Source organism: Podarcis filfolensis, assembly GCF_964270895.1.
Source record: "Podarcis filfolensis genome assembly, chromosome: 14".
NCBI lineage: Eukaryota > Metazoa > Chordata > Lepidosauria > Squamata > Lacertidae > Podarcis > Podarcis filfolensis.
In genome coordinates, this window is record NC_139616.1 from 17,158,838 (window position 1) to 17,288,691 (window position 129,854).

General features: G+C 44.5%; 1 protein-coding gene and 1 long non-coding RNA gene across 4 annotated transcripts; one reads left to right on the forward strand and one right to left on the reverse strand.

Annotated features, from left to right (window-relative positions):
- Positions 1–3,366: 3,366 nt before the first annotated feature.
- LOC310749783 lies at positions 3,367–85,854 on the reverse strand. Its single transcript, XR_014541779.1, has 3 exons — positions 85,682–85,854; positions 48,512–48,775; positions 3,367–3,806 (listed from the first exon to the last, which is right to left on the reverse strand). It is a non-coding gene; the product is annotated as an uncharacterized lncRNA (long non-coding RNA).
- LOC310749341 (mitochondrial import inner membrane translocase subunit Tim9-like) lies at positions 27,940–28,553 on the forward strand (the record flags this gene model as incomplete). 3 transcript variants are annotated; one of them, XM_083585995.1, is made up of 2 exons in its annotated part: positions 27,940–28,159; positions 28,491–28,553. In XM_083585995.1, exons 1-2 carry the CDS (start codon positions 28,022–28,024, stop codon positions 28,551–28,553), a joined length of 201 nt encoding a protein of 66 aa, XP_083442121.1. In that variant the 5' UTR covers positions 27,940–28,021. The 3 variants fall into 3 exon arrangements, with proteins under 3 accessions (XP_083442121.1, XP_083442122.1, XP_083442123.1); XM_083585996.1 differs by having other exon boundaries at positions 28,506–28,553; XM_083585997.1 differs by having other exon boundaries at positions 27,940–28,156; positions 28,506–28,553.
- Positions 85,855–129,854: the final 44,000 nt, after the last annotated feature.

A 129,854-nucleotide genomic window follows, 5' to 3' on the forward strand; every position in this document is an offset into this window, starting at 1 on the left:
CCAAGTTGATGGGCATTACCATTAAAATGGTGTGTGTTCACCATGTCATGTGATTGATTATGTGGGTGATGTGGGATGTGAAACACAAGAACAGTCGAGTACAACATTCCTAGAGTGAACATGTTTACACATGGAGAGGGATGTTTGTCCAGCCAGGAGGTAAACTTCCTGTTTCCTTCTGGGCTGGGACAGACTTCCTCTGCATGTGACTAGAGGTGGGTGTGGCCTCAACTGTGCAGGTAATGACAAAAGCCCAGGGCAGGGCAGCCATGTCTCTCTCTTTCATCACATACATTGAAGAAGCAACATCTACTGAGTGAAAGATGCTCTCTTGGCTTCCAGCCAAGAGAGGACAAAGGGACTGTCTTCTTATAAGATAGATTCCAAGTGTATGTTACTTCATTAAGCTAAGTCTGCCTTCTGGGATCTGATTGTGAGCAGAATGTGAGTAAACTCTTTTTATACTTTTGTAAAAGACTGTGTCGTCTCTTCTATTTTATGAGGGAATAAGGGAAAATTACCAGAATAGGTATTATAGAGGCTTTAGCGAGCCTGAGCCTGCTGCCGTTGCAAACTTAAAATAAAGGGGAATGTATTACTCTGCTGAAATTGGGGAACTTGTTAACACAAGTTGGATAAGGATATAATCAGACAATATATCCTCTCCTGCATCCCTGAACATTCCCACAGGTGGGAATATCGCCCCCTCCCAATCTTTTGTTTAAGCTGGCACCCCTGCAAAGCTGTGAGGATGTGTGAGGAAAAATCTCCTGTGCATTTATCTTTCTTCATACTTTGCCTTTTGGTGCTATATAGAATGACACAACTGCTGTCATGCAGACCCCTAGGCAGAGTCAGGGCTGGACAGAGAGGGACACAGTCTGCAGTAAGCCAGGATCCAGGAACCAGAACCCATAGGAAAAGCCAGTAGGCAGGACTAAAGAGGAACTTGAAGCCAAAATCAATCAATCAATCAATCAATCAATCAATCAGTCAGTCAGGAGGCTGAACTGCAAAGCAAGCCAGAAGTCAGGACCAAAGGACAACCAAGGAAACAGGAACAAGTCAGAGCTCAGGAAGATCAAGCAGGGCTCAACTGCAACAGGAAGCCCTCTTATACTCCTTCCTGTGCAGGATGATTTGATGGACTGTCTACCTTGGTGGGTGAAAAGGTGCTTCACCAAGAAGCTGCCACCTGCAGTTCACTGGGTCGCCACATGGGGCAGCACAGGTCCCAACAGCTCCAAATGCATAGCCATTGAAACTTGCATAAGCTTCACTGGTCATTCATCAGCCCTGATGCGGTTTGATCGGCACTTTCTGTTTCCAATGAAGCATGGCCATTCAGATAGTTCCCATGCCAGGCAAATAAGACTTGCCCCGTAGAGAAATGGGGCGGGGATGGGCAGAGTGTCCCTTCTTTGTCTCATGGTCCTGACTCCCAGATTATGTTTTTCAAATGGGATAGTGAAAGCAACAAAAGGAGGTCAGTGAACTCAGGGACCATATGCTGGAACAACAAACACACACTGAAATTTTGCAGTTCAAAATAACCGAATATGTGCATGCAATTGTGTAACAGAATTAATCCAAATATTATATACAAATTGCTGGTAATTCGGCCCAATAATGCATTTTTATTTTATTTCTTTTCCACTTTGGTCATCTTGGACATCATGATACAATTGGATGAAGAATAAACCATGTGCCGGTGAATACATCGCAACCTGAATCCAGTGGTGCTGTCAGGGCTTTAGTGCAGACTCCAGGGTCCCACACCATAGAATGAAAAGGAGGGCCACAGACACAGCAGAGCTGGTCTAACTGTGTTAAGAAGTACCGTATTTTTCGCCCTATAGGACGCACTTCCCCCCCAACAATGAAGGGGAAATGTGTGTGCATCTTATGGGGTGAATGCAGGCTTTCGCTGAAGCCTGGAGCACGAGAAGGGTCGGTGCGCACCGACCCCTCTCGCTCTCCACGCTTCAGGAAGCTATCCGCAAGCCTTGGGAGCCCGGTGTGACTTCCCGCTGGGCTCCCAAGGCTTGCGGACAGCAGCCTGCAGCCTAAAACCCGGGTAGCGCAGCGGAGCACGCCACGGGCTTTGGGCAGCTCTCCGCAAGCCTTGGGAGCCTGGCACGACTTCCTGCCAGGCTCCCAAGGCTTGCGGATAGCAGCCTGCTTCCTGAAGCCTGGGACGCACTGAGCAGCGCACCCCGGGCTTCGGGCAGATATCCACAAGCCTGTCTCCCGCCGGTCTCCCCAGGCTTGTGGATAGCAGCCTGTTCTGGGGGCTGGGGTTGGGGGAAGCTCAGGCTTCCCCTGCCCCAGCCCCGCGCCTGGAGGGGAAATAATTTTTTTTCCTTTATTCCCCCCCCAAAAAAAAAAACTAGGTGCGCCCAATGGGCCGGTGCGCCCTATAGGGTGAAAAATACGGTAAGTGCAGTAATGTGCATTGCCATCTAAACACCCACATAGAGACCCATAAGGCTGTTAAGTCCAGAATCTAAAATCCCATACAGTCGTAGCTTGGAAGTCGAATGGAATCCGTTCCAGAAATCCGTCCGACTTCCAAAACATTTGGAAACCAAAGCGCAGCTTCTGATCGGCTGCAGGAAGCTCCTGCAGCCAATCGGAAGCCCCGTCGGATGTCCGGGTTCCAAAAATAATTCGCAAACTGGAACACTTACTTCAGGGTTTGTGGCGTTCGGGAGCCAAAAACGTTCGAGAACTAAGCTGTTCAAAAACCAAGGTACGACTTGCATCACCATTCAAACAAGTTTTATTGCTGAGATAAATTGCTATGGCGATAAATAAATGGTTGTATAGGAATAAGACAATGAAACACGTAAACCATGCAGAAATAGTTTTAACAATTAATCTCTCTTCTCAGGGAACTCTGGGTATTGTAGCTCGGTGAGGAGCTACAGGTCTCCTAACAACTCTCAGCACCCTTAACAAACTACAATTCCCAGCATGCTTTGGGGAAAGCCATGAGTGCTAAAGTGGCTCATGGAAGCCAACTCCTAGGGGTTGAGGTCCCCCAATAATATATGTGAGGGGGCTGGGGGCCCCCAAAGTTGATGGGCATTGCCATTCAAATAATGTGTGTTCACCGCATCATGTGATTGATTATGCAGGGCATGGCATACCTGGACACCCACAATATTTTATTCAAGTTGGCACCCCTGAAGTGACTGCTTTAAATGTATAGCGCAGATGAGGCCTAAGTTCACTGAATTAGTTCAAAAATCTCTATATTACACCTGAAAGTAGTTACCATAATTGCTAGGTGAATGGAACACGAAATAAGTTTAATGAATTTTCTAGTTCATTTTCAAGCTCATGCATTTTTTTTTAAAAAAACCCCCTCTTTATCCTCTTTGAGCCTTTAAGCTGAAAGAACATAATGGTTGGGGGAAATAAATGATTTTAAAAAATCACATTCTGGTGTGTTTCTGCGTGTGTTTTGATGTTTTCTTTCTCTTCTTAAGTATATTCCATACTTCAGCACAGCTGCTTGAAGCATTCTGAATGGTGGGAGAGAAAAAATGCTGAGGATCACTTGGATGAACCTGAATTGAACAGCAAACTGAATATGAACCCAACAAGTCCATTTCGTAAAAGGATGAATGTGAAGAAGAAGCAATTCCTTTTGGACACGTTGAGCTTGAGCTAGAACTAGAACTTTCCAAGCTCCATCTGAAGACGCTTCCAACAGCATTCATTGCAGTTCCCCATCCCTACTTCTGCTAGAGGGGTGCAAGCAATGCTGCAATTTCTTGGGTCCAATGCTGCACATTTGCCTATAGAAATCAAAGAAGAAAAAGCACAGAATTACAGATCTTATTTCCATTTATTGATTTATTTATTTCAAACATGATTTCTAACTGAGCTGATGGACCACTTTATTTTATTTTTCATTGGTTGCATTTGTAATTACACCCTGCCTTTAAGGGCAAACCCTGGCAAGATTGTTCTCAAAAACCCCGATACAATATATTGAACACACAATATACATGAAACCAACCAATACAATATATTGAATACACGCTGAAATTGTAACCGGAGCAAATAGTGAAAATAACTAAAAAGCAGAAGCAGCCAAAATGTTACAGAAGCACAAAACCATGAAATTCAGTAGAAAGCCAAGCAGATTATGAAGGTTTTAAAACATCTGCTTCAAGGTCATATGAGCACAGATATGGATCTACCACTGGAAAAGTCCTTTCTCTGGACCCTTGCAGTCTGATGGGTCTTGACAGTAGACCAGGTTGTATTGCCTGGCAGGTTTATTTATGCAGAGGAGAAATTTGATTTAGTTCACATTTCCAAGGCAAACCTCCCCGTTTTGCATTTCCTGAAAAATGCAAGAACCGAAGTCATTTTTCAAAATTCACGCTTATCTGAATTTTGCAATGCAGAACAAGAGTATGCAAAATTGAACTGAAAATGGATGAAAATATAGAGTTATAATATGTTAAGATATTGAGTTAAGATAAACAAAAGAGGGTAAGGATTTGCTGATTTGATTATTTAAATGGGGATACAAAAAGGGGAGGTGTGAGGAGGCCAAGGAAATAAGATAATGAGTTAGGGTTACAAAAATGGATTTGTTTTTATTCTTCTTTTTCTTATTTTATGTATTTTTCTATGTTTCTTTTATTGTATTTCTTTCTTTTTATATGATCTTTTAAATTTATGTTTTTGTAAAACTCCAATAAATATCTTTTAAAAAAAATGAATTTTGCAATGCAGTACCTCAGCCAAATGATGTTTGCAAAAATGAACATATTAGTAAAAATAGCTTGAAAAAAAGAAATAAATTGGGGAAAACCACTTGCAAAATAGGTGTATTATTCAAAACTGCATACAAAAATGTGTTTATTAGGAGAAATTCACAGAAATGTGGCGAATTTAAGACCGGGGGGGGGGGGGGAGAGAATGAGAAATGGAGAGAAGCAAAATTGACAGGTCCATCCATCCCTAGGGTGTTTCACATAACTCAATTCCAAACCAATCAGGGCCTTAAAGGTTAACTCGAGCAAGCTGGCCCTATAAACAATTAGGCTACCAATGCAAATAGCACAGAACTGGTATTAGAAAATAGCTGCATTGTGACATTTCTCGGTTGTCTTTAATGGCAGCCCCATGTAGAGAACATTGCAGTAATGTAGTATGGATATAACCAGGGTAAGTATAACATGCAGTTCACACAGGCGGGGCTCATCGTGCTTGCTGACTGCAGCATCAAGCGATAATTTGCATGTGTGAATGAGATGTTGCAAGTCTCGCACGGCGCAGGTTAGAACTTTCATATCTCCTGGCGTTGCCTCAAATGCAATGGTTTGCCCGGGAATTGGTTTAAGCGTTCAACTGCAAGTCATCTAGCGAGCAGTAATAACATGTTAGGAATCAAGTGATGTATATGCATTGTGAGAGCCAGCCCTGGACTCTGGCCAGCCCTAGTGCTTAACAACTAAAAGAGAGAGAGAGAGAGGTGTGGAGGGCCTGCTTTTTGGATAATAAAAACCATTTGGCCATTTCCCCACAGTTTTAATAATTACCTTGATCTTAGGACAAATGAAGCCTTTCACCATGAAAATGTGCCTTTCTTATGCCAAGTGTCGGGGTGGGGAGTGAATAAAAGCATTCTACATATATCTTAGGTATATTTGTCTATTATTTCACAAAGTCAAGAGCTGAGACCTGGAAAGTCAGGTGGCCCCCAGAGGGTTGCTTAAAAAGGAATGTGGCCCTCAGCCTGGAAAGGGTTCTTCAGCCATGCCTTAGCATGTAGCTTCATCTCGCTATGTTTTTTTCAAATTTAAATACAGTCGTACCTTGGTTGACAAACGCCTTGCGAGTTGAATGTTTTGGCTCCCAAACGCCGCATACCCGGAAGTGAATATCCTGGTTTGCGTACGTTCTTTGGAACATGGACGTCCGATGCAGCTTCCGAGGCTTCCGATTGGCTGCAGGGGCTTCTTGCAGCCAATCAGAAGCCATGCTTTGATTTCTGAACGTTTTCGAAGTCGGACGGACTACGGGAACGGATTCTGCTTAACTTCTGAGGTACCACTGTACTAAGAACAGGGACTCCCAATTTTCATCAGGATTACCTTGTGTAGCATACATGAGGTTTAACCCTTTCCCTCCCCAGCTGCATTCCTTATGAAAATTACACCCCCATCTGCATGTGGATCCATAGGATTTCCTACCCCTTCATTGGACCAACAAGTTGCCTGGATTCACTGAGTGTCCCCCCAGGACAAAAGAAGGCACATATTTGCAGAAGATTTGCACGTGCTGATTTACATGTATAGATGCACAATAAATAACAACAATTTCTGTGATTTAAATAGAAATGCATTTTTAAATGCATTTTAACCAGTGCTTTTCTTTTTTTGGTTGGGGAAGGTGCTGGTACTTGAGTACCACTGAGTACCCCCAGAAAAAGTCCTGGTTTTAACAACATTTATACACCGCTTGCTTGTAAATACAACCTCTAAGCAGTTTGCAGAAAAACATAGCTAATTTAAATATTGTCAATAGAAAACAAAGCTAAAAGAAGGTATTTAAGAAAAAAAATCAAAATATAATTGATACCAACTGTTAGCTAGAAACGGATGAAAGCACAAGTCAGCTCTTACATGTTCGGGTACGGCTTGCCTAAACAGAAATGTTTTCAGAGGGAGCTTAAAAGGATACAGTGGTACCTCGGGTTAAGTACTTAATTCGTTCCAGAGGTCCGTTCTTAACCTGAAACTGTTCTTAACCTGAAGCACCACTTTAGCTAATGGGGCCTCCTGCTGTGGCTGCACCGCCGGAGCACGATTTCTGTTCTCATCCTGAAGCAAAGTTCTTAACCTGAAGCACTATTTCTGGGTTAGCGGAGTGAGTAACCTGAAGCGTATGTAACCTGAAGCGTCTGTAGCCTGAGGTACCACTGTATACGAGTTAAGAACTTAATTCATTCCAGAGATCTGTTCTTAACCTGAAGCACCACTTTAGCTAATGGGGCCTCCTGCTGCCGCCGTGCCGCCAGAGCACGATTTCTGTTCTCATCCTGAAGCAAAGTTCTTAACCCGAGGTACTATTTCTGGGTTAGCGGAGTCTGTAACCTAAAGCGTCTGTAACTTGAAGCATCTGTAACCCGAGGTACCACTGTACTATGAAGGGACCTGCCTGGTGTCAATAAGCAATGAGGTCATTATCATGGGGGGGGGGGGGAGAATGTAACTAGTGGTGCATTGTAGCTGATGCCCAGGCACTAACTGTTGATAAGCAATGAGTCTCCCTTTTGGGGGTTTTAATTTCATTTTTTAAAAAAACACTTTATGCTGGGCTTGGAATAGAGGACTGCTCCTCTGTAATATAGGTCACACGGCCAACCCTACTTAAAGCTCCTGATTCATTATCTCACCCCAACACCGCACCGCCCCCCTCTTGCCAAGAGACGACCTGGGACCCAAGACATTGAGAGTAGCAGCAGGGCATGCGCAACAGCCCAGAATGAAAAGGGGCCGTTGTCTGTGCCAACTAATTTATGCAACCAAGTGTAAAACATACAAGCAAATCCCTCAACACCCCTCAAGCCAAAATCTCTCTGCTCATCTGGTGATTAACCGCCAAGGAGCAGATGCACCCTGCGACACGATTGGCTGGCACAGGTTGGTTGTTTCAGGAAAGGCCCCTTCAGCTGTCTCCTTGGTTTAAGAGGGAACCTGCTTACATGAGTTTAAATATAAAGTCCACAAACAGCCTGGTTTAAAGGGAGCACCCTGATTTATTTATTTTTTGCATGGGCTGGTTTAATGGCTGACTTCTGAGGCCATGTGGCGGTAGAAACAATGCATATGGGAGACGAGGGAGCCAGGGGCTGGTTTTTTAATTAGATTTGCCATCATATTTTGCCTAAAGCAGAAAGGAAAGAAAGGCAATCATACGTTCCTCTTTGAGTGACTCTCTGAGGAACATCAAGGGAAGCAAAAGGGTTTTTCAGGAAGGCTGAGATCCAAAGAAAACACCAATAGGTGCATTGATACTTCTGGCATTGTCTTATCAACATGTACCGTCCTTTTGGGCTGATGGGGAAAAACCCCCTGCACATTATGGGTAAAGTTGGCGCCAGTGTGGTGCACTTCATCAAGTGGTGCACTTTGACTGGGAAGACCTGGGTTCGAATCCTTACTTAGCCACAGAATTGATTAGGGATGGCAGATAAATATGGTTCCATTTGCATTTTATTGATATTATTAATATCACTGCAAACTTTGCTGATTTGCTCTTCCCTAAACAATGCATGAAGCGAAACACAGTTATCCTTCAAAACTTGTGCTTCTCTGGATTTTACAATGTAGTTTGCCAGTCAGCCATGTGGACAGAGATGTGTATATTAGGGGGAAGTGTGCATTAAAAATGCATATTTTGGTGAAAATAACGTATGCGCTATGTTAGGGGGAAGTTGCTTGCAAAAGAATGTGCGAATCAGGCAAAATAGCATACAGGAAATTTAGGGCTTTAAAGGTCAACCCCAACATTTTGAATTATGCTTAGAAACATACTGGGAGCCAGTGTAGGTCTTGTAGCCAATGTAAGTCAATGTAAGACTGGTGTTATACAGTATGGTCCTGGCGGTCACTCCCAATCACCAGTCTGGTAGCCACATTCTGGATTAATTGTAGTTTCTGAGTCACCTTCAAAGGTAGCCCCACAAAAGAGCATTGCAGTAGTCCAAGCGGGAGATAACCAGAGAATATGATAGTGTATACATGGTCTCCAATGAATTTCACACAGAGAAACAGCCAAGCAAGGATGGGAGAAAAATTCCGTTCAGTTCACATTTAAAGGGGAACCTAACTAATTCACACTTCTTGAAATGGTATGTTTTGTTAAATAAATTATTTTATTAAATACATAAATAGGCAGACTGAACACCACCATCCTTCGAAATTTGCACTTCTCTGAATTTTGCAAGATAATGTGTACAAAAATGAATATACAATGGCAAAATGTGCATACATATACTGGTGAAAATAACACATAAATGTGTTATATCTGTGGAAATTGCTTTTCAAAAAGGTGTCTGGGGGCAAAATTGTGGGCAAGAATATTAGGAGAAATTTGCACTAAAATGCTGGTGAATTTTCATGAGGTTTTCTGTTGTTTTTTTAAAATGCAAACTGATGTGGAAATGCCAGGAACTGAACTTTAGACTGGAAAAATGAGAAACTGAGAGAAACCAAAATGAACAGACTCACTTATCCCTAGGAGGGAACGGCATTTGAACGAAGGGGGCTCAGGCATCGCATAGTATTTAGGTTTCTACAAGGCTCTTCAATGTGCACTGAGGAAAGCAGTGTGTGTGTGTGTGTGTGTGTGTGTGTGTGTGTGTGCTTTAAAATTGAATATTTCGCTTTGCTGGCCGGTTCTTTTGCTCCTCACAATATGGAATATGACAGGATATTTTTCAGTGCTATTTTTGTACGTTCTATCGCAGCCTATATTTAAAACAGCATTTAAATCTGCCAAATGGAGCAGTGTTTTAAAATGGTTGTCAGATCAGCTCTTTTTCCTCCCACGTACAGTATATTTCTGACATGGTTTGGAGGAGCAAAATGGAGGAGACTGGTAAAACGTCCACATTTATCCAGCTTGAGAAGGCAGCCAGGATATTTATGATGACATTAGGGAGGATGGGGGCAAGAATGGAATCAAGGGATCGCTTGTTTGCTGAGTCGCTTGTGCTGAGGTATCAGAGTCGGTTGCATGGCTCTTAGGTTTGCTTAAGAGAATCGAGGAGCCAAGCAGATTCTGGAGATTTTTAAGTGAGGAAATGAGCCCTTGGATAATTAGGGCCTTTTTCTTCTCCTCTCCCATCACTAGAGGATAAATGCCAGGCAATAATAACACATTCTTCCATCAAAGTTGGGTGGCCCTCACAATTTGCAGTTAATTATACCTCAGAAAGTGAGTGTATAAATGTGGCCTCATACAGTCAACAGCAGTTTGGACCTGAACCCTGACCCGTACATGAAAGGACCGGTCAGTATATCCTCTAAAACTGGACTGAGCTGCATTCAGACAATCGAGGCATTGCAAGAGTTCGAGGACAAATTCCAGCCAGGCATAAATACTTGGGGCGAGAAGCAGGGCTGAAGAGTGTGGCCTTAGTATGAACTGAGGACTCAGTTACACTAGTCAAAAAAACAGCGTGTTGAATGAAACACCAGATGATGCTGGAGAGTCAAAAATAATAATATTCTAATCGATTTTCCATAGCATTTTTTCCTTTTGTTATAACGATTTAATTTCTCATTTATTTATAGTGGCGTTTTTTCCTGTGTCTAGAACCACCCTGCGTGGCCTCTGGGGAGAATTCTGGGGGCCAGATAGAGAGGCTTCGAGGGCTGCATTTGACCCTGGGTTCCCAACCACTGACCTATCATTTCTCTATACCGTCCTTCAATTAAAAGTTCCAAGACAGTTTGGATCATGAATGACAATAAAAGCAACCAAAAGCAATGGCTGACAACAGGAACAGGCAGCGCTAGTGACAACCACAGCAGAAACTACTCATATATCAGAGCTTAAATATAGTCATTTCCTTCTTACCCATATTGTGCCAGTATGGTAGAGTGTCAGACTAGAACCTGGGAGACCAGGGTTCAAACCCCCGTTCGACCATGAAGCTCAGAGTGTGACCTTGGGACAATCACTGCCTCTCAGCCCCACCTACCTCACAGGGCTGTTGTGAGGATTAAAGAAGGCGGGAGGAAAAGAACCATGTGCCCCACCTTGAGCTCTTTCGAGAAAAAGGTGGGGTATACAGTAGTACGTCGGGTTACATACGCTTCAGGTTACATATGCTTCAGGTTACAGACTCCTCTAACCCAGAAATAGTACCTTGGGTTAAGAACTTTGCTTCAGGATGAGAAGAGAAATCGCATGGTGGCAGCGTGGCGGCAGCAGGAGGCCCCATTAGCTAAAGTGGTGCTTCAGGTTAAGAACAGTTTCAGGTTAAAAATGGACCTCCAGAAAGAATTAAGTACTTAACCCAAGGTACCACTGTAAATGTAACAACCACCGCCACCACCACAACAAAACAGAATATTACAATACCTTGGTTAAGCTAATTTTAATTGTACAGAGAGAAACTTGTCCGTGATTTGGTTTTTTTACTCAGACTGGACAAGTCTGTTCAATGTTTAATGCTACAACTAATACAGATACTTTACATTTTGATACAGCTCTTATTCAGGGATCAAAGCACTTTGCATTACCTCAGTAGCCCTACAATGAGTCTGAAAGGCAGAAGAATAGTTTGGGAGACCGTGGTTTGCCTATGAGCAGGGGCGGCGGATATAGGGGGCAGAAGGGACTTCAACCTCCTCAATCTTTTGAGACAGAAGGCTGAGTCGCCCCAATATTGAGGGAGCTGCCACCCCCCACTGCCCCTGGGTGAGCACTAGCACGCCAGGTGGGGGTGGGAGCAGAAGGCTTGGGGGAGATTTTTGCCCTCCACACCCCTCACTGCGATCGCCAAAGCAAAGGCCCACAGGATGGGGGCGGGAGACTTAGAGGGTATTTTCACCCTCTGTGTCCCTCTGCCACAATCACCAGAGCAGGTGCCCACACATCCCAGCAGGTGTGGTTCAACAGGGGCAGGGATTCATGTGTGTGATGTCATGCAAACACGACAGTCCCCCCCCCCCAAATGTTGGGCCCAACTTAGTGCACCTGCCTATGGCTGCCTTACAAGTCTATCTGAGGTGAGATTTGAACTTTTATTTATTTATTATTTATTTCATAAACTTCATATACCGCTTGAAGGTGTGTGTTTGGTTTTTTTCAAGATCTCAAAGAAGTTTACAGAAAAGATAGAACAAGAAAATCTAGGGGGGGGGCGGGGAATCACGGCCATACTTTCAAGGACCGTATTTTTCGCCCTATAGGATGCACCGTCCCATAAGGCGCACCTAGTTTTTTGGGGGGGAAATAAAGGGGAAAAATTATTTTTCCCCCCCAGGCGCGGGGCTGCGGCGGGGGAGGCCCGAGCTTCCCCCGACCCCAGCCCCCAAACAGGCAGCTCTCTGCAAGCCGTGGGAGCCCAGCGCTGGCTCCCGCTGCTTGCTGAGAGGTCCGCAAAGCCTGGGCGCACTGATCTCAGTGCGCGCAGGCTTCGGCGTGCAGGCAACTCTCCGCAAGCAGCAGGAGCGCTCCCGCGGCTTGCGGAGAGGTCCGTGAAGCCTGGGTGCGCTGATCTCAGCGCGCGCAGGCTTTGGCATGCAGGCAACTCTCCACAAGCAGCGGGAGCGCTCCTGCTGCTTGCGGAGAGGCCCGCGAAGCCTGGAGAGCGAGAGGGGTCGTTGTGCACCGACTCCTCTTGCTCTCCAGGCTTCAGCGAAAGCCTGCATTCGCCCCATAGGACGCACACACATTTCCCCTTCATTTTTGGAGGGGGAAAAGTGCGTCCTATAGGGCGAAAAATACGGTATACAAAATACTAAAACAGAGGAAAAGAGGGAGACCGGATCGTGTCAGAGGTATCTTTTATTGAAGAAGAGCAGGGTATTGTAATGCTGCCATCATCACAGAGGTGTCTGTGGAGGGGATATAGCGATTGAAAATACATTGTATTGTAACTTTTGAATAAATGTTTTTAGAATTCTTTTAAAAAGAAATACTGAAGCAATTAAAATCAGCTGAACTTTCTAAGCATCTTGTTGGGCTTTTACAGTGAAGGTGCTTGCTTGATTTCAGTCGGCAGGGAGTTTCAAAATGTAGGCACTGCTGCACTAAACAATTGAGCTCTTACAGATACAGAACAAGTATTATGTGGCACCTGAAGTAGGGCCAGTTCTACCAATCAAAGCCGTTGAGTGGGCACATGTGAGGTAACTTTGAACATGCTTCTTGAAAAGAGAATAAAAGGGGGGGTTGAGTCTGTGAAGAAAGGAAGTGAAAGGCAAAGTTAACTTTTGTTGTCCCGCCCACTTTGCTTCCTGCCCCCCCCCACTGCCAAAATTCCCTGGGAAAGAGGGCTTGACTGCTCAACCACTCTGGGAATGTGTAACTCTGGGAGTGGAACAGGGGTCTCCTAGCAACACTCAGCACCCTTAACAAACCACAATTCCCAGGATTCTTTGGGGGAAGTCATGACTGTTTAAAGTGCTGTCCTAGTGCCTTGAAGGTACACTATGAATGTGTCCTAGATGTTGGTTTCTGTTTCCCTCACTGAGCAGCTGCTGGTAGTCACAGGACTATGTTTTCATTCCACAGTCCAGATACTGTTGGATTCACACGGGAAAGGGAGACGGGATGTGTCGTTTACTGGTTTCCTGTTTCCTTTGTATTGTCGTTTCTTTGTTGGAGTTGCTCTCTGCTTCTCACAGAGACAAGATGTATATTTGTATGCTCTCAGCATAGCTTAGAAATAAAGCATAGCAATGTAGCCATACCTGCCTCATCCTTTTGTTGCGGACTCTGGGTTATACTCTGCTGGGCTCAAGCGAAGATGAGCCATATCAGCTCGAAGGACCGGAGCTGACTTTATCTAACACTAAGATGGTTGGTGCTCTGGTTGGTGCCCAGACAGGAGTTGTCCCAGGAACCAGATATATTCCACACAAGGTTTCCATGATGGAAGAAAGGTGCGCTATGAATGTACAGAAATAAAATAAAATAAAGGCGAGATGTTTTGCTACATTGATTTGGGAGAGAAATGGTATCCCAGGGTGGCACTGGAAGTGTTCTGAGCTGCAGAACAAAGCACCCTTTCTTGAGTTATTGGCACCCTTTCTTCAGGAGCCTGCGGTCACCCCCAAGGCATCCTGCCATATTGGAAGGACAGAGCGTCCCCTCTTTTTTGTGGTGACTGTTTGCCAAAACCCTGCGGAGGGAGAGTTGCCTGTCTTTTGCCTCACTGCTGACAAAAAAAAAAAGCTTGCAAAGAATAGCCGTCGTTATCATACAACCACCAACCATCAACCCCTCCCCCACCCCACCAAGCCCCACTGTGCTGAGGAAAAGAAGGATATAGACTGATTTCACGTGATTTGTTGTACTTTTATCCTTCTTTTCAGAGGAAGAAGAAGTGAGGCTTCCTAAGAGGCCCACTGAATCAAACTCCAAGAGAAACAATTAAAATGCAATAGAAGATCATGCTTTGTGTTGGAAGGGGATACTGGGTTCGCCGCCAAGTTCAGCTGCCTGTTTCTACTAGGAAGCAGAAGGAGATTGGACTCAGTGATGGCTAGCTGGGTGCAACAGGGGGCCTCTCAGCTGCAACATGATCCTCCAGCCATGATGAGGGAATATCTGGCTTTCCTAGTGGTACAGTAAGGGCATTTATAGTATGGACTTCATGGTCTTACATAGGGTTGCCATACGTCTGGAAGTTCCAGGACAAACCCAGGATCGAGGCATCACAAACACTGTCAAACAGCTCAACAACTTTGGCCCAAACAACTTTTGTCCAGATTTTCATGTTCTGAAATATGGGAACCCTATCTTACAGCACTCCTTCTCCTCTTCAGATGGTAATGTGCATATTCCCTCACTTATTTTAAAATGTGGTAAGCCAGGACTGTGGCACTTAAGGGGGCTTCTGGCACATTCTGGCAAAACATGTTCTGCTTCCAAGGCAAAGTTCACAAACCAAAACACCTACTTCCAGGTTTGCAGCATTCTTAATCTAAGTTGTTCATAAACTAAGCTGTTCTTAAACCAAGGTACCACTGTATTGGTAAAGTATACAAACAAACAAAACATAGGAACAAACATTGTACACTACCCAAAATGGGTTGGGTCAGGCCAGCAGCCCATCTAGTCCAGTATCCTGTACTCACAGTGGCCAACCAATAATTTGGAATTTTACCTCCTTTCATCCAAATGCTTCCTCCCGCACCTCTCAAAATGCACACTGATCATGCGCTATGCACATGTACATATTAAGTTTGTACTGTCGCTTACCTGCCGTGTTATTCTTTTAATATTATTGGTTCACATGCCACTATCCTAAGGGACATAAGCCACGCTGTTTCCATTTATTTAAGAAGCTTATACAAAGATTACCAGAATGTTGGCAATTTAGTGGCAGGAAAGCTCCCAGGTTGGCTATCTAGCCCATGAGCCAACCTCTCCACTCCTAGCCATGCACCCTCCTGCTTTTGGATAAATTGACCAAGGAGTCCTTTATCCCTCTGCCTTTTTTTGTGGAGGATTCTGGGAAGTGCATTCCTCCTAGGTCTACAGAGGTTCTAATTTCCTGCTCCTTTTCCCCAACACTCTGCCGATTTCATTCAGCCTCCTACCGTCTCCAGGGAAATGCCTGTCTGGTTTTGATATCTCTTCCCTGCCCTCGTTGGTAAACACAAGGTGAAGAAAGGATGTATTTAATTTTTAGCAATGTGCCCCTTGTGTCAATACCTCCCCCTCATGTTCTCTTAGGCAACCATACTATCTTCCTTGCTGATCTCCTGTTTCTTATTGTTCAAGAGGCAATTTTTCTTTCTTTCTTGTGCACCAGAATTTTTTGTGTGTGTCCTGAAAAATCTGCTGTTTTTCTTATTATGCTTATGACATATTAACTGTTTCTAGTACAGTGGTACCTCAGGTTACATACGCTTCAGGTTACATACGCTTCAGGTTACAGACTCCACTAACCCAGAAATATTACCTCAGGTTAAGTACTTTGCTTCAGGATGAGAACAGAAATCGTGCTCCGGCGGCACGACAGCAGCAGGAGGCCCCATTAGCTAAAGTGGTGCTTCAGGTTAAGAACAGTTTCAGGTTAAGTACGGACCTCCGGAACGAATTAGGTACTTAACCTGAGGTACCACTGTATTACTCTTATACCATACTAGCCTCTATTAGAAACCCCGGTCCATTCCTGTTTGGGTAAAGCATTATACACTGAGGTCACAACCATACCATACATTTAAAGCATATCCAACATACATGTAAAGCTTATGGTTTCCTGCTATAATTTTGCTGGCCAAAAATTGGAAAACACAAGAAGTACCAACAGTGGAGGAATGGCAGATGAAGATGATGGATTTTTCGGAGCTAGCTGACCTGACCGGAAGAGTCCGCGACCAGAAGGAAGAGGAGTATCAAGAGGAATGGAAGAAATGTAAAGATTATTTAGTTAAATATGTTAAAATAACTTAAATAGAATTACTTGAGAGCACCAAAATGGCCTAGGATTTAAATATGTGATGTTGTAGAATACCATGGATAAAAGTTAAAACGAAAAGAAAGAAAGATGTTAATTGGACTATGTAAATTTTATGAGAAATTAGTTTTGGAAAACTGCTACAATGATTTATATGGAAACTCAGCCAGGAGGATTCGAGGAAGTCACCTAACAATGTTAACAAAAGTGGAATTCTTACAGTTAAGATATATGTCTGTTTGTTTGCTTGTTTTTTTGATGTTTTCTTTTTATGGCTGTTGATGTTTGTTTTAAATTTGGAAAACCAATAAAAATTTTTTGAAAAAAAAGGAAAGCTTATGGTTTGCCCCAAAGAATCTCAGGAACTGTAGTTTGCCCCTCAAGAGCTGCAGTTCCCAGCACCCTTGACAAACTATACAGTTCCCAGGATTTAAATGTGTGCTCGGCACACATTTAAATGTATGTTCCCTGGGTGTTCCCTCCCTGAACAGGGCTCTCGCCTTTCCCTAAGTTTTGCATCAATTTCAGGTCTCTCATCCTGCACATTTCAAAATGCCAACACTCTGAAAATGAGGTACATGTGAGATACACTGGCAAAGCAGCTGCAATATTAAAGTCTTGATTTCTCTGTGAATCAAGCAAAAGACAGGCTGTGCAATGTAAGCGGAGGTGACCTGGAAGTCCTGAAACCTTCAGCATGATTTCAGACATACCAAAAGAAAAAGCACAAACTCTCATCTTAACTAACTACTGCTCTCAAAGAGCTATCCAAAGGAGGTGAGGAAGAACCCAAGGTGGTGAAACTGCCAAATCCAAAGCCCTGCTGGGCTGCTACTTCTTGTGGCTGGGTGGAAAGTGGCAGGTGGGAGGGGGGGGACTTTGTTTTTCCTTTATTTCCCCCTCCTCCAGCTTTTTAAAACAGAGCAGTGGTGGTTGGTGCCCACTGCAGTTATGTTGTCTGAAAGATTCACTTAGATTCATGGAAGCTGTTTGCAGATACTCAGGAACTCCTTGTTAGGATTCTTGCTCCGTGGTTGCAGTCATGGGACTGTTGTATATCACGTGACGGTGTATGTTTTCATTCCACAGTGTGGGAAGTGACAAAGACAGGGTGTTTTGGTGTTACTGTGTTACATGAAGTGGGACTATTGTCCTTTGTTCTTTTTCTCTGTGCTGTCTGATGAGAAAGAGGAAGGAGCTAAGTCAGAATGCTCCGAGTGTATTATATGTAAATAAAAGTAGATTAGCCAAAATGCTGTGCTACTGAGTTCTGTTACGCAAACTGCAAATACTCTGCAGGATCCCTATGTGTGCTGATGCCTCTTGGTGTCAGTCGCTGTGATGTTCGGGCTGGAGAAAGCTTTTGAAGCTCCTGAACGACCGACCAGGAGGGAGAGAACATGCCAGTCGGGCATGTGTCTCTGCCAGGGTCCTGCACATGAGTAGGACGATCCTAACACCCCTGCCTGGCCTGGATGCAAAAGGGGAGGTTGCAAAGACTTCATGCGAGGGCAGGGCAACTTGGGCCTCTAAATCTAGGGGGCCTCACCAGCCTGCCATCTCCCCAGTGCCACCGTCTCCCCTCTCCCAACATTGCAAACCCAATACTTCATGCGAGGGCAGGGCAACTCAGGCCCAACAACTATGAGACTCAGGGCTAGCCAGTGGGGCCCAACTTGAAGCAGTGAGGCCAAACTTGAGGGGTTTTTTTTTGTAGGGCCCCAGTTCACAGCCAAAGTCTGCAAAATCTTATAGATATAAATAAAATCCATCTAGAGTGCCCCGGTGCGGGGGGGGGCCTTAGGAGCGACCCACAGGGCCCAATTTGACCAAATTGCTTCAATTGCCTTAGGTCAGCCCTGATGAGACTGTGCAAGGGTTGGACTGACAGGCCCTGCACCTTCTAGGTCCCTGGTGTCACTATTCAGAGTACAGACTCAAGGACTTGGAAATAAGGGGGGGCACTTATTGGAAATCAGATTTGTCACCTCCCCCCCCCAAACCCTGGGACGATGAGCCCAGCCACCTTTTATTCACAGTCGCATAAGCACTACACTACAGCATGGCCATAAAGCTGTACGTTCAACCGCTGAAATACACACCCAATATGTAGCAATGGGGATTTATATTACTGCTTTATGAATGAACACTGTTTTTTATTGATGGACTCTGTATTTTTGGAATTACCTAAGAGCCACCAATAGGGAGCTCTAGAATCTGACAGCTAACCAATCGGGTACTACCAAACAGCGACCCCTATTGCTGAAAGCAGGTAACCAGCAGGAAACGTTTCAGCTCAGCCCCTGAACACCCCCTGTTGTGCAGATAATGGAGAAAGCTCACAAATTGTATCCCTTCTGACATCCTGGCCAACTCTATTATGCTGGTGTAAACCCTGGTGCACCAGGAGCCCAGAATAGTAGCAGATAAAATCCATTCATACATCAGCGACCGATAAGACTTGTTAACCAGTTCTTCCAAAGTCTTCCTAAATTATAAAGCTCCAAAATACAGGCCAAAAGAGAGCAGGTCTGGGAAGAGCGAGCCATACAATGGGCACCACCAGTTAAAAGGCCCTGCTCCGTGTAGCTCCTGCCCTGTTATTTGATAGGGTGCCCACTTGCCCTTCTTCTTGACATGGAGTCTCCAGGTCCAATATAAAGACCATAAGAAGGGAGAGCAGGGACCTTGAAGTTCCCAACAGTTGTTAATCAAGCAAGCAAGCAAGCAAGCACACAGCTCACCTTTGTCATAGTCAGGCCTGTGCCCAATCTTGTTTTTGTACAATCTTGTTTGTTCTCAGTAACCAAAATTATATTATCAACATAAACAAGCAGAAAAGTTGTTTTCCTTCATTTGCAAGGAATCATACAAAACATAGCGGCACTAATAAAGAAAAGCTCCAGGGTGGCAACAGAAAGCAAACTAAAAATGCTTTTTCAGTTCATCAGAACTATCCAGCAATATCAAGTTATAGGAAAACTGGTACTATTAACAGTAACCATTCTAGTTGGTTAATTGATTAGGCAACTTCCATACACATGACGTCTGATACTAATTTCCCCCTCAAAGAGTTAAATAATAACACATCAGAGGCAGCTGAAGTTGCAAATGGAAACAAAATATCTGTGAAAGGAAGAGGAGCAGGTTTGCTCAAGTGTGTTGCAGGTAGAAATACTGTTTGTAATGAAGTGAGAGCAGTAGTTGCTCGAATTAACAAATAAGAAAGTTTTGAGAATTTACATGCTAGATTAAAATTGATTCATTCATTGAGAAGGGGATTGTAAGAAAAACACTGGGACCTAATTTGAATAATAGAGTGCCTGGCATCTGGTGGGCAATCTCCTCCTTTATTTCCACACTGTGGCTGCAGACCAAATCACCTGTCAGGAGAGCTATGAGATTCAGGTGAGGGTCATATGCCTTGTCAATCCCAGCAGGTATATAACAGGAATACCTGCATATCAGAAACTTATATTGTGGACTCAGCTATATAGCTGCAAATATAATGTTTTAAGTGCGTTGTACAAATATGACACTAGATGGCGATGGTGAGCTAATGGCAAATTCAATATATATTTGTGAACGTTTTATTTAAAAAGCATTTTCGCAGTGTTTTTTTAAAATATATATTTAGATTCAGCCCGTGTCACCTCGCTCTTACCTTTTCTCCAAACTGAAAAGTATCAGAGGCTGCAACCTTTCCTCCCCTTGATCATTTTGGTCGGGAGGCGGAACTGTAGATTGTGAGTTTACAAGGTGTCAGGTTGACTCAAAGCCATGTTCATGCCATTTCCCAGCAAACTCTGAGCTAGCCGCATGGGGAACAACAATGGCTAATGATTAGAACAAAATGCAAGATTTTACATGTTTCAGAAAACGATTATAAAAACCATCAGGCCATTTTAGGAGATGATCCATGACCACGTTTCAAGAACCAGAGAGATTTGCAGTGGGGCTTGCAAAACTGTGAAACCGGCTCGGCACATTCATCTCTTTGAAGAATGTTTGAATTAAAATGTGTACTGTTTGAGAACCCTAGTGAACTTTGCTTGGTGTTGAAAAATGTTCCTGACTTGTAATAACTGAAGTTCACAGTCTGCTCATTTATGATGTTGTAATGAGCAATTTGTGAAGCTGTAATTCATACTTTATCATAATTCCTAATTTTGTATTTTTATTATGCCACTAATTACATGCGGTAACTAGTAGGATGGCTAAACCGGCAGTGACTTAGACAGTGCTGTAAATTATCAATGTTGCCCCTTCTTTCAGTTATCCCTGTCAAATCTGAGACTGTAAGTTACTTGAGGCAAGGACTCACTGTCTGTCTGTCTGTCTGTCTGTCTGTCTGTCTGTCTGTCTTTGTCTTTGTGTCTGTCTCTCCTTCTGCTGTAAAGTTCCACATGCATTGATGATATCGGGAAGAGCTGCAGTTCGGTAGAAGAGCATCTACTTTGCAGCCAAAAGGTCCCAGGTTCATTCCCAGGCATCACTAGGTAATACTGGGACTGAAGTCTTGGAGAGCCACTGTCAGCCAGTGTAGGCAATATTGAGCTAGATGATCCTCTTCTTCTGCGATCACTCGTAGCTGGGTAAGATTGTCTTCCATAAACACGGTTTTAACAGTGAGTCCATAAGTAGCTGTGGAGGCCAATTCTGGATCCATACGTCCTTTCACAGTGGGGACATAGGTTTCTGGGTGGGAGCTGATCACGGTGAGGATTTGTCAAATGTGCCTTCCTTTTAGCCCGCGGTTCTCAACCTGTGGATCCCCAGATGTTGTTGGACTACAACTCCCATCTGGGGACCCACAGGTTGAGAAAGGCTGCTCTTAGCACATTTCTCCCTTTTGTCTTTAGTTTGAGTGTCTTCAAAACCCATGACACCTTTGGTAAAGGTTGTTCTCCAGTTCGAGTGCTCGCAGGCCAGTGTTTCCCAATTGTCGGTGTTTATACTACATTTTTGTAGATTTGCCTTGAGTCTTTGAACCTCTTTTGTTGACCACCAGCATTACGCTTTCCATTTTTAAGTTCGGAATAGAGTAGATGGACCAGTGGTCTGATTCAGTATAAGACAGATTCCTATTTCCTTGTGTTTACAAACACCTAAGGTTGCACATCATCTCAGAGACAATCAAAGGGTAAAGAGATGTCACATCTACACCATACATTTAAAGCAACTACTACTTGCTTCAGACCATTTGGTGGAAAGTCAGGCTACCAAGTTAATAAACAAATCTTTACTCAGAAGTCAGCCTCACTGTGCTCAACCAGGCTTACTCCCATGTAAGCATGAATAGGATTGCAGCCTATTTTCAGAGAATGGACAGTGCAGAACGTGAACATAAGTCAGAAGAAGGGAAGATGTAGTTGGATGGTCCATGGTGAACAAATTATCCCAGATATCCCACTCTCGGATTGCTTCCAGATGACCTGGTTATTGAGCATTCATCCTGATTGGTTTGCACAAAGTTTGTGGGAAGGTTGGAAGATGCTGATGATTTATTGAGCATTAATACTGATTTGCTTCCGGGGAGGATACATGATGCATCAAGCAATTGTTATCCCACCCTTTCTTTCTTTCTTTCTTTCTTTCTTTTTTTAAGAAATATTTATTAAGATTTTACAAAGACAAATATACAAAAACACATAATAAAAAATAAAAAAATAAGTAAACATACAGAAAAAATAAGAAAAATTAAAAACAATTATTTTTCATAACTTAAAATTCATTTGCTTGTTTCTTTGACTTCCTCACACCTCCCCTTCTTGTATTCCCATTTAAATAATCAAATCAGCAAATCCTTGCCCTCTTTCATTTATCTTATCTCTATAACTTAACATTTTATAACTCAGTATTTTCATCCATTATCAATTCATTTTTGCATATTCTTATTAACTTTGTTGCTAATACCACTTATTTCCAATCCAACACCATTTTAGTTATTTTTTTTATCTATTTATACCCTTCTTCCATATTCTTAAAGCATTACAGCTGGAAACCACTTAATTTCTATCCAACATCAGTCTAAAATTCATTAATTTTACAATATTTCTGTAACAGATAGGTAGCCGTGTTGGTCTGCCATAGTCAAAACAAAAAAAAAAAAAAATTTTTTCCTTCCAGTAGCACCTTAAAGACCAACTAAGTTAGTTCTTGGTATGAGCTTTCGTGTGCATGCACACTTCTTCAGATATCTTAGTTGGTCTTTAAGGTGCTACTGGAAGGGGAAAAAATTTTTTGTTTTGTTTTGAATATTTCTGTAGATAGTCTTTAAATTTCTTCCAATCTTCTTCCACCGTCTCTTCTCCCTGGTCTCGGATTCTGCCAGTCATTTCTGCCAATCCCATATAGTCCATCACCTTCATCTGCCATTCTTCCAAAGTGGGTAAATCTTGTGTCTTCCAATACTTTGCAATAAGTATTCTTGCTGCTGTTGTAGCATACATAAAAAAAGTTCTGTCCTTCTTTGGCACCAATTGGCCGACAATGCCCAGAAGAAAGGCCTCTGGTTTCTTCAGGAAGGTATATTTAAACACCTTTTTCATTTCATTATAGATCATTTCCCAGAAAGCCTTAATCTTTGGGCACGTCCACCAAAGGTGAAAGAATGTACCTTCAGTTTCTTTACATTTCCAACATTTATTATCGGGCAAATGATAAATTTTTGCAAGCTTGACTGGTGTCATGTACCACCTGTACATCATTTTCATAATATTCTCTCTTAGTTATCCCACACTTTCTAGTGCAACTTCCCATCCCTTTCCTTATCACAAAAAGGCCTGATCTGGTGTTGTTGCTGTTGTTTTGGGGGAGTGTGTTTGTTGAGCAAGATTGCCAAGTTGACTTTAATTGTGCAACCTGAATTTGCCAATATGAGATTTAATCCCACTGGGAAATCGCAACCATCTAGAAGCTCCTTGATTCAATTTCCTTCTACCAAAAGACTGAGCAAGTCCTGGCTCTACCAAGGAAACATGGCACTCAGTTTTGTTGCTGCCTCTGCCTCTGTGAAAGGAACCCCAAGGGGCAAGGGAGAAATTCAACTCAGTTCTCATTTAAAAGCAAACTTACCAAATTCTCCCTTTCTGAAACAATGCACAAACTGAAACACAGCCATCCTTCGAATCTACACATTCCCCAGTTTTTCATTGTAGTTCTCCAGCTCATCAGTGTGTACAAAAATGCATATAGAAGGGTAATGTGTGTATATACATAAATATACATAAAAAACAACATACAAAAATCCATTGTGTTGGGGAAATTATAAATACTAGTCAAAACTTGCTTTGGAAAAATGTGTACATTAAAAGAAATTTAAACTCAAACCCTGAAGAATTTTCATAAGGAATTAAATAAACAAACAAAAATCACAAATTGCTGCAGAAATGTGGAGAATTGAATTTAAGATTGGGAAAATGGGAGAACCAGAAATCGATAGATCCAGACACCAATTTCCTACTAAGGAAGGCTTCCGTCATGGAGGTGGAGGGGGGAGGGCATGTGTCCCAAGAGAAATGAGCGTTCCAGAGTTTGGGAATATGGAACCCCTCTGTTTGTTGAGAGCGCTCCATACCATTCCTTTCATTCTTTCCCCATTCTGTGTTGAGGAGATTGTTCTGTTTATTTGTTTATCCGTTGCATTAAGGGAACGGCTCAGCAAAGGGACACAAGCTGTGCATATTATTATTTGAGTCTCCGGCTTGAAAAATCAGGCACATTAAAATTCCGAGGCGGCTCCCCACAAAGTCTCTGTGTTCTGTGAAAGATGGCTAGGAAACGAGGATGACTGGAGCTGTATGACAGGCCGGCAACACCGCCAGACAAAGAGCTCACTGTGTCAGCCAGCCTCCTTGTCCTCTGGTGAGGGGAAATCTTCAAAACCACCAACCACAACAATGCAGGCATATACTAGGGCGGTGTGTGTGTGTGTGTGTGTGTGTGTGTGTGTGTGTGTGTAGGCACACACACTGCCCTGTCACGGCATGAGAAAATGGGTTGCTAATACGGCATGGAATTGTGCATATCGAAGGGAGTCAACGCACACAAGCCAACGGCTGCCGTGATATGTGCCCTCCGTCACATCGCGGCTGAAGACAGGGACACTCTATGTGTCCCCGGTGGAACCCACTCCTATTCTCACACCAAAGGGTTGTTTCCTTCTCTCTGGGGTGCGCCCACCCTGTCTGAGATGCTGCAGAAGGCTCCTCTCTGCCTCCTCCATGAATACCTCTAACAACATTGACTTTCTGGATCAGCGATTAGAGAGGGGCGGGGTGGAAGGCAAGTGGCAAGGCTGGCATTTTGTGTTTAGCCAACCAAGGAGGAAAGAAAGGAAGGAATCAACAGCCACAACCCTCCATCTGGTCCACCTGATTATTTATGCAAATCAGTTTTATTCTCTGTCTCTCTCTCTCACACACACACACCTTTCCATTTACAAAATGCCCGAGGAAGCGTACAATATAATAAGGCACCCTTCAAATCACAAAGAATTGGGGGCTGGGGGATAACTATAATGAAAAATAAACAAGGAAAAACACCAGGTTCCACTCTGTGATCCTCAAAATGCCACGCCTTAGTACCCAGGCTCTGCCTACGGATGGGAGAAGGAATTCAGTTTGGTTCGCATGTTGATGCAAACCTTAAGAAGGTAAGACAAGCCCTGTTGGGTCAGGCCAAAGGCCCATCTAATCCAGTATCATGTTCTCACAGGGGCCAACCACAAACAGGACCCGACCACAAGAGCACTGTAACATCCTGCAACTCATATTCAGAAGCCTTGTTGCCTCCGAGCATTCACACGTCCCAAAACAATGCGGGAAATGAAATGCAGCTAGCCTTCAAAATTTGCACCTCTCTGAATTTTGCAATGAGATTCTTCAGCCGGAAAACACGTCCAACGTTTTCATATATTGGAGGGGAGAGAGTGAGCATAAAAATGCTTGTTAGTGGAAAATAACATATAAGCCTCCTCCTTTTTATCACTGCATTCTTTTAATGGGGTAGTTTTTACGGCGTATTTTAATGATTAATGCTTCTGTTTTAATGTTTTAATGAGATTGCTTTATAATGCATTGTAATGATGGATGTGTATGTTTTAAGGCTTGTGCGACTCGTTTTTAGAATTTTAAACACCCCCCCTTTTTTTTGCCAGAAAGCGGTATATAAATGAATAGATAAATAATTCAGCGACGCATTGGGCTAGGGGGGATTGCTTGTAACAATGTGTATGTTGAGAGGAACATGCGTTAAAATGCAAACTAGTGAACTGACCTGAAGACTCGCCAGCTACCCCACCACCTCACACCTCATGATCTGAGCTGCAAAAGACTTAGCATCCCTCCTAACCAGGCCTGACCTCCAGAGCTACGAGTACTGAAAAGCAAGGACAACTGCCGTTTGACCTGTGTTGATAACACTCCTATCACTATTAAGAGGCATTAATGTATAAACGCAGCAAATGCTCTTAAGCCAATGGAAGGACTATAGTTCAGTGGCAGATCACCAGCTTTGCATGCAGAAGGTTCTGGGTTCAAACCCTCGGCATCTCCAGGCAGGATAAAGAATGTCCCCTGCCTGGAAACCTGGAGATCCGCTGCCAGCCAGTGTAGAGTAGACAATACTGAGCTAGACAGACCAATGAATCTGGCTCCACATGAGGCAGCTTTCTAAGTTCCTAAAATAGATGTCCTTTCTTTGCAATTTAATATTTAACATATCGCGAAATAGGTCTGGAAACATCGCTGAAAATCTTTCCTTACCCCTGTTCTCTGAAATGATGCTGTGCTCACAAACACTCCTCACGAAACCTGGTGTCAGGAGCAAATTGGTTAAACATATGCCAGTCTCTGAAGACCATTTTTAAAAGTCTTTGTGGACCAAGCTGCACATTATATCTGGCACATGGTTTGCTACTGTGTATGTGTGTGTTTGCATGGGAGATAGGAGGGCAGGAGAGAGAGGTCTGGATTGAGACCCTAGAGTGAGGAGTGGGGGAGTGCAGTGCTCCACTGCAGACCAGGTCCATATTATTATTATTATTATTATTATTATTATTATTATTATTATTTTCCATGAGGGGTCTTGAAGCAATTTACAGTACAATAAAAGCATACATTGATAAAAAGAATTAAAACACTTGCTAAACACACGCACACATATTTATTGGCACTTACATAAAATCAATTCAAATCCAATACAAGGGACCAGTTGTAATGAAGATCTCCATTTAGAAAGCTTGTTGAAAGAGGAATGTATTTAGCAGGCACCGAAAAGATAATATACAGAAGGACTGAGCTCTCCATGCATGCACTGAGGGGAGGAACTGTCATGGTGTGTAGTGAACCCCCCACAGTGCAAAATGGGAGCGGCATTTTGCCAGGGTCAGGAATCAGAAAGTCGACCCTATTCTTGCTAAATAAGAATGTGAGGTGGATAAAGCTACCAACTTCTCCTACCCCCCCCCCCACCGCACCCCACAAATCTGCTTCTGTGTCTTTAACAGCAGTTTGATCTGCAAACACCAGCAGGTTATATAATGCTTCTCTCCATGTTGTAAAAATGTTTGCCGGCTAATTTCTATGGATCGAGGGGCTATTAAAAAGGGGAAAGAGCATTCCAAGACTTGTATCCCGGGTCAGTTGGCAACAACCGTAATGATGAATAACTAGAGTTTGTTTGTTTTTAAAGAGGAAGTGGAAGCTGTAGCGGTTTGGGAATTTAAAGAAAAGCAAGCAAACAAAGGATACGTTTTTAGCATGTTTCATTGAATAGATACCGTTATCATCATCATCAACAACAACAACAACAACAACAACAACAACAACAACAACAACAACAACATCTCCTTTTGGATTTGACTCTGTTATTCCTCTGCCCATCAGGAATAAAACACTGTTTTGAATGTATATGCATACTGTCCAGTCCAACCTTCCCCCAACCTGTTGCACTCCAGATGTTTGGGACTAAAACTCCCATCACGTCCAGTCAGCACAGCAACATCTGGAAGGCACCAAGGTGAGGAAAGATGGTGAAGTCTAAGAGCAAGCTGTACTGCGTTTCATAGGCCTCCATTTTCTTCCTTTTGAAAAACTGACCTCAGCAATCTACCGCTAGATGGCAGTGTGGCAAAGCACTCCCTTAAAAAATGAGAGAGAGAGAAATCTAGAGGTATACTTGCTTGGGCCTTTTTTGGAGAAGGATGGAGACTCAGACACCATTCCTATGCTACGGGTGGGACATTAAACATTTTAAAAAACTCCCTTATACGGGGCGGCCTTCAGATGTCTTCTAAAGGTTGTATAGTTACTTATCTCCTTGGCTCGGGGGTTGCATAACTCCATACCCTCCAACATTTCTCCAATGAAAATAGGGGAAAGCGGGACATTCCGGATTCAAATCAGAAACCGGGATGACTTCTGTAAATCCAGGACTGTCCCTGGAAAATAAGGACATTTGGAGGGTCTGCAGTTAGATGGCAGGAACAAATTCATGGAAGCAGTGGCGTAGCTAGGCGCTTGGGTGCCTGGTGCAGGTGCGTGTCCTGCAGCTGGGGGCGGGGCAATCCATGCCCATGGGGCCGGGGCGAACCTCTTCGATGCTTGGAGCTTCTCCACTGCCTCCCCCTCAGTTGTAGGGCGGCTGAGGGAGAGGCAGTAGGCAGACACAAGTCTCACGCTGCTGTTTCAGGCAGTGCAGAACCTGCAGGCGCCTAAGCCACCATGTCGCTCCTAAAAAGTTTTGTGAGGAGATGGAAGGTAAAGCTATCCTAGAGTCCGCCGGCGCTGATTCGTCTCCAGCATGAGGGTAATGTGGCAGTTATCTGAGCGCTAAAATATGGCTGGACAAATATCAGAATCTGATCAGATCAAGCAGTTCAAGGAATTTCTTGGGACGTATAACAAATGGACAGAAACCTGCTTCCTGGATTGTGTGAAAGATTTCACCAGCCGAGAAGTCAAGCCAGAAGAGATGGCTTGCTCAGAGCACTGCTTACAGAAGTATTTAAAAATGACCCAGAGGATATCTATGAGGTTTCAGGAGTACAGTGGTACCTCTGGTTGCGAACGGAATCTGTTCTGGAGGCCCGTTCACAACATGAAAAGAGCGCAACCCGCAGCGGCACGTCTGCGCACGCGTGGGTTGCAATTTGCTGCTTCTGCGCATGCGCATGACATCATTTTGCACATCTGCGCATGCACAAGTGGCGAAACCCAGAAGTAACCCTTTCCGGTACTTCCGGGTTGCCGTGGGACGTGACCTGAAAGAACGTAACATGAAGCAAACGTAACATGAGGTATGACTGTACCACATTCAGCAGAACGAAGCTCTGGCTGCCAAAGCAGAACTTCTTGGTAGGCCTCGCTAAAAGGCAGGGGCTGCCTTTGTGAAGACCAACATTGATTGCATTGCACACGGAGCTGCGCTGGTCCCCACCACTGCTGTGGCAACATCCACCAGCTCAGAACAGAAGAGCTCAGGAAACAACTGAACTGTGGAAACCACCAGGAGCTGCAGTTGGGGTTGGCAGTGGCTGCAGAGCTGATGGAGTCTGTTCCAAGATTGTCTTCTATTGTGCATTGAAATAATGTTGATACCACCTTTTTTCTGGAGGCTTACAGATTTGCTTCTGACCATCACTAGGTTAAAGATGGGGAGGGAACAACCACATTTTAGTTTTTGTTGTTTCTATACAATGACTTAATTTTTAATACACAAGCGTGCCGTCCAAAAAATTATATCCCAAAGTGTCTAAAGCAAGGGATTTTTTAATTAATCAAAGTAAAATAAATTGAAATTACTGTTTAAAAAAAGAAAGAAAGAAAATAAAAAATAAAAATAAAAATAAAAATAAAATAAAAATAAAAAGTTTGTGAGCCCATTTTTTTTAAAAAAACTTATTTTGTCACACACACACACACACACACTACACACAGTTGCTAGCCATGGTGGTTATGCTCCGTAAAGCATAGTGTTTCAGTAAATATACTGAGTGGTAGTTGACTAAATTTTACTCAGAGTGAACATGACTATGTTAGGTCTGTTAATGTCAATGGATCTGCTCAGAGTAAAACTTGGTTGAATATCACCCGTTATATTTTAAATATAAGGCTTCTTCATGTTTTTTGCATAATTGTCCACTGTGCTTCTAGGAAGGGGCAGAGCTCAATTGCATGCACAAGGTCGCAGGTTCAATCCCCAGCATGTCTAGGAAGGACTGGGATAAAACTCTGTGCCTGAAACCCTGGAAAGCCATTGCCAGTAGACAATACTTAGCTAGATGGACCAATAGCCTGATTCAGTATAAGACAGCTTCCTTTGTTCCTAATAAATTATTATTAATAATAGTAACAATAATAATGGTAAAAGGGTGGTTCTTTTCTGAATACCTACAGTCATACCACGGGTTACAGACGCTTCAGGTTGCGCGTTTTCGGGTTGCGCACTGCGCCGAACCCGGAAGTACCGGAACAGGTTTCTTCCGGGTTTCGGCACTCGCGCATGTGCAAACCACTAAATCACACTTTTCACATGTGCGGAAGCGCCAAATTGCAACCCACGCACGCACAGATGCGGCGCTGTGGTTTGCGAACGTGCCTCCCGCACGGATCATGTTTGCAACCCAAGCTTCCACTGTATTTGGAAGAGGAGGCAGAGAAATATAAGATTCTACTTAGTGCTTTTTTTCTTTAAAAAGGTTTAGGGGTACTCTCATTTTCCTACTCATATTGAGGCCAAACTTAGATTCACTAAATGTTTAGGGGTATGCATACACCTGCATACCCTCAAAAAAAAAAAAGGACTGGTTCTACCCAACTCAGAGCAGACGTATTGAAACAAATAGACCTAAGTGAGTCATGTCCATTAATTTGCATTGGTCTATTCTGAATATGACTAACATTAGAAACATCTCATAATCACCCAATCTATTTTTCTCTCACTGAAATGCCATTTCTTTTTATGTAAATGCCTGCCAAAGGAATTGGACCTTCCCCATGAGATTCTTTGGGATGGAACAAATAAGGAAATTGGGAGGCGGCTATTCTGAAAGTGCTCACCAAAAACAAACTATGTAGGATGAAGTTCGTGCTGAGGGGACAAATACTGCGCCATGGTAACCAACAGTCTACACCAGCAAAATGTGAAATCTGTGATCCATGTAGACTTTACGCCTCCTGTAGCTCTAAATGAGACCGAGCCACAAACCAAGAAGGTGACATTTTGAATATTGGCTCAGCTACGAATTCACTAGGAAACCTTGGACAAACCTCTTTCAGCCTCAGCTTCCCATCTGCAATATGGGAACAAAGCTGAGCAGCCTTGCAGGGCTGTTTTAAAGGTGCATGATAAGATTGTGCAAATGGAGCATGCTCTACTCTCCAAAGCCCATTATAAATACTAAGCAGTGTGATAAGCCATATTGGTATCATTTCTTTTCTTTGGTAGTTGATTCTGCTTTCCTTGAAGGGAAAAAAAACACCTCTTTTGCATGCATTTCTGCTAAATAGAGGGAAAGAATGAAGCCCCATTCACTCCAGAGAATCACCTGGCATTGTCCACATGCAAGTATATTTTCAAAGCATAAGGACTAGGAACCTGAAAGAATGGGTGGATGGACAGGCAAGCAGATAGATAACAGAGGCTAAGTTCCAAACCCAAATGCTGCATTCATTGCATTTGACTGTTCCCATGGCATCAATGGTGATTACTCGATTAGGGCAATTCTGGCACTGCCCCACTAATCTCAATTTGCCCTTAGCCTGCCCTCACCTGCCTGCCTTCTTACAACCAATCAGGGGATGGCTCTGCCTGTCATTGGCTCTGAATCCACCAACTGCTGGTCTCCCCACCTCCTGCCCTACCAGCCCCAATGGGCACCGGCTGCCACACAGGTGCACATGGGGCACAAACACAGCCCTGCCCCCACAATATTCCTCTTAAAACCTCATCCAGCCTTCCAGACCGTTGTCACTCCATAAAGGTAAAGGTAAAGGGACCCCTGACCATTAGGTCCAGTTGTGGCCGACTCTGGGGTTGCGGTGCTCATCTCGCTTTATTGGCCAAGGGAGCCGGCGTACAGCTTCCAGGTCATGTGGCCAACATGACTAAGCCACTTCTGGCGAACCAAAGCAGCGCACGGAAACGCCGTTTACCTTCCCGCCAGAGCGATACTTATTTATCTGCTTGCACTTTGACGTGCTTTCGAACTGCTTGGTTGGCAGGAGCAGGGACCGAGCAACGGAAGCTCACCTCGTCAGGGGGATTCGAACCGCTGACCTTCTGATCAGTAAGTCCTAGGCTCTGTGGTTTAGCACACAACAAATACCCCTTATGTCAATGCCCACCGCTTTAGAATGCCATGTGTACGGTATGAGGAATTTTAATCTGGTAGTCCTTGTAGAGACGAGACAAGTTCATTCACTGTTTCCTGACTAACAGATGCTGGCTGAGATGACACTGTATAATCAATGGTTACCTGGCCATTTATATGCTGTTTATTCTAATTATAGTTTCAGTTCCTGCTTTCACTTTCCCTACCCACCCCCACCCACCCCCGCCCCATTCCCCCTCTCCAAATCTATTTTTTGCAGCCTGTAAAAGTAAACACCACTTTCAGCCCAATGTAATTCTTCCACTCCTCTGACTGTGCATCACACAGTTAACGAGAGAGAGAGATTCCATCTGCGAGCTGTGCAATTGAGCAAAAAAATAAGAGTCTGATGGCTGGAGGATAGAAAGAGAGAGAGAGGAAATGCTAAGAGGAAGGGGAGCCATGGCAAAGGGTGGTAGCTCAGTGGTAGAGCTTCTGCTTTCCATGCAGAAGGTTCCTGGTTCAATCCCCATCACCTCCAGGTAGGGCTGGGAAGAACCCTTATCAGGAGAGATGCTGCTTACAGTCAGTGTGGGCAATACTGGACTAGATGGACCAATGGTCTGGTTCAGCATAAGACAGCTTCCTATGTCCCTGTGTTTGAAAATTATGGATGCTACTCAAGTTGAAATGGCATTACAGTGGACGCTCGGGTTGTGAACGTGATCCGTGCAGGAGGCACGTTCACAACCCGCAGCGCCATGTCTGTGCATGCGCGGGTCACGATTCAGTGCTTATGCACAAAGCACGATTTAGTGTTTCTGCGCATGTGCAAGTGCCGAAACCTGGAAATAACCCATTCCAGTACTTCTGGGTTCAGTGCAGTGCGCAATCCGAAATCGTGCAACCCGAAGCATCTGTAACCAGAGGTATGACTGTAGTAGATTTTCCAGGCAGGGCTGGCATCAGGGGTCAGCATTGGCAGGCAGCAGTCAGGATCTGCATTGCAGTAGGGGTCCTCTCATCATCCCCGCTCATCCTTCTCCTGGCTGTTACTACCTGTTCACCCGCCAACTCCAAGCATCATAAAAAGAACGTAGGAAGTGACCTTATATTGAGTCAGGCCATTGGTCTAGCTAGGTTAATACTGTCTACACTGATTGGCCAACTGTGTACTCCAATAATGGGTGGCCATTGACCATCACCAGTGAATGCTATAATATCCAAGTTTAGAACATCATTATGATGGTTTCTCTCTCTTTAGTTTGGATTATTCATTTGTTATCAATCCTGTGTGGGACTATCATTTTGCTTTTCTTTCTTATGTTTGAGAGTTGGTGGATTTATTTTATTTTTACAGAAGGTATATTTATTTATTTATTGCATGTGTATATTTTGACAATTATATGTGTATGTATGTGTGTGTGTTCCAAAAACTGAGGCTCCTGATTTGAACATGTTTAATGTGCTTTCTTTTATTCTTAAAGCATCTCACTGCTTCCAAACTTGCCATCCTGCAAACTCTGCTTTTCTGATTCTCCTCCCCCCCCCCAAATATGTATTTCTCTTTGTAAAGGGGATCTTTAGAAGAGTCAATCAAATTCCTGGGTGTTTTTTATTTAAAGCAAATTAGTTGTTTAAAAACAACCAAGCAAAACATTATCAATCAGCACATTAAAATATCCTAGCATCTTTTCAGGTTGTTTGGTTTACACCCCCTATCTCTAGCTCTTCCCCCTCCCTTTTCCATTTAATTTCAACGACAATGCTCCCACTTTGATTGACATTAAAATTATTTATTGTCACATTGTGGGTGTTCAGTACATTGTGTTTGCTTTGCAGCTGAGAAATGCTCTCTGTCTTTAGCAAGCTCCTTGTTTCCAAAGAACCAGTCTGGCCACCCTTTGCTCACTGGCAGAGTGTAAAAATAACATTATGCTTTCTACATGCAAAAATTACCTGAGATTAATGTTCAGTTTGGGCCATTGTTTACCAATTTTAAGGAAGCTGGTTTGTATTACAAGGCACGGAGGTATCATAAAGGCCAATTCATGGCATCTAGATAGGTTATGGTTGAACATGAAAGAAGAGATTATTTTTAAGCATCAAGGTTAGGGGAGAAATACAATTCTGTTTGCATTAAAAGGCAAATCTCCCTCATTCACACTTATTAAACCCATAAGCAAAAAAACGAGACGCAGCCATCCTTCCAAATTCACACTTCTCCAAATTTTGCAATGCCAAACAATGTGTACACAATGCATATACTGGGGTAAAAGTGTGCATGATAATCCATATATCAGTGAAACCAGCATATGAAAATGCATTATACTAGGAGAAATCTAAATATTAGGGGAAATACGCTTTGCAAAAATGTGTACATCAGGCAAAATGGCATACAAAAATGTGTATATTGTGAGAAATTTGTGCTATAATGCTAATGAATTCTCATGAGGACTCCTAAAAATTTTTTAAAAAGCAAGCTGATGGGAAAATGTGCAAAACTGAACTTAAGACTAGGAACACGAGAAACCGAGAGAGAAACCAAAACTGACAAATGCGCCCATCCTTACAAACACCTCTCTGATTCATCCACCTTTAGAAATCTCCACCTTTAATGCTCCGCTAATTGTTTCAACCCAGTCAGTGTAGACAACTGCTGAGTTAGATGGACCAATGGTCTGACTCGGTACAGGGCAACTCCATATGTTCCTATGGACATGGGTGGCGCTGTGGTCTAAACCACTGAGCCTCTTGGGCTTGCCGATCAGAAGGTCAGCGGTTTGAATCCCCACAACAGAGTGAGCTCCCCTTGCTCTGTCCCAGCTCCTGCCAACCTAGCAGTTCGAAAGCACACTAGTGCAAGTAGATAAATAGGTACCTCTATGGCAGGAAGGTAAACAGTGTTTCTGTGCACTCTGGCTTCTGTCATGGTGTCATGTTGCGCCAGAAGCATTGTAGTCCTCTGGCCACATGACCCAGGAAGCTGTCTGTGGACAAATGCCAGCTTCTTCAGCCTGAAGAGAGATGAGTGCCACAACCTCACAGTTGCCTTTGACTGGACTTACCGTCCAAGGATCCTTTACCTTTGTGTGTGTGTGTGTGTGTGTGTGTGTTCCTATGTATGGAAAGGCGTCCATTAAGTCCATTCCATTCAGAAAGTTGGATGGGACCTAAAGGGTTATCTAGATCAACCCCCTAGAATGCAGATATAGCTGACCACTCTATGCTACTTGGACTCCCTTCATGCCCTATGGCAGAGCTGTAGCTATAGGGGGATAGCCAGGTTTTTGCCTCCAGAGAGGAGCCAAACTAGACCTTTGACCCAGGTGAAATGAAGCCTAGTTTTGTCCCTGCCTATGCCTCCATGATTCTGTACTTAGCTGGCTTTCCTTCTAATCATCTAATCATTCTTTCAGTGTTTTCATAGCTGGATATTCTCTCTCTGCTTTTCCTGTCTGTTGAGTCTCTCAAGAATCTGTCCTTGGCCCTCCTCTTCTCTTCTCTTCTCTTCTCTTCTCTTCTCTTCTCTTCTCTTCTCTTCTCTTCTCTTCTCTTCTCTCTCTACCGAGTATCGCTGGGTGACATCGAATCCCATGGTTTTCAGTACCACCGGGACACAGATGATGCCCAGCTCTAGGCTTCTCCCCTTGAACTGCTCTTCTCGCTCCAATCTGGCCTCTCTAACCGCCTCCCTGGTTTTGTTGTTTGCTTGGATGCTTCATCATTGTCTCAAACTCAATAGCCCAATTCAGGCATTCGGATGCTCAGCAGAGTAATCATGCAAGGGAAAGGCATGAGGCTGAGCAGGCCAGGTCCACCCACCCCCATTGCCGTCATTCTCATCACCTTCCATGACTGGTTTAGCCATCAATCCTTTTTCACAGGGATCTCTGGGAATTGTAGTTCCTTGAGGGGTGGGAAATAGAGGCAGGGGTGATGCATCTCGTTTCATGGCCTGAGGTAAAACAGGAAGGTGCCACCACCATGGCCCTGCCACCACCACCCATTGCTTCCCTTACCAGGGTCACGGGGCATTGCCCGTGGGGGGAAACAGTGAGATCTGGCAAGCTCTCACAAGATCTCACCGGAGACTTCTGCTGCTGCTACTACTTCTCCACCAACCTAAATAGAGGTCTCCTAAGGGCTTTCTGGTGTCTTAACAAACTACAGCTACCAGAATCCTTGGAGTGAAGCTATGACTGTTTCTCCTGTTCTCATGGAGCCTCCCAACACACATTTTGGGACCCTGGAAAACTGGAAGTCTCCCTCCACTTCTTGGAGGGTGATGTGGTCAATAATGGGTAGTGGTAGAGATAGCATACTTGCCCCTGTGGTATGAGATTCCTCCATACCAGCATTGACCAACCAGCTGTCGTCCCCCCCCCCCCCGCCCCAGATTTTCAGGGCTGCAGTTCCCATCAACTCCAGCAAAGATGGCCACTGGATGGAGCTGAGGAGAGTTGTAACCCAAAACCTAGGGAAGGCCCCAGGTTGAGGAAGGCCACTCTTCACTGAGGTAGAACACCTGAAAAGGGCCACCAAGTTGATGGTTGAACTTCTCATCCTTCCTCAAAGCTTTCCTTTTCCCTTACACTTTCCTTATCCATTGGTGATGCTGTGCAATTTGTTTTCAGTATTTGAGATGGTCAAATTCAAATATTAATGAGTGGCTATGAAAATATGGATAGCGTTTGAAATTTGCACTAAATTTTGATTTTAAAAAATAAGAGTTCACTGTGCTAATTTATGTGCATATTTTACATTTAGCCCCCACCCCAATGTCTAATTTGCACATACAATTTTGAGTTCAAAACCGTTCTCTCCTCCCTACATTTGTTCTAGCTCATATTTTAATGATGCCTCTTGTTACTTCATTCTGGGCCTGCTTGATCCAATAGTCTTTAAATGCAAATTGAAAACACTTGCTCATTTAAATAAGCTTGATCTCCAGCCCTCTGATCAAAACTATCGTTGTAATGTTTCTAATGCTATTTGTTGTTTCCAGTGTGATTAGTGGCTGGGCTTGAGCGTTCTAAACCTAAACACCAGGAAGAAAGATACTTAGCAGAGAGACAACCTTCTCCCAGATGATTTCTTATGAATTGAGCATGGAAGGCACTGCCAAGACAACATCGCTGGAGTGCATACGGTTAGAGTCACCACTGATGTACATTTAATATGAGCTTGGATATATTCCCTTTGCAGAGCATGGGCAGCAATCCAGGGCATGGAAAGCTGGATGATGCTCAGCCCAGACCCTATTAAACAAACCAACAGCTCCACTAATCAGGATTGGTCTGATGCCATTCAAAACAGAATGAAAGCTGTTTCTCCAAGCAAGAACAGCATACTCCAGCAGGGAGTATCTCTCGCTCTCTTTCTTGTCTGATTTTTAATTTCTTTTCCCTGTTTCTGCTTGACAGTGTTCATCCTCCATAGTTAGGGTGCAGCATCTTGTGTGTTTCTGGACAGGGAGAAGTTTGGCAGGTGCAGCTTCTTCTAACAAGGGAGGCAGTGTGGTGTAGTGGTTAGAGTGTTGAACTAGGTTCCAGGAACACGGTTCTTCCCCCTCTTCATTTTATCCTCACAACAACCCTGGCAGGCAGTGACATAGCATGGGTTGCCAGTGCCCGGGGCCACGGGGGGGTAGGGAGGGAAACAGACAGAGTACGCATGCATATTCAACTGCCTAACGGTGTCCCACCCAGGAGATCGCAGCTGCAGAGATAAGAAAAGAAGAGTTGTTCCATTGTCCGGAGAGGTCACTTCCTGGTTAGAATGGAGAAGCCGTTTTCAACGGAGTCCAGAGACGGAAGCGAACAGCTGTATTGAGGCAGTACTGGGTTTTGAAATTTTGCACCCCTAACCATTTTGCTCCTGGGGCAACCGCCCCTGCTACACCACTGCTGCCAGGGAGGTTTGGCTAAGAGGCAGTGACTGGCGAAAGGTCAGCCAGTGAGCTTTGTGGCTGAGTGTGGGATTTGAACCCTAGCCTTTCCCAGATCCTACTCCAACACTCTAACCTAGGGATAGGCAATCTAAGGCCAGGGGGCCTGATGCAGCCCAATCGCCTTCTCAATCTGGCCCACGGATGGTCCGGGAATGAGCATATTTTTACATGAGTAGAATGTGTCCCTTTATTTAAAATGCATCTCTGGGTTATTTGTGGGGCATAGAAATTCGTTCATTTTCCCCCTCAAAATATAGTCCGGCCCACCACAAGGTCTGAGGGACGGTGGACCAGCCCATGGCTGAAAAAGGTTGCTGACCCCTGCTCTAACCACTACACCACACTGGTTCCCTTGTTAGGAGAAGCTGTGCTTGCCAAACCTCTCCCTGAAACAAAAGAGCTCCACCCCTTAATTGCCCAGACTTCTTTCCTGGCTAACCTAAACTGCAGCCGGCTGCCCATTCTATGCCTATACTGTATCTTTCTCAAGGATCCTGCGAAACTCCATAGAGACAGAAAGAGCAGAGCATTCTGTTTTGTTAACAATTTGCACAGCCTTTGAAGAAGGAAGGTGCTGTAGAAGTGCTAAATGCTACCATTTGTTATTTCGCAAATGCAGCTAGAAGGGGAGGCTATTTCTCTCTGCTTTTAAAGAAAAATGGGGGAGGGAGATATTTTTTAAATAACAAGCCTTACAGTTAAAATCCCTGCAAGAGAAAGTTGGAAGACTGGGAGGTATAAATTCCTTGGCTTATTTTGGGGGGTGGGGGCAGGGAGAGCTTCTTTTCTGAAAGGCAAATAAACACTGGATGGGCTGGTTCTTGCATCAGGAGAATAGCTGTGCTTCTAAAGGGCTGTATATGAGGAACGGCAGCGCTTTGAAATCGAAATAAATACATAAATAAATTAGGGAATTTGTACTGATTAAGGCACTTGTTTCCTTTGCTGCTTCTGCCTTCCCCTTTGGGTCCTGGCTCTCCGAGCCAATTGCATATTTTAAAAAGTTTTCTCTCCCCCCCCCCCCGATTTCTGAAAGGAACTCCAACCTCTAAACTAAAGTTGCTTTGTGGTTGCCTAATGAACTGCAAGGGCCAGGGCAGTTTACAGCTTCCTAATTGGTTTTAAATTGCACTCACCCCCCACCCCACCCCACCCCTCTCCATGTTCCCAGTTCATAACATCTTTATGGAGTGTCCACAATGAGCACAGCCCCTCCAAGGTCACCTCTCCTGAGGGTTACAAGGAGACCACATTGCGGCCGGTCAAGGGCTCCATTGTGGGATGAACAAACTGTCCGGCCCTTTATCCCTTGTTCTCAGCCCCTCCTTTCCCTGCCCACACGGTCAGCGCATGAAAGGGCTCCTGTCGCTTTGTGATGAGAGGGCAGGGGGGCGGCAGAATACATACCTTATTCTAGATAAGGCAGAGCCATTAAGCCTAGACTGCTCATTCTCATAAGCTTCACTTCTAGATCTTGCAGTTCTTATGCTTCATGGAGGAGAAGGCCCTCAATGGCTGGCCACAATAGCTGTGCTCTGCCTCCATGGTCAGAGGCAGCAATGCTTCTGAACACCAGTCGCTGGAAACCACAGGAGGGGAGAGCGCTCTTGTGTTCAGGTCCCACTTCCTGGTTTCCCACAGGCAACTGGCTGGCTGCTGTGGGGAAAGGATGCTGGACTAGGCAGGACATTAGCCTGGTCCAGCATAGAATCATAGAATGGGAGAGTTGGAACATATCCTGAGGATCATCTAGTCCAGGGGTCAGCAAACGTACCGCGCCTCAGGCCGGTGTCTCCAGCACCGATCGCGTGGCGGGCCGGAGGGCAGAGGAGCGCATGCCCATACGCCTGCGCACATGCTATCTCTGGCACACTTCTGGGTCGGAGGAGCACCGGAAATAGCTTGTGCACATGTGCACGGGCTTCCTCCAACCCAGGTGTGCACCGGAAATAACGCTTGTGCATGTGCAAATAATGCTTGTGCATGTGCACAAGCTATTACCGGTGCTCTTCCAACACGGAAGTGGGCAGCCGCGCAGCACCGGTAAGAGCGGGCGGTGGCAGCGGGCAGCAGGGTTGCCGCAGGCCGGATAAACAAGTCCCGCAGGCCTTAGTTTGGGGACCCCTGATCTAGTCCAACCCCCTGCAATAGTAGGAATATGCAGCTGCCCCATACAGGGATCAAACCTGCAACGCTGACGTTAGCAGCGCCATGCTCTAACCAGCTGAGCTATCCAGACTGACGGGCTCTTATGTTCTTTTTCTATAGATCAAAAACAAGGGGGGAAACACATGTTATATCAGATCTTACATCTGAACATTTTTATTTATTCTATTCTGGATAAAATATATTCAGAAATGCATACACTGAGGTAGAATGTGTTCATGATAAAATGTGTATTTTAATGCAACCTTTTCGTGCAGATTTTCTTCTTTTAAAAAATTGCAGATTAAGAACATAGGAAGAGCCCTGTTGGATCTTCAAGTCCCATCAAGTCCAGCATCCTCTTCTTTCAGTGGCCACCCAGATGCCTGTGGGAAACCCATGAGTGAAAGCATGGCGACACTGTCGCCACCATGGATATGTGCTCACTTGAGCTCTTTGGTTGCTACCTATGCTCTTACTCTCAAAGACTTGGCAAAAGAGCCTTCTGGAGGAAGCCAGGAAGGCTTGATAGTGGCGCTTGGACTCTGTTCACTGTAGGCTTTTGTAGAACAAAATTAGAATGCCTGGACTAGCGTTTGTCTCCTCTGAGTGCATGCAAAGAAACACTTCCTGGCACATTGCTATTACTGCCAACTCCCTCACACTGGTTGCCTCTGTAAACGGCTGAGCCTCATCAGAGGAAGGGATATTCCATCCATCAAGACGTCCTTTGCTGTCAGAGGAGGAATTACAGCCTGACAGAGCTGTTCTTTGAGAGACTTGAAGGAGAGAGGGGTGCAGGGTTGGCAGGAGAGAGAGAAAGGGAGGCAGCCTGGAGGCAGATCAAAGCTAGGATGCGCCTAAGGCAGCCTGTAATATGTGAGCTCCTATTAGCTTGCAGAGCATTTATCGCTCTACCGGGAATTTCATCTATCACAGCCCCAGCCAGCATGGCCAGTGGTCAGAGATGGTATCAGTGGTGCCAGAAAACCCTACTTTTGGCCAAGCCATGACTTTACCTACACCCCACATGATGTGGCTTGGCCAGTACAGCCAGGTATACCAACTGGGGAGGCCTGGTATCGGTGGTAGCTCACAGGCTGGATCTCTGGCTGCCTACCACCCTTCAGATTCCCTTTCATTCTTCTGAGAGCAGCAAGGCTGTCTTAGAGTGTGAGAAAGTTCCACATGTAATGAGAAAATATTGTTACATGCACCTCAGTCTCTGAGCGGTGAGAAACTCCAAAGGTTCCAATGCTTACCTAGGGTTCAGTCTCCTTGGAATGAAGATCTGTGGAGATGGTGGTGTTTTTAGGAGATACGGTTTTATTTACATGTACAGTGGTACCTTGGTCCTCAAACTTAATCTGTTCCGGAAGTCCGTTCCGAAACCAAAGCGTTCCAAAACCCAGGCACACTTTCCCATGGAAAGTAATGCAAGATGGATTAATCCGTTCCAGACTTTTAAAAACAACCCCTAAAACAGCAATTTAACATGATTTTTTACTATCTAACAAGACCATTGATCCATAAAATGAAAGCAATAAACAATGTACTGCAGTCACACTATCAATCAATCAATCAATCAATCAATAGCTGAACTGGGTTCCACACAGTCACAAAAATAAAACGAAAAGAGACACAAAAACAAAAATACAAAATAAATAGCAAAAACAGACAGACCTCAATGTAACACTCAAAACAGAAGTATGGCACTCAAATCTTCAGTGTAACACTCAAATCATCAGCGTAACACTCAAAACGGAGCACGTTCAGCTTCCTAAAAAAGTTTACAAACCAGAACACTTACTTCCGGTTTGCAGTGTTTGGGTTCCAAGTTGTTTGAGTACCGAGGTGTTTGAGAACCAAGGTACCACTGTATCTGCAACCTAGGCATAAAATGGAAGGTCTCAAAGCATTAACACTCCAACAATAGCTATTTTTAACTGTTTTTATTGATAACTTTAACGCTTCATTTTATATTTTTGTACCTTGTTTAGATGTTTTCTTATAATCAAGCAGTATGTAAATTTTGTTAACTAAAATTAACTATTTCAATCTCCCCTTTTTAACCCTGCTTCCGCTCTTAATATTCCTTTACCACAATGAAGTATTCTGGGATGATTAAGAAAGAGGGGAGAGAAAGAAAGAGGGGACGGTAAGGAAAATTATATTTTCTCCATGCACAAGAAACTTCCTTGATGCAAAAATAATATTTTTTTGTTAAAACTGTCCCTAATGAGGCATCCTTCCAATTGTTAATTGTTACCAAGGCAATGACCCCGAGCTAGCCATCTTTAATTAACTTTGAACACATCTCCCGAAATGAGTTTCTCTGGCAAATTGCTTGCCATACCTCTCAGGCACGAAGCAGTGTCTGCAAAGCCTACCCTCCCTAACATATTGTTGCGCACCAACCCAATCTCTAAGAAGTGAGATTGCGGGTGTTCCAGGCACTTACTCAGGGTTTGTGTTTTGGGAACGAGGCATGGCAGAGACTGTGGTGTCTTTATTATATATGGTTTATTTACACATATATACAACCTGGGACTACGATGGAGGGGTTCACAGCACCAACACCCACAAGAGGGTCTTGTTTTTCCCATAGCCTCAGCCTTGGATTCAAACTGAGATCGAATATCGTGCTCTTGACTCTCTCTCCAGCTTGCTGCCTTTCCTCTAGTCTAGTTCACATTGTTGGGATGAGGGTCAATCATTCCCAGAAAGAACATTCTGTGTATATTAAACTATGTGAAGTTTCCAGAAGCAGTGAGAAGCTGGTTTCTTTACGACACGTGCAAGGACACTCTGAAGAATGTTGCTACACATGCACAGTTTTTGGACTGAACAGAGAGAAATGTTTAGTCTGAACTCTACTATCATACTGTGAAGATGTGAGAGAGGGTCTGGCAGCTTTTAAGGCTGGGCCCAGATATCAACAACCTCAGATATGCAGATGACATAACCTTGATGGCAGAAAGTGAGGAAGAATTAAAGAACCTTTTAATGAGGGTGAGAGAGGAGAGCACAAAATATGGTCTGAAGTTCAACATCAAAAAAATGAAGATCATGGCCACTGGTCCCATCACCTCCTGGCAAATAGAAAGGGAAGAAATGAAGGCAGTGAGAGATTTTACTTTCTTGGGCTCCATGATCACTGCAGATGGTGACAGCAGCCACAAAATTAAAAGATGCCTGCTTCTTGGGAGAAAAGCAATGACAAACCTAGACAGCATCTTAAATAGCAGAGACATCACCTTGCCAACAAAGGTCCATATAGTAAAAGCTATGGTAAAAGCTATGAGCTGGACCATAAAGAAGGCTAATCGCCAAAGAATTAATGCTTTTGAATTATGGTGCTGGAGGAGACTCTTGAGAGTCCCATGGACTGCAAGAAGCTCAAACCTCTCCATTCTTAAGGAAATCAGCCCTGAGTGCTCACTGGAAGGACAGATCCTGAAGCTGAGGCTCCAATACTTTGGCAAACTCATGAGAAGAGAAGACTCCCTGGGAAAGACCCTGATGTTGGGAAAGATTGGGGGCACAAGGAGAAGGGGACGGCAGAGGACGAGATGGTTGGACAGTGTTCTCAAAGCTACGAACACGAGTTTGACCAAACTGTGGGAGGCAGTGGAAGACAGGAGTGCCTGGCATCCTCTGGTTCATGGGGTCACAAAGAGTTGGACACGACTAAACGACTAAACAACAACAACTATCAGAGCTGTCTGTACTTGAATGTTTCCTGTGATTTATTTCTACTCTCCACGCTTGACTTGGAACTCCTACATGCTTGAAGGCTGTGTGGTACTCTGCTACAAAGGGGCCTGGTAGTGTACTGGACCCAAGGATAGGAGTTTTCGTTCCCTAGAAAAACTTCAACAGGTTTCAGGGCTCTGAAAACCTCCAACTGGTTATGGATATACCCCAATACCCATCGCAGCCCCAAAACTCTACTTCAAACTCAAGTTTTGTCCTTCTAACTAACTCTGAGTTGAGGGAGGGGCCCCACCCATTTGTCATCTCACACAGAGTCCCTTTCCCTTTGTTCTCCTAATGGTCCATCACCCAAGCAATCACCTAATCAGGAAGCTAACCTGGCTTATATTTTAACACTTGCATGATCCAGGGGTTAGAAGGGTCCCAATTCCACCCCCCAATTCATAAGAATATATTTTTTTTCTGGATAGAGCTGGGGGAATAGATGTTGATCCTCCACTATTGCGTCCATCTCCACTCAGTTTTGGTGATCCTACACAACAAAGAACCTTTTTCAGCTTGAGGGCCACATTCCCATTTGGGCAACCTTCTGGGGGCCACGTGCCAATGGTGGGTAGGGCCAGAGCCAAAAGTGGTCAGAACTATGAATGTAAATCATACCTTTGTTCAATAGGCTAGTTTCTACACATAGCCGCACACCTGTCTCCGCTCTCCATCCAGACAGCCAATAGGCATTATCAAAGTTCAAAGACTGGCAAAAAACGCTCACGGAGGGTATGAAGTAGGACAGGCAAGGGGTGTGGCCTGGAAAGAGGGGGTGTGGCCTTGGGAGAATCCCAAGGGGCATATAGAGAGGCCTGGAGGGCACATTTGACCCCCGAGGCCTGAGGGGGGGGTCTCTCCTTCCACAGAAGAAGGAAGATATCAAGAACCAGGCATCTGTGAAGTGTGGTGTATATTGCAGTGATGCCTTACAAAAGTCAACATAGGCTATTCAGGCCATTTTCCCTTTGAGATGTAGAAGGATGAATGCTTGTGAGGACCTGAGGCAGCAATGGGGAATCTGTGGGCCTCCAGGTGTAGTTCAACTACCCTTCTCAGAATCCTTGGCCCCACTGGCTGCAGTTGATGGGGTCCAACAACATCTGAAGGGGCTCAGGCTTATCGTTCCTAGACTCAAACCCAGGTTCGAATTCACATTCAGTCCTGGTGCTCACCAGATGACATTTAACCAGACACTACAGGTGAGTCTAATTGATCCTACTGAGTTGTTGCGAAAATTGGGTGGGGATGAAGGACGAACTCAGCATGCTACACTGAGTTTCTGGAAGGATTAGTAGATAGATAATACCTATCATCATCAACAACATCAACAGCCCAGTGTATATTAATGGGAATATTAGTGGATCTATGTATAGTCATCATCAAAATATACAGAGGAGAATTTAGAGAAGCAAAGACACTGTTTTTCTTCTTTTTACTTCCAACACGTCAGCTCATGAAATTTGTGAAATCTGAAGTGCAATAAAGGACCTACATCTGCGCTTACTCTCCTCTCTTCATTCATAGAGAACACTCTTCAATACCACACACAGACACACTTTCATTCCTCCACAGTACTTATCCTCCATACTGGTACATCCTCTTTCCTTCCTGCCTTCACAAAAGCCTACAGTGAATTCAGTCCTCCTTCCCTTACAATGGATTGCAAATTCCTTAATAGGTGTTGGGCAGCATCCAAAATTCCCCCCTCTCTCCCCCCACCTCAGCCACTTTCTCTCTTTGTTTTTGCTGCTCACAGACCAAGACTGCAAATGCTCTGAATCTTTCTTTTCTCAGCTGCCCCCCCCTTCTTTTTTCTTTTTTTGCAAACGACAAGTTTAGCCACTGCTGAAGTAGGGTGCCGATGTTCATCTCAGATCTGTACAAAGGTCTGTAAAGAAGCATTTCAGAACCCTGGAAGAGGATAGCATCCCACCCTCCCTCTTATGTGAGGTGGGTGCAGAGCCCAGGAGATCCCGGAAAGCAGCCCCCACCATTTCCTCCCTAAGGGTGGAAGGAGACCAGTAGCACCTCTTAGTCCCTGCGAGGCCACTGTGGAGGCAGCATGGGGGACAAGGCTGTGGAGGAGGCAAAAGATCTGGCCTCCAGGGAGGGTCCTGCAGCAGCCACAGGCAATGCATTCCTTGGAGATCAGATCTGCTGCCCCTGTGGACCCTGACACCCAAGGCAGTTATGTCAGCTTGCCTCATGGGTGGGTGGGCCAGCCCTGAGTAGACCAGGCCTTTATTTTACATGAAACATCCAGTGTACTTCTCTACGTGAGAGAACCCAAACGCAGCCACAGCAACACCTTCTAAATAGTTGCTCCGGAATTATGCCAAATGTAGTGGTAGAATTCTAGACTGTACCATTCCAGGCATTTTAACTACTACAACAACAACCCTGCATTTCTTCAGCACTCCTTCACCTTTTAAAATGTGTGTGCGTGCACGCACGCACGCACGCACACACGCACGCACACTCACACACAATCCCAAGCATGCAAAAAAGAAAGCTGCTAGAAGATGGGAGAGAAAGAGTTAACTTCATCCTCTTTCTAACATGCTTGTTTGTAGGGAGTTTTATTTAATGAACCTTCAAAAGGCACACACATCCCAACTGGAGTCGCTGAAGTGGAACAGCCCAGACCTGGATTACTTTAGCCTGCTATTTTACTCTGAGTAGAGCTTTCTCAATGGAAAAGATCGACCAGCAGCTCATTTACATAAACCCACCATAAGAACAAGCAATGAGAAAGACATAGCGGGAAGTTAGCAAGGCTGGGGTAAGCAAAGGAGAAAAGAGTCTGCTTTCTGTCAAGCAATAGCTCCACGCACACATGCACATTCAAAGCACATTTCCTGCCTCAAAGAATTCTGGGCACTGTAGTTTGTTAAGGGCTGCTGGGAATTTTAACTCTGTGAGGGGTAAACTACAGTGCCCAGAATTCTTTGAGGGAAAGAATGTACCTCAAAAGTATGCAAATCCAGGTTCTCAGGCAAAGCCTAATACTGTATCTTTTCTTAGACCTCCTCCTTTTAACTGAACCAGTGTGGTTAGAGCGTCAGAATGGGATCTGGGAGTCCAGGGTTCAAATCCCCACTCAGCCATGAAGCTCATTAGGTGACCTTGGGCCAGTCACTGCCTCTCAGGTAGCCTACCTCACAGGGTTGTTTGGGGGATTAAATGGGGAGGGGTAGAGCCATGTACACCACCTTGACCTTCTTGGAGAAAAAGGTGGGAAATAAATGCCACTTATTTGCATCTGCTTTGTCTACAGAAGGTCACAGGTTTGTTCCTTGTCATCTTTAGGTAGGGCTCAGAGAGACCCTTCTTTGCCTGAAATCCCGGGGAGCTGCTGCTGCTGCCAGCCAGTGTGGGCATTACTGAGGTAGATGTGTCAATGGTCTGACATAAGACAAATCCCTGTGTTCCTCTGAGCAGGTTTCCCTCACGATCAAGACGCCTGCTGTTTGTGTCTTGCTTGCTCCAGCCCTCCCCATTCTGATCTCCTTAGAAAAAGACGTTTTTTTTCTTCCTTTCCAATTGCTTAGTTAGGGTGGTTGCCACGAACAACGCCTAGGATATTAAGGCATTGAATACAATAGGAAGTGAGTGGCCTTCCGACCGGGCGGTTATGACTGCAAGGGGTTCACTGGGGTTGCCCCAGTTTAAGTATAATGCATTCTCCTAGCCTAGAGAACTTTCTCCGGTTCCACCCGGAACGATTTTGCCCATTCCTGCCAAGAGACCATCGCTCTCTCCAAGTTAAGCAAAAATCTTCGCACTGGGTCCACTGATTGCCCGCCACCCCCACCAACAGAGCGCCTGAATCGCCTTTTACCCCCCACGAGGAGGGGGGGCACCCAAACATTTGTAGATTCACTGAAATGTGTGGATGGACCGCGCTGTCACTTTGCAGAGCCTATTCAGCTACTAAAGATTAAAAAAAACAACCTCCGGCTGATCCATAAAAATCGTGCAATTCTGCACGCAGGTTACGCTGCTTAAATCCCATTGACTTCAATAGAATCAAAGCAAGCCGTGTGTAGGATTGCCAGCCAAATCGCCACAAAGGTTTGCATGCGGTTTCCATTCCTCACCATTCCCTTTTCATCATTTTTTCCGCAACAGAAGTGAATTCAGTAAAATCCATCAGCTTCCAGCTCGAATGCAACACAGACACAAGAAATTATCTGCACAGATGCCATTCCAGCTCGTATTTTCCAGCTAAATTTAGGCTGCAGTCCGAACTCTGTTTACCTGGCAGTAAGATCAATGGAATTCAATAGCCCTTACTTCTGAGGAGGGTTGCGATGTTAATGTTTAAAGTGTCCTTTTAAGTCATTCTAGGGCTTGGTGGGCGTTTCCTGTTATTTCTGTTGCAATAAAGAAGCAGACTTCCTTATAGGTACTTCTTGTTGACAAGGGAATGTCACGACACTGACTAGCGTTTCAGTCTTTCCCAACTTTGCCTGGAAAAAAATTAGGATTGAATCTGGGACCGTCTACATGCAAAGCAGATATAATCACTGAGCTGTGGTTCTGTCCCAACTGATGGCGTCAGATTAAAAAATTATTCTGACCATTGGCTTTTAAGGATTCAGAATATTATTGCAGTGTGGCAGGTTTCTACTCCCAAAGTTGTTTAAATGTTCTAGATCAACCAATACTGGGAAAAGGGGATACTAAATAAAATAAAACCACAATAACACTTATCTTTAATTACTAGAATAGAACTGCAACTGCTTTAAAATATACAGTGTAGTAGTTACCAAGTATATAATGGGATACTTATAATATAATGGGATACTAATAATAGTTGTTTCCAGCTGTTTACTGCCTTTCAATCCTATCTACCACTGTCCCTAAGAACAGTGACCTGGGACCTCCACACAGTGGAGCTTACTTCCAAGTAAGCATGAATATGATTGAGCTGCAATTCCATGTGGATTAAACTGGATGAGAGCATCATTGAACTCTGTGGGATTTGTTTCCCAGTAAACTTGCATGGGATCCTGCTGGGCATTGCTTTCACTGACCCTCTCTCTTTTACCCATCCCACCTCCCCCCCCCCAAATATTCAGCAGGTTAGTTGTCCACAGTGCCATTAATTAAACTCTGTTCCCCAAATCAGAACAATATCTTTTTATTCTACCTTTGTAGTCGAAGGGAGGGCTCTGTCTTCCTAAACCTGGTCCTGGGCTATTTCGGCATTCAGCACCATCGGTTCTGGACAGCGACCTTTTCACCTTCAAAGGGAAACAAGCCAAGGTAGTTCCGTTGTCCTGTCGAATTGGTGGTAAAGGGAGCGGAGCGCATTTCTTCAAGCGCCATATGACGGATGGATAGGGGTGGACTATGTAAAGATTATATTTTGAAAACCAGGTGTGTCTGCTTAAAGATATGCAGAGAATAAAAACTTTTGGGGACAGAAAGGAAAATGTCAGTTTAAGCATATCTTAAGCCCTTTAAAAATGTCCAGTAATATCCACTACGGAATATATTTGGCATGTGCTTACTTTTCCTGGACCTGCCTACTCGGAAGTAAGCTGCAGTATATTACACGCTAACTTGTACAGTATATAAACAAGATTCACGTTTTCGCAAAAAAATCCAGACACATTTCCTTTTCATTTCTGATAGATTTATCTCTTTTTTAAAAAAAATAATAATTAAAAATCAGATCCACTTTCTTGACCCTACACTGCATTTTTTTAAAAAGAGAACTCTGTCAAAATTATTTACAGTTTGTACTAGTTTTTTAAGCTTCTGATTGAGTCATTCAACCGTTCTAAAGAGATCTTATTCTTTGTTTATTAATAAAAAAGACCATTATGTTCTTATTCATAAAAGTCGGTGTCTTTCATCCTTGTTAAATGAAGTATCTTTTCTTTCGCTATAGAAGATGTTCAGATTTTTCATAATGTGAATGCCGTGTTTATTTTTACTATGGAAATTCGTTTTGTTTCCGTACTTTTAGGGAAGCGAGAGTTATTCCTTTGCTGCTATGAGATTACATAGGATGGGGTGGGTGCGTAGCGGGAGGCGGCTGTCTCCACCGAGAAGCGATCTTTGTAAAATATCGAGGTAACCAAGGAAACATACTTTGCTTTTTTAAAAAGAGGCGATAGACTGAATAGTCCAGGATGTGAGTACAGAACCTGCCTTAGAACCAGATTGTTCTGGGAACATGGGCGCGGGGGATCTGTTTCTCTAATTTCTCAGTTCTCTGCTAACGAAAATTGCGACATTTCTGGTAACAATCGCAATATTAATTATACTATTTCTCCAGAATTCCGGAATGTATTGCTACATACAAATTTATATATGATATATTGGTAGATGTATGAATTGATTTATACACCGCTCAATCAACTACGTATAACTAGGCGGTATAACTGCGTAATAATCCACACCCTGACCTACATTTAGCGTGTGTAATTAATTGCAAGATCATCGGGGCATGTTACTCTATGAAAGCGCCATGTAAAATTGATTATGTAATTATAAATAATGCAGAAACGGAAGGAAAGGGGAATTTAGAAATAGGCGGATGAAATTCAATCAGTCTAAGTATTAGTGGGGGTTTTTGTTTTTTACTTTTAGCACATTCCAGTTTCTCGCGCGCGCCCTTGCCTGCCAGTTTTCTATATTAGAGCAGTGCAATCCTGAAGTAAGTCCCACTATGTTATGTTCAATGGGGCTTACTTCCAGGTAAATGGGCTACAGGGTACACTGGTAGACATGCATAGAATTGTGCTCTAAACTACATTACTGGAGGAGGACATTACTGGTTGGAATGTGATTTAGAATAAATTCCTTCATGGCTGTCCACCAATTAACGAATTTATACTTGATTAAGCACCTGCCTTTCCACCAGTTAATGACTGATTGAAGTGAAATGCATTTTTCATATAGCCAAATATTCAAATCTAGACAAAGTTTTGAGATACTGACCGAAGCATTGAAGAGACGTGGGTCCCCCCCCAGGAAATGCCATGTTTATATATTGGTGTCCCCTTCGCCCCAATTCTCTGCTGCAAGAGAGTAATATTTCAATAGAAGACATGCACGCTTCAGTATATCAGGACGTCGAACTTAAAAGTGATCCCTTCAATCTCAACCCCCTCTATGACAATTTGCCATCTCCAATTAAAATTGGACCCACATCATTAATCAACTAAAAAACTGAGTTGATTAATCTACCCATTAAACCTTCAAGCCCTACAGTTAAGTAATTGTCGAAGGGAAATAGCTCATCCGAAAATCCGCGCTCCTTCCTTCTCCTTTGCTAAACTAATAACGCTTCTGAACAGTTTCTGTGTTACTTTCCTCCAGTTGCAGGGAAGTAACTGTTTTCAAGTACTTAATAACAAACCGGATTAATGTCATCACCATTCAGCTTGTCACCTGGCATTCCTGCTGAATGGGGGTACCTTCTGTTTGTTTTTTGTTTTTTTGTTTTTTCTGGGAGATGGGAAACAGGGAAACCACCCAGGACAGAGGGGAACTTTCGGAGGCTGTATGAGCGTTTCGTCCAGGCTACCTCTGTTGAAATGACGCCCCTTTGAGACTTGTGTAAAATTCAGCTCTCCATGGAGGAAACACAAACCTCTGCACCCCTCTTGTTACTCAGTAATATAACTTTAGTGAAGAAGAAGAAGAAGAAGAAGAAGAAGAAGAAGAAGAAGAAGAAGAAGAAGAAGAAGAAGAAGAAGAAGACTTCTACCGGACTGCAAGTCAGTGGTGAGCACCACTTTTCCCTTCAGTGCAGGTCTCAAGACATTTCCGCACAAATCTACGTGTTGGCGCATAGACAGTTTTTGCACACGTATTCGCCATGCCACTGTATCTATTGGTGAGACAGGCATTCCCAATACACGTTTTGAGTAACTGATGTCGACCAGGACACCTCATTTTCCGAATACAACCACAGACCATGGGCGTAGCCATGGAGGGGGGGCAGGGACAGCTGCCCCCCAAAATCATTAAAAATCAACAAGAATCAATACAAATCCAAAAGCCTGCCCCCTAACAAAAATCCTGGCCACGCCCATGCCACAGACCATCAAAATCCATGGGTGGCATTCAATGCAACTGAGAGCAGACCCATTCAAGTTAACGGGCACTTATTCATTTCAATGGGTCTTCAGGTAATCTCATTCTTCTGGGAAGGTTCCATTGCCTTCAATAGTTGCTTTACCTTAGTCATGTAAATTTTTAGAAATGATTTCCTGACACTGTTTTAAAGTATGATTTGTGAACCCAAAGAGGAATAATATGCTCATATGATTGGAAGTAAGGATTTTTCAGGACATCCCAAAGGTTTCTATCCGGTGCGTGTCCTGCTCATAGTAGAACTATAGAAATTGAAGGATATAAGTTAGCCATGTCCATTAATTTCAATGGGTCTACTCCGAGTAGGACTAACGTTGGCTGCAACCAAAATATATAGAAATGTATAGGGCTGGTTATTTATAATTTGCAATGTAAGGTTTTGCTTCGAACATTGCTGATTATGTCTGAAGTGTAAACCTTTGGGTAGGAAGTATGTATATGCGTTTTTCTAATACATATAAAACCATGCTAAGTTTTTCACTGTGGGAGCGGAGACTTCTTGTGGGCGACAGATAATATTTGGCAAGCACAATAGCTCAGTGGTAGAGCATCTGCTTTGCATGCAAAAGATCCCGGGTTCAATCCCCGGTGTCTCCACGTAGGGCTGGGTTCCTGGTCTGAAACTTGGAGAGGCACTGCTAGCCAGTGTAAACAAATGTAAACAATAGTGAGTTCGGTGAACCGATGGACTCGATGGATTCAGTACAAGGCAGTTTCCTATGTAAGTTAAGCTCAACGCTACACTGCAGTACTCTGACCCTGCAGAAGGCACGCCCGTTTGTGATCAATCCATCAGGATTTATTAGCCAACTGACCATAATACACACCAAAAGGGCCTGTCAAAAAAGCACATATATACCATATAAAGGCAGCATTGGCATCAATCCTATCAAGATAAAGAGCAAGTAGCGATTCATCTGATCTACCAAGAGGAGCACTTAACTGAGGGAAAGAGCAGGCGTCCCTGCGTGCGCCCTTAAGAGATTCAGTTAAAATGCATTGTCCGACAGAGGAGCTTTACAGAAGTAAGAAGTATCTTAAAATCATAGAATTGTAGAGTTGGGAGAGATCACGAGGGTCATCTAGCCCAACCCCCTGCAATGCAGGAATCTTTTGGAGAGGGGAAGGGAGGGCCCTGTTTTTTGGGGGGAGGGGGATATGGTTCCTCGCATCGTACCAGATGACTGGAATCACCCAATGAAGTCGTTTCAAGTATAAAAGGCGAACACAAGGTAAGTTGCTTATGGAACTCCCTGCCACAGGATGTGATTATGACTATCAACGTATGTGGATTTTTTATTTTTTTTAAGGATTAGACAAATTGCTGAAGATAGGTCCAGACCTATAGGAATAGCAGATCCTGGGGAAAGACAAAAGCAGAATGTTGCTGCCTATAAACTTCCACATCCATCCTTCAGGCTTCTGGCGCAGCAAGGATGGCGGACTAAATGGCCATTTGTTCTATTCCAGTTAGGGCCATTTTTACGCATTGCATTTTACAATCATATCCGAAATGAATAATTAAATATACAGCATCCCATTTACCCCTCTTTAATTTATGCATGGGGTATTTTTATCATTATAAATATCTAAGCATGTGCAAATTTGCACATTGGTATTAATTTGCAAAATAGGCTTCAAAAATGCCGCATCACAAACATTGAGAAAACGGTGTGTTGGGTATGTTGCCTTTTCTATTGGTTTTGGTCACGAATGACCCGTCTACTTAAAAACGAACTTGTATATTCTCCTGGGTTTGCCAAGCGCTTGAACGCAAAGTGTTAGTTCACACGTGCGTGGACATCGATTGAGTTATATCCCCTTGACTGTGTACTAACACTGGGGGGGGGGAACACTGCGTTTGTTTTTGTTTTTTTAAATAATTTTTATTAACTGGCCAATCACATCAAATTAAATCACATCACATAAATTCCAAATTACAAAGCCAAATTTTTAAATTTTGTTGGGGGAACCCATACTTCAAGATCCAAAGGGGGATTCAGATCATCTTCTTATTACTGCGTTAATGTCCAAATCAGTCCCAATCAGTCCAAACAAAATTCATAATTCTATCCAGTCTTATCTTGGTGTTTCCACATCATATCTTGTTCATATAATTTCTATTTTTCCTTTACGATCTCTTCTGTTAGTCTCCTTAAGCTGATAAGCAAAATAATAATCCTGTGTGGATTTCCCGTTCCTCCACTAAGTCCAGATGGTTTCCATATATCTCCTTCGTAGATAGCATCGCTCTTTCCATCATAAATTTGGCATTTGTCGCTCTTAAGTCCCACCGAGAAGTTGATCCACGATATGTAAACAACTCTATTTCTCTCTTTCTCCTCCCAGACCCAAGAGCTCCAACAATGCCTCCCAAAATGGCGACGGCATTTTTAACTGCGTCATTCCAAAACTCTTAGCTTTCCAGCTTCATCTTGAAACATTGCTTTGGTTCGAAAGTTTATCTCCACACAGCCTTAAATCCACAGCTTAAGTCCTTAGTTTCTGACTCATTAGGGGAGGGGATTCTTGTTAAATCACATAAGAAAAAGGAAGGCAGTTTTTTTTTCCCCTCCCCCCTCAGTCATTTGTCATACCCTATCTTGACGTATCTTCTCATATTTTATTCTTGTCTTGTTATCAGAGATCTCTTCTGTCAGCAGTCTTTACTCCCCTTTTTCCTTGAAGCATGTGCAATTTATCTCGTCCAAATTGTTTCTTTTGAAGATGCTTGCAACTAGCGGCGCGAATCAGAGACGGCGTCCAGGAGTGCTGGAATCCCACAGGAGGGCTTTGTGCCTAGTGCCCCCACCCCCACAAATTCGGGGGTGGTATAGGGCACAGCAGGCAAGGGCCGTCCCCCCCACAATCCTGGGGGGGGTTAAGGAGGCTAATTACCCCCATCATAGCCTCCAAATTACCTCGTGTGGGTCGGAGAGATGTTATTGTCAGCCATCTTCCGATGCGCCACCTAGTGGCGGGGGGGGGGACACTGCGTTTGAGAGGAGGGATATGCAAGTTCGACCGCCTGTGTCCCATTCAGACGCACAGGTCCTTACAATCATACACGCACGTCTGTATCAAGTCTGGATTTGTGGTCCTATGCTTGCAAGCCGAGGTGCAATGGGACATGATCCATTCCGACCCCCGGAAATCCAATTGATTTTAATAGACACGTGCTTGATTACTTCCCACTCAGATCAATGGAACTGACCAGTGCGCAGCTTTAGGTAGTTCTCCTGCACTATACAAGGGCTCCCAGCGACCCACCCCATACACGCCCCTGCTTCTCACAACGGCGGGCTCTTTGCAAGAACATAACATAAATTGTAGTAATTTCAGATCCTCCGAGGATGATCGCTGGAATGCCTTTCCAGGAATAGCAAGCAGGGATAGCTAAGAGGCGCATGTACACTATGAATCCTGCCGTTAATTGACAAAACACGCACACTTTATGTTGTGTATTGGGCTCTCCTTGAATTAATAGCCTGGCCGATCCTTGGATCTCGCCAGACACGCGTCTCCCAGGGAGGAAGCCAATGTCAAAGAGCCTTTGTCCATTTCATTTCGTCCGTTTCACTCTGGAAATGTCATTTTCTTTTTGAAATCTCTCTGCAGAGCCCTCTGGGACTCTGCCACGGTGCTTGCAGGCAGACACAAGAAAGCTCGGGAACACACCTGACCAGGTGAGAGCCAGCCATGGGGTTTTCTCGGGCTAGGGGTCGAATTCACACCACATCGCAACAGACGGTCTGCCTTAAAGCAGGAAGGGAATCGCCTAAGTTGAAAAACAGCAAGAAAAGGCCCGCAGCTCTCGCTAAGGTTTCAAACGCTGCAGATTTGCTCTGGTAGGGTTTGGTGTCATTTTTGGTAGGTGCCACTGGAAATCTTTTTTGTGGCCTCGTTTCTGTGGTGGTGGCTACCACCAAGGAGCGAGGGAAGGAGACCGCAAGGCGGATGGAGAAGGGTCTCCTTTTAACATATAATCACACTCGTCTTTTTTCCTGAGCAGTTTCTAGCAAGCTTTGCCGATTCTTCCACCCTCTCCAACCGCTCTCGTCTCTCTGCTCCCCAGATATCCAAAGCTGGTTGTTTTGTTTAATTAAACTCAATGTCAGCTTTAATTTTCCGCCCGACTGGCTCGCTATGCCTTTATAGGAATTAACATTTTGTTTATATATGTCATTGCACTTTGTATAGACTGGCGCGTTTTTGCCGAGGGGAGAGGCGATTTCTTTACAGTAGATGGACCGCCCTGGAGGAAGCGAGGCCTAGCGCAACTTGCATACGGGAAGGGCGATTTCGAGGCTCTGGGGATTGCGGGGTGCGGGTGGTGCGTGAGAGTGGCCTCGATTGCGCCCCACTCCCGGCCGAAAAACCATTGTGGCCGGTGTAGACAAAGGCGAGGAGCGGGGAGAAGGCAGTCAAATATACCCATTGCCAATTGCGCACGAAGGATCTGCATTTTTCTGTGCTGTTTTAGTTAATCCGGAGCAGCTGCCACGCCTGTATTCCGTATTCAAAAAAATGCTAGCACTGGCCTGCAATCCAATGCAAGGCTTCCAAATAAGAAGGTATAGGGATTGGACTGCAAAACGCCCAGTTAAGCCCTTAATGCGAAGGATGCAACAATCCACTTACGTATTTATTTACAAATGAGACAAATTCACCACAAAGTAGCACGGCAGGTTACCACTACGTATTTAAAGCATGCAATATTTAAACAATTTAAAATGGACCACAGATCGTTTACTAAGCAACAGAGGTGGTTTCACAAAAACCACGCAAATTTTGGCCTGGGTGAAGAGGTCCATCTTGACCCCCATTCTACCACCAGTCTTGGGGTTTAGACTGTGGTCTCCTCCAGACTGGGTTTGTTCATTTGTTTGCAGAGGTATTTGGATACATGTCACTGAGCACATCCATGGGCTCCCTGGCCAATGGAAACAGTCAGGGCTGGATTTAGTTTTGATGAGACCCTAAGCTACTGAAGGTAATGCGGCCCTTTATATGTCCAGCTGTCCTTTGTCAACAACAAATTGTTGCTGTTTTTTGTGTTGAATAGGTCCTATATGCTATATGGTAATTTATGGACCTAATGGGTATCTAAAGCCATTTGCACATGTTGCCATGTAACCAGTCCATGCAGAGTGATATTTTAGGGAGCCGGCTAGCAGGCGGAACCCATTACTTACATCATAGGAGCCTACACAACACAAAACACTTTTGGTGTATGTAGGTTTTATTTTATTTGTTTTTTTATCTTATATTTTGGAAATGCACATCCAATTTTTTTTCCTTTAAATTTTTTTGGGGCCCCCAAGAGAGTGGGGCCCTAAGCTATAGCTTGTTTAGCTTATACATAAATCTGGCACTGGAAACAGTGGAGACCTGGATGACAGCAGAGCAAAAAACCTTGATGGTGGTGGAAGAGGAGGTGGAACAGAGGCAGTGCTCCTGTCATTATCCTGTCTGTTATGAGTAGAAGATCCCTCATTGCCACCATACCGAAGTCAGGTGCCACCTTTTAACTTGTCTGATGCATGGCAGTGCAAGATTTAGGGCAGTACAGGCAGTCCTCCCCCACAGGGTGCCAAGCCAAGGGGTACAAAACTGAGGAGATCCATCATTGAGAAGATCCATTTGGGGGCACCAAGTTTTGGTATTGTCATATTATGACAGATGAGCAAAGTCTGCCCTTGTGCATGGACTGCTAGAGAATCTTAAAGCACAGACTGAGAAGCAACCAGCAGAGGACATCTTCTTTAAACCTCTTTGCCACTTTGTCTGAAAATATAATGCACAACGCTTCATTGGAAAGATGCTTGCTAGCCAGACCGATGGTTTAGGAGACAGAGGTCCTTGTTGTTGTTGTTTCTTGCTTCCACTTGGAGGTGGAGAAGGGGCTTCCTGGAAGATCCTATCATATTATTATTATTATTATTATTATTATTATTATTATTATTATTATTTTATACCCCATCCATCTGGCTGGGTTTCCCCAGCCACTCTGGGTGGCTCCCAACAAAATATTAAAAACACGGTAAAACATCAAACATTAAAAACTTCCCTAAACAGGGCTGCCTTCAGATGTCTTCTAAAAGTCAGATAGTTGTTTATCTCCTTGACATCTGATGGGAGGGCGTTCCACAGGGTGGGTGCCACTGCCGAGAAGGCCCTCTGCCTGGTTAGAAGTGAAACCCACAAAAAACAATGAAAAACTTGTGTGGAGTAGATTTGTAATGATTCTTTTTGAGGAAAGGTGGCATACAAATAAAATGATGATGGTTATGATATTTTTGCTGCCATGAATTGGGTTTTTTTGAAGAGTGTTTCCGTAATTACGCCTTTAGGCACTTCCAGACTAGACAATTCTCCAATCCCAGTAAATCAGCCAATTATCCCAAAGCTATTTTTGCCACAAGTGCACATCTTGATTTCATTCTCCTGAAACCTCTAATCATCACTCCTTCTCCTTCCCCTTCATATTACTCTCCAGTTGTTCTTGTTCTTGTTACTGTTTGTTGTTTTGTAGTCTTTAGCCTTAAGTTTGCAATGGCCGGCTTTATAGTGGGGAAGACTACAACCATAACATGTAGTCCTATTCAGGTTTACTCATAAATAAGTTCTATCATGTTCAAAAGGAAAGAATGATTATCTCCCAGCCATAGGTCATCATTCAGTGTGCCACAACACCCATCAGTAAGTTCCTTTGGGTGTACCATAATGTCAGTGAGGATTGTTCTGAATAAAATGTAATTTGAAATCCATATTTCAAGTATACTATCAGTGCCTTCACCCCTGCTGATAATGCAGATTCACTGATGGATATAAGTATAGCTAAAATACTACACATTGGGTGCAATCCATCTCCCACTCTGTTAGTAAATAATAATAATAATAATAATAAATAAAATATTAAGTGCAATTCATCTTCCAATGAAGACAGTGGTTTGAGTCATGTTCATTTGATAATATGTCTAGAATGGTTCTGTTGTGTCTTGCATTTTTCTAAAGTCCGATGGGGCTGAGCTAACATGGTGGCTTCCCCTCTAAAAACTGCAGAAGACTTGCTGCCTTGTTTTGAAATGGAGCAAGTGAAGGCTAGCACCATATGAGGTGCACCTTCCCCTGCAACTTTGTATGAGTTTGGAAGCTAGAGCAATGTTAAGCTTCCTGAGACCAGAGTCTGCAATGGAAAACACAGGAAGGGAAGAACAAAGACCTTTGTGGTTCCCCTTAAGTGCCCTTAACTGCTCTTCCCTTTCATTTCTTAAGGTCTGTGTTGCCAGTTTGTCCTGTCCATATCTAATTGTGGGATTTCCAGCCCAAATCACAAAGGCATGGAATAGCTCAATTACTAGAGCAGGAGACTCTTGAACACAAGGTCATGGGTTCAAACCCCACAAGGGTCCCTTCTTACTATATGATTCTATGATTGCCAGACTCATAGTTTCTGAATCAACCCTGATTTACTGTTTTGGTGGGAATTTCTAACAAAAGAGATAATCCCATGTATTTCCTTCCTGTCTGAGCTCTCTCTCTCTCTCTCTCTCTCTCTCTCTCTCTCTCTCTCCACCGATGTGAGCAGACATACATGCCTGGCCTCTCCTCAGAGCCCAGACTCCATTTTGGATACTCATTCTGTATTTCTGTGACCAAGAAGTATTTCCCCCTGCATAGTACATGTGGGATGTAAAACACAGGAGCAGTCAATTACAACATTCCTAGAGTGTACATGTTTAAACATGGGGAGGGATGTCTGTCCAGCCAGCAGGTAAACTTCCTGGGACAGACTTCCTCCGCATGTGACCAGAGGTGGGTGTGGCCTCACCTGTGCAGGTAATGATAAAAGCACAAGGCAGGGCAGCCATCTCTCTCTCTCTCTGCCATCTTCCTTCGAAGAAGTAACATCTGCTAAAGATGCTCTCTTGGCTCCCAGCCAAGAGAGGACAAAGGGACTATCTTCCTATAAGATAGATTCTAAATGTATATTACCTTATTAAGCCTGTCTGCCTTCTGGGATCCTATTATGAACAGAACATGAGTAAACTCTTTTTATACTTTTATAAAAGACTGTGTCGTGTCTTGTATTTTAAGAGGGAACAAAGGGGAAATTACCAGAGTGATTATTATAGAGGTTCTAGCGAACCTGAGCACACGTTACCGTTGCGAACTTAAAAAGGGAATGTCCTACTCTGCTGATATTTTGGGAACTTGTTAGCGCAAGTTGGATAAGGATATAATCAGAGATAAAAGGTGTAACTGCCTAATTCTTAGCTTTCAGTAAGCTGCAAAAGAACATAAGTGTTTTTACTCTGCTAAAAGGGTGTCATGGCCTGTTTACTCTTATATCTGCTGCAACAATCTCCTCACCCCTCTTGGTCTCCCCAGGAGAGGCATGAAGAGGGTGGAGGAGAAATTGGCACCCCACAGGCGCAGTCTCAGATTGCTTGGGGGAAACCTGGGAGAGGAGGGGACTAAGGCAGCTGTGGGAAGGTGGGGACCTTCAGTTTCCACAACTGCTTCATGGGGAAAGACCTACCAAAGAAGAGTTGTTGTGCTAATTGGACCTGACACCCTGGTGCAAACCCTGTCTTTTTTCTAATAAAGAGTTAACTCCACTTACTTTGTGTGACATACTGCTGGCTCTCTCTAGTCCCCCCCCCTCTCTCTCTCTCTCTCTCTCTCTCTCTCTCTCTCTCACACACACACACACATCTGTCCTCCATCCAAGCAAGGAAACAGTGTTGTGAGAATTCAAGGACACATCCCAGCCCGTCCAAAACACTCAAGGAAGATGCAAAGTAGGGCCTGCAAGGGGTATGGACCACAGAAAGATTGAGAAGGAAGTGTAGCAGATTCAGAAAGAGAGACCTTGGACCAGATAGAGAGGCTTGGAGGGGCACATTTGACCCCCAGACCTGAGGCTGCCACCCCTGTGCTCACAGAATCCCAGGATGAATCTAAGGCTGATACAGACTTGATGTGTGCACATCTACCAGAATAATGCTTGGACTGGTCCTGGGTGGAAGGAGCAATCTGAGCCCTTTCCTTGGTCAATGGGGATGGTAGGCCTGCTATAAGTTGTGTTTTCTTCTGGGAACATTTCTCTGCTTCGATGGGTCCCCAGAAGGACAGGCAAGATGCCAGGCAGAGCCCAGATATCTCCTTGCTTGATTGGCTTGTCTTCATCTCTGGGGGGAGGCAAGCAGGACCTCCCACAAAGCCCAGGAGGAAGGAGGATCAAATGCAATCTCTCTTAGAAGGAGCCAGAGAGCAAAAGAGGCACCCGCATGGTGCAACATGCCAATCACTTGGCAGGGGCAGAGCATCCTGCTGGCTCTTCTCACTATCGGTCCTGAACAGGCAGCTTCTGCACAGCAGCAGGTTGGAGTAGAAGGCTAGCCATGAATAAACACAAAACACCACTTATACACTTGCACAAAAACCCCTCCGTTACACTCTGCACATAGGATTACTGAAAACTACTGGTGAGAGTGCTCTAAGAAAGGGGTGCTCTTTAAGCAGGTTTGGTGGCGTGTTGAGAACAGGGATGAGTGGATCTCTCCATTTCAGTTTCCCTCAGGCTCCATCTGCACTATACAGCTAAAGCAGCATCGTACACAGCTTCCCACAAAGAATGCCTCCTGTCCATCATCAGCTGGGATAGCTCAGTAGAGCATGTGATCTCAGGGTTTTGGGTTTAAGCCCCACATTGGGCAAAAGGGTTCCTGAATTGCAGGGGATTGGACTAGACACTTCTGGTCCCTTCCAGCTCTACAATTCCATGATGCTATGATCGGACTGTAGTTTGTTAAGGGTGCTGAGAGTCGTTTGGACTGAAGACTCCCCATTTCCCCTCCCAGAGCTACAATTCCGAGAGTTTCCTGTGAAGAAATATTGATGGTTAAACAATGTGGGATGCAATCCATTGGAGCAGTCAAATACAACGTCCCTTGTTTCCCTAGAGTGGACACAGACAGGGGGTGTTACTCCAGCCAAGGTAGAATTTCCTCTTACACCTGGTCTGGAGCATCCTCCACCTGCATGTGACCAGGCAGGTGGGTGTGACCCTTGCAGACCCTACTAAGGGGCCAGTCATGCAGCCATCTCTCTCTTGATGCTCCTCTCTTCCATTTTGGCCACTGCTCCTTGTGCATCTGATGCTGTCTTCTGGCTCTCTGCCAGCAGCACATGGGCCCACCCTTACAACAATGTAAGCTACACTGTATCTGTAACTACAAGCTAAAGCCTGCCTTCAGGGATCATACTGTGAACTGAATGTGAGTAAACTTTTCATTACTTTATAAGGAAGACTCTTGTGTCTTTATTCTTTTTGGAGGGAATCAAAGGGGTCTTACCAGCAATATACTCTAATCTGGGCATGCCAGATTGGATTGCTTAATTAAAGATATTCAAACAATTCTGCAACTAGCTTCTTGCTGTGTAAAGGGGAAGGAGCTCTGCTATTTTAAAATGGGGTTTCAGAGTTTTTAGGGGGTTTTGAATGTTTTATGTAGATTTTCAATTTCATTGTTCCATATGGGACAATGACAATAAAGAGATTGTATATACCGTATTTTTTGCTCTATAAGACTCATTTTTTCCCTCCTTAAAAGTAAGGGGAAATGTGTGTGCGTCTTATGGAGCGAATGCAGGCTGCGCAGCTATCCCAGAAGCCAGAACAGCAAGAGGGATTGCTGCTTTCACTGCACATCGATCCCTCTTTCTGTTCTGGCTTCTGAGATTCAGAATATATTTTTTTTTGTTTTCCTCCTCCAAAAATTAGGTGCGTCTTGTGGTCTGGTGCGTCTTGTAGAGCGAAAAATACGGTATATTGTATATTGTATATCGTATATATATAACTCACTAGCGTGAGAGGTGAAGGATAATATTTAATCAATATATCCTCTCCTACTATCCACAACATTCCCACAAACAACTCTAGGTACGGCAGCTCTGGGAAGGGAATAGGGGACTCCCAACAATTCACAGCACCTTTAACAAACTACAATACCCATAATTCTTTGGAGAAAATCATGACAGTTTAAAGAGCTATCATTGCGCTTTAAATGTATGGTGTGTATGTGACCCAAGTCAGACCACTGGTCCACCTGGCCTAGTATTGCTTTCTCTGACTGGCAGCAGCTCTTGCAAGGTCTCAGGCAGATATCTTGTTGCTAGAGAAGGAAGGACTTGCCAATATCGTTTCCCCTGTTTTTCCAATCTTAAATTTAATTCTCCACATTTCCGCAGCCATTTGCAGGTGTGTTTTTTTAAAAAAAATCCACACGAAAATGCATCCACAATTTCTTGCTGATTTCTCCTAATTAAACACATTCGTATATGAAGTTTCAACCAGTCCACATAGTTGGCAGACAATTTCCCCTAATATAATGCATGTTTGTACATTGTTTTAATGAATATATTTATTCTTATGCACACTATCCCCTAACATGCATTTTTGCAAACATATGTTGGAGACCTGCATTTCATAATTCAGATAAGTATGAACTTCAAAGGGATAGTGTTTTGGTTCAAATACTTTTTCAGAAAGTGCAAAATTTGATAGCTTCAGCTTTAATGGGACCTTAGGTGAAGGGTAGGTAAATAATCATCATCATCATCATCTGAATTGAATTTCTCCTCCATCCCCTGCATGCTACTTTTATTTATTTATTGAAGTTATACCTCGCCTTTTCTCCAAGGTGCTCAAAGTGACATATATAGTCCTCCTCTACCCCTTCCTCCTCCTCCTCCTGCTCTTTCTCACAACTCTATAGTGTAGGTTAGCCTGAGAGACTGGGGCTGGCCCAAGGTCACCTAGTAAGCATCATGGCTAAGTGGAGGTTTGATCTCTGGTCCCCCAGGTCCTGGGATGCGGGTGGCGCTGTGGGTAAAGCCTCAGTGCCTAGGACTTGCTGATTGCAAGGTCGGTGGTTTGAATCCCCATGGTGGGGTGAGCTCCTGTCGTTCGGTCCCAGCTCCTGCCCACCTAGCAGTTCGTAAGCACCCCTAAGTGCAAGTAGATAAATAGGTACCGCTTTATAGCGGGAAGGTAAACGGCGTTTCCGTGTGCGGCGCTGGTGCTGGCTTGCCAGCTGCCGCTTAGTCATGCCGCTTAGTCATGACCCTGAAGTGTCTCCGGACAGCGCTGGCTCCCGGCCTCTTGAGCGAGATGAGCGCGCAAGCCTAGAGTCGGACACGACTGGCCCGTACGGGCAGGGGTACCTTTACCTTTACTTCCCAGGTCCTATTCCAGCACTCTAATGTGCTCTAATGAGGTCCAGCTCCGAGGGCCTTCTGGCAGTTCCCTCATTGCGAGAAGCAAAGCTACAGGGAATCAGGCAGAGGGCCTTCTTGGTAGTGGCGCCCGCCCTGTGGAACACCCTCCCATCAGATGTCAAAGAGATAAACAACTACCTGACATTCAGAAGACATCTGAAGGCAGCCCTGTTCAGGGAAGTTTTTAATGTGTGACATTTTAGTGTATTTTTTTGTCTTCGTTGGAAGCCACCCAGAGTGGGTGGGGTACAAATAATAAATTATTATTATTATTATTATTATTATTATTATTATTATTATTATTATTATTAAATCACTAAACACACTGGCTGCCTTTGACATCCTTTTAACTGAAGATGCCAGGAATTGAACTTGGAACCTTCAGCTTGCAAACTAGGTGCTATACCCACTGAGCTATGACCTTTCCATGGGGATAAAATAGCCCTAGAAGAGTACATAAGGCTTCTGTTGAACACTGACCAGCTTTAGATGAGTACCTGCCTTTTCTTATCTACCTTACAAGATTTCTCACAGTAGGAAATATATCCACTTAGCAATGAGTTCCCCAAATTACTGACAACCAATCATTCTTTCCCAAGCAGCCATTTTTAGTGGTAAATATTTTAAGCATACAAAGCAAATGAATAGGTTTCCTTAATAAAATGATTAATACAGAAAGGCCTAGCTGGCTATGCATAATTCATAGGCGGGGAACAATGAGGAATTAGACTTTTACTCGCCGTCTCTACAAAGACAATTATGGGGGCTGTATAACTATTTTGCCTTTACCTGGAGCTCGGGACTTGACTTTCATCAAACGCGAAAGAAAGGAAATGAACTCATCTAAGTGAATTGTGATGGCCTGTGTGCTGTGCAGGGTTCCTAGGAAGGCAGGAAGAGATATTTGTTTCTGATTATGCGCTCCTTACTCGTAAGGAGAGGTTAAGCAGAAATAAAAGGGTTGGATCCAGGCTGGTGGCAAGCAGCGCGCCTGGTAAGTGTTATCTCAAGAAATCCCATGGGGCAGCGTCCAACTCAGTTACACTCAGAGTCAACTCACTGAAATGAACAGAGCTGTGTCCATTAATTTTGATGAGTCCAGGACTAGGGCTGGATACAGCTACTGAGTCTGAAGTGCCTACAAATCATCCCATTCCAAGGCTATCAATGGTCTACCTGCACTGTTGGAGACAGTAATGCTTTGAAATACCAGTTGCTAGAAACCACAGAAGGGGAGGAAGGGTTCTTGTGCCAAGGTCTTGCTTTGGGACTTCCCACAGGCATCTGATTGGCCACTGAGCAAGAGCTATAGCTGGGTATTTGGTGGAAAACCCATTCAGCAGGTATTCAAATTCAGCTATCTGGGAATTACATTCCATCATAGGCTTCTCTGGTCCACGCACCGTGCAATGGCGGTGAATGCCAGTAAGATGTCTATGCAGGACATAATGCATTTTTTCATAACAAGAGGTACTGTATTTTTCGCTCCGTAAGACGCACCAGACTATAACACGCACCTAGTTTTTGGAGGAGGAAAACAAGAAAAAAACATTCTGAATCTCAGAAGCCAGAACAGCAAGAGGGATCGCTACGCAGTGAAAGCAGCAATCCCTCTTGCTGTTCTGGCTTCTGTGATAGCTGTGCAGCCTGCATTCGCTCCATAAGACGCACACACATTTCCCCTTACTTTTTAGGAGGGGAAAAGTGAGTCTTATAGAGCAAAAAATATGGTAATTCACATATCAGACCTACTTTGGGGAAGGTTCTCAGCCAGGGTGGAAGGAGAAAGAACTTGCCCATGTGAAGACCACCTGGTGGAAACCCTTACACATATGGTTCTTAATTGTAAACTATATGCTGATCTCCATCAGCAATTTCTAGATCAACTCTGTATCCCCAAATGGAAACTAGAGTTGGAGGACATACATTTTCTATTACTGGGGAATGATCAGGAGCTCACCAGGTTAGTGACTAAATATCTCTGTCTGGTTTTTTGTCATCGAAATACACTGCAGACGTCTGATCTTCCTGGAGACCTAGAGATGTGATGATAGACTGCTCTGCCTCCTTTCTTTTAGCAAGTGTTTTGTGCCACTGGGGAAGTGGTAATTCTGTATTGATTTGTTTTGGATGTTTGCATGTGATGCCAATAAAAGGTTTGATGATGATGATGATTGGCCACTGTGAGAACAAGATGCTGGGCTAGATGGGCCATTAGCCTGATCCAGCAGGCTCTTCTTATGTTCTAATGGGACGCGGGTGGCACTGTGGTCTAAACCACTGAGCCTCTTGGACTTCCCGATCAGAATGTCAGCGGTTCAAATCCCACAATGGGGTGAGCTTCTGTTGCTCTGTCCCAGCTCCTGCCAACCTAGCAGTTTGAAAGCATACCAGTGCAAGTAGATAAATAGGGACCACTACAGAGGGAAGGTAAACGGCATTTCCATGTGCTCTGATTTCCGTCACTGTGTCCTGTTGCACCAGAAGTGGTTTAGTCATGCTGGCCACATGACCTGGAAAACTGTCTGTGGACAAATGCTGGCTCTCTTGGCCTGAAAGCAAGATGAAACTCCGTAGTCGCCTTTGGCTAGACTTAACCGTCCAGGGGTCCTTTACCTTAACCTTTTTTCTTATGTTCTTAGGTGGCGATAGCTTTATCTGTGAATAACACAAGGATGCCTCCCTGCTTGACTTACCATGCAAGGAAGGCAAATCTGCATGGGTCTTTGGAAGAGTCATGTGCATTATGAATGTTAGAAATTCAGACTCAAATCTTCCCTTCAGAGGCAGTTTTAGGGTAGGTGTGACCAGTTCGACTGCACTGGGCATCATGCTTCAGGGGCCCCCACAAGAATGCTGCAATAGAACAAAAATGCTCTAAGCTCAGACTCCATTTTTTAAGACAGGCTTATTATGTTTTAGTAACTCAATCACCATTTTAAACCTGCCTCAACAAAGCTGCTGTATCTGTTACTCTTCAATGAGTATTCAGAGGGAGTCAATGTTATTTTTATCTTTTTAAAACCTGTTTGTGTGGTTATTGTTTTAAGCAGGAGAAAAGGGGGAAATACCAAGAAAAAAATCTAGTCTGCCTTAAAGCATCCTGGATTACTTAAACTAAAAGGATAACAATAGCTAATCTAAGCTTCCCTTTCAAAGTGCGTAGTTTGCAGACTTAACATATTGCATAACCATTTTGTGCTTACTGCAATATACTGGGGAATGTACTCTGCTACTAGCTCACTAGCGTGAGTGAGGAAGGATAATATTTAAACAATATATCCTCTCCTACTATCCACAATAGGACGCGGGTGGTGCTGTGGGTTAAACCACAGAGCCTAGGACTTGCCAATCAGAAGGTCGGCAGTTCGAATCCCTGCGACGGGGTGAGTTCCCGTTGCTCAGTCCCTGCTCCTACCAACCTAGCAGTTCGAAAGCACGTCAAAGTGCAAGTAGATAAATAGGTACCGCTCCGGCGGGAAGGTAAACGGCGTTTCCGTGCGCTGCTCTGGTTTGCCAGAAGCGCCTTAGTCATGCTGACCACATGACCCAGAAGCTGTACACCGGCTCCCTCGGCCAATAAAGCGAGATGAGCACTGCAACCCTAGAGTCGATCATGACTAGACCTAATGATCAGGGGTCCCTTTACCTTTACCTTTACTATCCACAACATTCCCACAAATAACTTAGAGGTAGAGCACCATGTATGCATTAAGCTCCAGCAATGGTAGATTTTGGCTTCTCAAATTTCAGCAGCACCTGTGTGGTGCTAAAATTTGGTGCTTCCCACCTCTCGCACTCCATTCTACAGCATGGATGGTGTACCCCTGCAGCACAGCACCCAGTGCCATTGCACCAGTCGTGCCACCCTAAAACCACCTCAGGCCCTGGGTTCGAAACCCTGCCTCCCTAGGTAGGGCCAAGAGAGAACACTGCCTGAAATTCTGGAGAGTCACTGCCAGTCAGAGTAGGCCGTACTGATCCAGATGGACCAAGGGGGTGAGTCAGTACCAGGCAGCTTCTTTATGTTCCAGTAGCATAAGCAAGTAGAAAGAGGTAGGAATAAAAGCAGCAATATCTGCCAGAGTGCTTGAACTCACTAGACAAATCAGACCTCTTGAATTAAGCAAAACACTTAGCTCAGCAGTTAGCTAAATATGTTTTACATGGTCAGTGCAGTTTTTTAAAAAAAAAATAATAATGATAGGTTAGCAGCATAATGGATATTGGGTAAAATTGTCCAGGGGAATAGAATTTGCAAATGGCACACAAACACCAATAAATGTCTTCACAGCGCTTGACTTGGTATACATAGAATCCAGTTCATTTTTCTAAAAGTGAAAGTATCTCTGCCACATACTTTGGAAAGACTCCAATCCTATGTCGCTTTTCTAGGAGCAAGTCCAATGGAAATAAAATATTTTTCACTGGCAGGGATGGCCCCAACAAGTTAGGGAGGAGTGAGAAGGCAACAAAAGGAGGGGGGAGGACAAGGAGATTTCAGAAGGTGGCATCCTGTCTTTGGCAGCACAATATGTTACACCCAGCCCTCAGGACTGGTCCACCCTTAAGACAAAGTGAGATGACTGCCTCAGGCAGCAAGATCCACAGGGGCAGCAGATTCCCATGTGGACCTTTATTTCCCACCCCCCTGATCTTGATGTAGATCTTCATTCAGTTGTTCTTCCCTGGTGGAGAGGAAGACACCATGTTGTGGTTTGCCTCGGGTGCCAAAAAGCCTTGAACAGCCCTGGAGCACAAACAAGCATGAAGCGAGGGCAAAACCCCTTTACCACTGTTTCTTTATCTTAAATATTCAACCTATATCCCTACATTCCTCCCAAAGGGCACCAAATGATGTTCTGCAGTAACTGCTATTCAGAGACAGCTTGAGTGAAAGCCATTGAAATGGTGGTTCAGGTGGTGGGGTATTATATTATTATTATTATTATTATTATTATTATTATTATTATTATTATTTCAGTTTATATACTGGCCTTTATACAAAGATCCCAGGGTGGTGTACAACACTGAAAACATAATTTACATAGCACAATAAAAAAACCACAGAAAATAAATCCTAATAATTGCCCAAACACATTTAAAAGTGTGGATGTATCATCACTGAAGCAGTCAAACACAACATTTCCTGTTGCCTAGAGTGGACACACAGAGGAATGTAGCTCCAGACAGGGAGGACTTCCTGTCATACCTGCCCATGTGTGTGACCAGGTAGGTGGGTGTGACTCTAGCAGACCCTACAAAAGGGCTAGCCAAGCAGCCATCTTCCTCTTTTGGACTCTTTTTGCTCTTTTGCCATCTTCTGGCTCTTAGCCAGCAGCATATAGCTCATCCTTACAGAGGATGGAAGCCACAAGGTAGAAAGTCTGAGGCCTAGCTCAGACTTCTTTTCTCTACAAATGTAACTGTAACCACAAGAAAAAAGCCTGCCTTCAAAATACTAACTGTGAACTGAATGTAAGTAAACTGTACTCTTACTTTTAAAGAAGACTGTCGTGTTATTTTTTTTAAGAGGGTAAGGAAAGAGGAAACCTACCAGGAACAATCTAGACAGGACAAGCCAGACTGGATTGCTCAATTTGAATGATTCTATTGAATCCATCAACTTTCTTCCAGCAATCTGCAAGGGAATGTGCTCTGCTGCTTGTTCACTAGCGTGAGTGAGGAGGGATAATATTTAATCAATATATCCTCTCCGACCTTCCTCAACATTCCCACAAAAAGGCCATAGATGGTTTACAGGCCAAAGGCATAGGGAAAGACCTGTAATGATGGGACTAGGTGAGCCTCTCTGGGGAAAGCATTCCACAGATGGGGAGCCACCACAAAAAGGCCCGTTCTCGTGTTGTCACCTTCTGAACCTCTCAGAGAGAGGGGACACAGAGAAGGGACTCAGGTGATTATTGCAATTACCTCTTGCACCCACAAGCCCTATGCTTGGCTCACCTGGTATACAAGTACAAATTTGCATTTGAGCGCCAGACTAAAACGGGACATCGGATGTCTTTGCATTTAACATCTATGATTTTAAAAATACAGATAGGTTTGTTATGGGCAGAGGCTGATAATTATCTGGATCACCAATGAGGGGGTTTCCTCCCAATGCAAATACCAGCTTCAGAGGAAAGCTTTTCCTCAAGACTGCAATGATTAAATTCTCTCTCCATGCCTGACCCAATAATTATCAGCCCCTTGACCGCATGGGAGCTATTTCATTATTTTTAAACGTGTATGATAAGTGCAAATACACATTTAGGCTGCAATCCTATAGATGCTTGTTTATGCTTAAGTTCCTTTAAAGTGAATGGAGCTTACTTCTAAATGGATATGTATAGGATTGCAGTGTTAACATTGCATCTAGTTTGGCCCTGAATTAGGATAGATCAGAGATTCTAACAACTTACTTACAGCAGGGAGCTTGAAACTTTTGCAGATCTGCTACTACTAAGGATCCGGTAATCTACCACTGGGTCCTGAGCTACTTCTTTTATTCCTAGCCAACAACAACCCTTTGCAAATAATAACAACCCTTTCCCATTAATAATAAGGTGCTGGGGTGGGGGCAGAATAGTTAAAAGATAAATTAACACCCTCAAGTTGTTTTTCTTGAAGTTCATCTTCCTTAAAAATATTGCAACCTCATCAATGAAAGACCTCAAGTGCTCTGAACATTTGAATTCAAAGTGACTTGATTCGATTTCGAAGACATCTTGCAAGGAAAATGTAGGAAAGTGTGTTTTGCTCCCCCTGCTGGCTCCTTCTCAGAAGTTCACCTTCCTGACTAACATCACAAATACTCATTAACAGATATGTGTGGGGAGATCATTTCGAGACATGGACTGGGAGGTGGGCTGGAGGGGAATCTGCACCGTTGCTGGTTTTTCCTTATTTTAAAAAAATGTTCACTGGAAAGTGGGCTGGAACTGGCCAGTCGTGTCCAACTAAATTCCACCTACAGTAGCCACATTAATTTCAACGGGTCAAAAACGAGTCTTTTTTGGAAAGGACAAAGGCTGCAATTCTGACTGCTTAAAATCAATGGGAATTCTACTATTGACTTCATGATTATTTTATTCATATTCCACCTTTCCTCCATGCTGAAACAATGAAGGTGAGATAGGAATGTCAGAACCTACCTTATACGCAGTCAGATCAATGGCCCATTTAGCTTGGCTCAGTATTGCCTACACTGGATGGCAGCGATTCTCCAGAATTTCAGAGAAGAACCTTTCCCAACCCTACCTGGAAGATGTTGAGGGATTGAACCTGCGACCTTCTGCATGCAAAACACTGAACTTGGCCTTTCCATATGATGAGGTAGCCATACAATGACATGCTTAGCAACTGGATGGCCACAGAACACAGGGATTTCAGAGAGGGCATTCTCCCAGCTCTAAGCAGAGGTGCCAGGGATAGAAACAGAGGTTTGTGGAAGGTGGCATTGCCAGTGAGCTTCTCCATAGATGAAGAAGAAGAGGAGGAGGAGGAGTTTGGATTTGATATCTCACTTTATCACTACCTGAAGGAGTCTCAAAGCGGCTAATGTTCTCCATTCCCTTCCTCACCCACAACAAACACTCTGTGAGGTGAGTGAGGCTGAGAGACTTCAGAGAAGTGTGACCAGCCCAAGGTCACCCAGCAGCTGCATATGGAGGAGCAGGGAAGCGAACCCGGTTCACCAGATTACGAGTCTACTGCTCTTAACCACTATACCACACTGGCTCTCCTGGGTTCCTGGGCAATGGTGGCTGGTGCTTATTAGGTTAGAAGGCAGGGAGGTCAACAGTAGGTAAAACCTGAGCCAATGGCAGGTGGAGCCAATAAATTCTACTTGTGTCCCCATTCTTCTCCCCTCCGAGATCTACAAGGGCAAAACTGAGACTTACAGAGGAGGCAGCTGATGGGCAGTTATGTGCTGGAAGACAAGCAGGTGAGCTTGGAGGAATCAAGAGTGAGGTTGGTGGGGCAGTGGCCCATTTGCCCCAATGGACCATCCTCTGCTGCTTCAACAACACTCCTGCATCATTGCCTCCAAATCATGGCTTGGTGTGGCAACTGAAATGATAAAAGAAAGGAACAAAGCCCATTCATTCCCTCCAGTGTTTTGCAAACAGTGGAGCACGGGTGGGAGGAGATATTAATAATTTCTTGAGGATATTGTTTTAATATTTAATCTCATCACGTGGAAACACCGCTAGTTGAGTGGATTAAAGGTGGATTTTCAAGTAAAGCTGAGTCCTGCACATTAGTAAGCTGCGGTGTGCATGGAGGGACTGTGTGTTGCATGCAGGTAAATTCCGGACTCTGCCCTGCATAATTTGCAAGGTGTGAAAGAGCTATCCTATTACATCAAACTTCTCTTTCTTAGCTGTCCCTCAAGGTACACAATTTTCTCAAGTCTCAAAGATGAGCATTTGCTGCAGCCTCCATTGAGTCACTTTACACTGCATTCTGCAGTCTCCATCATATTATATTAGCAGACTCCAATCTGACGAATAGTTTCTGTTTGTAGTCTTCGTCCACTTTGAGTCCCTCCTGAGTCCTCTAGCATTTCTTTTGTTGATTTATGCTGTTTGTTGACTATAAAAAAATCAATGAAAATCATTTTTTTTAAAAAATTTGTCTGAATATTCTGCATGTATGTTTCCCCTGTAAAGCAATTACAGGATGGTTTCCATACACAGGAATAATATCCAGATTTTATCACCCTCCAGCATTTTTGCATTTCCATGCCTCTTGTTGTTGCTGTTGGATTGCGGGTTTTTTTTACAAAACAAGGGGCCACTGATGGATACAGGTGCAGCCTTACAGCAAATATATTGAATGTTACCAAGCTGTGACTTTTAACATTGCCACCTTGAAATTGTATGTCTTATTGACAAATTGTATCTTATAAAATTATCTGGCTAAAGAGAGAGAGATAACAATTGCTGTAAATTGTTTTGGAGACTTTGAGGTTTAATCTGAAGTTAAGCAAGTTTATGGTACTTCTGATTTTTCTTATTTTATATTACTGACGTTTATTATATTACTATGTTTGTATTTAGGTACATTTTAATGGAATGACATGTCATGGCCTTTGGCTAGCACATTAAACTTATTGAATGAATGAATGAAAAAAGTATCTTTCACAACTGGTGTTCAAAAACCAAATCTGACCTATTGATTTATTTTTTAATTTAAAAATTCAGATTTTGAACTTGAAATGTTGCCAGATTTGTAATGTGCAGAAATTTGTTTCCTGTCTGTGCTGATTCATGAATTATATAGTTGTCTCTGAGAGAGGGGATAAGATCTCACATCATCTCAGTGTGCCAAGAAGTGGGAATGTATAGGAATGTGGCAGATCCAGTGTGTTTCAGCTGCATTTTGCTTGTTGGGCCTGATTCAGCTCTAGAACTAGCTCTTTTTCAATAAGTACCGTGTGTGTGTGTGTGTGTGTGTGTGTGTGTGTGTGTATCTGCCACACTGCACAAAAACCAGGCAGCTTTTAACCCACAGATAATGTTACTATTTTTTAGATTCCTTACCTGCCCTTTACCATTAGGTCCCAGGTTGGGTTACATTGTAAAAATACAATATTAAAATCAGTTTTAAAATTAAGCATGGATCCTGTGGATTTAAACAGTGTGACTGTGTGCAGAAGGGGCGGGGAAACCTTTTGTGATGTAGTTGAATGGGGGAAATATTATGGGCATTTTAATGTACTCAGTTGCAGCGCGAGGTGGGAATGCGGAGGTGGGAATGTGGGTTAGACAGAATATGTATTTTGCAGAAAACTGAGTTAGCCCACAATATTTTGGCACCTAAGGCTTAAGTTAGCTTGTCCCTTAAGCATCACAAAGAAGACCCATGGACCAGAATGGATTTCACACCCTAAGTGAGTTTGCTTAGGACTGTGGAACTTCAAAGATCTGCAATGAAAAGCATCACTTTCTCTGATGCCCATCACAGCTTCCTTCCCAGAAGAGGCATTCTGCCTCCTCTCTCACACAGAAGAGAATGCTTCCTTTAAGTTACTACTCACCAAGTGCAGTTTTTATAAGTTTTTCTACACACACACACACACACACACACACACACGTCTGTTGCCTGCTTAATAGCGGACACCTTGTGAAGTGCTGAATCGATTTAAAATATTTTCAGCCAGTTAAACATTGCACTCCTGCTGGAAATCCAAACAGCAGATATAATATTTCACCAGTGCTATTTTTCTAGAAAAAGAGATGCTGGAACTCACCATGAAAACATCCCTTGTTCTCTCAGAACGGTGTCCACCTGAGAGGTGCCGGAACTGAGTTCCGGCAAGTCCTGGGTGAATAAAAGCCCTGTATTTAATCATAATAACTTGGCGATTTGCTACCTTTCTAAATGGTGACCCAAATCTACAGCCTGAGCTACTCACATCCTTCTGACTCATGGTCAGCCCTGGCTAACCCTGGCCAAAAAAACAACAGCAACTCTGTACACAGGAATGAGAAACTGAATGGAGTCGGGTTTTGTACTATGAAAAAAACCCACAAGAATGGAGGTGGGGGGGACAGAGTGGCAGAAGTAAATGCTCCCTTCTTTAGCCCAGGCGCTGTGCCAGTACCGCTTCCTGCCTGGGCTGGGCCGTGCCAAGTCCAGCCGTTCTTCGGGAAGAAGAAGGAGCTATTTGCTTTGGCCATGGAGTTTATCATTGTGGATTATTCACCTCCTGAGCGGGCTTCCTCCCCTTCTTTCTTTCTTTTTTCTTTCTTTCTTTCTTTTCAGTGTGGTGGTGGGGAGAGGCGGCCTTGAAAGGCCTCAATGGCTGGGAATACCATTCTAATGACAGGGAAGCACAGCTTATTTAGAAGATGAAAAGGGGCTTGTGGTCTCATAGCAGCGCCTCACAGCCCTCAAAGAAGGTGCTCTAATGATGGGGGCGAGAGGCAGGGAAGGCCTAAAACAAACTCCAAAAGGAGAGCAAATAAAGCAGCCAGGAGCTTAAGATATATTAAATTACCCTGATTAGGAATTTAGGCAAGGCTCGAGGCTGCTGGAGAGGCAAGGGGGGGGGACACGCCAGGGGACGCCATTCATTGCCGTGGAGCGGGGGTCAGGAGGTCGCAGGAGTTCACAGGAGCTGCCTCCTTTCTTATGTTAAGAGAGGGAGTGGAACAAGTCCAGGCCCAGGGAAAGAGAAGAGAAAAACCCTTGGCAATCATTTTGGGCTCTCTGTTTGCAAGGCGAGAGAAGCACTCTAGCTAATTGCCAAGCGGCCTCTTCCCAGTGCCTCAAGGAGGGCAGTTCTAATAAGCCTTTGGGAGATCAGACCCCAAAGGTAGAGACTTGGAGAGAAGGGGGTTTGGCAGAGGCAGCTTTCAGGACAGCCAAGTTCCAGGACTTTCCCAGGGGTAGGCAAACTGGACAGGACTCTCTGGTCTGGAATCAGAGGCAAGCACATCTACTGTTAAGAATGATGCATTTTTCAATTCTTTTGGGGGGAGGGATTTATACCCTACCTATATACATGGGCCAGCTCTTTCCTGGCTCAATTCTCTCATAGCTTCCTTGGATTTCTTTATTCCTCCCCCCGCTTCATGTCCAGCGCAATCTTTTACATGTCGGCTCAGGAGTGAGCCCCAATGAGATTTCAATGGGTATGTGTTGTATTATTGCAGGCTTGCTCGTTTCGAAAATCTATATACAAACTGGCCCTTTAACATTAAAAATATATATTTTGGGATGGCCTGTGAACTTTTGAACCAGCACTCATTTTTCTTTTTCTTTAAAAGGTTTGTTTTCCTTATTGTTATCCTACCTGTCAAATACATATATATATTATACTCAAATAAATTATTAAAATGGTTTTGTTTTTAAAGTACATTTAATATCAGAATAAGCATAACTTAATCAGGCAACAGGGTGTGTTTTAAAAAAAAAATAAGAATGGTTAAAAAAAATGCTTATAATTCTAAATGCTTATAGTTACTGCAGCTGGCAATCACTTTCTTAAAAGAGGCATTCTTTCATGAGGGGATGCCTCTTCTATGCCAACACTTCCTATGACACATACGTTTATCATCTAAAAAGCAAAGGAAGTTATAAATTATATATATATATATATATATATATATATATATATATATATATGCTTCAGAAATAATGCTTTTACCCATATGCAGCAAAACACAGGGATGCAGGAAGCTGCCTTATACCATTGGTCCACCTAGCTCCACATTGTTAACACTGACTGGCAGCCACTCTCCAGGGTTTCAGGCAGGGAACACTCCCAGCCCTGTCTGGAGATGCCAGGGATTGAAGCTGGAGCCTTCTGCTTCCATCGCAGTTGCTCTGCCACTGAGCTATGTGGCCCATCGACCTGAAAGAGGGGCATGTGGAGGCGTACAGCATGGAGCGCCTCCCTTCCAGTACTGTCAGGCTGCAGAGAAACCAACCCCTACGGCAGGTTGCCAGGAACAGATAAGACAAGGAAAAGTCCTTACCATCTACTTTTTATTCAATATTTACAGAGAGAGGCTTGAGAATGCAGCCTCTTTGAATTATGGCGTTGTCCCGAGTCAATCTCCACTCCCCTTCTCTCCCACTTCCTCATTTGTCATCCCTTCTACGGGTGGCACCGAGGGCCCTTTGCTTCTAAGCCCTTTGCTCTCCTACTTTTAAGGCTCGCCGGCTCCTGGGAGGTGGTGGGTCTGGAATGCTTTCTAGTGATAACGTGTCAGCCAGCTGCTCTGGCTCTGCCTCCTCCTCTTCTCCCATTATTTCCCAACTATCCCCCTCATCTTCCTCTGAGTTGTGACCTCCCTCAAACCCCTGTTGTAATTCTGAACTGTCTTCCTCTTCTCTGGAAAGGTCAGGCTGGTCTCCACCATTCCTCCTTTGCCCAGTCCCTGACAAATATTGATGTTGCTACTGCTTACTTACATGGGATGTGACTGGGCTTTTAGTGTTCCAAATCCAGCTTTTCACCCACTTTTTCTTGCTAATCTTGATGCCTGGAAAACCCACCTCCAAACTCACCTCTTCCCTGAAGCCACTGGAAAATTGCTTTATCCCAATCGCCAACTGGGGGGGGGGGGAATCCAGAGTATATGTTTCTGCATCTGCTGGTGTTCAATTCTGGTTACCCATAACTCTTTCCTTTCTCTCTCTTCTTCTCCCACCTCTTCTTGTTGAAACTGTAGATAGTAAGCTCCTTGGGGCAGGGACTTGTATCTTGACTTTATGGTAATTTCCTCAAGCTCTTTAGTAGTATGAATTAATGGGCTATTTAAGAACTGGTGCCTGAGTTTGCTTTCCCACCTCTTCCCTCCCAATCCGCTTTTCCTTTTATGTGGTGTATTTTACCTTTTAAGCCTCTAGGAGGGGCTGTCTTGTACATAATTGATTTCATATAAGCTTCTCTGGGAGCTTTTTCCAACTTTAAAGAAATAGGATTCAAATAAATAAATATAAGAATAATCAAATTCAGCATCTGGAGTGATGATACTTTGTAGCCAATGTCTGAGAAAAAAGAGATTGAGAGAACTCCCAAATTTGAGATAGAAGAGGGGTTTTTTTGGTGGTGGTGGTGGAGGTGGTGGGAGAAAAAACATTATCCAGGCCAGTCGAATGAGGAATGACCAAGTTCAACAGTCAAATATGGAATATCTACTACAAGGAACAGACAGATCGTGAAGCTGAGGCTCCAATACTTTGGCCACCTCATGAGAAGAGAAGACTCCCTGGAAAAGACCCTGATGTTGGGAAAGATGGAGGGCACAAGGAGAAGGGGACGACAGAGGATGAGATGGTTGGATGGTGTTCTTGAAGCTACCAGCATGAGTTTGATCAAACTGCGGGAGGCAGTGGAGGACAGAAGTGCCTGGCGTGCTCTGGTCCATGGGGTCACGAAGAGTCGGACACGACTAAACGACTAAACAACAACAACTACAAGGAAGAAAATGGGAAACTGCAGGGAAAGGAATATCCTGAAAAAGGGCATGGCTGCCAGTCTGGCATTCTGGAGGAGCACTTCATGGTGCAATACTCTGTTGTAGGTCCCATTTTTAACCCTAACCACAGCTGCATACTGCACTTCCCATTAAGACAAACTCCTCTGAATCATAGAATTGTAGACTTGGAAGGGATCTCAAGGGTCATCGGCCCAGTATGCCTGAAGGAGGGTCTCCACCCCCATCGTTCAGCCCGGACACTGAGGTCCAGCTCTGGGGGCCTTCTGGCGGTTCTCTCACTGTGAGAAGTGAGGTTACAGGGAACCAGGCAGAGGGCCTTCTCGGTAGTGGCACCCGCCCTGTGGAACGCCCTCCCATCAGATGTCAAGCAAATAAACAACTATCTGACTTTTAGAAGACACCTGAAGGCAGCCCTGTTTAGGGAGGTTTTTAATGTTTAATCTTTTATCGTGTTTTTAGCATTTTGTTGGGAGTTGCCCAGAGTGGCTGGGGAAACCCAGCCAGATAGGCAGGGTATAACTAATAAATTGTTGTTGTTGTTGTTGTTGTTGTTGTTGTTGCCTAGTCCAACCCCCTGCAGTGCAGGAATCTGAGCTAAAGCATCCATGAAAGATGGCCATCCAACCTCTGCTTAAAGACCTCAAAGGAAGGCGAGTTCCCAACCTCCTGAGGGAGACTAGGAGATTGTTCCACTATTGGAACAGCTCTTACTGTCAGAAAGTTTTTGTTGGTGTTTCATTGGAATCTCCTTTCTTGTAACTTGAAGCCATTGGGGCGAGTTCTACCCTCCAGAGCAGGAAAAAGCAACTTTGCTCCATCTTCCATGTGACAGCTCTTGAGATGGCTATCCTATCTCCTCTCAGTCTTTTGAGAATGTTCAGGGAGGCAGGAGAGGATATATTGTTTAATTATATCCTTCCCAACTTGTGTTAACAAGCTCTACAATTTAGCAGAGTAACATTCCCCTTTTAAACTTTCACAGCGGATAGGTTTGCCAGGCTTGTATAAGTCTCTAAAATAAGTTTCCTGGTAATTCCCTTTTATTCCCTCATAAAAAGAATAGACACGACACAGTCTTGTATAAAAGTATAAAATAGTTTACTCACACATCGTGTTCACAGATGGATCCCAGAAGGCAGTCTTAAGTTACAAAATATATACACGTGGAATCTATCCCATAAGGAGATAATTCCTTTGTCCTCTCTTGGCAGGAAGCCAAGAGCGCATCGCAGGAAGAAGATGTTGCTTCTTCAAGGAATGGAGTCAGAGACAGAGATGGCTGCCTCCCCTGTCCTATTTTGTTACCTGTACAGGTGAGGTCATGCCCACCTCTGGTCACATGTAGAGGAAGTTTGTCCCAGCCCAGGAAGAAACAGGAAGTTCCAACTGGCTGGTCCAGACATCCCCTTTTTATGTCCACTCTAGAAATGTTGTATTTGACTGCTCTGTGTTTCACACCCCACAAGTCTCCTCTTTTACAGTTGTGGAAAGAGTTGTGAATAATAGTCCAAAACTCAGATCCTCCAAACTGTGTATTGACACCACCTCATTTTTGTATGTGTATTTAAGTTCCTCCACACCAGGCAGACATGGAAGGAGTTAAGAAGAGGCACCGTTGTAAGACAATCCTCCACCTTCGCCACTGGTGGGCAGCTTCTCCTTCAGGAATGTTCAGTGAAAGGCTACAAAGCATGCATAATGGCACTCTTCTCCCTCTTCCCCTCCTTCCCCCCCTTTTTATTATTTATTTATGCTGGTTGCCGGCAAGGTTAGAACAAGACATTGTCTGGCTCTTTGTAGACAAGGCAGAGCCCTATTCATCGCTCAGTGACAAGCAGAAAATCGGGGAAGAAAGCCCGAAGGAAAACAAGTCATCAACTAGGCCCACATGAACCCACACCTGCAATCAGAGGCGGGCTGCAACAACAAGGCCCCCATTTACAGTAGGTTGGGGTGCTGTCTAGATACACCAAACTGTGCCCCAGGAAACCCATGGGGTTCCTTGGAAACATAGCAGTGATTCCTTGATGGAAAGATCAGTTATGGTGGGCGACTGTCACTGAAAAACAGCTTGCTCATCACTCTGCCAATCTTCCTTTGAAAGATAGGGTGCTGGGAATGTTTTAGACCAACGACAGAGAAGGGTCGCCATCCTGGCTGGAGCTGATGGGAGCTGTAGCCCAAAAACATCTGGAGGGCCACAGCTCCCCATTTCTGATTGAGATGATGCTGTCAGTTTACATGGATTTACATTAAGAGCCAGCAGTGATTCCAGTGTAGGGATTAAAGGGTCTATCAATTTCAGTCCTCTCAGTTTCTCATTCTTCCAAACTTAAATTCAGTTAGCTGCATTTCTGTGATTTGTTTATTTTACCCTCATGGAAATTCAGCATTTTAGTGCCAATTTCTCCCAATGAACATATTTTTGTATGCATTTTTGACTAATGTACACATTTTTGCAAGTGCTCTTCCCTAATGTAATGCGTTGCTTGCTGGGAGAACTGCACTGCAAAATCTGGATAAATGCAAATTACAAATGATGGCTTTGTTTCGGTTCTCATATAGTTTCAGAAAGTATGAATTTGATAGATTCAAATTTAAATACAAATTGCATTTCTCCCCCGTCTTGTTGAGGGAGACCTTGACTACATTAGATGCTAATGCATATACCTCACTTCCTTCAAAATAGAGTTAGCCAAACCTGCTGTGCTTAGGTGCCCTTCTGCTCAGTGGGGCCCTGGACCTCAGCCTCAAAATCCTACCCTCATAGCATCAATCACTCTGCGGTGCTCAAGTGCCAGGAGTGAGCTGGCAGTAAATCACACCATACAAGTTGAAGTTAGCTGTTTATTAACAAGAACACAATCTGCACCGTCTTGGTGTAGTGTCAGGCCTAATGAACACAGCAGCTCTTCCCTGGTAGGTCTTGCCCCATGGATCAGTTGCCAAGACTGAAAATCCCCTCTTCCCCACAGCCATCTAAATCCCCTCCTCTCCAGGGTTTTCCCCAAAGCAATTGGAGACTGTGCCTGCATAAAGCCAACCTTTCCTCCACGCTTTTCATGCCTCTTCTGATTCTAGGAGACCGGTGGGAGGGGAGCTTGTCACAACAGGGGGAGGGAGGCATGCATGACTCTTCACCAGCCTGACTCAGCTCTGCCTCTTGGCCTCCCTCCTCCCCTGCTTCAACTTCTGCATCTGATTCTGGACTTCTGTCTGCCACAGATTCTCCCTTCTCACTAAACCCTGTTACCTCTTCAGCTTCTGAGTCCTCCTCTTCCCAGGCATCTCCCTCTTCTCCCTCTGACCAGTCATTGGTGTCCCACCACCACTTCCCAGGATCTGAGCCTCCTTCCCTTCACTAGTTCCTCCCACCATTCCTCTGCATCCAACCACTCCATGACATTGAGGGTTCCTTGCAGACAAGTCAACATGGGTACCCTTCTCTCAAAGTAAGGAGTTGGACAAAATACTGGAGAAACAAGGAGACCCATGATTCAGTTCAACTCACAGGAACATGGGAAGCTGCCATATACTGGGCCAAGCTATTTGTCCATGGAACCTAGTCTTCTCTACTCTGACTGGCAACAGCTCTCCAGGTTCTCAAGCAAACTTTCCCTCCACTCACCTCCTGCCTCCCATATCCCCCCCCCCCGGGCATTCCAAGCATTGAACTTGGAGTTTCCTGCCCATGAAAAACACACTCTGCCATTGAGCTGTGATTTCTCCCCACTAGAAAGACACAAGTGGACCGATATGTGGAGGAGTGCTCCTGTCCAGGGTTCCAGCTAGCCAGTCATGTCCCCTACCAAGATACTCCATTCCATTCCACCAGTTGTCCTGTCCAGTTCCCCTGCCACCTCCACCAGTTAGCCAACATTCCATGCCCACTGAGCATGCTCAGTCCTTATTGAGCTGTTTGAGGGGGTACTCCTTCAGGGATTTTGCTAAAATGTAGTACTGAAAATCTTCAGGGTTCCCTCAAGCCATCCGATAGCTGCCTCCTCTGCAGCTGGTGCTGTTTTAACCACATCAGAATCAACACTAAGAGAATCAGTCCATGATATACTATAGGACATAGGTAATAGGGCTGTCACACAATTAATGAATTTAGTCACCTAAAGTGCAAATGTTAATCAAGTCATCAACTAATTAAATATCAGTTTGCAGGTGAGGAAAAGGTTCTAAAGGGACTTGTTTTACTGATGATGCAACTATGTTGTATAACAGGCACCATCTTATAAGAAACATAATCTCTTAGAAGAGAAATCTTATATGAGGCATAATCTGTGTCAGACACAGGAGGGAATGCCTCTTTTAAGTTCATGTCTGGTATTTGCATAAGTACTTGTAATAAATATAGTTTCTGTAGTAAAAAACAACAACAGCCAGTGTTACAAAAATTAAAATTGGGAGCCCTGGACTTCTCTGGAAGTTTATCAAGAGTTCCTCAAGAAAAGGATTCCCTGCAAGACAGCTTGCTCTCCACTGCTGTATTCCCTTGCAATATGGAGTCGCAAGGGAGTGTTGGGTAACTTGTATGTCAGCATTTCCCACATTGTGGAGAGTAGTGAGCTCCAGCTCACCTTCAGGTGCACCTCAGCACTGTAGCCAATCACCTAGCCATGTAGTAACCTTTAGGTTAGACAGATGCTAGCAGTTCCGAAAGCAGTAATAATTGACTTGGAACAGAGAGGAAGAGGGTAAGAGAGGGATGCTATTTAAGAGGGGAAAGGGGTGGCAGGGAGGAGGGATGAAAGAAACTGGTTGTTTGTGGGTGGGCATAATGGTACAGGTTAAGCGTGAAAGGGGAAGGGAAGAAGAAATGGCAAGAGATGAGCAAAAATGATTTGAGAGGCATGGGAGGAGAAGAGAAAAATAAAATAAAAACCTCCACTTATAGCCCCCGAATAAGCAAATTCTGTCTGAAATTAGAAGTCTGAATCATAATACCTCCAGAACCAACATGCATGTACTTAGCTTGAGAAAAGATGAACTATGGAACTCACTGTCATAAGGAAATCACAAAATTTCCGAAGAAGGATTAGATAACAACAGAAAACGGTATCAGTAATTGCCAGCTGATTGTGCCAATCGCCATCTCCATTTTGTTGCTGAGTCTGACTCTGTCTTTGCACTGCTATTTTGTGACTGGTGCACCTCAGTAATTTTTATGCCTCTTAAAGTGGGCCCTGAGGGTGCAGAACGTGAGAACCCCAGTCTTCCTCTCAGTGGATGAAGGATAACAGCACGCAAAAACCCATCTGGCCACTGCTTTGCTGCCTGAAACAATGCCCCAGACTCCTCTGAGGCAGTCTGTGGGAAGTGTTTAAAAAACAACACACAGAGATATGATTCTGCTTTGAATTTTTGAAATGTTATTAGATCCTTTTGCTGTCATCTGTGGGTAGTTGTTGTTGTTTAGATAGCTGTCATTGTATTGTTCTCTCTAGTGCTTTTAATTTTGTACACCATCTTTTCAAACAGTAGCATATTAAAAAAAAATGTTATTGCTAGTTTTATGGACCCCGCTTTTAGAAATAAAGTTCTTCAGAAGGTGCCCTACATAATAAAAACCCCCAAGACAATGAAAATCACACCAGCATAATAATGTAGACAAGAGCCAGGATAAGTTAGGAAAGAAGTTTCTTCAAACACCATCTAAGATCAGAGGAAAACCTCTGAAAAGGTGATTTCCTAGTACCTGCCATTTTGATCCTTACTAACAGCCAGAGAATAGGACCCCAAATACCCTTTTCAGGGCAGCGAAAATAATCTAAAACTGCAGGCACATTCAGAATGGAACTTGAGTTTGAATCTAGCTGTCCCAAGTTATAACTGTGCTTTTCATGAGAGCATGCCTTAGGTAGCTACTAAGAGTAAAATCAATACAAATACACTGCCATAATAATCATTATAAATCCACAGTAGTTAAAGCAATTAATGAAATGGTAGAACAGCAGCCAATTAAAAACATGCATTTATTTTAAAATAATCTGGGGAATATTTGCTAGCTGAGATGAGCCCAGAATCCTATATTGCCTTCTCGTGTCCTGTTGTTAACATTAATAAAAATGTTAAGACTCTGGCACATCAAGTATCCAGAACAAAACTTAGGCAGCAAAGCAGGTATTGAGAGGAAGGAAGAATATTCTTATAAAAGAACTATAGTTGTGTGTGGTGGTGTGGGGATTATGTTTCAGAATTCAGTGTTCAAAATATCCAAAACAGTTTGCTTTTTAAAAAATCATAAAAGCATTTAAAAAAAACAAAAAACCCAGGAAGATGTAATTTAAAACAACAGAACCAACAGGGAAACCATCTAAAACCAGGGTAAATTTGTCAGCATCAACCAATGAAAACAAGCTTCACCATCAAACACTAAAAGTCTGTGAGAATTAAAAAGTTAACCAAATTAAAAACTTAACCAGAAAGGTACTACTGTTGAACCTAACTAAATAAGGCCTCGCCACTGAAGACGCTTTCTCCTCAATCATCAGCTATCTAATCTCTGAAAGTAAAGCTTTGAAGAAGATCCTAGATTTCAGGCAGGTTTATATGAAATAAGATGTTCCATTTCTATTTGTCTGTCTCTGTGTATGATATATGGAGTACGTGTGAGAGGAGGAGGAAATAGATGGAGTTTTTGTGTCATTTTAGTGGGGCTTACTCCCAGGTAATTTGGTACAGGACTGGAGCTTTGATTGGCTAATCACCTGGCTTTTAACTGATCATTGACTAAATTCACCCACAATTTTGGATATTACCAAACTGCCTTTTTAACATATTGAAGGAAGTTCCCATTTAATACACAAATCCTCCCATTTCTGCTGAAGACATTTATTAAACTTTAGTGGCTACATTCTAACCAGCTTCACCATGTTACAGCTTGGGTTAAAACACTGTAAAGCTGAAGGAATAAAAATCTTTACCCACAACAACAACAAAAATACTGGATCAACTAACAAGGAGTCATGTGACGTGTTAAAAGATTGTGATACACTTTCCTTGCCTAGGGAATCCACTTGGACAGAGCTGCACAAAGTGCTGTCCCGTGGCTGCTTCCCTGGGCTCAAAGTTGTCAGCATGCACCATTTAAACTGTGTTCACGTCCATCAATCGGAATCCCGATTCAGCACCTTGGACAGGTAACAAGCCCTAAAACGCATTCCATCTGCGGCTTCACCTTCCGCCCTTGGCTTGCCGCGGACTTTGCTATTCGAGATGTGGAAGTAGGGGTGGCGTGGTAGGGGAACCGGAATCCTCCATTCCCGTCAGCCCTGCTTCCGGAAACAATACCTTGTGTCCGCACCGAGGGGTCTTAATTCGCTTTTGGCTTTGTGGGCAGTTCGCGGAAAGATTCTGGAACCAGGCAACGACGGGTTTTGCAAGACGAGGTATAGCCCGGTGCGTTCCCCAACAGCCCTTTTACAGAACCAATTATCTTATTAATAATGGGACATTCAAATGATCAGCACATTAATTATCACTTTAACTACCCTTCTGTTCACACCATCAAGGCAGTCAAAGAATACTAGAAGGCTGATCGTTCGCCTAAACTCCTCCCCCGCCCAGAACACTCGGTAGTGCAAATAATATTTTATTTTTATATTACTACACCCCGCCTATCCTCCAAGGAGCTCAAGGCGGCACACACGTCCCGCCCCTATTCCCCCCCCCATTATATCCTCACAACAACCCTGTGAGGTAGTTGAGGCTGAGAGAGAGTGACTGGGCCACGGTGTTCGTGGTCAGCTGCGCATGCGAAGCCAGGTCTTTTGGCGCTAGTCTTAACACTCTAGCCACTATACCACACTACCCCTCCAGGAAGTATACAGAGAGTGAATCCAGTGTAAGAGGAAGGTACCAGGTACATCTTACAACCACACCCGTTGAAAATGTGTGGTTGAAAATTACAACCACCTATTTAGATTAGTGGTTTCATTTTCACTCACTTTTGGGAAATCCTGTCTGGCGCCCGCTCTGAAGTTCTCGCACATTTATGTTGGCTTAACTCTGCATCAATCTCCAGGTTAAAATTGCCTGCGGGATCAAGATCGTCGCGTCTCACAAGACCGGCGGCAGCAGTTTATCTTCATGGAGGTTTTATTAGAATGTTCTGTCAATATTTTTTTTGTCCTATACCAAATAGCTTAGTGGGAGAGGTGGATTGCATCACACCCCTTTCCTGGAGGAAAGTTATACGCTGTAGCAGAGCAAGCTTGAACACCGACATCTCCCATTTCAGTCGCTAAACAGGAAGTGTCTTATAGCCATTTTACAGATGCGAAAGCTGAGACCAAGGAGGAGTTGCTTTATTGCGATGTTGTTGTGTTTACAAACCGCCTTGAGCTTCAGAAAGGTGGATGTCAAGGTTTCTAAAAACTAAATTAAGTATATAAATCACACTAGACCATCACTTCAACCCAGGCAAGGCAGAACTGAGTTAGAATTTGAACTCAGGTCTTCTGCTACATAACAGGGCGCGCTGGCCCTGAGATGATTCAGAAAACCTGCTACCTGCTTCCGGGAAGCCAAATAGCTGGTTAACAATTCCATTTAGTGTCTTCCTTCCTCCTCTCTCCCTCCCTCTAAGCACAAGTCAGAACGAGTCGTGATGACTAATGGAGCATCCAGTTTCAAAGGCAGTATACCAGTGAATACCAGGTGCTGAGGATAAACAACATGGGAATGCCAGTCTCTTCTTCTAGTCCTTCGTGTGAGCTCTCAGAGGATTTTGATCCAACAAGGCAATATCTGTATTCTTAAACCTAGAAGTAGTTGGCAACACCACTTAGCGAGGGCGATGTATAGAGCTTTCGCACTCCTCTCCTCTTGTCAAGTAAGGGAACAGCGAAGTGCAAGTCAAAAAGAAAATCAAAACCAGCCCTCTGCTCTCCACGCTGAAAGCGTCCTAGAAACAATGACAGCTGGGAAGGCAGGTTACCTGTTGCAGGTAAGAAATTCACGATGCGCATCTCGCGCGAACTCCAAGCTGGGATGCAGTGTCCACTTCCTCTCCCTTGAAACGTAGATGCCTCGGAAAGGATCCTTTGAGATGGAGATAATTTGGATGCCGGGAGGAGAAGCGAGGTGCGTTTTCCTTCAGCTCTGCTCGGCCTGCCCCAGGCAGAAAACGTTTCCTCACTCTCTTTTTTCTCTCTTTCTACTCCTCTGGAAGTTTCGTCGGGTGGACACCAGAATTCTGCAGGATGGGATCCTGACTCCCTTCCGCCCTCCCAGCTAGTTCTTTAAGACATTTTTTGTTTGTTTCTTATGAATGGGCAGAGAAAACGGATGAACTCTTTGCTCCGTAAAACCAGGTCGAAAATGACTGAGAATGAAAGGGGCTTCCAAGGAGCCACAATTCCCAGCTTCCCAGCCTTCATTTCTTTAAAAAAAAACCAAAAACATAGAACCTGAGATGTGGGGCAAAACGTACAGACACCATACTCACTTTTTGTGAGATTCCCCCCCCCCCTTTCAGTTTTACTTTATTCCTGTCATACCCTAAAAAAAAAAAAATTACGGGCATATTTTAATCTGGAACCGAGGCTTCCTAAACCATATCTATAGGGGTTGTTTGGCAGTGGTAAAATAGGATGGGATTGGGTTGTATTGCTCACACACAAATCATTCCCTTTTCTTTGTAAAAACGAAAGTTTTTTTCCTCCCTTGATTCCTCCGCTCTGCTCGTTTCGCTTTCGCTTCTGTATTAGAATATGTACAGTATACGCATTACTTTAGAGAACGAGCTATCCAAAAGTAAGTCCACTCTAAATCCCACTTGGCACTGAGGAAATTAACCGCGTGTTTAGCTCCCTCTGTCTCAGATATAGATGCACACGCACGTGATATAGTGGTTCAAAATGTGGTTGAACTCTGTCCGGTTTTCTTTTTAAAGTCGCCATTTAAAAAAAAAATGTCTGCAAGGCAAATAAGATTTTAAAGAGCGAAGAATCATATCGATAGATTGCTGTCTCTTTTTAGAAGTGAATTTTGTTTAAAGGCTTCTGAGTGAAACTAGCTTTTATAATAATGTGTGCGTGTGTGTTATTAACATATTATAGTATATAATGAGAGAGCCCACTCGGACCCCACCTAGTATTTTCAAATGTCTCTTTTTCTATTGGAAAAAAAAAGCGCGGTCTGAAAAGGTGAGGTTCTTCAACCCTGGTCCCCTGGCCAATTTCCCTGCCGTGTCACCGCTTATAGACCCTTATAGACCTGGCGGGAATCAACTAGTGATCAGAAACCTATCAAAGACTGAAAGAGAGGCAAATCTGACGGGAGTTTCGGAGACTTTGATTTGAAGATTCTGCTGCAAAAGGGCCCAGCTTCTCCAAGGTTTAGGTTGAATAATCTGGGGCCGGATTATATATGTGTGCTTTCCTAGTATTCATATTTGTGTTTGCTTTTGGGCAGCGTTGCTCTTGCGCTAGGATCGATGTTGTGGTTCTTTGATATTTTCATTCCTAAATCCCTACAGGATAGAAAGGTGGGCTATATGCTTGAATTAAAGGGGGGCGTCAGTTGGTGTTTCCTGTCCCGTCCCCCCTTTTCAAGAGAGGTGCCGGGTTTTAAAAGATCGGGGGTCGGAGCCCCAGTCTAGATCATACTTTAGAAACAGACCCACGGAAATCGATGGGACACGTTATTGGCGAGTCACTTGATTCCCATGGCTCTACTCCAAGCGCGACCGACGAGGCAATTCCAACCACCTCTACTCGGACGTAAACCCTGTTGAATTCAACGGGGCTCACTCCCAGGTAAGTGGGTTTAGTTTTACAGCCTGGATCTAGGTCCGACGCCTTTAAAGGCAACGAGAGCTAGATTACAGCCCTGGGTCTGAACAACTTGTTGAGTTGCGTTTGCCCGGAAAAGAGGTTTTGGCGCACACGTTGCAAATCAACCTGTTTGCCCACGGGTGCTATTTGTCTTCGAAGGGGTCAGGTCACAGTCCCTCCTTCAAATCAGAACTGTCCCTGTCTTTGAGAAACCTAGCGGCAGCGACAGGAGGCCATGGGCGTAGCCAGGATTTTTTTTGGGGGGCAGGCCTTTTGCTGGGAAGCAGAACCTCAGTTTGCTATGTATTTTATTGATTTTTATTGATTTATGGGGGGCAGCTGCCTCTCCCTGCCTCCCCTTGGCTACGCCCATGCAGGAGGCAGGTCCTTTTCAGCCTGGGAAGGGCCGTAGCTCAGTGGCAGAAGATCTGCTGGGCAGACAGGTGGTGTGTGACCTCGGTTATATATTTTGTTGTTGCAAACCGCCTTATGTATAGTAACATAGAAAGGCGGTATACAAACTAAAAGTGAAATGAAGGTCCCAAGTCCAATCCCCGGAGTTCCAGGTAGGGCTGGGACCGGGAGAGACTTCTGCCCTGGAACCCTGCCAGTCAGTGTAGACATTATAAAGCTAGAGTATAAGGCAGCTTATTTTGTTGCTAAGTTTCGGAGGTCCTAACTGGGGAATGGTCGTGTCTCTGTGACAGAACACCTGCTTGGCATGCAAAAGGTTCAATCTCAGCATCTCCTGGTAGGGCTAGTTAGAGACCCCTGCCTGAAACCCCTCAAGAGTCTGACTCGGTACAATATGGCAGCTTCCTAGATTCCTAAATGTCCTGTCAAGACAGGAGGCAGAAGCGAATCCCGCTCTCCCTAAGTTTTTATCCGCTTTTGTAACAGTGGCGTAGCGTGGGGGGTGCAGGGGGGGCCGGCCGCACCGGGCGCAACATCTGGGCAACATTAGGGCAAATCCACGGGTTAGGGGGCGCAAATTACTTGCCTTGCCCCGGGTGCTGACAACCCACGCTACGCCACTGTTTTGTAATGAAATCAGGGGAGAGCCTGTGGTCCTCTAGCTGCTCTGGGACTCCAATTCCCATCAGCCTCAGCTTGCATGGGCCAGGAGCAGGGATGATGGGAGCTGGAGTACATCGACATAAGGAGAGTCGCAGGATAGCCGCCCTGGAACTAAATCAATCCTCATATTTCGCCCTTTAAAAAGGGAGGGGAAAACAAAACCAACACAACAGTGTCTCTGGATGGCATGGACACAGCATATACAATTAAAAGCCATTTTTAAAAGATCATAATTTACAAAGAAATCGGCAATCACGCACACAAAGGCACGGAAAGCAGCAGAGAAACCCACTTAAAAATATGGATTAATTCTGCTTTACAGCCTGTATTTCCTCCAAGGAGTTAGAGACAGCGTCCATGGCTGTCACAGGAAGTACACAGAAAAACACCCTTGCCATTTTATTCTCACAACAACCTTGCGATTGATGTAGATTGAGATGAGAGGCTGATTAGGTGGAGCGATGGATGTCTTGTGTGAAAGGCTGAAAGCCTTGAGCTCTTCGGAGGAAAGGTGGAGTATAAGTATGGCAAATAAACAAATAAATCACTGCCCTCGCCCATTGTTTGTCTCCTTCGTCTGTTACTCAAAAGTTTTTCTGCTTCTGTATGTGGATCTTCCATTTAGTTCTCACATCGCCAGCAGCCACCAATAGAGCTATTCCATGTGAACTTTCAAAACATCAAAGCCACTGGCCAACTTAACATCTGGTGGCAGGGAATTCCATAAGATAAATTAATGCGTTGTGTGGAAAAACTACTAGCTTTGTCTGTCCCGAGTACACCGCCAGTCAGTTTCACCGGGTGATCTTAAGTCACAGTGTTACGTGAAGAAGAGAGTGGGAAATAGCGTCTCACATTCTTCTTTATTATGTAAATTCGACTTTTTCTGAACTTCAAAAAATATATATAATTTAGTTTCCTATTAGGAAAGGTGCTCCAATTTCCATTTTAAAAAAAGTTTGTTAGCAACATAATCTATAACGTTAAGTACTTCCTAAAAAAATAATCTATACAGTTGGAATTAAGGAGATCGAAAAATGTTTAAGGCTGCAATCGTAGACACGCTTGTCTAGGAGTAAGTCCCACTGAAGTAAGTGGAGCTTACTTCTGGGAAAATATGTAGAGGATTGCAACATATGTCTGGCTCTGGAGTTGTAGTCAACCCAGTCCTGCTCAGAGTAGATCAAGTGAAATTAATGGATCTATGTTAGTCATGTTCGGTCACTTCAAAGGGTCTGCGCTAAGTAGGAGTAGCAATGCATCGTATATTGCAAATACAAGGATACAAAAAGTGAGAACCTATACAAAGAGATTTGGAAAATATAAGCTATTGAGATCAAAGGGTTAGGATCGCACTGAGAGGCTGCAGTCCTTTACCCAGAAATGAGTCGAACTGAACGCAATGCGACTTACTTCTGGGTAGACACACTCAGGCTTGAGCTGCAAATATCTTTATCTGGAATATGTGGAGGGGGCGTTTGTGGGAGTATGGATTCTCACTCGTTTTTGGACGGCTGGTGTAAAACAATGCGCGCGATCCAACGCCTCTCACGTCGAGGAAAATTGTCTGGCCGAACTCCAGAGGACTGCGGAATGCACCCAAAACGCAGCAAGGATTGCGGTATGTGCAAAACCGCGGAGTCCAGTCTTATGAAGAAAAATAATATTGGTATCTCCATAATTCCTAATACGGATCATAATTCTATCCCAGATGGACAAATCGTCTGATCAGTGCTTAAGTCATCAGAAGGGGACAGATTCCCCATTCCTTACCACAGAGCGAATATAATAGTCCTAACTTTGCGTATTCATGCTTAAGTTATACCTAGAAAACCCGCAAAAGGTTCTAGAAGAACGAATATGGTAGGCAGCCAAATAGCCTCTGGGAAAGCTCCAATGCAATACAGTATATGAAAGTAACAGCCCTTTCCGACCACTTCCTCCAAATCTTGTTTGAATTTGTTTCATTCATCCTTTTCTACAGGGGAGGAACCAAATTTGTCGCCCCAGTTAACAAAAATCTCCTTTTCAGACCTTTCCCAGTCATCTGCTGAAAAGCACTGCCCTTTGGTTTACTTTCCACGCAAGGACGAGGTCCGTTTGGTTAGCTTCACGTCTCTGAGATTTTCAGCCCCAGCGATGCTTCCAAAGTGAGTGACGCAAATGGTCAAGGATCAGGATCCTGGATAAATCCTTGCCCCCCCCCCAGCCCCAGAAACGCTGCAAAGAATAATATGGGTGGAGGAAGAAGAAAGTACGATTCAGGAACAAGCATATGGACCCATCAGGAGCGAAATTAGATCTCAAAAGAATTTTAAAAATACAAGCACCTGTGGTGCGTATTTTTACTCAACTATAAATGTGAAATCACGACTATTAAAATAACATGAATTTGTTTTAAACCCACGTGCCTCTCGCACCCAGATCTTGCCCTTATAGTTTCTAAACCTCCAGGCAGGTTCTATCGTATTTTCATTACTGTGCAGCATGGATTCGAGGGCTTTATTATTTTTATTTTTATTGGTGGTATTGGAATTACCAGGCCATAGTTTGTCCCATCGCTTTAGGAGAGAGGTGTGCTTAACTTCCGCCATTCAGATGTGCTTAACGTTGGCTCGATCCGTGAACTTGCAATGATCATAAATTTAATAATATAATAAATGTAATTTGAAAATTAAAGCCTAAAGCAATAATAATAATAATAATAATAATAATAATAATAGAAGAAGAAGAAGAAGAAGAAGAAGAAGAAGAAGAAGAAGAAGAAGAAGAAAGCTATTTCATTAGAATTTTCCCCAAATGCTTTGACTGAAGAAGCCGAATAGATAAATTGGGGGGGAGCCTTATGCACACACTTCAGTGTGAGTAAACCCTACGAGTAGAGCAGGGCTTACTTCCGAGTAAGCCTTTAGGGTTAAGCTGTGAAGTGCTCTTCACTCGCTGGTCTAAGAAGTGCTCTCCAAAAACTGAACCACAAACAGGCCCGGCCACCACCTTCTGGCAATCAGGAAAGCGAAGTCAAGCCCAGGGAGAAAGGCTTCGTTTATTTTACGAACAAGAGGTTCCAGCGAGTGTTTACACGAGAGCCGCTCCTTTAAAAATAAAAATAAATATACACACACACCGCGCCAAGAACCTGGAGAGGACTGATTCTGGAGACCAATTAGAAACGTTCCTCTTGGGGAGAAGATGGAACCAGGAGAGAGGTTTGAAGCCAAAGGGCCAATTTCCACCGCACAAAGAGCTTTTAAGTACCTTTGGGGGGGAAGCGCTGGTGTTGATTCATAAAGCAGGTACTTGGGCAATCGCCATTCAAACCACGTGTCTGTGTGTGTCTGTGTGTATTTTGCTCGCCAAATGCACTTTAAGGCCGAGCAGGTGCAGCGAAGAGCCCCCCACCCCTCGGAGGAAGCCGGCGCAAATTGCGCTTAACGGCGAATCTCAGCCTGGAGAGGTGAGCGCAAAGAACGCGAGGGGGACCTCTGAGTTTTGTTCTCTGGGGGCAGAGACAAGGGCCCTTGTTCTTCAGACCAGGGGAAGGGGGAGAAGAAGAAAGCGTCATTCTTCGTTAGGAAGAATATGGGGGAGAGGGTGGCCCGAGTCCTAAAATTTGGACCTCTTCACAAACACAGGAGGCTCATAGTAGAAAAGCTCTCTGGCTCTGGAGGCAAAATGAAAACACGCACGAACACCCTTTCACCCCCAATACTGGAATACCCAATAGAGAGACTAAACACGAGCCAGGACAACAGCAAAGCAAAGGCATTAAAAATTAAGTTTTAAAAAATAAAATAAAATAAAGATTTTGACTTTTGATTTTTTTAAAAAAGCATCGAAGTAGTCAGCATGGGGGGAATTAGATTACACATCTCCCCCCATTTTTCTGTTCTCACTCATTTCGAGAAAATTAAAATTTTATTTTAGTGTTATTTTTATTTTGAATTACATATGTGGAGGTACCACAATATTTTCAATGCTTAGGGTCTCTAAATGCCTTAATCCGGCTCTATCCAACCCCACCCCACCCCAGCATTGTTTATCTGGAACTCACTTTTCAAGAAAGGAGTAAATGTTGGTTTTGGGGGTTTTTAACACCACAAAGTGAGCCGGTGGGCCAAAGAGACTCTTCTATCTGGCTAGATTTCCAAGGAAATTTATAAAGCGATGCATTTAATTGAGCTACATCAGATGTAGGGAACATTCCCCCCCCCCACCGCGCACGCGCCATATTTCCCTCCTACGAAGCTTTCTGGGGGCCACGTGGCAGGGGTGAGCAGAACCAGAACCAAAAGCAAGCGGAGCAATGCGTGTGAATTGGACCTTTGGGCAATAGGTTACTGTCTACACACGCTTACATCGCCTCCATCCGGGCGAACAAAAAGAGTTATCAGAGTTCAAGGGCACAGCCAGTCAAAACACACAAACAAGGAGGGTGCGCTCAGGATTGGTAAAGGGGGAGGGAAAGCGCATGGCCTGGACAGAGTCAGAAGGGCCGGAGAGAGAAGCCTGGAGGTCCGCATTTGCCCTCCCCGGGTCCACATCACGGATAGACAGAATGAAACATAGGAAGTTGCCTTATACTGAATCAGACTAGTGGCCCACCTCGCTCATCTACACTCCACACTGACGGGCAACACCTCTCCTGGTTTTCATGGCAATGGTTTCATCCTGCGTGGAGAACCCAGGGATGAACCTGGGACCTTCTGCCTGAAACGTTCCGCCGCTGCTAATAATAATAATAATAATAATAATAATAATAATAATAATAATAAATTTATACCCCACTCATCTCGCTGGGTTTCCCCAACCACTCTGGGCAGCTCCCAACAGAATATTAAAAATACAATAAAACTTCGAACATTAAAAACTTCCCTAAACAGGGCTGCCTTCAAATGTCTTCTAAAAGTTGTATAGTTGTTTATTTCCTTGACATATGATAGGAGGTCATTCCACAGGGCAGGTGCCACTACCGAAAAGGCCCTCTGCCTGTTTCCCTGTAACTTCACTTCTCGCAGGGAGGGAACCGCCCGAAGGCCCTTGGAGCTGGACCTCAGTCTCCCGGCTGAACGATGGGGGTGGAGACGCTCTTTCAGGTATACTGTGCAGCAGACCTTCCTATTAGTAATCAGGATGGTGATCTGTTATCTTATCTGATAAGATAAGATAACAGATGCGATCAGATAGAAAGACCAGGGCAGGATGGATGGACAGTCAGACAGGAGAAGATGCCTCAGCTATGTCAGATAGAGCAGTAAGAAGGAGGCGCAGAGCTGGCGAGGCAGGTATCATCTAAGGTTCCCAAACTTGGGACTACAACTCCCATCATCCCTTGCTAGCAGGACTTGTGGTCAGGGATGATGGGAATTGTAGTCTTAAAAAAAAACAGCTGGAGATACAAGTTTGGGAAACGCTGATCTACAGCGTGCCGGCGTGTCTTTAGAAGCAAGGTTCCGAGGAGGCAGTGCTGAAACTAAGCAGGTTAGGTTCTAGACAGGTAACCGCTTGGGGAACCACAGTAGGTCGACGAAACATCAACAAAATCAGGATATGAATTTTGAACAAAACAGTAACAATATCTTGCATTGTGGTTATAGTAATATCTTGCATCGAGAGCCCGTGTTAGAGTGGTTAGAGGAAGGTTAGAGTGTCAGATTAGGGAGACATGGGTTTAAATCCCCTCTCGGTCACGAGGTTCGCCTTGGGCCAGTACCTGCCTCGCAGCCCAACTTATTTCTCTCTCTTTTTTTTTTAGGATAAAATGTGGTGTGGAAGAACCTTGAGCGCCTCGGAGGAAAGGGGCATCATCACCGTTATTAGCTCACCATTGCATTTTAAGGATAAAAGCAAACTCAATCAGATCCCTGCCTCCCGGGAGCTTGAATTCTAAGGGCAGGATTCCAGACAAAGTCAAGCACTTTTCACGTCCCCTTGAAATCAACGAGGACTCGGTTTTAAGAGACATAGTCGTGTTTTAAGCCTGAAGCATCAAAACCAACCATCCTGGATTCCTTGGCAAGGTTTGCGCACCGATGCGTTTTTAAATCTTTAAGATGCCACAAGCCTGCCCTGGATTTTCGATTGGGACTGCCACAAAGGGATGGGAGAGACGAAGGCGATATTAGAGATGGTCGTGGGCAACTTTAGACCTGCAAGCTTAGGTTTTAGGTTGGGGATTCGGTAGGCTAGATTAGACAGATAGGTATATTGCCTGAACATCGCCAACGCCCCAAAGCACGCTCTTGAACAGCTTTCACAGCTTTAAGCTTTTGACAGCTTAAAGTATAGCTTGCGGAAAACTTCCATCTTGCCGACCTGGAAACAGGTGTGTAGAGATTGGCTGTGGCTACTTAGTGGTAAATGACCTGCACTCTGTTTGTGCTCAGAGATGCTCTTTATCTGATGGTTGAGCGGAAGGCTGTTTGTTATCGTATGCTCCATATTTCAAAACTACACTATTTAGCTGTAACGGAACCTAATGTCCCGTAAACATGAGATCTAGAAATTTATTCAGCTGCACATGATGTTTTATGGAGATTACGGGGCATCGTGGTGATGATGTGGTGCGTGTTGGGTGAAAAGGGGGTCGCTTTTATCAGTTCTAAGCTTTACACATTGAAACAAATGTAGAACTGATGTCTGTGTCTTTCTTCTCTGAAGGGGTAGACCCAGACGAGGCTGGCACCCGTTTCTAAACCACCTGCAAGCACCAAACTCCTTAGAGGGAATGCTTGGAGAGATTAGGAGACCCCTTTGGCGCCCCCAAATATCTCTGCCCACAACTTGACCATTAACAAAACTCCAAATGATTTTCTTTTACTTTAGCGCTAGTTCGGTAAAACATTCCAGGCCAAGAACTCTGTGTTAATTCGCAAGCTTGCACGCTATGTACCACCAAGGAATGTCGAGAAAAGCAATGGCGAACAGCGCGAGCCTAACCATGCCTACTCAGAAGTCCTGTTGAACTCAGTGGGCCTTACTCTCGGGTATGGAAGGTTCGGGTTGCAGCCTCAGAGACGGAATTGTGAAAGAGACCCTTCCATCTTTAAAATTCTGGGAAGCAGAGAGAATGTTATTTAGCAGTAAGTCGTAGGACTGTTTACATGATTTATTTCGCTTTCTGATCATAATGGTCAACAAAAAGGTTTACAAACCCAATAAAGCAACAACGGGGGGAAACCTATCCAAATCTAAAAGGACAATCCAGGTTAGTAAAACATACACGCACGCAAAGAAGACGTCAGAAAATGCCTCCTAGTATTATATTTACTTCCAAAGGGATCAAGACAGCGTCCTCCTTACAGCAACCTTGAAAGTAGGGTTAGTTTCAGAGGTAATGATTATCCAAAGCTCATCCAGTGAGCTTCACGCGGGAGCAGAAATTTGAATTCGGGGCACCCCATTCCTAGGCCGATGCTCTAACCACCGCAATACATTTGCTGCCCGTATCAGGTAGTGATTTCTCTTCCCTTCGTGACAAGCTGACTTTACTGCGCGCAAAACCCACAAATCTCTTTCTATGCAACTTTGAAAGGAGATGCCGGAACGCAAATGAACGACACCCCACCTCGTTTTGTGCCTGCGTATACGTACGTGCAGAGGCATTTGAAGGATACCGCTGCCTCTACGCCGCATCAAAGGTTCAAAATTGAATTGGGGGCTGGGTTCGAGTTACCTCTGCACGAGGGGCCCTGCCTCTTTAATAGCTGTATTGAAGATGGAGTGTTTAGTAGGTGCTGGAGATAGGTGCGGAACATAGGAGCCAACTCCTAGGGGCCGAGGGGTCTTCGCTCCCCACAATAAAATATTTGAGGGGGTCGTCACCCCCCCCCCAAATTGATGGGCATTGCAATTCAAATAGTGTGCGTGCACTGTGTCGTGTGATTAATTATAGGGGTGGGTCTTACTTACTTGGGTCCCTCCAATATTATATTCGCGTTGGCACCCCTGATGCGGAATAAAATGGGCCTATGTCAAAAACCTAGACAGCATCTTAAAAAGGAGAGACATCACCTTGCCAACAAAGGTCCGTATAGTTAAAGCTATGGTTTTCCCAGTAGTGATGTATGGAAGTGAGAGCTGGACCATCAAGAAGGCTGATCGCCGAAGAATTGATGCTTTTGAATTATGGTGCTGGAGGAGACTCTTGAGAGTCCCATGGACTGCAAGAAGATCAAACCTATTCATTCTTAAGGAAATCAGCCCTGAGTGATCACTGGAAGGACAGATCCTGAAGCTGAGGCTCCAATACCTCATGAGAAGAGAAGACTCCCTGGAAAAGACCCTGATGTTGGGAAAGATGGAGGACACAAGGAGAAGGGGACGACAGAGGAGGAGATGGTTGGACAGTGTTCTCGAAGCTACCAGCATGAGTTTGACCAAACTGCGGGAGGCAGTGGAAGACAGGAGTGCCTGGCGTGCTCTGGTCCATGGGGTCACGAAGAGTCGGACACGACTAAACGACTAAACAACATGTCAAAAACTCCCCCTCCTCCATAATTATTAAATAAGCTTGAGAGCTGGTCTCCTTGAGCAATGGTTCTGAACAATGAAATGTGGGAAAGGCTGTAGGTCAGACGTAGAGGATCTGCCTCCCACGCGGAAGACCCCAGGTTCGAACCCCGATATCTCCACTTAGGGCTGGAGGTGAGGCTCCCCTGCCTGAAGCGGCTGCCAGTTAGTGTAACCAATACTGAACTTAATGGGTCCATGGCTCCGATTCCGTGTAAGGCCGTTTCCCGTGTTCCTACCAGGAAGAAAGCAGCAGAAACCAGCCCTAGCCACCAGGGCTCCCCGCCCCCCTTGTGCCAAACCATTATCCTCCCGATCTACCTCGGAGGACTGGAGCAACGGGTTGAAATCCTTGAATTGCAGGGGCTTGGACTACACGGCCCTCGGGGTCCCTTCCAACTATACAATTCTAAGAATCCATGGGGCGCCTCCCCGGGTTACAAATGTGACGAAGGAGGTAAGAAAAAGAAGGCTGGCTCAGCAAGCAACTCCCTCAGCAAGGCTCCTCTCTTAGCTGACTCGCAAGACTTTTTCTTCACCTGCAGAGCCAGCTTGGTTTGGTCCTGTTTTATTTTTTCTTGGAGATGGATTACTCGAGAGGAGGTGGGACTGAGGCCTCTTATCCGGTTTCTTCCACTGCTTTCTGCCTTGATTGCTGGGCATAAGCCCCTACCACCTTGTTAATAATAATAATAATAATAATAATAATAATAATAATAATAGCATTCAGAATCTGTAGAGGACACGTGACCCGCGCATTCACACGAGCTTTGTATTCCCTGTTTGCAGCTCCGTTTCTAATGGCCGGTGTTTGTGTGTTTTCGCTTCCTCTTCCTCCTTTCTTTCTTTCTTTCTTTCCTCCCTCCCTTCCCCTTTCCACCCGCTGCTGCGCCGGCGACCACCCCCCTCCCCTATCGGCCTCATGCTAATAGCATGCAAATTGCCTCATTTGCATGTTTCTCTCCGGCCCGGAGAACGGCGTGGAGCTGGCGAAGGTAATATATTTCCTAACGTGGGCGCCCAGTCAGGAGAAGGTTGCTACCCTCCCCCCACTTTCCCTGCCTGCCTCCCTCCTCTTCCCCCTCCCCCTTTAGAAGCGGCTGGGAAAGAATTAACTCCTTCTTGGAAATGGGGGGGGGGGGAGGGCAGGGAGAGAAGGCAAGCAGATCTTTGCCGTACGCGCCGTCTAATTGGCCTGCAGCACAGCCTCCTACTGGCATTGCTGGAAGAGGCACCTGCCACAAAATGGCTGCCCGCGAGCGTTTGGGGGGGAGGGGTTTTTTGGTCTGGCTCTTGCTTTCTTCTCTTCCCCCACCGCCATTCTCAGTCTCCCCCTTTGCTGGTTGGCAGGTTATCAAGACGAAGATGGGCATGGGTAAGATCCCATTAGCGAAGGTGCTTCCCCGCTCCCCCAAACCTGAGAGAATAGAAGGGCTCCCCGTGGCTTCCCTAGAGAGTAGATCGCAGGAGCTGATCTCTGAAGATGCAGGCTGGACGCGAAGGAGGGGAGATCCTACCCACGTATTTTGAAAATATTAGGGTAACTGTGCGGGAGCTGGCCTGACACGCGCGCGCGCAGATGCCATCCCTGTTTACTCGGAGTAGACCCACTGGCATGAATGGACCTGAGCTGGCAGGGGAAAGGGCCTCGCTCTGCTTTGTGTGCGGAAGGTCCCGGGTTCATCCTTGGCATCACCAGATGGGAGAAACCCTTGCCTGAAATCATGGAGAGCAGCTGCCGGTCAGTGTGGGCAATATTGAGCGAGATGCACCTTGGTCTGACCGGTATAATACAGCTTCTTTGTTGATCGTTTATTCACTGCTTTTATATCCCACCTTTTTCTGCAAGGAGCTCAAGGCTGCCGTACATGGTTCTCCCCTTCCCCACAACAGCCCTGTGAGGTAGGGCAGGCAAAGGAGCAATGACTAGCTCCGTGAGCTTCATGGCGGAGTGGGGATTTGAACCCTGATCTCCCAGGTCCTAGTCCGACACCCTAACAGCCACATCACACACGCCTTTTCAATGGGTCTTCTCTGAGTAACGTTGCCCAAAGTTTCAAAACAAACACAAGCAGCGCTTACCCACCCAGCAGCGAGTTCCTAGACGCCTTTCCTCCTCAAAAGAAAAGCCATCTCTAGTTCAGTGGGGTTTATTGTCAGGTAAGCAGAGATAGGGACGCGGATGGCGCTGTGGGTTAAACCACAGAGCCTAGGACTTGCCGATCAGAAGGTCGGTGGTTCGAATCCCCGCGACAGGGTGAGCTCCCGTTGCTCAGTCCCTGCTCCTGCCAACCTAGCAGTTCGAAAGCACGTCAAAGTGCAAGTAGATAAATAGGTACCGGTCAGGCGGGAAGGTAAACGGCGTTTCCATGCACTGCTCTGGTTCGTCAGAAGCAGGTTTGTCATGCTGGCCACATGACCCGGAAGCTGTATGCTGGCTCCCTCGGCCAATAAAGCGAGATGAGCGCCGCAACCCCAGAGTCGGCCACGACTGGACCTAATGGTCCCTTTACCTTTAAGCAGAAATAAGGTCTGGCTTCTAGCCAGATTGATCTCCACTACAATAAAGTACAATACGTTACAGACCAATGGAAGGGAGATCTGGAGAGGAGAAGGTGAGATATACACCCCAGTCTGCTGGAAACCTGACAACACCGATTTTCTGTTTCACTACACGGCGGTGAAACTACGCAGAGCATCTCTTCCGCCTGAAGAAGGTCCCTGGTATATCTCCCTACTGGGCACAGCAGAGGGCGAGAGTAGGTCTTGCTCAGTTACCCGCCTTTAAAGTTAGATGAGGCGGAGCATAACCATTTGAAGGTAAGAGGAGCAATGTGTACAGAAGAAATTCTCTTTCTCCCTCTCACACCTTCTATCACATCAATAGCGCACCCGCACACATGCGCAAAGGGATTCACTGTGGCTACCCTAACTCATAGAGTACCAAACATATTGCCTTATAGGCAGACACACACACACAGCTGGTCACAGACTAAATCAGGGCTGGGCAGACTGAGCCTCGTGGTATCTATTGTTTGTTTTTTGCTTTCCTCTAGGAACTGCCAGGTCCACCACATGCAAAAAGCGACAGTGGGGAGCCATAGTATTCAATAATATACTGTGCCAAGAGCTATACACTGTGTCTCTAAATTGGCATCTGAGTATTCCAACAGAAACCTGAACAAAGAGGAAAGGGAACCAATTAATACTCCTGTTTTGCAGATGAAGAATGTCAGGCTAAGGTAGTGATCAGCTGAAGGTCAACCATTATTAGTAGTATTAGTATTCTGCCTTTCCCACAAGAACTCCAGGTGGCATACATAGTTCTCCCCACACTTCATCTTCATAACAACCCTGTGAGGTTGGTTAGGCTGAACGAAAGTGACTGGCCCAAGGCTGCTTCACGGCTCCATGGGAATTTGAACCCAGGTCCTTAGCTCAAGACTCTGTTACCCTACACTGGCTCTATTCACTGTTATTTGGGACATCCTGGCCAACCTATTGCAAATCACTATTGTCCTCTGCTGAACTAGATACATCCACAAACACTTCAGAGGGAATCTGCCTCCAGAGTGTTCAGCGTCTCCATGTCAGTCTTTCTGTATGTATGCATCTGTGTGTTCCATGTTGTGCACGTGATGTGCATACCCGGTGTTGCCTGTTGCATTCCTGCCCATGCCAGCTGTGGAGTGGGCTCTTTCGGCCATGTTCACTCTGAAGCGGTTGGAAGGGAGAGACAAAAAGATCAGTCTCCTCTGTTTACTAAAGATCCCTGGTGTAGAGGCTAAAGATCCATCTGGAGAACAGCATTCTGGCCCGTCAAATGCTTTTGGAAAATCACAAGCATGAAAACAGATACTCTATCTCATTTGGATACCAAGGCTCTATATTCAATCAGTCATGGCCCATAGCCATTGATAGCTCTGTGTTTCATGAATGTGTCCAATCCCTTAAAATCAAACAGAAACTTCCAAGCCAAGCCATTCTCCTTCCCTTCCATAACCCACGGTTTGAATGAAGAAGTACTTCTGCATATGTATTTTTTTTTTAAATCCAAGTCCACGGTCACTCTAGATCAGTGATGACCCTCTATGAAAGAATACCGACTCCTGTGCTCCACTGAGACAAGCACCACAACTTTATTTCCAGAGGTGGACTTTCGTGTAAAGAGGGAATCTGAACTGTTTTTCAAATTGTTGTGTTGGGATGGGGTGTCATATCATAGCAGCCAACGCTGCAAAATTCTAAAACATTTCAGAAACTCTCTGTGCGTACGAAGTGTCCGATATTTTTTTCCCTTTTTTGATTCGGTTTTGGTGAGCCATTAAACTAAATGAAAGTATTAACTGCCAGTACCAGCGTGGCATATTCAGTACTTTTTACACCTTTTCTAAAACCTCTAACTGCACGGGATCCAATCATTAGGATGATGGAAAACACGATCAAGTTAGAATGTGGATTTCCATCTTCCATGTACCTTTCTTGAGAATCCAGTCGGATAATCCCTCTTTCCTCTGACACAGACACATTTTCCTCTCCATAACAACCCTTTGCAGGTCTACTCAGACCCAAGTGTCATTGTTTTCAGTGACGCTTACTCCTAGACGTGTATAGGATTGCAACCTAAGAGTGTCACTACACCCGGCCCGTGACACAGAAAGGGACGAGGGATGATATTCAGTGCTAGTCATACTCAGATCAGACACCTTCTCGCTCAAGTCCATTAATTCCAATGGGTCTACGAAGACTTTGCTGGCTATCAGCCTTGGAGATCAGCAGCTGCTGCAACGCAGACATAGGCGCACGTACATACTTTCACATTTATATTCAATCGCAATTATGCCACACACTTGCTTCTATAAGCGAGTCTCTTCTAAGGCCTAGTTCAAAACTTTCCCACGACAAACGTGAACTTAGGGGGGACAGCTGGTGGTAGACAGACAGCCTGCGGATTGGCAGCTCTGCGGAGCTTGGCTTTTAACAAACCATCGTTCCTTTTGCTTGAAACGCCGTTAGGATTCTCCGTCCGTCCGTGCTGCTGTTTGGAATGCAAAGCGCGTCTTGATCTAACCCAACGCCGGTTGTTCTAAATCTAACTTCACCGCGGGAGATCTAGGAGTCGCACGTGTGCGTGCTTTAGTTTCACTCCTCGAGTCTAGCGGATAAACGATCCGGTCGTGGGTATACTGTCCATCACAGCGCAGACGCTAGAGTGGAACATTGGAACAGTGTTGGGATTCGGATTTTTAAAATCTATTTTAAAAGAAATCCTTTCTTCCCAACCTTCGTAATCAATCAAGTGAAAGGCTTAAGACGCATCAGCGTAGGAGTCAACGCCTAGGGGCTCCGGTCCCCCAATAAAATATTTGAGCCCCTCCCAAAAAAGTCGATGGGCAGGGCGTTGCCATTCAAATGGTGTGCGTGCACCACGTCATGTGATCGATTGTGCGGGGCGGGGCTTACCTGCCACCCCCATCACCCCCAATATTGTATTCAAGTTGGCACACCTGTGCATCAATGTCTACCCATCTTTACTATCCTCTGACTTAAGACACTACCATCTTCAAAACTTGTTTTCAAAAGAAAACAAACTGTGGTGGTTAGGTTGTTTGAGCATGGTGCGCCCACAGGAGTCCCAGTCTGCCTTTACAAGAGGAGTATAAAATCACTGTGTCAGGGAAATTCTTAAGGACAGAAACGCGCCAGAAGAGCCCCGCGGAATAATCAGATCCAAAGTCCACCTAAGTCTAGCCTCCAGCTCGCAACAGCAGTCCGTTCCCACGAAGGCAATAGTGCTCCCCGCGTTGGTCTCTAGCATCTGATACAGTGCCTCCGACAATGGAAGCTCCATTTAGCTCTCGCGCAAAAACAAGAAGACCTTTCAGAATCAGAGCTGGAAGGGTTTCCTCAAAGATCCTCTTCTAGTTCGACCTTCTGCCCATGCGCGAAATCCCTTACAGGCGACAGACCTTTCCTACGTCATAAGCAGCCGGACTTCAAGTCAGGGACCATCCCCACTTCTTGTGGCAGGCAGTTCCACTGCCTATCATTTTACTTGCTTGTTTGTTTGCTTACTTACTTACTTACTTACTTATACAGTACATTCATTCATTCATACATACATACATACATACACACACACATACTACGGCGGGCTTCAATGATTTCAGTTAAAACCAAAGAGCAATAAAAAGCGATTTAAATAAATAAATAAATAAAAACAGCCAAAATCAGTAACAAGACGAACAATTATCAAAATCCTGCCAAGCCAATTCGCCTCCCACAAAGGCCTGCCTGGAATACGTGAGTTGGCGGTCGGCACATTGAGTGCAGTGACCTAATTATTAGGGCGGGGAATAGTGGGGCTGGCCCCTTAAGGAAATGCAAAAGCCTTTCCTGACTATAAACCAACTTTTTACCCTTTAGCAATCGTAAATACAGTAACTTTGGAGAGAGGGGCGGGCAACAAAAGGTAAGGGAGCCGAACTCTTCCTCTCCCGCCCCCGTCATTCGAGCATTTCTTGTGTGAATAAGTCAATCCCTTTCTCTGCCCTGGTTCTCCTGAAAGTCAGTTTCATTAGCTTGACAAGCCCTCCTCGGTTACAGACGAAGAAAAATCCTTTCTCCACTCTCTCCAGACCCCATTCCGTATCCCCTCCCGCTTTTCTGTTATAAATTTAAAAAGCAAAAAACATTTTAGTCCGCCAAGAAGATCTTCCAACACACAACTCTTTCTCTTTCTTCTACCAGCTGCAAAGTGGTCATCTAGCACCAAGAATTTACTGGGAGTCATTTATAATTCCTTCTGAAATGAATTGGAGATCTCCCTGTGCCTCAGAATTTCCAGTCTCTGGAGGGAGTCAATTAAATGTGCGCCCAAATGGAATTAATTTGGTATTTGAGTTCTAGGGGTTCATATAAAGTCAATGGGGATCGGATTAATATTTTTTTTTAATCTCGTGGAATTTCGTTTTAACTGGATAGCAGATTTGGGCTACCCATTTACACGATATAATCTCCCTTTGAGATTTGGACTTCTTCAAATGATCACTCTAGTCTAGCCGTTTGCTCGCAGAAAATCCAGATTGTAACGCACAGAGGAATAATAGTTTCAATTTTTAAGGGAAATTCTGAGTAGGACATCCCACCAGAACAAGGGCGATACCACCGTTTAGCATTTCATCATGGTGTTCCAAATATATCGGTGTAGATGATGATGATGATTAAATTATAATCGTAAACTTACACCGATATACAGCTACAAGGTCCATTTGACTTTAATTGCACCAAATCAGCAAAACAAACCTGCTCAGGTCCCTGCCCTCTAGGAGTATACAATCTGTAGCCAAAGTTCTGGACGTTTACGCGTCAAAGGGTTTGGTGCATCCTAAACACACGTGCTTTCGCTGCACTCCGAGTAAGTAACACGCGTCAGCTAGCGCAGCAGCAGTCCCACTGATATCAATGGGAAAGCGAAGGATCGGGCTAACATGGGTCCCATTTAAATAAATGGAGCTGACCATGGTCGTAGCCAGAATTTTTGTTGGGGGGGGCTGACCTCACCATTGGCTACTCCCATGGAGCTGACCTCTGCCTGGGTTACACGAGACAGCCGGGAGGGGAACGAGAAGGAAGCGAAGGAAGATAACAGAGAGAAGCGAGGATCATAAGGGACTAAAAACCATGAGAATAGCCAGGATTTTTGTTACGGGGGCCAGCCTTTTGTTAGTGGGGCGCAGAACCTCAGTTTGCTATGTATTTTTATTGATTTAGGGGGCAGCGCCCCTCACTGCCCTCCGCCCCTTGGCTACGTCCATGCTAGAAGCTGCAACGACCCTGGTTTTTCCCCTCACTGGGACTGGTCGTCTTAGAATGAAGTCTCAATCTACACAAGAAAGGCCTCTCTCGCCCCTTCCCGAAGATCCGGAAGTATTGCAAAATATGCATTTTCTGCAAGCCATGAGACCGCCTCGCGTGCAAACTTCTCTGGTGCAGGATGACTGTGCTGTTTATTAGAACCCACCCTTGAAGGTGGAAATACTCTCTTATCATTTCAGCCCTACTGGATCAATTCGGTGTGAACATTCTCTCCCATCTGCACTGCAAACGGGGGTGCGCATTTATTCGTGTACGTGCGGTATGAGTTTATAATAGAACGTCTCTAAATATGTGTGTGCATATCACGGTATGCTCAAATCTTTGGGACTGGTTGCAGATAAGCACACATTCCTTCCTTATAGGAAGTAGTACCAGCACAAAGAGTTGCTTTACTTTTGAAAGTAGAGGCATGCAGGGAATATTTAACATTTAAAGGTAAAGGTAAAGGGACCCCTGACCATTAGGTCCAGTTGTGGCCGACTCTGGGGTTGCGGTGCTCATCTTGCTTTATTGGCTGAGTGAGCTGGCGTACAGCTTCCGGGTCATGTGGCCGGCATGACTAAGCCGCTTCTGGCAAACCAGAGCAGCGCACGGAAACGCCGTTTACCTTCCCGCTGGAGTGGAACCTATTTATCTACTTGCACTTTGACGTGATATTAGTTTAGCCCAGGGGTAGTCAACCTAAGGCCCAGGGGCTGGATCTGGCCCAATCACCTTCTCAATCCGGCCCACGGATGGTCTGGGAATCAGTGTGTTTTTACATGAGTAGAATGTGTCCTTTTATTTAAAATGCATCCCTGGGTTATTTGTGGGGCATAGGAATCCATTCACCCCACCCCCCCAAATATAGTCCGGCCCACCACATGGTCTGAGGGACGGTGGACCAGCCCAGGGCTGAAAAAGGTTGCTGACCCCTGGTTTAGCCTGAAGGAAGGTCAGCACAGGTAAAGGACAGTCTAGGAAGCCTGGAAGACTGCTATCCTAACTCTATCTACTCCTTTCCCATGCAGACACATCGGCCTGCAGTGCAAGCTGAGTTGCATCCTAACACAGCAGTCTTGAAGACTGGGGCAGGGGGAAGAAAGTTGCTTAAGAGGGCAGGTTGACCCTCTGAAACTAGTGACTTACTAGATTATAGTGATTTAGATGATTTGGGAAAGTGGAGAAGGGATTTGCATTGATCAGAAGTTTATTGTTTGTAGATCAGCAAACTCGATTCTTCCAGGGTGCATTGCTTGACTGAGCTTCAGCTCTAGGCCTCCTGGCAACCCGATGCTTCAAAAGCCTTTGCTCAGCTAATTGGGGCAGTGGGTAAGGAGATAGATGGTACACAGAGTACAGTGTCTGCTTGAAAGATTTAGGATTGCAGTCTCATTTTGTTTCTACAGACATATACACAGGGGCTGTGACAGTATAATATAATTTGCATTGTGTGTGTGTGTGTGTGTGTGTGTGTGAGAGAGAGAGAGAGAGAGAGAGAGAGAGAGAGAGAATCGATGTATTTTTCTGTAGGTATTAATATTTCCCCTAGATTATTTCCTCCTCCATCACTACCATCTCAGGTGGGTACACAAACAAAAGCTCACCTGTACATCATTTGACTAGGGCAGCCTCACATGATGACATCCTTCATGAGTAAATGAGTCATCCGGTGCCCATTAAATGGTACCATTTTGCCCTCGAAATTCCAAATGGCTGCCATATATATTCCAATCGCTGTATGTTTGTAGGTCAACTTGCAATGGATATCAGAACAAACACATTGTTACCCAACATTGCACAATTCAGAAACCAGGTTTTCATGAAAACAAGCAAGCTATTGCACTTTGGTCTGCAATGTGGGATATTTATAATGCAGTCACACCAAGGATGCATGTTTGATAGATAGGCACGTGATAGGAGCTGAAGCTTACAATTTTCCTGTAAATTTGTTAGAGACAACTCTGAGAGAGACTCTGCCCTGACAAGGAGAGGGTGTAGCCTTATTTAATCTCCTCACCTGGCTAGGCACTTCCCCTATGCTCTCTTGCATCTCTTCACTCTTACTCTTCAACTCATCACCAAGCCAGAAATGTGAGAACAACCTGCATGTCTGAGCTCCATTGCTCCATCTTGAGCTAGACTTAAGCATGTCTAAACTACCTTTTTAACTCATTTTGAACAAAGCTGCTGTATCTGTTATTCTGCAACAGAAACTCTGAGTGAATAAATTTTGCTTTTACCCTTTACAAGAGTGTTCGTGTGATTATTGTTTTAAGGGACATAAAAGGGGGAAATACCATCAGAATCCAGCCTGCCTTCAAGCATCCTGGATTTTTTTTTTTTTAAAAAAAGGCTAAAACTAGCCTACCTAAGCTTCCTTTTAAGCTGCAAAGGGATGCACTCTGCTGAACTGACAAATGGGAGGAAGGAAGTAAAATATCTATTAAATATATCATCTCCTATCATCTATACACAACCCTACATGCAACACCTTCAAAAAGCAGTGGACTAAAACATTTTGCTGCTTGAGATGATAGGCAAGTTGGCAATACACACACCCAATCACCCAATTTGCCTAGCAGCAGTATTTGGTCCCCAGATGCTGTTGGATGACAACTACCATTATCACTGGCTATTGACTAAGAGCTGTCAGGTAGTGCTGGGGGTTGAAAGAGATTTATTTTGTGAAAAACATCTTCATGTATGCGACAACAGTGGCGAGAGTCTTAATAGCACAAGGATGGAAGACTGAGGAAACTCCGACGAAAGAAGTATGGCAAGAGAAACTGATGGACTATGCAGAATTGGCAAAATTGACACATAAACTACGGGACAAGGATAACTGTGACTTTAAAGATGAATGGGAACCTTTTACAAAGTACTTAAAGACGCAACAAAATGAATTGGACTCTTTGGCAGGTTTTGAATAAACAATCACAAACTTTTTATTGATAACAAACAGCTAGACAAAGTGAGTATCTATAGAAATTTGTAACTTGCAGAGAAACCAGAGATTCATAGAGAAACCAGAGATTGGAACTGAGGGAAGTCAGGGGGCGTGGGGGGTGTTTTATGGGAGGGAGGGGGGAATGGGGGGGAATGAAGGATGATATGTTTTCAGATAATATGTTTTGTTTAAAGTCTTAATAAAAAAATTATATAAAAAAAGAAAGAGATTTATTTTGGCATATATTTTGTTAAGGTAAATTAGAGCCCCTGTGAATGGGAGTGTGTGAATCTGAACTTATCTCCATGTTTTATCACTGTAGAGCACACCATTAAAAATAAGGTTGGCATAACTCTAATACAGGGTTGTCCAACTTTTCATACAAGGGGGCTGCATGAGTACTTCAGCATGGAACTCATGGGCCACACACTGCCTGGTCACATGCATGGGGGGGGCGAGCCTAAAATTTGATGCTCGCCAGCCCTTGCACTGCCTTCCCAAACCGAGACCTTGAGCTTTGGGGAAGAAGACACAAGGCTCTGGCAAGATCCCAATGTCCTACCTCCTTCCCAAAGTTGAGAAAGTGCTAACTAGGCTTTGAGAAAGAGGCGGTAGTACTCTAGGACCCTGTCAGAGCCCTCAGACCTCCTTTCCAAAGCCCTGTGGGGGCTGTGGGGGCCAACAAAATAACCCTCGAGGACCACCCTGCTCTAATATGACAGGAGACCCTCCATGGTGAACTTTGGATGATCCTGAGAGAACCCTGATTCCAACCTCGCCTCCTGAAAGGCATATCCTGAGTTCACCCACACCTCACCTAAAGGTTAAAGGTAAAGGCAAAGGGACCCCTGACTATTAGGTCCAGTCGTGACTGACTCTGGGGTTGCGGCACTCATCTCGCTTTATTGGCTGAGGGAGCCGGCGTACAGCTTCTGGGTCATGTGGCCAGCATGACTAAGCTGCTTCTGGCAAACCAGAGCAGTGCATGGAAACACCGTTTACCTTCCCGCTGGAGTGGTAACTATTCATCTACTTGCACTTTGACATGCTTTCGAACTGCTAAGTTGGCAGGAGCAGGGACCGAGCAACAGGAGCTCACCCCATCACGGGGATTTGAACCGCCAACCTTCTGATCGGCAAGTCCTAGGCTCTGTGGTTTAACCCACAGTGCCACCCGCATCCCTGAAGGTCACCTAAAGGTTAGCACATGCAAATTTAGTTGCTAGGTAAATCAGCTCCTCAATGGCAGCCATCCACACAATGGTAAGGTGATTTGAAGGCAGATAGCAGGCAAAGAGATGTCTAGGTTCACTATTACAAGTCTTATACTCTTTTGTTAAGCAAAACACACACACAGTGAGATAGGAATTGTTCATTTCAAAGCCCCTCCCTTCCCTACTAGGAGGCATTTGTTAAGAATATTATTAAAACTCCAAACATTCCAGTAGTTAGCTACCTAGCTACCTTGTCTAGCTCCAACAGGACCCTTAGCCAGCATTCCCCAGGACTCAGTACACTTCTGTCTCACTTGAAGGACAGGTATATTTTCCTTTCTCTCCCCTCCCCCCGCACACCTCTCCACTTCTAGTGTGGGTTTATGGTGACATTGCCATGCCTACATTTCTGTAGGGCAGAGCTTTCCAAACTTATGCTGGTGACACGCTTTTGAGACATGCATCATTTCCCAACACAGCAATTCAGTTTTACTAGCAAACAGGAGGTTAAACTAACCCCTCTCCTGCCTTGGGAGGAGTGTGGGGAGCGTTCACCCTACACACCTACACCAACGCAACACACAGTTTGGAAAGTTCAGCTGTAGGGTTCTTTTAAATAGCTGGGGAATCTTTCACTCTTCAGATCTAGGTGTGTGTGTGTTGTAGGAGTTGCTGCCTATTTCCTTTTATTTCATGGAATAAACCAAACTTTCTTTATTTCTATGTGTGAAAGCTTCCTGTGAGCTGAGAGTTGAGGTAAAACACATACTCATAGAGAAGGCAAGCACATGTTACAACTCCAGCAAAAGATCCTAAAGCTCTCAGCAGTGTGCATATGGACCTACATGAGTGCTGGATGCGCACATGTGAGTCCAGGTATGCACTAGTAACAACCAGAGCTTCTGGGAGGTTGGTGGATGAACTATAGAGTTCAGCTATAGAGGAAAACATCATTGGATTATATTTCATTTTTGAAGTAAAACAAAAAGTTATATGGAATCACTGCATCCAGCCATCTTTGGAGTGATGTCAAAGTCCATTTAGGCTGCAATCTTATAGACACTTACCAGAGAGTAACTTCTGTTTGTGTCTACTCAGACGAAAGCCCCATTGCAATCAGTTGGACTTTGTCCCAGACAAATGTGCAATATAGGATTGTATTTTTAAAATTTGGGTTGGTTTTTTAAAAATATATAGGGTCCTGGTAGTGTTTTAGTTTTTCAAATCAACCCCAAACCATCCAATTCTGCAATATTACCTTTCTGTGCACCAAAAGGACATTTGTTAAATAAATTCACCTGAATTTATCTTTGCCTCATTCTGACTAAAAAATGCAGAGTTTTAAATTCATGAAACCTAAAATGCAGTGCAACTGCAGCTAAATGCACACAGCTGACAATATCTGTGGCATTAATTGAACCAATAAATTGAGCAAGCAGTGAACACTTGCTTGCTCAATGGTTCTCTTCCCATACAGAACATCTATTGCTTGGAATGGAGAAAACGTAGTTATTGAAAGACTCCCTCTTATAACTTTCATTTATTCCTACAGTTCCTGGAAGCTGCATTTCACTGGCCATAGCTGGTCAGCACAACCAATTATGTCACATTATAAAAAATAAAATTTGGGGGGGGGTGGATGGGGAATCTGGGTTGTGTCCCTGCAGGTCTTGTTGGGACTATAACTCCAGTCTCTGTCAACCAGGTTTGCCAAAAATAAAGGATAATGGGATTTCTAGTCTAGCAATGTCTGGAGAGCCACAGCTTCCTCATCACTATAGAAGGAAGAAAATGGTAAGAGAAATCCACCAGGTGACTTCTAACCGTCTTCCTCTTGCCATTCATATCTCCTGATTTCATGCTTGGGAGGCATAGCTAGTTGGTCCCCTCCCTCTCTTTCTGGTTCCGTTATATTTCTGGAGCCCACTGTCTCCAAGATAGAAAAGAGATAATCATATCTTATAACTGGCCTGCTGCTTTTAAGCGAGAGAAGACGGCTGTGTGTGTGATGTTATCCCCAAAAGAGGGGGAAGTTTTGAAAGTTTCCCCAATGGTATTTATCAACAGGAGAAGATTTTAAGAAATAAAGAAACAAGGCATTCCTATACAGACAGGTACACCCAGGTACATTTAGATGAGCCCTCCACACATACCTCTTGTGCCCTAATATATGCCACAAATGCATGCCTTCAGTTATTACAGCCTGACCTTCTCTTGACCTTCCTTTCACCCTTAAAGCAACAGGAACCCACCCACTCCCTACAACACCCAGGGCTGGGACAGTGAAACCGGGCACTTCCTTCAAGCAGGAGAGCCTGATAGGGGGTAGGTTTGTTGTTTTAATGGCAGCAGTCCTCACTGTGTCCCAAAGACCCTTCACAGACCAGAGCATCAACCTGCCTCTCCTGAGATGCTGCCCAGGGTCAAAAAACATGACCCTCTTGAACAAAACAACTGCCTCAACCCAGCAAAACAGAGTGACTTTGGTATTTCAGCTTCAGTCTGCTGTCATACTGGGGAGGTGAGGGCCTGTTAAAAGAGCAAAGCCTTCAAAGGGTAATGGACAGTGAAATATTATTATTAAGAATAAGAATAATGGGATCTCCCCCTGCTTACCTGAATGCAATTTCTCCAGAGCTCTGTCTTGGATGAACCCCCAAACTGGTCTCTCTCTCTCTCTGTCTCTGGGGCTTTTTAAAAGGACAGATACTTGAACTCGTGCTTCGGAAAGCCCTTTTAAAAAATAATATTTTAAAAAAACTTGGAAAGGAAACTCTCTTTGGAACCCCGCCCCCGCCAAAACAGACACACACGGCCCACCTTCCGTCTTAGGATTTTGGGCGAGAAGAAAGCCCGTCTCCGGCTATCTCTACCCGGCCCAGCCTTCGAGTGTAGAGAGAGACGCTTGCGGGGCATATATACAGATATACATATATGTGAGGAAAGAGAAAAGGGGGTAATTGGAGTGCTTAGGGAACCAACAAACCGGAGCTGTGAAGTTTTTTGCAGACCAGGCAGCTAAACGGTGCCAAGTTAAAGAAAGCGGGGACGGGACTGGAGGGGAGGGGAACGGGGGAGGGTGTTGTTAGGGCTGGATAAAGAGCGATTGTCAGAAGAGGAACAAAAGACCAGGGCCTGGAAAGGAATGGAAAGCTCCGCGGCCAAGCGCCCGTCCCGTCGACTGAACTTGAACTTCGGAGTCGGGGACTTTGTCTGAGGCTGAGACAGCCTGAGAACCTTGTAGAGGGGCACCTCGGGGCGGCCTGTCTGGGTCTGGGAAGAGGGGTTTGAGGGGGGCTGCTGTTTTTTCTCGCTAGTTCCTGCGTGGAATGCAAAATCAGATTTGCTGGGGGGGCGCGCAATGTCTGTTTTCCCAAAGCAACGTTAATTGAGGGAAGGGGCGCGCAAACTTTGCACCCATTTTGGGTTTGTGTGTGTGAAAGAGAGGGAGCGTGTCTTCCCCTTTAAAGCACAGTTAATTGAGGGGGTGCATAATTATTGTGCGACCCCAGACTTGATGCAATTAAACCCCTCCTTCTTTTATTCGCCCCCACTTCACAGATACAATCAAGACAGCCTTTTCCCACCCAGTCGTTGCTCTAATAATTTATTCTTGCCCTCCTCGGGAGAACATTTCCCACCCCTCACAAAATGTGGGTGAAAGCAAGAAAAGGTACCTGGGAAATAAATCTTGGCGCAACGTCTTTGACACACTTTTCTTGGGGACCCCCTAACACCCCCCCCCGCACTTGCATGCTCATCTTAGAGATTGTCCCCCAAATTTTGAAATTTAAATTTTATGTCCTGTTGCAAAAGGAAGGGGCTTTTTCTTTTTAATCAATGCGTGCCTGCGTGTATGTTATTTTTGGAGTAAGGTGGGGAGATGCATTAGAAACCGTCACTCCGCTCCGAATAAAATGTGGCGCAATCGACTAGAGGTGCAGAGAATCCGGATCAAGCGCTTGTCGCATCCTGTTAACACCCACAGCAGCTCTACTTCACAATTCTATTTTGGAAAGCTGACTTCACCTTACATTTCTTCTTCCCCGGATTGCAAGATTTTTAAAAGTCTGCCTGCTACAAAGTTGGGGAGGATTGGTGGCGTGAGTGGGGGGAGAGACCTAGAGAGAGAATCAAAATCTACGACCCATGAACGTTTTACCAGCCAGGCAATCTAGTGAAGCTTACTCCCAAGTAGACGCGCTTAGCAGCCCAGTTTTGCAGCCGGATCCTAAGCATCCTTACTAAGAAAGAAGACCCCACCCAGTCCAGTGGAAGAGTGTGGGGGGGTCTTCCTTCCAGGTAAGCGTGCCTTGGCCCCTGTGCAACCTGAAACTTATTATGAATCATTACACGGAAGTAAACCCTGCTGATTTCAGTGGGACTTCCTCCTGACGACGGTGTTTACACAGTGGACGACTAACCGTTTCCTAGGAGCCAACTCCTAGGGGCCGAAGTCCCTTTGCCCCCCACATAAAATATTTGAGGGCCCCCCAAAAAGTTGATAGACATTGTCATTCAAATAGTGTGTGCCCGCCATATCATGTGATTGATTATGCAGGGCAGAACTTACTGCCCCCCCCCCCAAATATTTTATTCAAGTTGGCACTCCTGAACCATTTCCTCCGAAGCTGATCTCATTGTGGTCAGTGAGGTTTACTCCCTAGTAGGTGAGTTTTGTATCGCAGGACATCACTATATTTTCAAGGCATCGATATATGTGCGTGTGTGTGTGTTGGGAAGGGGTCTTTATTTAAAAGTCTTGCGGGGAGAAGACAGTCCAGTGATGCAGAAAACCCTCTTCTGGCCAACTTTTTCAGATTTGTTTTAAGATCTGGGAGGGGGGAAAGAAGAAGGGCACTTAGAACAGCATCTTCCTCCGCTCCCCACCCCCTGAGCACAACATAACTGGGTTTTTTTGGGGTGGGGGAAGCAGCCAGCTCTGGATTGCTCTGGGCTCCGCGCCCCTCCCTGCATTCCTCCAGAGGAGGGAGAGGGGCGCTGCAGAAGGGGAGGGAGGAGAAAGGGGTGGGTAGGGGGGTTAGCAGGAGCAGTTTCTCACACTTTCCCGTCCCAACCTGGATTCTCTGCACGTCCAAGTCTGTTCTCCCAGTGCCTTCTATTCAGCGTATAATTGAACGTTAATAGCAGCTGGGGATGAGGTCATTGGCGCCGTCTTTTCTCACACATTTTCCATGCAAATCCGTTCAACTCTAAACAAATTTGAATAAAACCCCCATTGTGTCGGCCCTCTATGGGCTTGCTTCTTCTTCTTCCTTTTAAATAAAGTTCCATGGGTCTCTCTCTCACACCAGAAAGCTGCACCAAGGAGGAAAGGGGGGGGGAGGCAGGGAAGACACAGCCAAACGCCTGAGCTTGGCAGGTTGCTTTTCTCTCCCCCCCCCCCTTAAAAAGAAGAAGAAATTATTGGGGTTGGGTTGGGGGAGAGAGAGAGGAAGGCCAGTCTGGGGCAAGTCTGAAGCTGCATTGAAGGAAGAGGTGGGGAGGGGGATTTTGCTATAAATAGTGGGAAAGACCTAAATAGTTGGTGATGGCCCTCGAGGGGGGTGATGGAAAAGGTGGCCAGGACTGCCTGAGACTCCAGGAATGGGATTTGTTTGGTGCAGGGAGCCCAGATGCGAAGAGAGCAGGGCCAGATTACCAAATAGGCAGAGTAGGCATTGGCCTACGGGCCCCATGCCTTTTGGGGGCCCCTTGACAACAAATCAAAATAATATTGATTTGTTTTGTTTTGTGTAATAGAATTGGTTTGTTAAAATTGTTGGTTGGTAAAATAAAAACCGTGTTAGGAGAGAGGCCCCTCTGAGATTTCGACTGCCTAGGGGCCCTAGTAAAGGTAAAGGGACCACTGACCATTAGGTCCAGTCGTGACCGACTCTGGGGTTGTGGCGCTCATCTTGCTTTATTGGCCGAGGGAGCCAACGTACAGCTTCCAGGTCATGTGGCCAGCATGACTAAGCCACTTCTGGTGAACCAGAGCCGCACACGGAAACGTCGTTTACCTTCCCGCCGGAGCGGTACCTATTTATTTCGAACTGCTAGGTTGGCAGGAGCAGGGACCGAGCAACAGGAGCTCACCCCGTTGCGGGGATTCGAATCGCCGACCTTCTGATCGGCAAGTCCTAGGCTCTGTGGTTTAACCTTGGGGCCCTACACAGGGTTTATTCTGGCACTGGAAAAGGGAGAGAGGAAAGTCCCAGCAAAGGAAGAATGGATACAAAAGCTTATGGAATTTGCAGAACTGGCGAAACCTACCGGAAGAATAAGAAATCAAGATAACAAACTTTTAATAAAAGAATGGGAATGGTTTATTGAATATTTACAGATAAATTGTATTTTTTTTATATGAATATTTATTAGATTTTCCAATTATATATAAACACAAAAAGAAAAAGAAAAAGAAAAATATTAAAAACAAATCAATTTCAATAACAGTTTTTCAATAACATGATTCTTTGACTTCCTCATACCTCCCCTTCTTGTTTTCTAGTTCAACTTGTTAATCCAGCAAATCCTAATCTCTTAACATTCCTTTTAAAATATCACCTTATTTTCCACTCAACTTTTTATTTTTAAATTTAATAACTTAAACAATTTTAATCCCTATTATCTTTATCATAACAGCTAGAGACCACAAAAGTTCAATCCAACATCTTTTCAGAGTTCAAAATTGTAAACAGATAAAAACACTGGCAGGATTATTGTAATAACCTGCAGCTACATAAGAGTATATATATATATATATATATATATATATATATATATATATATGATAAATAAATGAGTAAGTTAAGTTAATTTGGATATGCAGAAGATATTAAAAATAAATTTAAGGAACCTCAGTAAGAGTGGGAAGGAAGTCAAGTTTTAAAATGCCAAAATGATTGTAAAATCAGTGAAATGTATATATCTGAAAAGTATAAATTTTAAAAATATATAAATTAAAAAAGGAAAAGGGAGAGAGTTCCTGAGCCTGAACTCAGAGGGTTTCAAAGTCCCAGTACCACTTGAAGATGGCCAGGGAGTCTTGGTGGATTGCTTAATAAACTTCATTTAAAACAAAAACAAACCACCACCAGTGCTGAAGCATGAAAATCAGACAGAAGACTAAGAAAGTAAGAACCTAATAGGAACCCGGCACTGGATCAAGCCAATGGCTTATCTAGTCCAGTATCCTGTTCCCACAGTGGCCAACCAGATGCCTGTGCAAAGTCTACAAGTTGGGCATAAGCTCAACTGCCCACCTGTGATTCCCAGCAATTAGCATTCAGAGGCCTAATCCCTCTGAGAGTGGAGGGAGAACACAGCCATGGTGCCTAGTCACTGCCCATTATAAGTCATCCTGGATAGCTCAGTTGGTTAGAGTGCTGCAGGTTGCAGGTTCGATCCCTGTATGGGACAGCGGCGTAATCCTGCATTGCATTCCAGCTCTATGGATCTATAAATTGTATGACTCTATGAATTTATGAACTGTGAGCAAGCCAAGTACTGTATATTGCTAAACAGAGACTGACAGAGGCCAACCTACAAAAGCTGTATTGGGATGCAGGAAGCATCCCAATTTCCTTCATAGTTCAGTGTTGTCTGCTCTGACTGGTAGCAGTCTCTTCGGGGACAGGGGACATTCCCAGACCTACCTGAAGATGCCAGGGACTTTCTGCATGCAAAGTAGATGCTGTACCACTGAGCTGCACAGCACAGGAGTGTTGTTATGCCCTCTCCCAACATCGCAAATCTGGGTTTTCCAAGTCTTAATTCTATTTAAACAGGCTACCTGCCTCTAAGTACAGGCGAGCTTTTTTTCTTGTGTGCCCTCAAAGCTTTTAGAGCACAGATGTAATAAAGCTCCTTTAAATAATAGATACTGTCCTTGTAATAATGAACAGGTGGAGTCAGTTTTACGTGCACTACTTAATCACAGTTTTTAAGGAAACTATGACATAAACCCTCACAGAGTCATTCCCAGGTCAATCATCAGAGCTTCTGTTGATCATTTTACTGGAGAGTTCCATTTTCTATTAGAAATAATAATAATCACAGAGCAAGTTGCAAAATTACAGCAATTTCGCTTAAGACAATTTAGGGCTGCTTTCTTATTATTATTCACAGCCTGCTGTTTTTTAATGAACTTTTGTATTTTATAATCTGTCATTTTTCTCTTTTTATTTGCAGTCATGGGATCACAAACTTTCTTCAGTTTTACAAGTAATACCTACGGAACCTCCCCTTTCTGTGCAACTATTCAAGGTGCTGAGTGTCTTTTCTTTTGACACCTGGCCACACTAGGTGGTATAAGCAGGTATACTGTGGCAAGGTGAGGTTAAGTAACAGGAACCAGAGAGCAGGAATAAGGGGATAGTTCTTCTGATGGAGGGATTTAGAAAGTATATTTTCCCAAGGAGCATCTCTACCCCCATCCTTCAGCCCAGACACTGATGTCCAGCTCTGAGGGCCTTCTAGTGGTTCCCTAACTGGGAGAAGTGAGGTTACAGGGAACCAGGCAGAGGGCCTTCTTGGTAGTGGTGCCAGCCCTGTGGAATGCCCTCCCATTAGATGTCAAGGAAATAAACAACTATCTGACTTTTAGAAGACATCTGAAAGCAGCCCTGTTTAGGGCTGTTTTTTAAAAAAATGTTTGATCGTGTTTTTAATGTTCTGTTGGGAGCTGTCCAGAGTGGCTGGGGAAACCAAGCCAGATGGGCAGGGGATAAATGTTGTGGTTGTAGCTTTGAGAACACTATCCAACCATCTCGTCCTCTGTCGTCCCCTTCTCCTTGTGCCCTCCATCTTCCTAACATCAGGGTCTTTTCCAGGGAGTCTTCTCTTCTCATGAAGTACTGGAGCCTCAGCTTCAGGATCTGTCCTTCCAGTGTGCACTCAGGGCTGATTTCCTGAAGAATGGATAGGTTTGATCTTTTTGCAGTCCATGGGACTCTCAAGAGTCTCCTCCAGCACCATAATTCAAAAGCATCAATTCTTTGGCAATCAGCCTTCTTTATGGTCTAGCTCTCACTTCTATGGCCCAGCTCTCACTTCCATACATCACTACTGGGAAAACCATAGCTTTTACTATACGGACCTTTAATAAGTGAATAAATAATAATTTATTATTATTAAGGATCAGTATTGGGACATTTGCTTTTTAACTTTTTCATAAATTATTTAGAGTTAAAAGTGAGCAGTGAGGTGGCCAGGTATGCTGATGACACCAAACTTATTGGGGTCCTTGAGACAAAATGGGGATGTGAGGAGCTCCCAAAGGATCTCTCTAAACTGAGTGAATGGAGGGAGTGGTGGTAAAATGGCAAATGCAATTCTTTGTCAACATGCATATAGGAACAAAATGATAACAATCTTATTTTCACATATATGTTTATTCATGGGCATAGCCAGGGAGAGGGGCAGTTGCCCCCTATATCAAGTAAATACATAAAGATACTTAACTAAAAGTAGAAATTGTAGAAAGATTTTGACAGGTTTTTCTGAGCACTTGGGGTTGAAAGAAATTTAAAACAGTTATTATCGAGACATTTCATTCCGAATCTGCTAGACAGAGCCAGACAGAGAATGATGACAGGTGGGTCTCCTTCCCGCCTTAACATAAATCCTGGCTACAGCCATACACTCATGGGATCTGAACTGTCAGTGACTGACCAGGAGTGAGAGCTTGGAGTCATTGTGGATAGCAGCTCAATGAAGATGTCAAACCAGTGTGGGGTTGCTGTGGAAAAAGCTGAATTCCATGCTACTTTGCAGATCATTAGGAAAGGAATGGAAAATAAAAAGTGGCTGATGTAATAATGCCACTATACAAATCTATGGTGCAACTCCATTTGGAATATTGTGCACAGCTCTGGTCACCGTCACCTCAAGATGGATATTGTAGAGCTGGAAAAAATTCAGAAAGGAGCAACCAATATCATCAAGGGGTTAGAAGAACTCTTCTACATGGAAAGGGACTTTATATTTCAGAGCAGTGGTTCTCAAACTTTTTTCTCTGGGCTACACTTTCAGAATAAAAACTTGCGAGAGCCACACTGAATTTCTTATTGATAAGAAATACATTGGAAAGCAAAAAGCAGTGCTTGTTTACAACATAGAACACAACTGCTTTATAATATGGTCATGGGACATCCAGAAAGTATAAACTACAGAAGAACATGAACCACTTCCAAAATATAATGATAAACATGCCTCTTACATATGTACCTTAAGTACGTATACAAACTCAATGGGAGGTATGAGTTTGCTTTTGCTGGGTGATCTCATTTATAATAGGTCTAATTTGAGACAAGCAAACTCCTCACCAACACAAAGAAGCCTTTGCCTTTTCTGATCTTTCATATTTGTCAGAGTTGAAATATGTTGTGGAGAACTCTAGAACATGGGTAAGCAAACTAAGGCCTGGGGGCTGGATCCGGCCCAACAGCCTTCTAAATCCAGCCCGCGGACAGTCCGGGAATCAGCGTGTTTTTACATGAGTAGAATGTGTCCTTATATTTAAAATGCATCTCTGGGTAATTTGTGGGGCATAGGAATTGGTTCATTTTTTCTTCAAAATATAGTCCGGCCCCCCACAAGGTCTCAGGGACAGTGGACTGGCCCCCTGCTGAAAACGTTTGCTGACCCCTGCTCTAGAAGAATGGCCAACGGTCTTGAAGAGAGGTGTGGATGCTGTTTCTGGTTGTATATGCAAAATAAACTATTTTGATACCATACTATACTACAATGAAATATTTAAATGTTTCTTTGATTGTCCTTGAATCTTTCCGCCACACTTGCTACCCTCTCCTGCCACACCAGTGTGACATGCCATACCATTGAGAACCACTGGTTTAGAGAAACAGCAGGTAGAAGGTGACTTGATGGAAGTGTATAAAATTATACAGAGGCAGTATGCTTCTGAATGCCAGTTGCTTTGAATCACAAGCATATATATTTTTTAGCATATTACACCTATCCTGGCTTGATTGCCACTGGCTGCCAAGGAGTTTCTGGGCCCAATTCAAAGTGTTGGTTTTGACCTATAAACAGTGGTGTAGCGTGGGGGGTGCAGGGGGGGCCGGCCGCACTGGGCGCAACATCTGGGGGTTAGGGTTAGGGGGCACAAATCCACGGGTTAGGGGGCGCAAATCCCCGGGTTAGGGGGTGCAAATTACTTGCCTTGCCCCGGGTGCTGACAACCCACGCTACGCCACTGCCTATAAAGCTTTAAATGGCTCAGGACTGCCAATATCTGAAGGACTGCCTTTCCCCATATAAACCAGATTCTGTGTTCATCCTCTGAGGCCTTTCTTCATGTGCCTCCTCCACATACGGTCCAGAGGGTGGCAACACAAGAACTGGCGTTTCCTGTAGTGGCTCCCTGTTTGTGGAATGTTCTCCCTAGAGAGGTTCACCTGGTGCCTTCATTATATATTTTCAGGTGCCAGGCGAAAACATTCCTCTTCAACCAGGCCTTTGGCTAATTAATATTCTGTTGTTGTTGTTGTTTAGTCGTTTAGTCGTGTCCGACTCTTCGTGACCCCGTAGTCCAGAACATGCCAGGCACTCCTGTCTTCCACTGCCTCCCGCAGTTTGGTCAAACTCATGCTGGTAGCTTCGAGAACCCTATATCCAACCATCTCATCCTCTGTCGTCCCCTTCTCCTTGTGCCCTCTATCTTTTCCAACATCAGGGTCTTTTCCAGGGAGTCTTCTCTTCTCATGAGGTGGCCAAAGTATCGGAGCCTCAGCTTCAGGATCTGTCCTTCCAGTGAGCACTCAGGGCTGATTTCCTTCAGAATGGAGAGGTTTGATCTTCTTGCAGTCCATGGGACTCTCAAGAGTCTCCTCCAGCACCATAATTCAAAAGCATCAATTCTTCAGCGATCAGCCTTCTTGATGGTCCAGCTTTCACTTCCATACATCACTACTGGTAAAACCATAGCTTTAACTATACAGACCTTTGTTGGCAAGGTGATGTCTCTACTTTTTAAGATGCTGTCTAGAATTAATATTCTACAGACTTTTAAATGTGTCTGAGGGAAAGGGGGGAGGTTATTGTTTTGCTGTTTTGTTTTACTTATTTACTTGTTTTTATCCTGTATTTCATTCTGTGAATCGCCCTACAATCTTATGATAAAGAGTGGTATATAAACAATAACTAAATAAATCACAAGTGTGAAAACTCAAGACCTGTTTGTGGGTTTCCCAAAAGAGGCAACTGGCTGGCTACTGTGACAACAGGATGGTGGACTCGATAGGCCTCTTGCCTGACCCAGCAGAGCTCTACTTACTTGCGCTCTTAGATGGTAACAAGGAAAAGAAAATCAATGTGCTAGATGGAGACTAGATTAGATATGAGAGAAAGATATTAGGAAGGTCGACCTGATTAAAAGTTAGATATTAGATTAGATTTTATCACCGGTCTCAGATATTAAAATATAAATTTAGATGGGATAAGTTAGATATTGGGTAGATAATATTAAAAGAGAGATAGTAAATTGGTTGAATATATAGTGTTAGACATATGCAGCTACCTTTTTTTGTGGGGAGGCTTCTGTTAAGGAACAAGGGGTGGGGGGAGGAGGAATTTATGGTTTTGAAAGGAATTTTCTAGACTAAGAGCACAATTCTCTTCATGTCTGCTGAGAAGTAAACCTCAGTGATCTTAAGGAACATGCAGGCTCAAGCAGGATAAAGAAAAACAAAGTGGTGTTATCAGAGTAGGACTTGGGGGTCGCCATCCAGAACTCCATTGAGCAGAAAGCCACTCCCGACATAAGGAGGGGGGGTGCGAGCTCACGCCCACCTACATCCGCGTGCGGGGGAATCCCGGGCTACACCATCCCCTGCGCCAGCCAATCAGCTGGCGGCAGGGGCGGGGCAAAAGGAGGTCATTTAAGGTCAGGGCAGCCCAAGATCGCCCCTTTCTTCCTCTCGGCCAGCTGTGGTTTCCCACCCACCTACCCTCTAGGTTTTCACTCGGACTTTGCTATGGACCTTAGTTGGTCGCCGCAAGGGGCCTGGTAGGAGTTTTTCCACTTGGCTAATTGGCATTATTTTGGAAGCCATTTGGTTTTTTCGCCTACCTCATAGCAAAGCGTCACAACACCTTTGGTTTTGGCGGTTAGGCATTGGTAGGGGGTATTGTTATGCAAATGAGATGGGGGGGAGGAGCGCCATCACCTTCCCCAAATGTTTAAGGGTAGTCCGATAAAGGACTCCGGGGGGCGTTGCCTCGTCCGAAACCTATGGAGGCTAGGGCCTAAAGTGTGCTCCTGAGCGGTGACCCCTCGGGGAGCACCTAGGGATGTGCATCTCAGGGGCTCCCCCTGTTGGTGTTAACCCTTACCAGTTCTATGCCGGATAGTCTGATAGGACCAATGTCTAAAGCCAATACCGCTCTTACCTGTAACCAATAAAGTTGTGGCCATTTTTCGCCCATTAACCTAAATTTCTGGTGTCCAGTGTCTTTATTTATTCCAACTGGGGGGGGGGGCGGGAATCGCCACGCAGTGAGCAGAAGGGAGCCCAAATACAGTAGGGCTGACTTGTCACTTTTTGTAGGAAGTGAAGCAGCATGCATGGTCATCGGAGGGTGTTGTCGAGGCTTGACAGAGGTGTGTGTGTGTGTTCAGCACCATTAACCCAGAGTCTAAAAATGGCTATGGGAACTTCTGGGTACTGGCACAACTCATTTAATATCAGGGCTGTTGGGACTGGCAGGGTGGAAGGCTAATCAAAACCAAAGCCGATGACAGGTGGAGGCGGAGCCAACTAAGTTTAGTTTTGACCCCACCTTCCTCCCTGCTGAGTTCTATAGGGGGCAAAAAAAGGGGGAGCAGGAGCTGGAAGCTGACAGCCAGTGCTGCCCTCACCTAGACTGGATGTAAGGAAGAAGGTAGGTGGGAATGGCTTGAGGGCAACCTAAGTTTGGTAGAGCAGTGCCCCCATTTGTCCTAATGCACCAACCTCCACCGGTCAGGGTATAACCGACTGTTTGAAGAACAAGGCCTTAACTAACTCCTTTCTTCCCCTGTCCTCCTCCTAGCACCCGGGTCTCCATTCTAGAACAGTTGTATAGTGTGATTGCTTCAAATGCCCCCTCAAAGTCCAAGTCTTATGCAAAGCCCTGGGCTCCATGCTTTCATCCCTGCCCTGGGCTAAACAGAAGCCAAAGATCACTAATTCCAATGTTGGATCCATCCCTTGTTATACAGTGGTACCTCGGGTTGAGTACTTAATTCGTTCCGGAGGTCCGTTCTTAACCTGAAACTGTTCTTAACCTGAAGCTAATGGGGCCTCCCGCTGCTGCCGCACCACTGGAGCCCGATTTCTGTTCTCATCCTGAAGCAAAGTTCTTAACCCGAGGTACTATTTCTGGGTTAGCGGAGTCTGTAACCTGAAGCGTAAGTAACCTGAAGTGTATGTAGCCCGAGGTACCACTGTATTTGGCTTTCTCGCTTCCTCTTCTCCACATCCCTCCTCCTCCCTTACAGTTCTTGAGGGGAAAGGGACTTTACCACTGCTACCCATTTCTCCCCATTTATCTTACTCTGTGAATTGCCCTGTACTTTGATATTGTTTAAGGTACTGATATTATTTATTAATTTATATATTTCTTACATGCCAAAATGGCTTCTAAGCTGTTTACAGCTTTAAAAAATAAATAAATCTGCAGGTGGAAAGCCTTTACAGCAACTCACACACTGACTTCCAGGATCAGGGTACCTGTTTTCCCAGCTGCATTGGCTCCTTTGTTGAAAGCAATCACACTAACATATGGGTAGGCAAACTAAGACCCGGGGGCCAGATCTGGCCCAATCACCTTCTAAATCTGGCCCACAGATGGTCTGGGAATCAGCGTGTTTTTACATGAGTAGAATGTGTCCTTTTATTTAAAATGCATCTCTGGGCTATTTGTGGGGCATAGGAATTCGTTCATTTTTCCCCCTTCAAAATATAGTCCGGCCCACCACAAGGTCTGAGGGACAGTGGACTGGCACCCTGCTGAAAAAGTTTGCTGACCCCTGCACGTATACATTGGTGGAATATGCCTGACCTGAAGCTGGTTGTGAAACCCATAAGCAAAACCATTTCTCAGTAACCATATGGCATCCCCTTCAGAGGAGTAACCTGGGAAGGGGACTTGGTTGTCTGTGAGAACTAGACATGTTTGCTTGTTTCCTCCTCCCTCCCAACCCATTTTCCTTTCATGTCATGCCTTTTTAGATTGTGTCTATTATTTTCCCCCTTCTCTTTCCCCTTTTTCTTTTTAAGGGTTTATAAGCTTCTCTGGGAGCCTTTTTTGACTGAAGAGTGGGATAAGCAAATCCCTTAAATAAATAAAATTCTGTAAAACAGAGACTAGAGCTGCAAGTGCAAGCCTATTTATCATTGCTAATTAACCTTGGCTTAATATCAGGTTTAAAGTTTCTGTTTTCAATGGAGCTGTCCTCCACTCAAGTGCTGAAAGCATTGCATGCTCTCTCTCTCTAATTGTGATACCCTTGTGGCGCTTTAAACACTAACAAATTAATCGCGCCATAAGCCTTCGTGGTCTAGAATCCAAAAGCTTATGCCATGATAAACCAGTTAGTTGTTAAGATGCCACAAGACTCTATGTTGTTGTTTTTCTGTGACAGATTTCTACCTCTCCCGAAATCTCTGAAAGAATATGTAAATAAATGCTTGTCTGTGTGGTGGGATTGTGAACAAGTAAGGGCATATTTTTCAAAAAAGAAAGAAAGAAAGAAAGAAAGAAAGAAAGAAAGAAAGAAAGAAAGAGGATAGCCCTGATAACACATGTAAAACTTAAGAAGGATCTCTTATTATTTGTATTGTTATTAAAAGAATATACATATCATGAAATGATTATGTATATGTTAGCAACACCAAGAATTTACTCTGCTATTAAATGGAAAACAACATCAATTCCTACTCTTGAGGAATGGAGAAATAAAAGGTATAATTACACAGTTATGTTTAAGGTAAGCAATTATATCAGAAGAAGAAAAGGAGCTCATACAAAATGACAGATTTGGCGTTGTTGTCGTCGGGATGAAAACCTTTTATTGAGTTTTGGCAAAACAAGGTACATACCTCTATGGATGTTACATATTTATATTACAGTGCCATCCTATGCATGCCTACTCCGAAGTAAGTCCAACTGAGCTCTATGAGACGTAATACCAAGGTAAGTGCATCTACGATTGCAGCCTGAGTGTATTATTTGGTATTTAGTTATATAAATGCGGGCAAAAGCATATATGCTTTTCAAACCTTGTCCCATTGTTTTGCATCGTTATATTTCTTTTTTGAATGTGAAATGAATTTTTTAATAAATTAATTAACTGCACACCTGCCTTCAGACTTCATTTGACAGATGCTGCATTGAGTCCTGTGAAGCTAGCGGATTCATTAAATATCCACAAAATACCGCCTTACTAAATAACATATAAGTGAACAAGGAGTGTGTGGGGCAGTGTTGTGTAGTGGTTACAGTGGCAGACTATGTCCTAGGAGACCAGGGTTCAAATGTCCACCCAGCCATGAAGCTCACTGGGTGACCTTGGACCAGTCATTGTCTCTTAGCCTTACCCACCTCATAGAATTACTGCAGGGATTAAAGGAAGGGGACAGAGTATGCCACCTTGATCTCTTTGGAGATGCAATAAATGCAATAAATAAATATTTTTTTAAAAAAACAAACCCAAGAGACTGCAATTCCTGTGAATGATAGGTCGGATGAGACTAGAGTGTGAAAGAAGAACAGATCAAGGGTTTGTAGAAACTTCCCTATGAGGAAAAGTTACAAGATTTGGGGCTTTTTCGATAAAAGGCAAACAAGTGATTAAGGTGTACAAATTTATGCATGGTGAGAGTAGAAAGTTTCCCAGAATTCTTTGGGGTAAGACATGACTTTTCAAAGTGCTATGATATTGCCTTAAATGTGTAGTGCAGATCGGGCCTAAGAACCAATTTATTTCAGTGGGCTTAAATGTTCTTTTATGATGGCACTGTTCATAAGATTCACACAGGGCCGTGGTCTGTTTTGTGCAAAGATCACTCCACGCCCAATTCCTAAGGGATAGCAACAATGAAATTTCATAAACAGGGAAAAAGAGAAATGACCACTCTAGGGTCAAACCACAACTGGCTTTTATGACGTCCCCCAAACAGGACTCAACTTACTTGCCAGTCGGGCCAAACTTATCTTGCAAGTGTGACTGTTTGAGACAAATTGCAAAGTGCACTTCAAAAAATGCTGTGGAGTTATGAAATAATAATAATAATTAAACAGAGATTAGAGATCCAGTGATGGGATTCTGGAGATCTGACAAGTACTGTGTAACTGACAGCAACAATGACCGATATTAGACTGATATGATATACCATCAACACTCTTTGATGCTGTCTGATAGAGATCTGCTATATAATAATACATCTGTCTTATCTATCAATCCATCCATCTGAGCTGTCATTTCTCTCTCCCTCTCTCCCTCTCTGAGGTGTGCAGAGGGAGAACCTTCCCCCTCTTTCCACCCATCCCCCTTTAAGCAGAAGGCAATCAGCCCCCATTGTTTCTCTTTAATGTGCTATTTGGGGGGAAGGGAACCAAACCAGCCTGTAGGAGGGCCTGGTGGCAGCAGTGAATAATCACCTCATGCAGATTTCCTAGCCTTGCATCTTTGCAGTGGAAATTAGCATGCCATTCCCACCTTCTCTCTCTCTCTCTTGCACACACACACCACCCTCTCAATACTAGCCTTGAACTTGGCCTTGCAGGGGATCTGCCTGCATGTGCTTCCCAGAGAACAATATGGTCATTCTTTATCCCACCTCCTTTGTTCATTTGGGGAGCTCTGGGTGGGAAAGAATCACCAGCACCATCCTGGTGTCGTGATGGATTGGGAAGAGAAGAACCCCGAGAGGATGAGCGTTCTGAGTTCCATAGGTGTCCGGATCACCATCAGATTATACATTCATCGCATGAATTTCCGTGGCGCTCATCCCAGGTCACGATCAACCAGCCATTCCTTGGTTGCCTGTGTGTGATTTTTCCTTGCCTTTGTGGGTTTTGTATGGCGAAACCTTCTAGCTTTCCATTGAGCGACATAAACCTACAGAGTTGTAGTTAATCGGAGAACACACATAAATTCTGGCTCTATTCCCACCCTATTCTATCACGGGAAAATGTGCACAAGGGGACAGAAGAAGCCAGATATTTCCCCTGTTGGGTGGCTGCTGTGCAGACACCCCAAAGGATGCTGTGGATTAAGCCCACCTTGAGAGTGTGAGCTGGTTATTTCCTAGATTACATGGTCATGGTCGATATTGTCCTCTTGGGCATGATACAGCTTTCCCAGGCAAGGTCTAAGACCCCCACATCCCTCAACCTCACTTGCATATCGGCCAGACAGTGTATACCCAGCTCCCTATTCAGGCTGTTAATATGTGCAGATTCTCCATCCCTTGTGGTGAACGTGGACAATGGCCAGTATTTATGCACATTCGCCATTCAACTCACATTAACCCTGACATATAAAATGCAGACAGACACACAGAGAGACAACACAGACATCAGGGGTCCACAAATGCAGTTGCCAGGCTGTCAGCAGTGAGCATAAATCTCTTCTCAGTCAACTGCCTGCTTGCCAGGACCGGGTGACCATCCTAGAGTGGCAAGGGTTTTTTTTTTATTTTGCTGCCAAGTTCCCTGGCACAAGCGCAGAAGTCAGTAGGAGGGACTAGTGTCATGTTGCACTGGGCTTTCGAGTCATCTGGGAACACCAAGAATCTCCCACCCCAATTCTGAATACAGTGGTACCTCGGGTTAAGAACTTAATTCATTCCAGAGGTCCGTTCTTAACCTGAAACTGTTCTTATCCTGAAGCACCACTTTACCTAATGGGGCCTTCCGCTGCTGCCGTGCCGCCGGTGCACAATTTCTGTTCTCATCCTGAAGCAAAGTTCTTAACCCGAAGTACTATTTCTGGGTTAGCGGAGTCTGTAACGTGAAGCGTCTGTACCCTGAAGCGTATGTAAACCAAGGTACCACTGTACATCCAAAGCTTAGCACGACTGAGAAACTGCCTCTCCCCTTTCTAGAGTCTTCTGTTGCTGCTGCCCAAAGACTCAGACAAGAGGCAGGTTTGCTAGCAGGTAATTTCAGATCAAGGGACACGGGTGGCACTGTGGGTTAAACCACAGAGCCTAGGACTTGCCGATCAGAATGTCGGCAGTTCAAATCCCCGCGACGGGGTGAGCTCCCGTTGCTCGGTCCCTGCTCCTGCCCAGCTAGCAGTTCGAAAGCACGTCAAAGTGCAAGTAGATAAATAGGTATCGCTCCGGCGGGAAGGTAAATGGTGTTTCTGTGCGCTGCTCTGGTTTGCCAGAAGTGGCTTAGTCATGCTGGCCACATGACCCGGAAGCTCCCTCGGCCAATAAAGCGAGATGAGCGCCGCAACCCCCGAGTCAGCCACGACTGGACCTAATGGTCAGGGGTCCCTTTACCTTTACCTTAATTTCAGATCATCGCCGCTGGGCGTGATGGTTATGCTCTGCTTCCACCATTGGGAGACAGCAAGGCTTCTGAATGCCAGTTTCTGGAAGCCACAGGGTGGGAAATAGTTCTCGTGCTTGAATCCTGTTTGTGGGCTTCCCAGAGGCATCTGGTTGGCCACTGTGAGAACAGGATGCTGGACTAGATGGGCCGTTGGCCTGGCCCA